The 144179-nt window shown below is 39.5% G+C and overlaps 2 protein-coding genes across 2 annotated transcripts; both read left to right on the forward strand.

The window, feature by feature from the left end:
• The first annotated feature begins 472 nt into the window (after nucleotides 1-472).
• LOC133227532 (zona pellucida sperm-binding protein 3 receptor-like) lies at nucleotides 473-63837 on the forward strand. Its single transcript, XM_061382106.1, has 12 exons — nucleotides 473-659; nucleotides 16014-16180; nucleotides 17291-17470; nucleotides 18537-18636; nucleotides 27873-27958; nucleotides 28126-28320; nucleotides 31200-31382; nucleotides 32752-32949; nucleotides 42378-42560; nucleotides 46264-46461; nucleotides 49434-49616; nucleotides 62095-63837. The coding sequence occupies exons 2-12, from the start codon at nucleotides 16039-16041 to the stop codon at nucleotides 62367-62369; spliced, it is 1923 nt and encodes a 640-aa protein (XP_061238090.1). The 5' UTR covers nucleotides 473-659; nucleotides 16014-16038; the 3' UTR covers nucleotides 62370-63837.
• A 20031-nt stretch (nucleotides 63838-83868) lies between these two features.
• Nucleotides 83869-95099, forward strand: LOC133227534 (C4b-binding protein alpha chain-like). Its single transcript, XM_061382123.1, has 4 exons — nucleotides 83869-84091; nucleotides 92542-92712; nucleotides 93986-94161; nucleotides 94680-95099. The coding sequence occupies exons 1-4, from the start codon at nucleotides 84007-84009 to the stop codon at nucleotides 94836-94838; spliced, it is 591 nt and encodes a 196-aa protein (XP_061238107.1). The 5' UTR covers nucleotides 83869-84006; the 3' UTR covers nucleotides 94839-95099.
• Nucleotides 95100-144179: the final 49080 nt, after the last annotated feature.

Below are 144179 nucleotides of genomic sequence, written 5' to 3' on the forward strand. Positions count from 1 at the left end.
CTTAGTACACACATTCATGCACTATCTCAATTGCTGCTGGTGAGATGAGCTTTAAGGTGGATTTTATTTATGCATTGTTTAAACAATTATAGGAGCTAGTTCTTCATCTAACACTCTGAGTTAGGAGTAGCAGGTTTTAATGCTTTCATTTTTCAGCAAATAAAATCCAGACCCCAGGACAGGAAGATATCATAGATCCAGCTTTCCTAGCCTCCAGTTCTACATTTTTTTCCCCAGTGAACGCTGTTCTTTTTTTGGTTAGGTCATGGGAATCATCCTTCTAATTATCCCTCATGGGCAAGGTAAGCAAAGGGAACAATGAACTATTATGACATGTTATCAATTTGAAGACTGGTTAAGGGGAAGGAGGAAATTAAATATCTACTGACACTTTTCTCTGCAGTTAATCATTTGCAAGGACAATTAACGGTTACTTCTTATCTATGCCAACTGCTCATTTTTACCTGACCAGACAGCCACCAATCACATTGCTGGAACTCAGAGGATTTTCAGCTGAGCACTTGCTTGAAAGGCAAGGATGTTGTGATAAATTCTGTTGTAGAGAGGGTTAAGAATATCTGAGATCAAAGGTAACTCATTCTGAGAGAAAGAAATCAAGGCAACACTGTGGAGTCTGTTTCTTGTTCAGAAACCTACAGGTAAGTAATTTACTAAGCACTCAGATTACCTTAAGGAAGAGACTGATGTTTTTGTCTGAGGAGTGAAGGCTTCAAAGGATAAGGCAGAGAGAAATAATCAAGTGTCTGTTCATCAGAAATCCTTTCAGGATTCCTATGTTTTGTGGTAGAAATAAAACGGTTTGTGGGACTTGAAAAGTATTTAAATTTTTTTGAAGACTTGCCTACCAATGAAATAAATTGGAAAGTAAATCAGGAGTGTAAGATGCTATTTTTACTGATTCTAAAATATGTGTGTTTGTTGGTTTTCTGCCTATGTCTCACGTCTGGGAGAAGAAGCTGGAAGTAACTCAGATTTGCTGGAAAGACAAGAGGGGTCCAGTGAGAAAGTAGGACATAGAAGGTCTGGTTTTCAGAGCCTGCATTCAGCAAATGTGTTAGGTTTCTCTTTGGAGATTTCATCTACCTGTCATCAGTCTTTGAAAGCAAAGATTTGTAGATAATAAGTGGATACTGGTAACCCTCTATTCAGTCTTTTAAGCATGAAATCATAGTCTTCCTCACCTCTTTTCTCTCCTCACTTTCCGTAATTGGCATTGTTCTCTTCTGCCTTGAAATTCTCTTCTACCTTGGTTGAGCATGGCATACTTGCATTTTGGTTGCGAATTCATTCATTTCACCCACTACTTTCCTTGGCTGCATCTGTTCTGACTTAAACTGGTAGTAAAAGGAGAGTGAAAGTAAAGTAGCTAGAATAAGCAGAAGCATTAAAACAAAACAAAACAAAACACCAAAACTCAGAATGGATCTCAGACAAGCAGAACTAAAACTGTGAAACACTTAGAAGAAATTATAGGAATAAAATCTTCACACTGAGTTAGGCAATGGTTTCTTCAATACATAAGCAACAAAATTAAAAAATAAAATTAAAAATTCATCTAAATTAAAAACATTTGTGCTTCAAAAGATACTATCAATAATAAGTAGAAATCCCACAGGATGACAAGTGGCTTGTATCCAGAATATATAAAGACCTCATACAACTTAGAAACAAAAACACAATTAACCCAATTAGAAATGAGCAAATGATTTTTAATAGAGATTTCTTTAAAGAAGATATCCATATAATAATTAGCACATAAAAATATTCAACATCATTAGACATTAGAGAAATGTAAATCAAACCCACAATGAGGTACCACTTCATACATACTAAGGTGGCTAAATTAAAAAAGACAACCAATTTCAAGTGCTGAGGGATAATGCAGAGAAACTGAAGCCCTCATTCACTGCTGCTGGGAATGTAAAATGATGCAGTCACTTTGGAAAATTATTTGGCAGTTCATCAGTATATTAAACCTAGAGTCACTGTATGATCCAGCAATTCTAGTCCTAGAAAAAAGGGAATACACCCAATAAAAAAATGAAAACAAGTGTATATGCACAAAAATGTACATGAATGTTCATAGCAGAATTATTCCTAATAGCTCAAAAGTGGAAACAACCCAAATGTCCATCAGCTAAAGGATGGAAAAACAAGAGGTGGAATAGTCATAGAGCAGAATACTATTCAGTTATAAAAAGGAATGAAGTACTAAAGTTATGATATCAATGAACCCTAAAACATTATACTAAGTGAAGGAAGCCAATCACAAAATCCCATACACTATATGATTCTATTTATATGAAAAGTCTAGAATAGACAGATCCACAGAGATGGAAGGTAAGTTAGTGGTTGCCAGGGCCTGGGAGGGAGATAGACATTGGGGGGTGACTGCTAATGGATATAGCACTTCTTTGGGAGTGATAAAAATATCCAAAAATCAGATGGTGGTAATGGTTATACAACTCTGTGAATGTACTGAAAGCTGTGAATTTTATGCTTGAAGTAGGTGAAATTTGTGGTTTGTGAATTATTTCTCAATAAATCTTTTTATAAAATGATTACATGTGGGATGAAAGAGGGTAGAATAAGGTTTTTATTTTATAAGATTTTTATTAACATACATGCCCCATAAAAACCAGAGATAGCTGGGCACAGAGATCCGTGAATGATTCATGGATGATGGTCAGAGTCAGGAAGCTGATGAGCTCCTCCCAGGAAGACAGTTAAGGTGAGGGAAGAAGCAGCCCAGAATAGAGCTCTATGGATGCCCCATGGTCTGGGTATGGCACTGGGTTTCTCTATTACCATGAGCCATAGGGAAGGCCAGACCAAGGCTTCTGGCTGAAATCCAGCGTGCCTTCCTCTGCACCAGGGCTGAGTTAAAAACTCCTGGAATTGTAGCCACCAGTCATTATAAGTTTAGATCATTATTGTGATGATGTTTTGTCTTCTAGGAGTTCACCTTCCAGCAGAGTCACATGCTAATTCCAGTTCTGTCCCTGTCTTCCCTAGGTTTAACAACTGCCAGCACCATGGCAGTTTCAGTGACTATGCCAAGCCCTTTACAGAAAATATTCTTATTTAATTTTCTCAACAATTGTCAGAGAATTGTGTAGTTTTTATAGAGGAAATTTGGGCTTAGCTGAGTATCTTGCCATGGGAACACATTTCGCATGTTGTGGAACCAGGAGTAAAATCCACATGGCCTGGGCCTGATTCCAGAGCTCACACGTGTGTACTGGCCACACACTGTCCTCCTCTGTAGATAACACTTTGGCTGTGGCCTTGATACGTTGAGATAAAAGGAGTGAAATCATTTTCCATCATTTTCCATTTGCCATCATAGCTTAACTTGGCTGTGAGCTGCAGAGAAAGGAGAAACATTTTTTATTACTCTCTCTCACTCTCCTTTTACTGGTCTTATGCCATTGCTCTCCATTAACTGGTTGATGACATTGACTCAGGTTAAAGATGGGGAAGGGGAACCTTGGAACCTACAATGAAATCACCTGGTAGTATCTTACTAAAATAAAGAGATGCTGGTTCAATCCCTTGGTTAGGAAGAGCTCCTGGAGAAGGAAATGGCAACCCATTCTTGCCTAGGAAATCCCATCTGTCCATGGGGTAGCAAAAGAGTTGAACACAACTTAGTGACTAAACAACATCTTTAAGATAAATACAATCTGACCACACACACAGACACACACGGATAGAAATGGACATGAAGCATTTTTTCCTCTTTAAAGCATATTTTGTCATAAATTTAGAAATATTTGTTCAGCACCTTTTCTGTGCAAGGTGGTCATAAATGAGGGTTTTCACCCTCTCACTTCAAGGAGTTTATGGTTTAGCTGAAAGACAGACTTTTGACATTAGCTGTAATCCAAGTTGCAATTAAAATAGAATTATGAGCACTGAGCGCTGAAGAATTGATGCTTTAGAACTGTGGTGTTGGAGAAGACTCTTGAGAGTCCCTTGGACTGCAAGGAGATCCAACCAGTCCATTCTGAAGGAGATCAGCCCTGGGATTTCTTTGGAAGGAATGATGCTAAAGCTGAAACTCCAGTACTTTGGCCACCTCATGCCAAGAGTTGACTCATTGGAAAAGACTCTGATGCTGGGAGGGGTTGGGGGCAAGAGGAAAAGGGGACGACAGAGGATGAGATGGCTGGATGGCATCACTGACTCGATGGACGTGAGTCTGGGTGAACTCTGGGAGTTGGTGATGGACAGGGAGGCCTGGTGTGCTGCGATTCATGGGGTCACAAAGAGTTGGACATGACTGAGCGACTGAACTGAACTGAACTGAAATTGTAACTGGAATATGGAAGCTGGAATTTTGGATAGGACCAGTGTTTGAGATGTGTCTGGAAAATGGGTGGGATTTAATGGAGGAAAGGGTGAAAGAGCAGATGATGTAGACAGGTAAGATGTGAACTAGTAAGACAGTGGAAAAGTGTTTGAAAATTTCAGAATATATTGAAGAATACAAATAATTTCAATTGAAGATAGTCATGAGAATATACTTAACATCATTTTAAGACTGTCCAATGCACTGATCACGTGTCAGAGCTAGTGTTGTTAGAGTCTATTATTTACAACGAGTGTATTCAATGCATATATTTTCCTTATAAACTTAAGTACAAATATGGAGTTATTTAGAGGAAATTTTCATTTTAAAGTGTCATTACAAAAATTTAAAGCCATTTACTTCTTTGCCAACATTTTAGTATTTTAAGATTTTTTATTCCTTTCATTAAATGACCAGTTTACCATAGCTAGCAAATTACTGGCTTACTGACAAACTACAGTTTTTCTTTTTCTTTGGGAAGATTTAAATATTTTTGAATAGTTCTGTGAGCTTGGAGTTGTTTGGTTTTCATCATGTACAAATTGTCTTGTGACAGCTCCCTCTGCCTTAGAGGAAGGTGGTAAGGAGACATCCCAGATGGCAACTGGACAAAGGTGGTCAGTGGTCCCGCCTCTCCTGGGGCTGTCCCAGTTTTAGTATGGAAAACCTCACATCCTAGAAGACCCCCTCAGTCTCAAGCAAACAGATGGTGACCCTGTGTCGCAGAAGTGGGATGGTGTGAATGCCTCAGAGACTTAGATTTCTATTTCTGCATGCTTGCAGAACAGGCTGACTCATTCCATATATACTCAACATTACTTGTTATAGACAAATTTGCTATTATGTTGATTGAATTTTTGGCAGAATTGAAGTCATGAATAGAGCATGTGGAATGAGGCAGGAGGATTGGGTACACATGCAGGAGATAAGTTTGGAGGAGTGGTGTGATTGCAAGATTTAGAAAGTTAGTGTGATTTGAGTCTTCACTCAATCAAAGAGCTAAGCCGCTGCTAAAATAGACAGCTAGTGGAAAGTTGCTCTGTATCACTGGTGGCTCAACCTGGTGCTCTGTGACAACCTAGATGAATGGGATGGGCTGTTCAAGAGGGAGGGGGCTATGTATACTTATGGCTGATTCATGTTGTTGCATGGCAGAAACCAACACAATGTTGTAAAGCAACTATCCTCCAATTAAAGATTTAAAAACTGAGCAAAGCATGTGAATAGATATTTCACCAAGGAAGAGATCAGATCAGATCAGATCAGATCAGTTGCTCAGTCGTGTCCGACTCTTTGCGACCCCATGAATCGCAGCAGGCCAGGCCTCCCTGTCCATCACGAACTCCTGGAGTTCACTCAGACTCACATCCATCGAGTCAGTGATGCCATCCAGCCATCTCATCCTCTGTCGTCCCCTTCTCCTCCTGCCCCCAATCCCTTCCAGCATCAGAGTCTTTTCCAATGAGTCAACTCTTGGCATGAGGTGGCCAAAGTACTGGAGTTTCAGCTTTAGCATCATTCCTTCCAAAGAAATCCCAGGGCTGATCTCCTTCAGAATGGACTGGTTGGATCTCCTTGCAGTCCAAGGGACTCTCAAGAGTCTTCTCCAACACCACAGTTCAAAAGCATCAATTCTTCGGCGCTGAGCCTTCTTCACAGTCCAACTCTCACATCCATACATGACCACAGGAAAAACCATATCCTTGACTAGATGAACCTTTGTTGGCAAAGTAATGTCTCTGCTTTTGAATATGCTATCTAGGTTGGTCATAACTTTCCTTCCAAGGAGCAGGTGCCTTTTAATTTCATGGCTGCATTCACCATCTGCAGTGATTTTGGAGCCCAGAAAAATAAAGTCTGACACTGTTTCCACTGTTTCTCCATCTATTTCCCATGAAGTGATGGGACCAGATGCCATGATCTTCGTTTTCTGAATGTTGAGCTTTAAGCCAACTTTTTCACTCTCCACTTTCACTTTCATCAAGAGGCTTTTGAGTTCCTCTTCACTTTCTGTCATAAGGGTGGTGTCATCTGCATATCTGAGGTGATTGATATTTCTCCTGGCTTGTGCTTCTTCCAGTCCAGCGTTCCTCATGATGTACTCTGCATATAAGTTAAATAAACAGGGTGACAATATACAGCCTTGACGTACTCCTTTTCCTATTTGGAATCAGTCTGTTGTTCCATGTCCAGTTCTAACTGTTGGTTCCTGACCTGCATACAGATTTCTCAAGAGGCAAATCAGGTGGTCTGGTATTCCCATCTCTTTCAGAATTTTCCACAGTTTATTGTGATCCATACAGTCAAAGGCTTTTGCATAGTCAATAAAGCAGAAATAGATGTTTTTCTGGAACTCTCTTGCTTTTTCCATGATCCAGCAGATGTTGGCAATTTGATCTCTGGTTCCTCTGTCTTTTCTAAAATCAGCTTGAACATCAGGAAGTTCACAGTTCATGTATTGCTGAAGCCTGGCTTGGAGAATTTTGAACATTACTTTACTAGCATGCGAGATGAGTGCAATTGTGTGGTAGTTTGAGCATTCTTTGGCATTGCCTTTCTTTGTGATTGGAAAGAAAACTGACCTTTTCCAGTCCTGTGGCCACTGCTGAGTTTTCCACATTTGCTGGCATATTGAGTGCAGCACTTTCACAGCACCATCTTTCAGGATTTGGAATAGCTCAACTAGAATTCTATCACCTCCACTAGCTTTGTTCATAGTGATGAGATACAGATGGCCAATGAGCACATGAAAAGTTGTATAGCATAATTAATCACATGGGGACACAAATCAAAACCACAGTGAGATCCCACTGCACATCCATGAGGATGACTGTCATCAGATAGACCAACAGTGACAGGTCTTGGTGAGGATGGAGAGAAATTGGAATCCCCCAAGCTGCTGGTGGGAATGTGACATGGTGTAGCTGACATGGAGAACACTTGGGCAGTTCCCTTCAGAAGTCAAACAACTTACCACATGACCTAGCCATTCCATTCCTAGGCATCCTCTAGAAGAACTGCAAACACCTGTCCTCACAATGACTTGCGCACCATTAGCACAGTAGCTCTAGTTTCAACACCACATGGAAAAAGACCCAAATGCCTATTGATGGATGAATGGATGAGCACATTCTGATGCAGTCATATAGTATTATCCAGGAATACAAAGGAAGCAGCCAATATAGCACAAATACACACAACAATATGCATATATCTCATAATAATTCTATGAGAGCGAGAAACCAGACAAATAAGAGTATACCTGTATGTTTCTGGTCACACAGCTTTCTAGAAAATGCAAACTATCCTTCAGTGACAGACAGCAGGCCAGAGGTTGCTGGGGAAGGGTGCAGAGGGAATAGGAAGAGGCTGGAGGGCTGGATGATGAGGGGAAGACTGTGGTTGATGAAGGTGTAGAAGTGGCTTCACAGGTGCCACATGGGTTAAACTACCAGACTGCACATTCCATACATAGGTTTATTGCATACAAAACACACCTAAACAAAATGTTCAGAGGAGGGAGGAAATCATATGTAGCAGCAATCTTTTCTTTTATGGATTCAGGATCTCATGACATTTTTCTCCTAGTATATTTTTGAAAGAATGGGCAAAGATTTCTTAGGAACAACATCTCAGATAGTTTCATTTTTCATGTGCATATAATTCCATTTGGAATTTGTTTGAAATACTGTGAGGTAGAAATCCAGCTATTTCCCCCAATTAGGTCAACACTATTCATTGTAAAAATTCATCTTTCTACCCTTACTTGAAAAGCTACCTTTATCCCATAACAAAGTGTGCATACATTTGGAAAAAAAGAGAGTTAAGCTGCTGTGTACAATGTGAGAGGTACCATAAGCTTCCCCCCGTAGCAAGGAGCACAGTGACAGCTTTGGGGAAAATAGAAAACTGCTTTGACTTAAGTGGGCATCTGCTGGCAATTAGTATAATTAAGGGTCAATGGTAATATGAAACCATCTCAATCTATGTCAGTTTTTAGAGTAAAAAGTGAAATTTTGGATTTTACTGAAACTTAATTTCATATATCAGGCTTCCCAGGTGACTCAGTGGTAAAGAGTGATAAACAAGTAGGAGATGCAGGTTCAGTCCCTAGGTTGGGAAGATCCTCTAGAGAAGGAAATGGTAACCCACTCCAGTATTCTTGCCTGGGAAATGCCACTGACAGAGAAGCCTGGCAGGCTACAGTCCATGTGATTGCAAAGAGTTGGAGGTGACTTAGCGATTAAACAACAACAATTTTATATATCGCTTTAGATAAAAGGACTATTTCTTAAGTAAACTAAGAGTATTTGAGGTTTTATCCCCCAATTACGGGGTAAAAATGGCCCAATAGGGCCGGCCATTAAAGACGTCTCTGATTAATGAAAGACCAGAACCAAGAAAAACACCAGGAATGCCTCTCCCCTTTCCTCCTTCCTTCCTTTCTCCCCCACTCTTCTCTTTCCCTCTCTCTCTCTTTCCTTTCTTTTTGGTGGCAAAACCGATGCTTTTAAAAGTTTGAATTGACCTAAAGGATTACTGTTCTTGTTGATAGCTGCCATAAGAAACGTACATAGCTACAGATAGATATATAAGTTGGTAAATAATAGATAGATCAATAGGTGTAACTCCTTTCCTCTGTCTCATCATTTCTCACTTTTCTTTCATTTGCTTCTACTTACCTAATTCCTGTGCCATTTCCTTGTTCAGAGCATTTCCATTGGTTTATCTGGCCAATTGCAATAATTTTCTTAATCTCCCTGTCCTCTGTCTCTGCCTCTTTCAGTCTATCTTGTTCACAGCTGTCATAGTGATCCCCAAAGCAAAGCAAATCATGTCACTTAAATCAGTGGCTGTCCATTTCCTAACCAAACTCCTAACCTTGGCACTGAAAACTCAATAAATCCCAGTTCTAATCAGTCCTATCTTTCACCATTTGTCTCTATCACACATTCCTTACCTGCCAAAAAAATGGAAGCACTAATTACTGTTGCCCAGAAATAATCTTTATCTTATATACCTCACTGTTATGTTTTTCTATATCTTCATTTTTGTTTTATTTTTTAAATTTTATTTTATTTTTAAACTTTAAAATATTGTATTAGTTTTGCCAAATATCGAAATGAATCCGCCACAGGTATACATGTGTTCCCTATCCTGAACCCTCTTCCCTCCTTGCTCCCCATACCATCCCTCTGGGTCGTCCCAGTGCACCAGCCCCAAGCATCCAGTATCGTAGTTCGAACCTGGACTGGCGACTCATTTCATACATGATATTATACGTGTTTCAATGCCATTCTCCCAAATCTTCCCACCCTCTCCCTCTCCCACAGAGTCCATAAGACTGTTCTATACATCAGTGTCTCTTTTGCTGTCTCGTACACAGGGTTATTGTTACCATTTTTCTAAATTCCATATATAGGCATTAGTATACTGTATTGGTGTTTTTCTTTCTGGCTTACTTCACTCTGTATAATAGGCTCCAGTTTCATCCACTTCATTAGAACTGATTCAAATGAATCCTTTTAATGGCTGAGTAATACTCCATTGTGTATATGTACCACAGCTTTCTTATCCATTCATCTGCTGATGGACATCTAGGTTGCTTCCATGTCCTGGCTATTATAAACAGTGCTGCGATGAACATTGGGGTACACGTGTCTCTTTCCCTTCTGGTTTCCTCAGTGTGTATGCCCAGCAGTGGGATTGCTGGATCATAAGCAATCATAATTCAATTTCCAGTTTTTAAAGGACTCTCCACACTGTTCTCCATAGTGGCTGTACTAGTTTGCATTCCCACCAGCAGTGTAAGAGGGTTCCCTTTTCTCCACACCCTCTCCAGCATTTATTGCTTGTAGACTTTTGGATGGCAGCCATTCTGACTGGTGTGAAATGGTACCTCATAGTGGTTTTGATTTGCATTTCTCTGATCATGAGTGATGTTGAGCATCTTTTCATGTGTTTGTTAGCCATCTGTATGTCTTCTTTGGAGAAATGTCTATTTAGTTCTTTGGCCCATTTTTTGATTGGGTCATTTATTTTTCTGGAGTTGAGCTGTAGGAGTTGCTTGTATATATTTTTTTTTCTTTTCTTTTTTTTTTCCCCCTAATTTTATTTTATTTTTAAACTTTACATAATTGTATTAGTTTTGCCAAATATCAAAATGAATCCACCACAGGTTTACATGTGTTCCCCATCCCAAACCCTCCTCCCTCCTCCCTCCCCATACCATCCCTCTGGGCCGTCCCAGTGCACCAGCCCCAAGCATCCAGCATCATGCATCGAACCTGGACTGGCAACTCGTTTCCTACATGATATTTTACATGTTTCATTGCCATTCTCCCAAATCTTCCCACCCTCTCCCTCTCCCACAGAGTCCATAAGACTGTTCTATACATCAGTGTCTCTTTTGCTGTCTCGTACACCGGGTTATTGTTACCATCTTTCTAAATTCCATATATATGCGTTAGTATACTGTATTTATGTTTTTCCTTCTGGCTTACTTCACTCTGTATAATAGGCTCCAGTTTTATCCACCTCATCAGAACTGATTCAAATGTATTCTTTTTAATGGCTGAGTAATACTCCATTGTGTATATGTACCACAGCTTTTTTATCCATTCATCTGCTGATGGACATCTAGGTTGCTTCCATGTCTTGGCTATTATAAACAGTGCTGCAATGAACATTGGGGTACACGTGTCTCTTTCCCTTCTGGTTTCCTCAGTGTGTATGCCCAGCAGTGGGGTTGCTGGATCATAAGGCAGTTCTATTTCCAGTTTTTTAAGGATTCTCCACACTGTTCTCCATAGTGGCTGTACTAGTTTGCATTCCCACCAACAGTGTAAGAGGGTTCCCTTTTCTCCACACCCTCTCCAGCATTTATTATTTGCAGACTTTTGGATTGCAGCCATTCTGACTGGTGTGAAATGGTACCTCATAGTGGTTTTGATTTGCATTTCTCTGATAATGAGTGATGTTGAGCATCTTTTCATGTGTTTGTTAGCCATCTGTATGTCTTCTTTGGAGAAATGTCTATTTAGTTCTTTGGCCCATTTTTTGATTGGGTCATTTATTTTTCTGGAGTTGAGCTGTAGGAGTTGCTTGTATATTTTTGAGATTAGTTGTTTGTCGGTTGCTTCATTTGCTATTATTTTATCCCATTCTGAAGGCTGTCTTTTCACCTTGCTAATAGTTTCCTTTGATGTGCAGAAGCTTTTAAGGTTAATTAGGTCCCATTTGTTTATTTTTGCTTTTATTTCCAATATTCTGGGAGGTGGGTCATAGAGGATCCTGCTGTGATGTATGTCGGAGAGTGTTTTGCCTATGTTCTCCTCTAGGAGTTTTATAGTTTCTGGTCTTACGTTGAGATCTTTAATCCATTTTGAGTTAATTTTTGTGTATGGTGTTAGAAAGTGTTCTAGTTTCATTCTTTTACAAGTGGTTGACCAGTTTTCCCAGCACCACTTGTTAAAGAGATTGTCTTTAATCTATTGTATATTCTTGCCTCCTTTGTCAAAGATAAGGTGTCCATATGTGTGTGGATTTATCTCTGGGCTTTCTATTTTGTTCCAGTGATCTATATTTCTGTCTTTGTGCCAGTACCATACTGTCTTGATAACTGTGGCTTTGTAGTAGAGCCTGAAGTCAGGCAGGTTGATTCCTCCAGTTCCATTCTTCTTTCTCAAGATAGCTTTGGCTATTCGAGGTTTTTTTGTATTTCCATACAAATTGTGAAATTATTTGTTCTAGCTCTGTGAAGAATACCATTGGTAGCCTGATAGGGATTGCATTGATTCCATAAATTGCTTTGGGTAGGATACTCATTTTCACTATATTGATTCTTCCAATCCATGAACATGGTATATTTCTCCATCTATTAGTGTCCTCTTTGATTTCTTTCACCACTGTTTTATAGTTTTCTATATATAGGTCTTTAGTTTCTTTAGGTAGATATATTCCTAAGTATTTTATTCTTTTCATTGTAATGGTGAACGGAATTGTTTCCTTAATTTCTTTGTTTTCTCATTATTAGTGTATAGGCATGCAAGGGATTTCTGTGTGTTGATTTTATATCCTGCAACTTTACTATAATCACTGATTAGTTCTAGTAATTTTCTGGTGGAGTCTTTAGGGTTTTCTATGTAGAGGATCATGTCATCTGCAAATAGTGAGAGTTTTACTTCTTTTCCAATTTGGATTCCTTTTATTTCTTTTTCTGCTCTGATTGCTGTGGCCAGAACTTCCAAAACTGTGTTGAATAGTAATGGTGAGACTGGGCACCCTTGTCTTATTCCTGACTTTAGAGGAAATGCTTTCAATTTTTCACCATTGAGCATAATGTTTGCTGTGGATTTGTCATATATAGCTTTTATTATGTTGAGGTATGTTCCTTCTATTCCTGCTTTCTGGAGAGTTTTTATCATAAATGGATGTTGAATTTTGTCAAAGGCTTTCTCTGCAACTATTGAGATAATTGTATGGTTTTTATTTTTCAATTTGTTAATGTGGTGTATTACATTGATTGATTTGTGGATATTGAAGAATCCTTGCATCCCTGGGATAAAGCCCACTTGGTCATGGTGTATGATCTTTTTAATGTGTTGTTGGATTCTGATTGCTAGAATTTTGTTAAGGATTTTTGCATCTATGTTCATCAGTGATATGGGCCTGTAGTTTTCTTTTTTTGTGGGATCTTTGTCAGGTTTTGGTATTAGGGTGATGGTGGCCTCATAGAATGAGTTTGGAAGTTTACCTTCCTCTGCAGTTTTCTGGAAGAGTTTGAGCATGATAGGTGTTAGCTCTTCTCTAAATTTTTGGTAGAATTCAGCTGTCAAGCCATCTGGACCTGGGCTTTTGTTTGCTGGAAGATTTTTGATTACAGTTTCAATTTCCGTGCTTGTGATGGGTCTGTTAAGATTTTCTATTTCTTCCTGGTCCAGTTTTGGAAAGTTGTACTTTTCTAAGAATTTGTCCATTTCTTCCACATTGTCCATTTTATTGGCATATAATTGTTGATAGTAGTCTCTTATGATCCTTTGTATTTCTGTGTTGTCTGTTGTGATCTCTCCATTTTCATTTCTAATTTTATTGATTTGATTTTTCTTCCTTTGTTTCTTGATGAGTCTGGCTAATGGTTTGTCAATTTCATTTATCCTTTCAAAGAACCAACTTTTGGCTTTGTTGATTTTTGCTGTGGTCTCTTTTGTTTCTTTTGCATTTATTTATGCCCTAATTTTTAAGATTTCTTTCCTTCTACTAACCCTGGGGTTCTTCATTTCTTCCTTTTCTAGTTGTTTTAGGTGTAGAGTTAGGTTATTTATTTGACTTTTTTCTTGTTTCTTGACGTATGCCTGTATTGCTATGAACTTTCCCCTTAGGACTGCTTTTACAGTGTCCCACAGGTTTTGGGTTGTTGTGTTTTCATTTTCATTCATTTCTATGCAAACTTTGATTTCTTTCTTGATTTCTTCTGTGATTTGTTGATTATTCAGCAGCGTGTTGTTCAGCCTCCATATGTTGGAATTTTTAATCGTTTTTCTCCTGTAATTGAGATCTAATCTTACTGCATTGTGGTCAGAAAAGATACTTGGAATGATTTCTAGTTTTTGAATTTACCAAGGCTAGATTTATGGCCCAGGATTTGATCTATCCCGGAGAAAGTTCCATGTGCGCTTGAGAAAAAGGTGAAATTCATTGTTTTGGGATGAAATGTCCTATAGATATCAATTAGGTCTAACTGGTCTATTGTATGGTTTAAAGTTTGTGTTTCCTTGTTAATTTTCTGTTTAGTTGATCTATCCATAGATGTGAGTGGGATATTAAAGTCTCCCACTGTTATTGTGTTATTGTTAATTTCTCCTTTCATACTTGTTAGCATTTGTCTTAACGTATTGCGGCGCTCCCGTGTTGGGTACATATATATTTATAATTGTTATATCTTCTTCTTGGATTGATCCTTTGATCATTATGTAGTGACATTCTTTGTCTCTTTTCACAGCCTTTGTTTTAAAGTCTATTTTATCTGATATGAGTATTGCTACTCCTGCTTTCTTTTGGTCCCTATTTGCATGGAAAATCTTTTTCCAGCCCTTCACTTTCAGTTTGTATGTGTCCCCTGTTTTGACGTGGGTCTCTTGTAGACAACATATGTAGGGATCTTGTTTTTGTATCCATTCAACCAGTCTTTGTCTTTTGGTTGGGGCATTCAACCCGTTTACATTTAAGGTAATTACTGATAAGTATGATCCCGTTGCCATTTACTTTATTGTTTTGGGTTCGAATTTATACATCGTTTTTGTGTTTCCTGTCCAGAGAATATCCTTTAGTATTTGTTGGAGAGCTGGGTTGGTGGTGCAGAATTCTCTCAGCTTTTACTTGTCTGAAAAGCTTTTGATTTCTCCTTCATATTTGAATGAGATCCTTGCTGGGTACAGTAATCTGGGCTGTAGGTTATATTCTTTCATCATTTTAAGTATGTCTTGCCATTCCCTCCTGGCTTGAAGAGTTTCTATTGAGAGATCAGCTGTTAGCCTTATGGGAATTCCCTTGTGTGTTATTTGTTGTTTTTCCCTTGCTGCTTTTAATGTTTGTTCTTTGTGTTTGATCTTTGTTAATTTGATTAATGTGTGTCTTGGGGTGTTTCACCCTGGGTTTATCCTGTTTGGAACTCTCTGGGTTTCTTGGACTTGGGTGATTATTTCCTTCCTCATTTTAGGGAAGTTTTCAACGATTATCTCCTCAAGTATTTTCTCATGGCCTTTCTTTTTGTCTTCTTCTTCTGGGACCCCTATGATTTGAATGTTGTAGCGTTTAATATTGTCCTGGAGGTCTCTGAGATTGTCCTCATTTCTTTTAATTCGTTTTTCTTTTATCCTCTCTGATTCATTTATTTCTACCATTCTATCTTCTAATTCACTAATCCTATCTTCTGCCTCTGTTATTCTACTATTTGTTGCCTCCAGAGTGTTTTTAATTTCATTTATTGCATTATTCATTATATATTGACTCTTTTTTATTTCTTCCAGGTCCTTGTTAAACCTTTCTTGCATCTTCTCAATCCTTGTCTCCAGCTATTTATCTGTGATTCCATTTTGATTTCAAGATCTTGGATCAATTTCACTATCACTATTCGGAATTCTTTATCAGGTAGATTCCCTGTCTCTTCCTCTTTTGTTTGGTTTGGTGGGCATTTATCCTGTTCCTTTATCTGCTGGGTATTCCTCTGTCTCTTCATCTTGTTTAAATTGCTGAGTTTGGGGTGTCCTTTCTGTATTCTGGCAGTTTGTGGAGTTCTCTTCATTGTGGCGTTTCCTCGCTGTGTGTGGGTTTGTATATCTTCATTTTTAACATAAAATGTCTTGCATCCAATGCTCCAATTTCATAACAGTGTCTGCCACCTCAGATGTATCCATGTCCATAAAGCCCACTCCCATTTCTTTACCTGGAATTAACTGTTCTCCTGAGCATGCTCCTGAAACAGATATATGCTATCTTTTATTGCAAATATTTGTGCTTAATGTTTTATCTTCTACACTCAGTTGTAATCTCCTTGAAGGGATGGTTCCCATGAGATTTTTTGTAGCACTTTACATGGGGAAATTCAGTAACTATTTATTAACATGAGTTCTTCCAACAGAGAGATATTGAGGAAACATCAGATCATGCATCCTCCAAGAGTTCCACATGGGGTCCTTGATACAAAAAGGAAAATGGCAGCCAGGCCCTTCTCTGGGCTGTGGAAAGTCTCTGATCCAACTCTGTTACAAATGACCTTGGTCGCTGGTCTGTTGGCTTCTGTTCTTGGTGAGTAATGGGAAAATGAGGTCAGATTGTCACCATACAACTGAGTTCATCAGCACATCCTATTTTAACAGTTGTCTAAAAGATACACATCCTTAACACTGTGGAGAGTATTTGACCACTTGAAATTTAGGGAAATTTATTATAACCCCCTGCCTTCCCCCAGCACTAAAGGTTTATTATGGTCAGTTTTAATACTCCTTTTTAGAGCTTTCTCTCCAGGGACTCTTCAAAAGATCTAACCTTCATTGCCTGTGTGGTTCTTTAGAAAGTAGTGAATTGGTGTAATTATGCTGGGGCTCCCATCCCTTTATTTAATTATTCCAAGGGAGGTAGAATTAAGGCTTTACTTTTTAAGGATTTAATTAATCTCTACCTTGTGATGCTTTTTGAAAAACATTTTATTTTCAGATACATAGTCTATTTAAAACCATGTGTAAAATAGATGGCTGGTGAGAAGTTGCTACATAACCCAGGGAGCCAAACCTGGCATTCTGTGATGACCTGGAAGGGTGGAATGAGGGGAAGGGATACATACATAACTATGGCTGATCGCATTGTTGTATGGCAGAAACCAACACAACACTGTGAACAATTTTCCTCCAATTAAAAAACAAGTTTAAAAAAGAACTAGTAGAGGGAAAAAAAGAAAAAAAAATCCCAAGGGTCCTAAAGGACATAAGGAAATGTCTCCTCATTTCTGACTCCTGAGCCAACTAATCTTATATAATGCTATTATTGCTAAAATATATATTATTTCTCAGACAAGAAGATAGGATTACATGGCAAGGTATAAATGCCAGTGTTCTGAATATGTAGATTGGGGAATCTAATATAATGATGAAATTCAGGTCTGTTTGTCCATTTTCTGACAAATTATCACATATACGGGAGAGGAAGGATGAATTTTTTCTGCCTTTTACCATTATTGTCATTGTTATCAAACAACAAACATGCTTTATGGATTGTTTACTATGTTTTCATTGAACAGCAGAGTAATAGGAGTCATGATAAAGAGGAGCATGATCTCTGCTCTAAAAGTCCTATTACTGAATAATTGAGGTGCTATGTCCTAATCTATAACTTGATTCTCCTTGTCATTTTGGTATCCAGGAGATTGTGGTCCTCCACCTGATTTACAGTTTGCTTCTCCAGACAACAAGTTGAATAACAAAGACTTCAAAACTGGAACTACACTGAAGTACACCTGCCTTCCTGGTTATAGCAGAATCAAACCAAGTTCAGTTACTTGTAATGATAGTGGCTCATGGGACTATCATGTTTTTTGTGCTAGTAGGTATCAAAGTTTATTTTTCTCACCTGTCAGTTCAGTTGCTCAGTCATGTCTGACTCTTTGCGACCCCATGGACTGCAGAACCCCAGGCTTCCCTTTCCAACATCAATGCTCAGAGCGTGCTCAAACTCACGTCCATCGAGTCGGTGATGCCATCTAATCATCTAGTTCTCTGTCATCCCCTTCTCCTCCTGCCTTCAACCTTTCCCAGCATCAGGGTCTTTTCCAGTGAGTCAGTTCTTCCATCAGGTGGCCAGAGTATTGGATTTTCAGCTTTAGCATCAGTCTTTCCAGTGAATATTCAGGACTGATTTCCTTTAGGATTGACTGGTTGGATCTCCTTGCAGTCCAAGGGACTCTCAAGAGTCTTCTCCAACACCACAGTTCAAAAGCATCAATTCTTTGGCTCTCAGCTTTTTTTATAGTCCAAGCTGTATATCCACTGTACTTTTTTTTTGGGGGGGGGAGGGGGTGGAGTTCTCTTAAGAACTTAATAAATTCTTTAATTCAAAGACTACTTTGATGAAAGTAGTCTTTAAAATTAACATTACCTATAGTAATTGAAGCCAGTATTTGGAGCCAGTCAGTTGGAAATATACACAGATATTTTGCTAACAGTAAAAATAAAGAATATTTTCCTTTCTTTTGTTTCCTTGTGACCAAGGACAGATATTTTTAGAACATACTTTACATGGATAACTTGTCCATCCTTTATTATCACAATGATCTAACTAAGCCATCAAATATAAGCATATTTTTTCTTCTTTTAAAATTTTTTAAAATATTCAAAAAATGGGATAAATGTTTACTTTTATTTTTCCTCAAAATATAAAGTTCAGTAAGTCAGGGTGATGTATGGCAAAACCAATACAATATTGTAAGGTAATTAACCTCCAATTAAAATAAATACATTTATATTAAAAAAATTTAAAAAAGAAATAAGTTTTGAAAAAATTTTCTGTGTTTATGTGGAAGTAGCAGTTAAAGCCACTCAATCAGACTCCCCCCCCCCCATTACTGCCATTCAGTAATTGTAATCAGTCATTAATTTCATTTTCCTTCTAGAGAAGCAATGCAGAAACCTAGGAGACTTACCAAATGGGAAAATAGAAGTTAAGACAGATTTTCTTTTTGGTTCAACTGTAGAATTTAGCTGCTCAGAGGGGTAAGTATAAGGCAATCCAGAAGCAATACTTTTCCTTGCAATTAATTTTTTATATGTAGATAATGCATTCACATATTTCAAAAATAAAATGATATGGAAAAGTATCATCCAGAATTCTTACTTCCCGTCCATCTCATTCCTCTCTGCCCACTGACAGGCAGTGACTTTAGTTTCTGATTTATCTTCTTAGTTTTTACATGTGTAAATACAAATGAGTACTTTATCACACAGAAGACAGCTGACTACCCATGTTAGTTTAAACCTTGCTTTTATTTTGTTCACTTAACAATATTGCCATGGATTGAATGTTTGTATCCTTCCCAAATTTGTATGTTGAACCCTGATTTCCAGTGTGATAGTATTTGGAGATAAGGCCTTTGGAAGTTAATGAAGTCATAAGAGTGGAGCCCGCATTATGGGATTAGGCCCAATATAAGATGAAACACAGAGCTAGTTTCCTTTCTGTTTGTCTGCACCATGTGAGGACACAGCAAGATGACTGCCACTTACAATCCAGGAAGAGGGTTCTTGCTGGAACATGATCATGCTGGTGTCCTGATCTCCAACTTCCAGAACTGTGAGAAATAAATTTCTGTTGTTTAAACCATCAATCTATGATATTCCATTATAGCACCTTGGACTAAGATACATATGTACTGGAGATCTCTGATATTCATGTGCTGTTTCTTCATTCTGCACATATATGTTTACAGCTGTATAGTTTTTCAGTGGATGAATCATAGCTTATCATAGTTTATTTAATGGTTCCTATTGATAGAATTTGTGAGTTTCTATTCTTGTGTTATTACGTACAATGCCCTGATGCATAATTTTCTGTACATGATATTTTGCATGCATGCAGTTATGTCTGTAGGAAAAATTCCCAGAAGTAGGATTACAGGATCACAGAGATGATACTTTAAAATATTGATAAATATTGCTAAATTTCTCTTCACAGACTTTGTTCAATTTTGTAATGCAAACAAACATCTATTTTCCCACCATCTCTTCAATTGAGGATTGCCCATTCAGATTAGAAAATAAAACTTCCTTGTAGTTTTAAAAAACTTATTAATTTGAGATGTGTAGGTTGATATGCAGTCACAAGAAACAGCAAAGAGAGATTCTATACATTATTGTTCCAGTTTGTCCCAGTGGTACTGTCTTCCATGACTGTAGTACAGTATCACAATCAAGAAATCGACACTGATATAATTCATTAACCTTATTCAGGTTTCATTTCTCTCTGTGTGTGTGTGAGACTTTATTGCTGAGACTATATTTCACGGTATGAAATTTGTTTAGCCATTCACCTGTTGAAAACATTTGCAGATAGGTTTTGTGTGTGTGTAAATGTGAACTTACGTCTTCATTTTTTTCTGGGGTAGATACATAGGTGGGTCATATAATAGTCATAGATTTAATTTTTAAAGAAAATTGCCTGTTTTCCAGAGATGTCGAACCATTTTATGTTCCCATCAGCAATGTCAGACTAATCCGTACCATCCACATCAGCATTTGATGTTGCCAATTATTTTAGACACTTCGATAGGTGTGGTGATATCTCACTGTGGTTTTAGTTTGTATTTCTGTCATAGACATTGATGTTGAACTTCTTTTTATGTGCTTATTTGCCATTTGTATCTTCCTCCGTGATTGTTGCTCAGTCATTCAGTTGTGTCTGACTCTGCCACCCCATGGACTGCAGCACACCAGGCTTCCCTGTCCTTCACCATCTGTGGGAGTTTGCTTGAACTTATGTCCATTGAGTCAGTGATGCCATGCAACCATCTGATCCTCTGTTGTCCCTTTCTATATCTGTTCATATCTTTTGCCTATTTTCTAACTGGATTATTTAGCTTTTTACCATTGAGTTTTCAGATTTTTAAAAAAATATATTCTGTATACTCTTCCTTTGTTGGATATATGATTTGCTAATGTTTTCCTCTAGTTTGTAGTTTGATTTCTCATCCTTTTCACAGATCTTTCACAGAGTTAAGGTTTTTAATTTTGGTGAGGTGCAACTTTTCAATTTTCTTTTAGGCATCATTTTATTGGTGTCAAGTCTAAGAATTTATCATTTAGTCTTTGATACTGTGTGCTTGTGTGGATCTATTTCTGGGTTTTCATTTTGTTCCACTGGGTCTATTTTTCTGCCAACACCACACTGTCTTAATTACTATAGCTACATAGGAAGTCAACGTTGGGTAGAGAAATTCCTTTCTCCCCCTTTTTGTTTTTCAAAATTGTTTTAGGTATTCTAGGTTCTGTGTATTTCCATATAGCTTTTAGAATAAACTTCTCTATGTCCACAACAAACTTTGCTAGAATTTTGGTAAGTCTTGCATTCTGTATAGAATTTGACATCTTTAAAATGTCTAGTCTCCCAATTCATGAATACAATGCTCTTTTCCATTTACTTACGTCTTTTAAAATTTCTTTTTCAAAATTTTGTAACTTTTAGTGCATATTTTATATACATATTTTATTATATTTATATCTATATTTGTATCATTTTCTTTGGAGCAATGGTAAATGGCATTGTCTCTTAAAGTTTGATTTTCTCATATCTGTTCTTGGTATATAGTAATATGATTGATCCTGTGTGTTGGTCTTTGTCCTGCTGTCTTACTGAACCCACTAAACTAGTTCTGAAAGATTTTTGTTTTGTTTTTGTAGGTTGCTTGTGATTTTCTACTTAAACATTAATGTCATCTATAAATAGAAACTTTTTTTTTTCTGCCTTCACAATGTGTATGTCTTTTATTTATTTTTCTTTCCTTATTGTGCTAGCTAGAACTTCTAATTCTATGTTGAACAACCACGGTGACTGTGGACACCCTTGCCTTATTCCCAATCTTGGAGAAAAGCTTCAATCTTCCACCATTAAGTATGTTAGTACAGGGTTTTTTTTTTTTTTTTTTTCTTTTTTAATAGATGCTCTTTATTGAGAAGTGCTCCTCTATTCTTAGTTTACTGAGAGATTTTATCATGAAAGGTTATGGATTTTTAAAAAATGTTTGTTATTCATCACTGTGCATATGATCACATAATTTTTCTTTCTTTCTTTCTTTTTTTATCCTGTTGGTATGATGGGCTACATTGACTAGTTTTCAAGTTTTAAAACTGTTTACCTCAAATAAGTTTCATTTGGACATGATGCATCATTGTTTTTACAAATTCTTGGGTTGATTTTCTAATATTTTGTTGAGGATTTTTGTGGATACTTTTAAGAGAAATAAATTGGTCTATATTCTTTTTTTTGTACTATGTCTGAATTTGATATATGAGTAATTATAAGCATTATAAAGTGAGTTAAGAAGTGTTCTTTTCTCCTCAGTTTTCCAGGAGATATTGTGGAAAATAATTTTTTTAAAAATATCTGACAGAATTCTCCTATAAAACTATCTGGGTTTATATATTTCTTTTTCTGTACTCTTAATTATGAAGTCAATTTCTTTAATAGTTCTAGGATTACTCAAATTGTTTATTTTGACTTTGTTGCATTTTGTACTTTTCAAAGAATTATTCTTTTTCTTTTAAGATGTTGAATTTATGAGAATAAAATTGTTCATTCCTTTATTCTTCCTTCAATGGCTTCAGGATCTGTAGTGAAATTCTCTGTTTCATTTCATGATATTGCTGACTTCTGTCTTCTACCTTTATCAATCTTATAAGAGATTTACCAATTTTATCATTTTTTTTTTAGAGTCAGCTTTTTGTTTAATTATTTTCTTATTGTTTTCCTGTTTTAAACTTACTGATTTCTGCTTTTGTTTCCTTTTTCCTCCTTGCTTTGGGTTTATGGCTTCTTCTTTTTTCATGTTTCTTGAAGTAGGAATTTCGATTCCTGATTTGAGAACTTTTCTATTTTCCAATGTAAGCATTTATTGCTATGAAACTCCATTTCAGCACTGATTTATCTGTGTTCTACACATTCTCTTATGTTATAGTTTCATTTTTATTCTGTGTATTTAATTTCCTTTGAGATTTCCCTTTGATCATGGATTATTTAGAACTGTGCTATTTAATTTTCAATTGTTTTGAGATTTTTCTCTTGTCTTTCTGTTATTTGTCTCTAGTTTAATTCCATTACAGTCAGAAAATATACATTGCATGATTTAAATTTTTATATGTCTGCTGAGATTTATTTCATGGTCCAGGATATAATTTTTCCTGATGAATTTCTCTGGGTGCTTGGGAAAATGTGTATTCTGCTGCTGTTGAATGGTTTCCCTGTAGTCTTAATGTGCATTTTTCTATTTACAAGTGATGTTGAGCATATTTCATATATCTGAAAGATGTTCAGCTGATGCTGAAGCTGAAGCTCCAGCACTTTGACCATGTGATGAGAACAAATGACACATTGGAAAAGACCCTGATGTTGGGAAAGATTGAGGGCATAAGGAAAAGAGGGCGACAGCGGATGAAATGGTTGCATGGCATCACCGATTCAATGGATATGAACTTGGGCAAACTCTCGGAGATGGGGAGGGACAGGGAAACCTGGCGTACTACAGTCCATGGAGTTGTGAAGAGTTGGACACAACTTGGCTACTGAACTAAAACAAAAAGATATCTATATTTTTTCTTTTTAAATGTCAATGAATTACAGTATTTTTTTCTCACTGTGTCATCTTTCCTTTGACTTGTCATCCTTTCCTTTCACTTTCCTTCCTCTTTCTTGCCAAGAAAAATGTATGTGCCATATATGTTGAACTTATCAATCTTTTTTTTTTTTTTTTTAAAGGCTTTTGGATTTGAGTTATAGTCAAAAGGCCTTCCTTGCTTGAAGATTGTAATTATCCACAATTATTCAACTACTTTTATGGTTTAATGTTTTAATTCAGAGTTCAGAGGCACTAGCCAATTTTATCTTTCCTTAGGTGGATTTCATATTGTCTTGCCACCATTTATTAAAGTCCATGATTAATTCTCTGGTTGGCTTCCCTGGTGACTCAGATGGTAAAGCGTCTTGGAGACTGGGATTCGATCCCTGGGTTGGGAAGATCCTCTGGAGAAGGAAATGTCATCTGAAAATAATGATACTATTATTTTTCCTTTCTAATTTTTTTTCAGCATTTTTAAACCATATATATTTTTTGATCTGTTTTAGATTTACAGAAAAATTATGAGGATAGTGCAGCTACCTCCCATATGCCCTATACCAAGTTTCCTCTACTGTTAACATTTAACATCAGTGTGAAACCCTTGTTACAACTCTTGAAGGAGTATTGAGACATAATCATTAGCTGAAGTCTGACCTTTATTCAGATTTCATTCAGTTCAATTCAGTTCAGTCACTCAGTCATGTCCGACTCTCTGTGACCCCACAAATCGTAGCACGCCAGGCCTCCCTGTCCAACACCAACTCCCGAAGTTCACTCAGACTCACGTCCATCGAGTCAGTGATGCCATCCAGCCATCTCATCCTCTGTCGTCCCCTTCTCCTCCTGCCTCCAATCCCTCCCAACATCAGAGTCTTTTCCAATGAGTCAACTCTTCGCATGAGGTGGCCAAAGTACTGGAGTTTCAGCTTTAGCATCATTCCTTCCAAAGAAATCCCAGGGCTGATCTCCTTCAGAATGGACTGGTTGGATCTCCTTGCAGTCCAAGGACTCTCTAGAGTCTTCTACAACACCACAGTTCAAAAGCACCAACTCTTCGCCACTCAGCCTTCTTCACAGTCCAACTCTAACATCTATACATGACCACAGGAAAAACCATAGCCTTGACTAGATGGACCTTTGTTGGCAAAGTAATGTCTCTGCGTTTGAATATGCTATCTAGGTTGGTCATAACTTTCCTTCCAAGGAGCAGGTGTCTTTTAATTTCATGGCTGCATTCACCATCTGCAGTGATTTTGGAGCCCCCCAAAATAAAGTCTGACACTGTTTTCACTGTTTCTCCATCTATTCCCCATGAAGTGATGGGACCGGATGCCATGATCTTCATTTTCTGAATGTTGAGCTTTAAGCCAACTTTTTCACTCACCACTTTCACTTTCATCAAGAGGCTTTTTAGTTCCTCTTCACTTTCTGCCAAAAGGGTGGTGTCATCTGCATATCTGAGGTGATTGATATTTCTCCCGGAAATCTGGATTCCAGCTTGTGTTTCTTCCAGTCCAGCGTTTCCCATGATGTACTCTGCATATAAGTTAAATAAGCAGGGTAACAATATACAGCCTTGACGTACTCCTTTTCCTATTTGAAACCAGTTTGTTGTTCCATGTCCAGTTCTAACTGTTGCTTCCTGATCTACATACAGATTTCTCAAGAGGCAGGTCAGATGGTCTGGTATTCCCATTTCTTTCAGAATTTTCCACAGTTTATTGTGATCCACACAGTCAAAGGCTTTGGCATAGTCAATAAAGCATAAATAGATGTTTTTCTGGAACCTCTTGCTTTTTCCATGATCCACGGATATTGGCAATTTGATCTCTGGTTCCTCAGTCTTTTCTAAAACCAACTTGAACATCAGGAAGTTCACGGTTCACGTATTGCTGAAGCCTGGCTTGGAGAATTTTGAGCATTACCTTACTAGCATGTGAGATGAGTGCAATTGTGCGGTAGTTTGAGCATTCTTTGGCATTGCCTTTCTTTGGGATTGGAATGAAAACTGACCTCCTTTTCCAGTCCTGTGACCACTGATGAGTTGTCCAAATTTGCTGGCATAATGAGTGCAGCACTTTCACAGCATCATCTTTCAGGATTTGAAATTGCTCAACTGGAATTCCATCACCTCCACTAGCTTTGTTCGTAGTGATGCTTTCTAAGGCCCACTTGACTTCACATTCCAGGATGTCTGGCTCTAGGTCAGTGATCACACCATCGTGATTATTTGGGTCATGAAGATTTTTTTTTGTACAGTTCTTCTGTGTATTCTTGCCACCACTTCTTAATATCTTCTGCTTCTGTTAGGTCCATACAATTTCTGTACTTTATCGAGTCCATCTTTGCATGAAATGTTCCCTTGGTATCTCTAATTTTCTTGAAGAGATCTCTAGTCTTTCCCATTCTGTTGTTTTCTTCTACTTCTTTGCATTGATCGCTGAAGAAGGCTTTCTTATCTCTCCTTGCTATTCTTTGGAACTCTGCATTCAGATGCTTATATCTTTCCTTTTCTCCTTTGCTTTTCACTTCTCTTTTCACAGCTATTTTTAAGGCCTCCCCAGACAGCCATTTTGCTTTTTTGCATTTCTCTTCCATGGGGATGGTCTTGATCCCTGTCTCCTGTACAATGTCACGAACCTCAGTCCATAGTTCATCAGGCAGTCTATCTATCAGATCTAGGCCCTTAAATCTATTTCTCATTTCCACTGTATAATCATAAGGGATTTGATTTAGGTCATACCTGAATGGGCTAGTGGTTTTCCCTACTTTCTTTAAGTCTGAATTTGGTAATAAGGAGTTCATGATCTGAGCCACAGTCAGCTCCTGGTCTTGTTTTTGTCGTCTTTATGGAGCTTCTCCATCTTTGGCTGCAAAGAACATAATCAATCTGATTTCAGTGTTGACCATCTGGTGATGTCCATGTGTAGAGTCTTCTCTTGTGTTGTTGGAAGAAGGTGTTTGCTATGACCAGTGCATTTTCTTGGCAAAACTCTATTAGTCTTTGCCCTCCTATTAGTACCACTTTTCAGTTTCAGGATTCTATCCAGGATAACATGTTACTTTTAGTTGTCACATTCCCTTGGACTCTTGGCTGTGATAAGTTCCGAGTGTTTCATTGTTTTGGGTGACCTTGTCAGTTTTCAGGACTACTGGTACTTTGAGGATGCCCCTCTGTTGGAATTAGTCTGATGTTTTTCATGGTTAGACTGGAGCTGAACACAGAAGTTGGCAGTCAGTGGATCAGGGTTAGGTACTACTGTTTGCTCTTAGACTCAGTATCCTTTTTCTCATTATTATGCTAGCAATTTTATCTCAAATAAAATACTTATACTGGCCTTTGCTTTCTTCTTCTCGACTTTAGCAGAAACAACTCTAATATTTCCCGCCTAAGTTTGGTAGGGCTCTGTCTCCACTGTTTCCCATTATATTGGACATTTTTGCTAAGAATGCTTGATTTTTTTCAAATGTCATTTTCTTCTTAGATTTATTCATGTATATATTAATCTGATCAGGCTGTCACAGCAATAGAAATTTATTTTTACAGTTCTGAAGCCTGGAAGTCCTAGATTTAGGTCTGATAGCATTCAGTCACATGGCCTTCCCTCTGCACATGCATGAGGTTGAGAGAGAGTGAGCTCTGTGATGTCTCTTCTTATAAGAACTCTAATGCTAGTGAATCAGGGCCCCTCCTTTATCACTTAATTTAGCCTTAATTACTTCCTTACTCCAGATACAGCCATACTGGGGTTGAGGGTGTCAATATATGAATTTTGGGAGGACACATATATTCAGTTCATAACAATATATTGTATATTGATATGTTTCCTAATTTTGAAGATTCCTTTCATTTTTTGTATAAACCTATTTGATTATGGTATGTTTCTCTTTTGAAGTGTTTTTAAATTTTGTTTATTTTATTCAGGAACTTGTTATTGATATTCAGGATATATTGATATATAATTTTTTTTTTAAGTAACAAGTTTTGGAAGAATTACTGAGACTTGTTTCAAGGGCAAGAATAACAAGATGATATATAATTTTTTTTAAAAGTAACAAGTTCTGGAAGAATTACTGAGACTTGTTTCAAGGGCAAGAATGACAAGATGATAATCAGGAAGTTAGTGATTTATGAGAGTAAGCCAAACTCTAGTGCCAGAAGAATGATTCAAATTAGAGGTCAAAATTGTTTTGTTAATCAGCAATTTATCTGGATCTTCTATTCAAATGAAACTATATAGGAAACTCAAGTATATTTTTACTCTTTTGTATTGCTTTATTTGTAGCTTGTTAGATAAAGAGTTTAAGTGGAGTTCTAAGATTCTGAATGCAAACCTTGACATTTACTTTTTTTTTTTTATGATGAATATATGCCCTGTAGAAAAAGCTTAGTAATATGGTTTAAAAAATAAGTAAGTAAAAGAAAAATGGAAAAATAAGTCTTTCTCCTTGATATGATGAAATTTAACTCCACATTGGCCTAAATGGTAATTAGTAATCAAGAGATCATTATTTTTTCATTTTTAAATGTTGAATAAAATTTCTTTTCATCCAGACCTTATTAACTGGAAATTTACACTTAGAATAAGACAAATTCCACTAAAATCTCTGGCCTGTCTTATTCAGATATTTCTTGATTGGCTCAGCTACTAGTCATTGTGAGATCCAAGATAAAGGAGTTGACTGGAGTGATCCTCTCCCTCAATGTATAAGTAAGTAAAGACTCCTTATGACTTGACTATAAACCTAAACCATGTTAGGTAATAAAACACCTGTGCCTCTTTGTTGCTTATTGTACACTCCATTAGAATTTGCATCACGAGTGTTAGATTTGTAAGTATGCCTTCCCTCATTATTTCTTCCTCTTCATTCATCTCAGTTGTCAAGTGCAAGCCTCCTCCAACCATCAGCAATGGGAAGCACAATGGTGGAGATGAAGATTTCTACACATATGGCTCTTCTGTCACCTACAGCTGTGACCCTGACTTCTCAATGTTAGGCAAAGCCTCCATTTCTTGCAGAGTGGAAAATAAAACAATAGGTGTCTGGTATCCAAGCCCTCCTACTTGTAAAAGTAAGTGACCATACTGAATGTATTAAAAGAAATGGAATGATTCAAAGACAAACTAATCAAGGCAAAGTTAAATTAATTCACTTGTTCAGCTACTCATATGCTATTATTAGTCAGAAAGCATAGGCTATACTGCAATAATAATCAATACCAAAATCCCCAGATTTTTTTTAACAGTAAAAACTTTGTTCTTTGTTTGGTTTTTGTTCGTGTGTGTGTATATATATATATATACACACATATATCAGTCAGTCAGTTCAATCACTCAGTTGTGTCTGACTCTTTGCAACCCCATGGACTGCAGCACGCCAGGCCTCCCTGTCCATCACCAACATGTAAATGTATGAAAGTGAAAGTGAAGTTGCTCAGTCACGTCTGTCTCTTTGCGGCCCCATGGACTGTATGTAGCCTACTAGGCTCCTCCGTCCATGGGAGTACTCCAGGCAAGAGTACTGGAGTGGGTTGCCATTTCCTTCTCCAATGTAAATGTATACATATATACACATTTTAATTTTTTTTTAGGCTCCTTGTTAGTGCACAGCTCACTTGGGAAATCCTCTAGAGGGCAGTCATTTACATGGTAATTCAGATTGTTTATATCTTCTGACAACTCCCTCACAAAACATCCAAAATCTCGTCTGTTCTGTACATCTGCATCTAAATTCCTATTCTGCAAACAGGCTCACCTGTACCATCTTTCTTGATTCTGCTGCTGCTGCTAAGTTGCTTCAGTCGTGTCCGACTTTGTGCGACCCCATACACGGCAGCCCACCAGGCTCCCCCGTCCCTGGGATTCTCCAGGCAAGAACATTGGAGTGGGTTGCCATTTCATTCTCCAATGCATGAAAGAGAAAAGTGAAAGTGAAGTTGCTCAGTCGTGTCTGACTCTTAGCAACCCCATGGACTGTAGCCCACCAGGCTCCTCTGTCCATGGGATTTTCCAGGCAAGAGTACTGGAAAATGGGTACATATGCATTAATATACAATATTTTTGTTTTTCTCTTTCTAACTTATTTCACTCTGTATGACAGACTTTAGGTTCATCCACAGCACTACAAATGACCCAATTTTGTTCTTCTATTTTTTGGCTGCAGAAAATAGCACAACATTGTAAAGCAATTATATGCCAACAAATAAGTTAAGGAAAACCACAAAACTTCCACAATCAGTTCATCAGGGGATGTGAACAAGTAGACAGTCCTGGGCTCATATGTTCTTTGACTTGGAAGTAAAATATCTTGCTTTTCATTAAAAATTTTGGCCAAACTAGTCCCTTGTTTCTGCCTAGTATAAATGAAATAGGAAATATAGTTTTCTGTTTCCCTGGAACAACTAGAAATATGGGTGGACACCACACTTGTAATGTTAACCACGTATGTATACAGGGCACACAAAGTCATACCAACGTTAGCAGATCAAAAGTAAAAGATAAGCATAGAAGATATTTTACCTTTCATTTCTAAAAGCCATGCCAGGATCAGGAATGACTCATCTTACTGGTATAAAACACCTCTAATTGTGGCATTTAATGGACTTTAACAACACAGTGTCATTTACTGTTTTGATTTAGTACAATGCTGGGGCTAAAGAAATAATCGTGAAGTGTTCGAAATGCCTAGAGTCTCACTGCAAGAGCTGGAATTGACAGGACCTGAGGCTGGAAAGTTTGCAGGGCTAGGTTATGAAGGACCTTGTCTGTCTTCAGAACTTCAGAACAGACAGAATGTCTGTGAAGGGCAGACACTGAGAGGCTTTAACCAGGGGAGTAAATGTGCTGCATTTTAGAAGGAGAAGTCTGGCTATAGAGTGAGCAACAATTCGAAGTGGGACAGAACTTAACCCATAGACATCTGCTGCAGCTATCCAGCCAAGTAGTGAGGCTGGTTTCAGCCGAGGCAATGGCAGTTGGCCTGGAGAGAAGTTGAGAAATGCTGAAGGAATTAAAAGTGGCAGGACTGACAGGTCTTGATGACTGATGGCTGTGGGGTGGCGGGGGAGGGGGGATTCATTCTGTGCTTGTGATCTGGGATGCCCTGGCTGCTCTACATCACAACCATCACATCAATACTATTGGCCACTGAACATGAAAGTGAAAGCTGCTCAGCTGTGTCTGACTCTTTGCAACCCCATGGACTGTATAGTCCATGGAATTCTCCAGGCCAGAATACTGGAGTGGGTAGCCTTTCCCAACTGGCCACTGACCCACCACCAAAATCATCCAGGAGTGTAAGCCATTAGAAGAGGAAGATTTTGGGGTCTTTGGAATTTGGGTTTTAGATATTGATTAGGGGTTTTTGAGATATTGACACATAATATTAATTTCATATGTACATCATAGTGGTATGATATTTGTGTATATACAGTGGAATTGATCATAATAAGTCTAGTTGACATCTTTCACCATACATAGTTACAAAATAATTTCTCTTGTGATGAGACTATTAAGACTCTACTCTCTTTGCAACTCTCAAATATGTATTGCAGTGTTATTAACTATAGGTACCAGGCTGTACATCACATCCCCATGACTCATTTATATATCTGGAAGTTTGTACCTTTTAACCCACATCACTCATTCCCATTGCACATTCCCCCCTCTGGCAACCACCAATCTATTCTTTGTAATGATGAAATGGGTTTTTCAAATACTTCTTTGATGAGAAATATTAGGACTTTATCCACATGGACTAATATGACAGGACCTCATTTTGCTGGGATTCCTAAGAATTAAAAACACATACATAAAGCTTTAAAATATTTTCTTTGTATGTACTTGATGTAGGCTTGTATCAAGTCTCCCTGAGAACTATATATCAATAGTAATCACATCATTATTGCCATTTCTCTTTTATAACTCATATGTCCTTTTTATGCTTCGTTAGATATAGTCTGTCACAGACCACGAGTTCGAAATGGAATCATTCTGTCTGGATTTGGACCCATCTATCACTACAAAGACTCTATTCTGTTCAGCTGCAAGAAAGGTTATATCCTCAATGGAAACAATTTAATCCATTGTGATGCTAATAATGAGTGGCATCCTTCTCCTCCCACTTGTGAACTCAGTGAGTATGCACCAAAGGGATTTTCATAATTGGCATCTAAAGTTATCCAGGAATATGGGTGTAGCATGCTCACAGGCACAAGCCCACTTAAATCCCAAGAGTCATTTTACATTAAATTAGTACTTTTCTCTAGTTTTCTCATGTTGGGAGAAAGGTTTTTTCCTTTCTTTTTTTCCTTTTCCTGCTAGTAATCTCTTTATGTTATCTGAGGGTTTTCTATACATATACATCAAACAGTTTTGAGCCCAGTGACATCACAGACATGGCAGATTTATTTATTCCTTACAAAATATTTCAGTAGACACTAGTAAATTGTCTCATCCTAACAAAATAAACATATTCTGAGAATTTTTTGAAAGATGGAGGTAAAATTCCTTCAAGATATTCCATTTTAAAATTTGCACAGAGATGCTGTATGGGCTAATGTTGGCCTTGATACCTTGAAGTTTTAAATACATACAGCTCAGTCATAAGGTTAATGATACTTATTGCTAAGAATTATTAAGTACTTTATATCAAGCATTGTTTTAAGTACATGACATCAATTAATTCATTTAGTATTTACCATGATCCTAAGAGGTGGATATTACTTTTTTAAAAATCACATTTTAATGATGACAGAACAGAGTGATTAAGTAACTAGCACAAGCTTACATAGTTATTTGGCAATGGAAGCCACTGCTACATTGTGATATATTCATTTCTTTCTGCCATTAGGAGAAATAGGTGATGATTTACATATGTAGTGACAAAATTTAATAAATATGTGATTTAAAAGATCTGTACCCTTTCTTCAATCCATATATACCTTTGGCATCATATCCATTAGGGAATAAAAGCAGAATCCAATGTTATGTGAAACAAGGTTTAAGCTCAAATCAGAAGTTCCTGGTGACAGTGTTATAGTATCTGTATAGTATCTGGGGAACACAACAACTCTTATTCTAATTCCCTTTTAGGCAAGGAGAATCAGGCAAACACTTCGTTTATTTAGCAGCAAACTTGTGCTGTGTATCCTCAGTGACCTCTGATGCTCCCATGCTGAAGTACTTTGACATGGAAGGAGAACTAAGCTCCTGGAGGTTGACCCAGTAATCTAGATATTGCCCCTTTCTGCACCATGGTGTGTTGCCTCAATAACATCCTCTGGATTGCTGTGTGCTTTGAGTGCTTGGCAATAGTCTATCAGAGGTTGATGCTGTCAAGTCTGTTCCTAGAATTCCCATCTAACCTTTGCCATCTGTTTCTCCCTCAGTTAATATGAGCTACGTTTTTTGGGGATAGGGGCGGGTGTGTGCCAGGCTTATTGGGTCAGTCTGCCAACCCCCAAAACAGGTTTCTTTCATCCTTGCATTTTTTTCATGATCAGATAGTTGTATTGGGTTACCAGACATTCCTCATGCTGTCTGGGATGGAAAAGACAACAAGCTAAAAAATCAAGAGGTATTTGAAGTTGGGACCAAGTTGAAATATCAATGCAAGTTTGGCTACAGACCTATTCCAGATGAACCTCTGACTTTTACTTGTCAGAAAAATTTCACATGGACACCATCCAAAGGGTGTGAATGTAAGTAAACTTTGTTTTGTGTACTCTAATTTGTGGTATCTTCTTTTCCACTGAAAATGTTGAGCATGTGCTCGGATTTTGTACTTTACTGGTTACAATTGATTTCTTAAAATGTATGCTTTGAAATACTTCCAGAGTTAATGTATTGGATCTTTGCAAATTAGTAGAGGAGCTATTTTAAAGGTCATCCTGAAGACTGGGAGAGCTAAAAAATCATGTCCTTCATGATTTTTCGAAGGGCTTCTGCCCTTCGAATTCAGCATCAAATGAAAAATCAACTTGGGTATCAAATATGGGTATCACCTTTATAATTGGTAACCCTCTAGGGCAGCTGTCATTTATACAGTAATCCAGATTGTTTAGATCTGTAATAACTCCAGTGTAAAACCTCAGTGGTCAGTTTTGCAGGCAAAATGAACAAGGAATCAAAAATCTTTGACCTGGAAATGGTATATCTTACTTTTCATTAAAGCCTTTGGCTAGTCTGGTCCCTTTTTGGGGCTTCCCAGAAGGTGCTAGTGGTAAAGAATCCATCTGCCAATGCAGAAGATATAAGAGATGTGGGTTCAACCACAGGGTGGGGAAGATCCCCTGGAGGAGGGCATGACAACCCACTTCAGTGTTCTTGTCTGGAGAATCCCATGGACAGAGGAGCCTGATGGACTTCATGGGATGTGTCCATAGGGGCACAAAGGCACACAACTGAAACCACTTAGCTCTCACACACACACACACCCGCATGCACACACACGGAAAGAATACCCTATCGCTGCCTAGTGAAAAAGAAATAAAAAATATAGTATTCTGCTTCTTCTGAAGCAACTGAAAATATCAATGGACATCACACTAATGATGTCAATGGGCCTACAGGACAAAAAAAAAGGAAAAATCATACTGACATTAGTAGATCAGTAGTAAAAGGCAAGCAGAGAAACCATGTTCACAATCTTCTCTGGAAAAATCAGAAGGGAGGTTATGTAAATTTCAGTGATGACTTGGCTTCCTGGTCTAAAACTTATCTTTACAGCAATTAACATCACAGTGTCATTTACATCTTCATTCAGTACAATGCCAGGCCAAGAGAGCATTTTTGTTTTTTAGTCACTAAGCTGTGTCTGACTCTTTGGGACCCCATAGAATGTAGCAGGCCAGGCTTCCCTGTCCTTCACTATCTCCCTGAGTTTACTCAAATTCATGTCCATCAAGTCAGTGAGGCCATCCAACCATCTCATCCTTTGTCACCCACTTCTCCTTTTGCCCACAATCTTTCCCAGCACCAGGGTCTTTTCCAATGAGTTGGCTTTTCTCATCAGGTGGTCAAAGTATTGGAGCTTCAGCTTCAGCATCAGTCCTTCCATGAGTATTCAGGGTTGATTTCCTTTAGGATCGACTGGTTTGATCTCTTTGCTGTCCAAGGGACTCTCATATGTCTTTTCTAGCCTGCAAGTGCTGAAATGGACAGGACCTGAGACTGGAAAGTTAGCAGAATTAGGTTATGAAGGAACCTGTGTATGACTCTCAGGAGTTCAGTATGAAGATGAAGGGGAGACAGTGAAAGTCTTTAGCCAGGGGAGTAAATGTGCTGCATTGTAGAAAGAGAAGTCTGGCTATAGGTGGGCAACAATTTGAAGTGGAACAGAACTTAACCCATAGACTTCTGCTGCAGCTATCCAGCCAAGTAGTGAGGCTGGTTTCAGCTGACAATGGCAATTGGCCTGAAGAGAAGTTGAGAAATGCTGAAGGAATTAAAGTGGCAAGACTGACAGGTCTAGATGACTGACCAGCTGTGGGGTAGCAGGGGAGGGGGAGGTTTGTTCTTTGCTTGTGATCCCTGATGCCTCTACATCACAACCCTCATGTCATTATTATTGGCCACTGACCCACCACAACAGAAACAAGACCAAGAGCTGACTGTGGCTCAGACCATGAACTCCTTATTGCCAAATTCAGACTTAAATTGAAGAAAGTAGGAAAACCACTAGACCATTCAGGTATGACCTAAATCAAATCCCTTATGATTATACAGTGGAAGTGAGAAATAGATTTAAGGGACTAGATCTGCTAGATAGAGTGCCTGATAAACTATGGACAGAGGTTCTTGACATTGTACAGGAGACAGGGATCAAGACCATACCCATGGAAAAGAAATGCAAAAAAGCAAAATGGCTGTCTGGGGAGGCCTTAAAAATAGCTGTGAAAAGAAGAGAAGCAAAAAGAAAGAAAAGTAAAGATATAAACATCTGAATGCAGAGTTCCACAGAATAGCAAGGAGAGATAAGAAAGCCTTCCTCAGCGATCAATGCAAAGAAATAGAGGAAAACAACAGAATGGGAAAGACTAGAGATCTCTTCAAGAAAATTAGAGATACCAAGGGAACATTTCATGCAAAGATGGGCTCGATTAAGGACAGAAATGGTATGGACCTAACAGAAGCCGAAGATATTAAGAAGAGGTGGCAAGAATACACAGAAGAACTGTACAAAAAGATCTTCACAATCAAGATAATCACGATGGTGTGATCACTCACCTAGAGCCAGACATCCTGGAATGTGAAGTTAAATGGGCCTTAGAAAGCACCACTATGAACAAAGCTAGTGGAGGTGATGGAATTCCAGTGGAGCGATTTCAAATCCTGAAAGATGATGCTGTGAAAGTGCTGCACTCAATACGCCAGCAAATTTGGAAAACTCAGCAGTGGCCACAGGACTGGAAAAGGTCAGTTTTCATTCCAATTCCAAAGAAAGGCAATGCCAAAGAATGCTCAAACTACCACACATTTGCACTCATCTCACATGCTAGTAAAGTAATGCTCAAAATTCTCCAAGCCAGGCTTCAGCAATACGTGAACCATGAACTTCCAGATGCTCAAGCTGGTTTTAGAAAAGGCAGAGGAACCAGAGATCAAATTGCCAACATCCACTGGATCATCGAAAAAGCAAGAGAGTTCCAGAAAAACATCTATTTCTGCTTTATTGACTATGCCAAAGCCTTTGACTGTGTGGATCACAATAAACTGTGGAAAATTCTGAAAGAGACGGGAATACCAGAGCACCTGATCTGCCTCTTTAGAAACCTATATGCAGGCCAGGAAGCAACAGTTAGAACTGGACATGGAACAACAGACTGGTTCCAAATAGGAAAAGGAGTACGTCAAGGTGTATATTGTCACCCATATTTAACTTATATGCAGAGTACATCATGAGAAATGCTGGGCTGGAAGAAGCACAAGCTGGAATCAAGATTGCTGGTAGAAATGTCAATAACCTCAGATATGCAGATGACACCACCCTTATGGCAGAAAGTGACGAGGAACTCAAAAGCCTCTTGATGAAAGTGAAAGTGGAAAGTGAAAAAGTTGGCTTAAAGCTCAACATTCAGAAAATGAAGATCACGGCATCCGGTCCCATCACTTCATGGGAAATAGATGGGACAACGGTGGAAACAGTGTCAGACTTCATTTTTCTGGGCTCCAAAATCACTGCAGATGGTGACTGCAGCCATGAAATTAAAAGATGCTCACTTCTTGGAAGGAAAGTTATGACCAACCTAGATAGCATATTGAAAAGCAGAGACATTACTTTGCCAACAAAGGTCCTTCTAGTCAAGGCTATGGTTTTTCCAGTGGTCATGCATGAATGTGAGAGTTGGACTGTGATGAAAGCTGAGCACTGAAGAATTGATGCTTTTGAACTATGGTGTTGGAGAAGACTCTTGAGATTCCTTGGACTGCAAGGAGATCCAACCAGTCCATTCTGAAGGAGATCAGCCCTGGGATTTCTTTGGAAGGAATCATGCTAAAGCTGAAACTCCAGTACTTTGGCCACCTCATTTGAAGAGTTGACTCTTTGGAGAAGACTGATGCTGGGAGGGATTGGGGGCAGGAGGAGAAGGGGACGACAGAGGATGAGATGGCTTGATGGCATCACTGACTCGATGGACGTGAGTCTGAGTGAACTCCGGGAATTGGTGATGAACAGAGAGACCTGGCGTGCTGCGATTCATGGGGTCGCAAAGAGTCGGACACTACTGAGTGACTGAACTGAACTGAACTGACTCACCTCTTATCTTCATTACTGCCACCATATTTGGCCTCAGGTCAAATGACAGGGAGGCAACACAGCCCCGCCCTTCAACAGAAAATTGGGGTAAAGATACGGAGCATGGCCCTGACCATCAGAACAAGACCCAGTTTCTCCCTCAGTCAGTCTCTCCCATCAGGAAGCTTCCATAAGCCTCTTATCCTTCTCCATCAGAGGGCAGACAAACTGAAAACCACAATCACAGAAAACTAAGCAATCTTATCACATGGACCACAGCCCTGTCTAACTCAGTAAAACTATGAGCCATGCCTTGTAGGGCCACCCAATGGACGGTTCATGATGGAGAGTTCTGACAAAACATGGTCCACTGGAGAAATGCAAACCACTTCAGTATTCCTACCTTGAGAAGCTCATGAACAGTACAAAAGGCAAAAAGATAGGACACTGAAAGATGAACTCCCCAGGTCGGTAGGTGCCCATCATTCTGCTGGAGATCAGTAGAGAAATAACTCCAGAAAGAGTGAAGAGATGGAGTCAAAGCAAAAACAACAACCATTTATGGATGTGACTGGTGATAAAAGTAAAGTCTGATGCTATAAAGAGCAATATTGCATAGGAACCTGAAATGTTAGGTCCATGAATCAAGGCACATTGAAAGTTGTCACACAGTAGAGGGCAAGAGCAGAGAAGGCAATGGCACCCCACTCCAGTACTCTTGCCTGGAAAATCCCGTGGATGGAAGAGCCTGGAGTCCATGGGGTCGCCTAGGGTCGGACATGACTGAGCGACTTCACTTTCACTTTTCACTTTCATGCACTGGAGAAGGAAATGGCAACCCACTCTAGTGTTCTTGCCTGGAGAATCCCAGGGATGGGGGAGCCTGGTGGGCTGCTGTCTATAGGGTCGCACAGAGTTGGACACGACTGAAGTGACTTAGCAGCAGCAGAGGGCAATAGTGAACATTGATATTTTAGGGATTAGCGAACCCAAATGGGCTGGAATGGGGGAATTTAACTCAGATGACCATTATATCTACTACTGTGGGCAAGAATCCCTTAAAAGAAATGGAGCAGCCAACACAGTCAACAAAAGAATCCAAAATGCAGTACTTGGGTGCAATCTCAAAAATGACAGAATGATCTCTGTTCGTTTCCAAGGCAAACCATTAAGTATCACAGTAATCCAAGCCTATGCCACAACCAGTAATGCTGAAGAAGCTGAAGCTGAATGGTTCTATCAGGCAAGTGTATGCTCCTTGGTTCTGTCTTGTCACAACAAAGATTTGGAGTGATGGACATTAAAGCCCTCGGTGTGCCACAGCTCTCAGGTCTTGGACAGACCATGTTACAGCTCTCAGGTCTCAAACAGACTGTGTTATAGCTCTTAGACAAATCAGTGTTACAGCTCTATTTTACTTAGAAGATAGCAGGATCCATCCTCAAAGCGTGAGGGCATGCCAACCCAAAGACGCGAAGAGAAAAGAGTGGAGGAGTGCACCAGCGTGCTGGAGACAGAGAGACAGAGAGAGAGAGAGCCCACTGGCTCCTCTTTTTATATGTTTTTCCCTCCCCCTGGGCCTGCCCTATGCAAATTGGGCTAGCCAGGAGTGCTGTTTGTTTACCCGAAGGCCTCACTCTGGTCCTTGGATCTTCTTTTGACCTTCCTTTGTTCTATTTTCGTGGGCTTTTCCCTTCCTTGTCTTTTAGCCACTGCCATTCTGGACTCCTGTTTCCTATTCTAACTACATGACAGTTCTATGAAGACCTACAATACCTTCTAGAACGAACACCCCAAAAAGATGTCCTTTTCACTAGAGGGGATTGAAATGCAAAAGTAGGAAGTCAAGAAATACCGGGAGTAATGGGCAAATTTGGCCTTGGAGTACAGAATGAAGCAGGGCAAAGGCTAACAGAGTTTTGCCAAGAGAATGAACTGGTCATAGCAAACACCCTCTTCCACAACACAAGAGAAGGTTCTACACATGCACATCACCAGATGGTCAATACCAAAATCAGACTGATTATATTCTTTGCAGCCAAAGATGGAGAAGCTCTATACAGTCAGCAGAAACAAGCCCAGGAGGCATGACTGTAGCTTATAGCATGAACTCCTTATTGCCAAATTCAGACTTAAAATGAAGAAAGTGGGGAAAACCACTAGACCATTCAGGTATGACCTAAATCAAATCCCTAAAGACTATACAGTGGAAGTGAGAAATAGATTCAAGGGATTAGATCTGATAGACAGAATGCCTGAACAACTATGGACAGGGGTTCATCATTTTGTACAGGAGGTAATGATCAAGACCATCCTCAGGAAAAAGAAACGCAACAAGGCAAAATGGTTGTCTGAGGAGGCCTTACAAACAGCTATGACAATAAGAGAAAAGGAAAGGAAAGTGAAATCACTCAGTGGTGTCTGACTCTTTGTGACCCCATGGACTGTAGCCCACCAAGCTCCTCTGTCCATGGGATTCTCCAGGCAAGAATACTGGAGTGGGTTGCCATTTCCTTCTCCAGGGGATCTTCCTGACCCAGGAATTGAACCCAGGTCTCCTGCATTGCAGGCAGATGCTTTAACCTCTGAGCCACCAGGGAAGCCCCAAATGATAAAGGAAAGGAAAGTGAAGAAAATAAGAGAAGTGAAAGGCAAAGGAGAAAAGAAAAAGATATACGCATTTGAATACAGAGTTCCAAAGAATAGCAAGGAGAGATAAGAAAGCCTTCCTCAGTGATCAGTGCAAAGAAATAGAAGAACACAATAGAATGGGAAAAACTAGAGGTCTCTTCAAGAAAATCAGAGATACCCAAGGGAAATTTTCATACAAAGATAGGCACAATAAAGGACAGAAATGGTATGGATCTAACAGAAGCAGAGGATATAAAGAAGAGGTGGCAAGAATACACAGAAGGAAAAAGAGATCTTCATGACCCAGATAACCCTGGTGGTGTGATCATTCACCTAGAGCCAGACATCCTGGAATGTGAAGTCAAGTGGGCCTTAGGAAGCATCACTACAAACAAAGCTAGTGGAGGTGATAAAATTCCAGTTGAGCTATTTCAAACCCTAAAAGATGATGCTGTGAAAGTGCTGCACTCAATATGCCAGCAAATTTGGAAAACACAGCAGTGGTGACAGGACTGGAAAATGTTAGTTTTCATTCCAATCCCAAAGAAATGTAATGCCCAAGAATTCTCAGACTAGCACACAACTACAATCATCTCACATGCTAGCAAAGTAGTGCTCAAAATTCTCTAAGCCAGGCTTCAACAGTACGTGAACTGTGAACTTCTAAATGTTCAAGCTGGACTTAGAAAAGGCAGAGGAACCAGAGATCAAACTGCCAGCATTCATTGGATCATCAAAAAAAGCAAGAGAGTTCCAGAAAAACATCTACTTCTGTTTTATTGACTATGCCAAAGCCTTTGACTGTATGGACCACAACAAACTGTGGAAAATTCTTAAAGAGCTGGGAATACCAGACAACCTGACCTGCCTCTTGAGAAATCTAAATGCAGGTCAAGAAGCAAAAAAAAAAAAAAAAAAAAAACCAATACAATATTGTAAAGTAAAAAAAAATAATAATAAAAATTTAAAAAATTAAAAAAAAAAAGAAGAAGCAGCAGTTAGAACTGGACATGGAGCAACAGACTGGTTTCAAACCGAGAAAGGAGTACCTCAGGGCTGTATACTGTCACCCTGCTTATTTAATTTATATGCAGAGTACATCATGGGAAATGCTGGGCTGGATGAAGCACAAGCTGGAATCAAGATTGACGGGAGAAATATCAATAACCTCAGATATGAAGATGACATCACCCTTATGGCAGAAAGTGAAGAACTTAAGAGCCTTCTGATGAAAGTGAAAAAGTTGGCTTAAAATTCAACATTCAGAAAACAAAGATTATGGCATCTGGTCTCATCACTTCATGACAAATAGATGGGGAAACAGTGGAAACAGTGGCAGAGTTTATTTTTTTGAGCTCCAAAATCACAGCAGATGGTGACTGCAGCCATGAAATTAAAAGACACCTGCTCCTTGGAAGAAAAATTTATGACTAACCTACATAGCATATTAAAAAGGAAAGACATTACTTTTCCAACAAAGGTCTGTCTAGTCAAAGCTATGGTTTTTCCAGTAGTCAGGTATGGATGTGAAAGTTGGACTATAAAGAAACCTGAGCACCAAAGAATTGATGCTTTTGAACTGTGGTGTTGTAGAAGACTCTTGAGAATCCCTTGGACTGCAAGGAGATCCACCCAGTCCATCCTAAAGGAAATCAGTCCTGAATATTAATTGGAAGGACTGATGCTGAAGCTGAAACTCCAATACTTTGGCCACCTGATGTGAAGAACTGATTCATTCAGAAAAGACCCTGATGTGGGAAAGATTGAAGGCAGGAAGAGAAGGGGACTACAGAGGATGAGATGGTTGGATGGCATCACTGACTCAATGGGTATGAGTTTGGGTAAACTCCGGGAGTTGGTGATGGACAGGGAGGCCTGGCGTGCTGTGGTCCACGGGGTCGTAAAAAGCCAGAAACGACTGAGCGACTGAACTGAACTGAACTGAAGGGTGTTTTGTGATATTATTGACATATAATATTATTTTAGGTGTACCTTATACTGATTTGATATTTGTGAGTATAGTTAAATGATTGTAATAAACCTAGTGAACATATATCACCATACATAGTTACAAAATAATTTTTCCTATGATGAGAACTTTAAAGTCATATACTCTAAGCAACTTTCAAATATATATATATTACAGTGTATTAACTATAGACACTGTGCTGTACATTATATCCCCATAATTTATTTATAACTGAAAGTTTGTACCTTTTGATCCACTTCATTCATTTGTCCACTTTGCATTCCCACCTCTGGCAACCACAAAGCTACTATCTGTAACTGAGAAATTGCTTTTCAATTTTTTAATGAAAAATATATAGGACTTTATCCACCTCGAGTAACTTGACCAGACCTCACTTCACTCAGGTTCCTAGGAACTAAAAGGGTATCGTGCATGCTTAGTTGCTAAGTCATATCTGACTCGTTGAGACTTTGTGGTCTGTAGTCCACCGGACTCCTCTGTCCATGGGATTTCCTAAGCACAAATACTGGAATGGGTTGTTATTTCCTTCTCCAGGGGACTTTTCAGACCCTGAGTTGAATGCCCATCTCCTTTATTGGCAGGCAATTTCTTTACCACTGAGCCACTTGGGAAATCCACTAAAAGGATATACATAAAGCTTTAAAATGTTTTCTTTATAGTTACTTGATGTAGGCTTGTATCAGGTCTCCCGGAGACCCATATATCAATAGTAGTCACATCATTATCACCATTTCTTTTATAACTCAGATGTCCTTTTTATGCTTCGTTAGATATAGTCTGTCATGGACCACAAGTTCAAAATGGAATCATTCTGTCTGGATTTGGACCCATCTATCACTACAAAGACTCTGTTCTGTTCAGCTGCAAGAAAGGCTATATCCTCAATGGCAACAAGTTAATCCATTGTGGTGCTGATGACGAGTGGCATCCTTCTCCTCCCACTTGTGAACTCAGTGAGTATGCACCAAAGGGATTTTCATAATTGGCATCTAAAGTTATCCAGGAATATGGGTGTAGCATGCTCACAGGCACAAGCCCACCTAAATCCCAAGTCATTTTACATTAAATTAGTACATTTCTCTAGTTTTCTCATGTCAGGAGAAAGGTTTTTTCCTTTCTTTTTTTCCTTTTCCTGCTAGTAATCTCTTTGTGTTATCTGAGGGTTTTCTATACATATACATCAAACAGTTTTGAGCCCAGTGACATCACAGACATGGCAGATTTATTTATTCCTTACAAAATATTTCAGTAGACTAGTAAATTGTCTCATCCTAACAAAATAAACATATTCTGAGAATTTTTTGAAAGATGGAGGTAAAATTCCTTCAAGATATTCCATTTTAAAATTTGCACAAAGATACTCTATGGACTAATGTTGGCCTTGATACCTTTAAGTTGTAAATACCCACAGATCAGTCATAAGATTAATGATACTTATTGCTAAGAATTATTAAGCATGTTGTATCAAGCATTGTTCTAAGTATATGACATCAATTAATTCATTTAGTATTTACCATGATCCTAATAGGTAGATATTACTTTTTAAAAAATCACATTTTAAAAATTTAATTTAATTTTATTTTTAAACTTTACATAATTGTATTAGTTTTGCCAAATATCAAAATGAATCCGCCACAGGTATACATGTGTTCCTCATCCTGAACCCTCCTCCCTCCTCCCTCCCCATTTTAATGATAACAAAACAGAGTGATTAAGTAACTAGCACAAGCTCACATAGGTGTTTGGTGATAGAAGCCATGGCTATATTGTAATTTATTCATTCCCTTCTGCCATCATGAGAAGTTAGGTGATGACTTACATATGTAGTGACGAAATTTGATAAACATGCAATATGACAGACCTGTATCCCTTTTTCAATCCCTATGTACCTTTGACAACATATCCAGTAGGGAATAAAGAATCCAATATTATGTGGAACAAGGTTTAAGCTCAAATCAGAAGTTCTTAGGTAACAGTGTTATAGTATCTGGGAAACACTACAATTCCTATTGTAATTCCACTTTAGGCAAGGAGAACCAGGGGAACATTTGGTTTATTTAGCAGCAAATTTGTGCTGTGTATCCTCAATGATCTCTGATATTTCCCATGCTGAAGTGCTTTGACATGGAAGGGCAACTAAGTCCCTGGAGGTTGACCCAGTACCCTAGATATTGCCCTTTTCTGCACCACAGTGTGTTACCTCAATAATATCCTCTGGATTGCTGTGTGCATTGTCAGTGTCAATCCGTTCAGTCACTCCGTCATGTCGATCCCATGGGCTGCAGCACGCTAGGCTTCCCTGTCCGTCACCAACTCTTGAAACTTGCACAAACTCATGTCCATCCAGTTGGTGATGCCATCCAACCATCTCATCCTCTGTGTCTGCTTCTCCTCCTGCCTTCGATCTTTCCCAGCATCAGGGTCTTTTCCAATGAGTCAGTTCTTCTCATCAGGTGGCCAAAGTATTGAGTTTCAGCTTCAGCATCAGACCTTCCATGAATACTCAGGACTGATTTCTGGTTGTTTCTCCTTGCAGTCCAAGGGACTCTCAAGAGTCTTCTCCAACACTGCAGATCAAAAGCATCAATTCTTTGGTGCTCAGCTTTCTTTATAGTCCAACTTTCACATCCATACATGACTACTGGAAAAACCATAGCTTTGACTATAGAGACCTTTGCTTGCAAAGTAATGTCTCTGGTTTTTAATATGCTGTCTAGGTTGGTCATAGCCTTTCTTCCAAGGAGCAGGTGTCTTTTAATTTCATGGCTGCAGTCAACATCTGCAGTGATTTTGGAGCCCAGGAAAATAAAGTCTCTCACTATGTCCATTGTTTCCCTGTCTGTTTGCCATGAAGTGATAGGACCAGATGTCATGACCTCATTGTTTGAATGTTGAGTTTTAAGCCAACTTTTTCACTCTCCTCTTTCACTTTCATCAAGAAGCTTAAGAGAACTAAACTTCATTTTCTGCCATAAGGGTGGTGTCATCTGAATATCTGAGGTTATTGATATTTCTCCTGTCAATCTTGATTCCAGCTTGTGTTTCATTCAGCCCGGCATTTCGCATGATGTACTGGCATGTAAGTTAAATAAGCTGGGTGGCAATATACAGACTTGACGAACTTCTTTCCCAGTTTGGAACCAGCCTGTTTCTTCTTGAGCTGCATACAGATTTCTCAGGAGGCAGGTCAGGTGGTCTGATTTTCCCATCTCTTTAAAAATTTTCCTTAGTTTCCTGTGATCCACACAGGCAAAAGCTTTGTCATAGTCAATAAAGCAGAAGTAGATGCATTTCTGGAACTCACTTGCTTTTTCAATGATCCAGTGGATATTGGCTATTTGATCTCTGGTTTCTCTGCCTTTTCTAAATCCAGCTTAACTATCTGGAAGTTCATGGTTCATGTACTGTTAAAGCCTGGTTTGGAGAATTTTGAGCTTTACTTTGCTAGCGTGTGAGATGAGTGCAATTGTGTGATAGTTTGAGCGTTCTTTGGAATTGCCTTTCTTTGTGATTGGGGCTTCCCTGATATCTCAGTTGGTAAAGAATCCACCTGTAATGCAGGAGACACTGGTTTGATTCCTGAGTCATGAAGATCTGTTGGAGACGGGGTAAGATACCCACTCCAGTATTCTTGGGCTTCCCTTGTGGCTCAGCTGGTAAAGAATCTGCCTGCAATGGGGCAGACCTGGGTTCTATCCCTGCTTTGGGAAGATCCCCAGGAGAAGGGAAAGGCTACCACTCCAGTGATCTGGCCTAGAGAATTCCATGGACTGTAAAGTCCATGGAGTCCCAAAGAGTTGGACCTGACTGAGTGATTTTCACTTCACTTTCACTTTCTTTGGAATTGGGATGAAAACTGACCTTTTCCAGTCTTATGCCCACTGCTGAGTTTTCCAAATTTGCTGGCATATTGAGAGCATCACTTTCACAGTATCATCTTTTAGGATTTGAAATAGCTCAGCTGGAATTCCATCACCTCCACTAGCTTTGTAGTGATGTTTCTTAAGGCCCACTTGACTTAATATTCCAGGATGTCTGCTTCTAGGTGAGTGATCACACCATTGGGGTTATATGGGTCATGAAAATCTTTTTTGTACAGTTCTTCTGTGTATTCTTTTTAATATCTTCTGCTTCTGTTAGGTCCATACCATTTCTGTCCTTTACTGTGCCCATCTTTGCATGAAGTGTTCCCTTGGTATCTCTAATGTTCTTGAAGAGACCTCTAGTCTTTCCCATTCTATTGTGTTCCTCTATTTCTTTGCACTGATCACTGAGGAAGGCTTTCTTATCTCTCTTTGCTATTCTTTGGAACTCTGCATTCAAATGGGCATATCTTTCCTTTCCTCCTTTGCCCTTTGCTTCTCTTCTTTTTTCAGCTATTTTAAAGACCTCCTCAGACAACCGTTTTGCCCTTTGCATTACTTTTTCTTGGGGATGGTCTTGAGTGTGCAATGACTGCTTGGCAATAATCAGAGATTGATCCTTCCATGTCTCTTCCTGGAATTCCCAATTAGCCTTTGCCATCTGTTTCTTTCTCAACTAATATGAGTTACACTTGTTCTGGCAACGGGGAGACAAGGTGTGCAGAGTTCATTGCATCTGACTGCCAACCCCCAAAACAGCTTTCTTTCATTCTTGCACTTTTTTCATGATCAGATAGTTGTACTGGGTTACCAGACGTTCCTCATGCTATCTGGGATGGAAGAGACAACATGTTAAGCAATCAAGAAGTATTTGAAGTTGGGACCGAGTTGAAATATCAATGCAAATTTGGCTACAGACCTATTCTAGATGAACCTCTGACTTTGACTTGTCAGAAAAATTTCACATGGACAACATCTAAAGGATGTGAATGTAAGTAAATTTTGTTTTATGTACTCTTATTTGTGGTATCTTCTTTTCCATTGAAAATGTTGAGCATGTGCTCGGATTTTGTACTTTACTGGTTACAATTGATTTCTTAAAATGTATGCTTTGAAATATTTCTAGAGTTAATGTATTGGATCTTTGAAAATTAGTAGAGGAACTATTTTAAAGGTCATCCTGAAGACTGGGAGAGCTGAAAAATCATGTCCTTCATACTCTGCCCCTTTGAATTCAGCATCAAATGAAAAATCAACTTGGGTATTAAATATGAGTATCACCTTTATAATTGGTGATAAAGGGCAGCTGTCATTTATGTGGTAATCCAGATTGTTTAGATCTGTAACAACTCCAGTGTAAAACCTCAGTGGTCAGTTTTGCAGGCAAAATGAACAAGGAATGAAAAATCTTTGACCTGGAAATGATATATCTTACTTTTCATTAAAGCCTTTTGGCTAGTCTGGTCCCTTGTTGGGGCTTCCCAGAAGGTGCTAGTGGTAAAGAATCCATCTGCCAATGCAGGAGATATAAGAGATGTGGGTTCAATGACAGGGAGTGGAAGATCCCTGGAGGAGGGCATGACAACCCACTTCAGTGTTCTTGTCTGGAGAATCCCATGGACAGAGGAGCCTGGTGGATTTCATGAGGTGTGTCCATAGGGTCATAAAGGCACACAACTGAAACCACTTAGCGCACACGCGCGCGCACACACACACACACACACAGAATACCTTATTGCTGCCTAGTGAAAAAGAAATAAAAAATATAGTATTCTGCTTCTTCTGAAGCAACTGAAAATATCGGTGGATCCACACTAGTGATGTCAGCAGGCCTATAGGATGAAAATAAAATCATTCCAACATTTGTAGGTCAATAGTAAAAGGCAAGCAGAGATATCATGTTCACCTTCTTCTCTGGAAAAGCCAAAAGGGGATGTTATGTCAGATTCAGTAATGACTCGGCTTCCTGGTCTAATACATATCTTTTACAGCAGTTAAAAATGCAGTGTCATTTACTGTTTTGATTCAGTACAATGCTGAGGCAAGAGAGCATTGTTGTTGTTCAGTCACTAAGTCATGTGTGACTCTTTGGGACCCCATAGAGTATAGCTTTTGGGGCTTCCCTGTTCTTCACTATGTCCCTGAGTCTACTCAAACTCATGTCCATTGAGTCAGTGATGCCACCCAACTATCTCATCCTTTGTCATCCCCTTCTCTTAACCTCAATCTTTCTCAGCACCAGAGTCTTTTCCAATGAGTTGGTTCTTCCCATCAGGTGGCCAAAGTATTGGAGCTTCAGCTTCAGCATCAGTCCTTCCAGTGAATATTCAGGGTTGATTTCCTTCAGGATTGACTGGTTTGATCTCCTTGCGGTCCAAGGGACTCTCATGTGTCTTCTTCTAGCTTGCAAAAGCTGGAATTGACAGGACCTGAGGCTGGAAAGTTTGCAGGGCTAGGTTATGAAGGACTGTGTGTGTCTTCAGGAGTTAAGAATGTATGTGAAGGGCAGACATTGAAAGGCTTTAACCAGAGGAGTAAATGTGCTGCATTTTAGAAAGAGAAGTCTGGCTGTGGAGTGAGCAACAATTCGAAGTGGGACAGAACTTAACCCATAGACATCTGCTGCAGCTATCCAGCCAAGTAGTAAGGCTGGTTTCAGCTGAGGCAATGGCAGTTGGCCTGAAGAGAAGTTGAGAAATCCTGAAGGAATTAAAAGTGGCAGGAGAAGGCAATGGCACCCCACTCCAGTACTCTTGCCTGGAAAATCCTGTGGGCGGAGGAACCTGGTAGGCTGCAGTCCAAGGGGTCGCTACAAGTCGGACACGACTGAGCAACTTCACTTTCACTTTTCACTTTCATGCATTGGAGAAGGAAATGGCAACCCACTCCAGTGTTCTTGCCTGGAGAATCCCAGGGACGGGGGAGCCTGGTGGGCTGCCATCTATGGGGTCGCACAGAGTCGGACACGACTGAAGCAACTTAGCAGCAGCAGCAGCAGGACTGACAGGACTGGAAGACTGACGGCTGTGGGGTGTCGGGGGAGTTGGGGTTCATTCTGTGCTTGTGATCTGGGATGCCCTGGCTGCCTCTACATCACAACCATCACATCAACACTTTTGGCCACTGACCCACCACCACAATCATCCAGGAGTGTAGGCCATTAGAAGAGGAAGATTCGGGGTCTTTGGAATTTGGATTTCAGGCTTTAGATATTGCTAAGGGTTTTTTTTTTTTTAAGATATAATTGACTTATAATACTAATTTCAGGTGTACATCAGTGATTTGATATTTACATAAATACAGTGAAATGATCATAATAACTTTAGTGAACATCTATCACCATACAAAGTTACAAAATAATTTTTCTTATGATGAAATGTTTTAAGTTCATTCTCCAAACAACTTTCAAACATATATTACAGAGGTATTAACTTCAGGCACCATGCTGTACACTACATCCCCATGATTTATTTATAACTGGAATTTTGTACCTTTTGACCCTTCATTCCTTTTGTCCACTCTGCATCCCCACCTCTGGCAACCACCAACCTATTATCTGGAACTAAGAAATTGTTAACTAGAAACTAGAAGGATATCATCCATTCTTAGTTGCTAAGTCGTTTCTGACCCTTTGCGACCCTTTGGTCCATAGCCTGCCAGACTCCTCTGTCCATGGGATTTCCCAAACAAGAATACTGGCATGGGTTGTTATTTCCTTCTCCAGGGGATCTTCCAGACCCTGGGGTTAAATCCCTGTCTCCTTCATTGGCAGGTGGTTTCTTTACCACTGAGCCACTTGGGAAGCCCACTAAAAGGATATACATACAACTTTAAAAAATTTTCTTTGTGTGTTCTTGATGTAGGCTTGTATCAGGTCTCCTGGAGACCCATATGTCAATAGTAGTCACATCATTATCACCATTTCTCTTTTATAACTGAGATGTTCTTTTTATGCTTCTTTAGATATTGTCTGTCATCCACCTCAAGTTCCAAATGGAAACATTCTCTCTGGATTTGGGCCCATGTATAATTTCAACGACTCTGTTCTGTTCAGTTGCAAGAAAGGCTATATCCTCAATGGCAGCAATTTAATCCATTGTGGTGTTGATGACGAGTGGCATCCTTCTCCTCCCACTTGTGAACTCAGTGAGTATGCACCAAAGGGATTTTCATAATTGGCATCTAAAGTTATCCAGGAATATGGGTGTAGCATGCTCACAGGCACAAGCCCACTTTAATCTGAGTCATTTTACATTAAATTAGTACTTTTTTTTCTAATTTTCTCATGTCAGGAGAAAGGTTTAATTTATTATTTTTTTCTGCTAGTAATTTCTTCATGTTATCTGTCTGAGGATTTTGTGTACCTATAACATGATTTTGACAAGTGACATCATAGATATTGCAGATTTATTAATTCCTAACAAAAATATTTCAGTAGACACTAGTGAAGTGTCTCATCCTCATGAAATAAACATATCCTGAAAATTTTTTGAAAGATGAAGGTAAAATTACTTCAAGATTTTTCTTTTTAAAGTTTGCACATAGATGCTCTATGGGCTGATGTTGGCCTTGATACCTTGAAGTTGTAAATACATACAGATAGGTCATCATATATAAGGATACTTATTGTTAACATTCATAAAACACTTTATATCAAGAACTGCTCTAAATATATAACTTTCAATTAATTCAATTACTTAATATTTACTGCATATTCAGTCTTGGGTTAGGAAGATCATTGGAGGAGGAAATGGCAACTGACTCCAGTATTCTTGCTTGAAAAATCCCAAGGACAGGGAAGCCTGGTGGGTACAGTCCAAAGGATTTCAGAGTCGGACACAACTGATTGACTAGACACACACACATGATCCTAAGAGGTAGTTACTACCTCTTTTTAAAATTTTAAAATTCCGTTTTAATGATGGGAAAAGAAATGAGTAAGTTACCAGCACAAGCTGAGTTAGTTAGGGGTGGAAGCCACTGCTACATTGTGGTTTATTCAATCCCTTCTGCCATTACAAGGAATTAGGTTACATTTTACATATGTAGTGAAAAAATTTGATAAGTATGCAAATTGACAGACGTGTTGTTGTTGTTCCATTGCTAAGTCATGTCCACTGACTTGCAACCCATGGACTGCCGCATGCCAGGGTCTTCTGTCCTCTACTATCTCTGGGAATTTGCTCAAATGCAGTCAGTGATGCTATCTAACCATCTCATCCTCTGCCACCCAATTCTCCTTTTGCCTTCAGTCTTTCCTAGTGTCATGGTCTTTTCTAATGAACCAGCTCTTAACATAGGTGGCCAAAGTATTGGAGCTTCAGCTTCAGCCACAGCCTTTCCAATGAATATTCAGGGTTGATCCTTTAGGATTGACTCATTTGGTTTCCTTGCAGTTCCAGGGACTCTCGAGTCTTCTCTAGCACCACAATTCGAAAGCAGCAAAATTTTAATAGAAGGAGCAAACAGCCTTCTCTATGGACCAACTCTCACACCCATATATGACTACTGGAAAAACCATAGCTTTGACTATGTGGACCTTTGTTGGCAAAGCAATGTCTCTGGTTTTTAATATGCTGTCTAGGTTTGTGATAGCTTTTCTTCCAAGCAGCAGGCATCTTTTAATTTCATGGCTGCAGTCCCTGACCACAGTGATTTTGGAGCCCAAGAAAATAAAGTCTGTCACTGTCTCCATTGTTTCCCCATCTATTTGCCCATGAAGTGATGGGACCAGATGCTGTGATCTTAGTTATTTGAATGTTGAGTTTAAAGTCAGCTTTTTCACTCTCTTCTTTCACCATCATCAAGAGGCTCTTTAGTTCCTCTTTACTTTCTGCCATTAGAGTGGTATCATCTGCATATCTGAGGTTGTTTTGATTCCAACTTGTGATTCATTTAGCCTGACATTTTGTATTATGTACTCTGCATATAAGTTAAATAAACAGGGTGACAATATACAGCCTTGTCATTCTCCTTTCCCAATTTTCAACCATTCCATTGTTCCTTGTCTGGTTGTAACTGTTGCTTCTTGACTCACATACAGGATTCTCAGGAGACAGGTGAGGTGGTTAGATATTCCCATCTTTTTAAGAATTTTCCGCAGTTTGTTGTGACCCACACACTCTAAGGCTTTCACATAGACTATGATGCAGAAGTAGATGTTTTTCTGGAACTCCCTTGCTTTCTCTATGATGTACTGAATTCTGTCAATTTGATTTCTGGTTCCTCTTGCCTTTTCAAAACCCAGCCAGCACATCTGGAGGTTCCCAGTTCACATACTTCTGAAGCCTAGCTTGAAGGATTTTGAGCATAACCTTGCTGGCATGTGAAATGAGCACAGTTGTTCGGTAGTTTGAACATTCTTTGGCACTGCCCTTCTTTGGGATTAGAATGAAAACTGAGCTTTTCCAGTCCTATAGCCACTGCTGAATTTTTCAAATTTGCTGGCATATTGAGTGCAGCACTTTAACAGCATCATCTTTAGGATGCTAAATAGCTCAGTTGGGATTCCATCACATGCACCTAGCCTTGTTCATAGTAATGCTTCGTAAGACCTAAGGCCCACTTGACTTCACACTCCAGTATATCTGACTCTAGATGAGTGACCATGCCATCATGGTTATCAGGGTTGTTAAGACCATTTTTGTATAGTTCCTCTGTGTTTTTTTGCCATCTCTTCTTAATCTCTTCTGCTTTTGTTAGGTCCTTACCATTCTTGTCCTTTATTACACCCATCCTTGCATATGTTCTCTTGGTATCTCCAATTTTCTTGATGAGATCTCTTGTCTTTCCCATTCTATTGCTTTCCTTGATTTCTTTGCATTGTTCATTTCAGAAAGCTTTCTTATCTCTCCTTGCTCTTCTCTGGAACTCTGCATTCAGTTGGGTATGTCTTTCACTTTCTCCCTTGCGTTTTACTTCACTTCTTTCCTCAGCTGTTTGTAAGGCCTCCTCAGATAACCACTTTGCCTTTTTGCATTTATTTTTCTTTGGGATGGTTTTGGTCACTGCCTCCTGTACAATGTTATGAACCTCTGTGTGTAGTTCTTTGGGCATTCTCTCTACCAGATCTAACCCCTTGGATCTATTCATCACCTTTACTGTGTAATCATAAGGGGTTTGATTTAGGTCATACCTGAATGACTTAGTGGTTTCCCCTACTTTCTTCAGTTTAAGCCTGAATTTTACAACAAGGCGCTCATGCTCTGAACCACAGTCAGATCCAGGTCTTGTTTTTCCTGTCTGTATAGAGATTCTCCATCTTTGGGTGCAAAGAATATAATCAATCTGATTTCGGTATTGATCATAAGGTGATGTCCATGTGCAGAGTCATCTTTTGGGTTGCTGGAAAAGCTGTTTGCTATGACCAGTGTGTTCTCTTGACCAAACTTGTTAGCCTTTTCCCTGCTTCATTCTGTACTCCAAGGCCAAACTCACCTGTTATTCCAGATATCTCTGGACTTCCTCTTTTTGCATTCTATGAAGAAAAGAACATTTTTTTTAATTTAAATTTACTTAGTTTAATTAGAGGCTAATTACTTTACAATATTGTATTGGTTTTGCCATACATCAACATAAATCTGCCACAGGTTTTTTGATGTTAGTTCTAGAAAGTGTTGTAGGTCTTCATAGAACCAGTCAGCTTCAGCTTCTTCAGCATTAGTGGTTGGGGCATAGATTTGGATTACTGTGAAACTGAATGGTTTGCCTTGGAAACAAACTGAGATCATTCTGTTGCTTTTGAGATTGCACCCAGGTCCTGCATTTCATACTCTTTTGTTTGACTATGAGGGCCACTCCATTTCTTCTAAAAGATTCTTGCCCACAGTAGCAGATAGAATAGTCATCTGAATTAAGGTCTTCCCTTGTGGATCAGCTGGTAAAGAATCTGCTTGCAATGCGGGAGACCTGGGTCCTCTCCCTGGGTTTGGAAGATCCCCTGGAGAAGGGAAAGGCTACCCACGCCAGTATTCTGGCCTGGAGAATTTCATGGACTGTATAGTCCATGGGGTCGTGAAGAGTCGGACACAACTGATTGACTTTCACTTTCTGAATTAAATTCGCCCATTGCCATCCATTTTAATGGCTCACTGATTCCTCAGATATCGATGTTCACTCTTCCATCTCCTGTTTGACCACATCCAATTTACCTTGATTCATGGACCCAACATTCCAAGTTCCTATGCAATAGGTCCTTTATGGCATTGGACTTTACTTTCATCACCAGACACATCCACAATGGAATGTCATTTCTGCCTTGGCCCAGCGACTTCATTCTTTCTAGAGCTATTAGTGACTGCCCTTCACTCCTCCCTAGTAACATACTGAAAAGCTTTTGCCCTAGAAGGCTTATCTTCTGGTGTCATATCTTTTTGCTTTTTCATACTGTTCCCGGAGTTCTCATGGCAAGAATACTGGAGTGGATTGTCACTTCCTTCTCCAGTAGTCCACTTTTTGTCAGAACTCTTCACTAGATGCCCATTTTGGGTGGCCCCACATGGCATGGCTTATCATTTCATTGAGTTAGGCAAATCTTTTCACCAAGAGAACAAGGTTGTGTTCCGTGAAGGGGCTACATGACAGACATGTATCCTCTCTTCAATCCATGTGTGTCTTTGGCATCATATTCAGTAGGGGAAAAAAGCAAAATCCAAGAGCTAAGTGGAGGCAAAGTTCAAGCTCAAATCATGAAGTTCCTGCTGAAAATGTTATAGTATCTGGGGGACACTACAACTTCTATTGTAATTCCCCTTTAGGCAAGATCTGGGCCTCCTTACCTGGTCTAGGGAACATAGACTCAGGAGTTAGGTCCTGCCATAGAAGGAAGAAAGCCTTGACCAGAAATGTAGAGACTCTTTCATAGATGAGACACTCCCATTGTCTCTTCCTCCACCTCCTTTTCCTTTGGGAAAAGTGAGCAAGGAGGTGAGGGATCAGTGGATGCTCTTCTGGTCTTAGATGGGAATGTTGGGAAATGAGGAAAATTACTCCATTCAGACTACAAGAATTCTGTCATTGTGTAAGTGACATCATGGAGACCCAGACTACATGGATTCCATACAGTTAGATTTTAACATATTATGTAGAGACAAATAATGAGCAGTCCTGGTTTAGATCAACCTATTGAGAAATCAATATTCAAAATCAGGAATTAACTAAATACACTTGAAAAGAATGATATTCATAATATGACTATGATTCTATTGGGAACATAGGGAATATTTTATTAATAAAAAAACAAAATTAAAAGCATATTTAAAGAAGAATAGGAGGGTGAATAAATAGCATCTTTGGAGGAATCTACCATAATGAATAGAAAAAACAGCTAATATATTAGTTTCTCATGTATAAATAGAGGCTCACAGATGCTTAAAAATCAACCTGTTTTCTAAGTTAGGTTTAAAGTTTCAATGACTGCTATGTTAAAAACAAAAAACTTTTTACCGTCTATAAATCATAAAATGAAAAGTTGTATATCCAAGTTGTCACAAATGTGCTATATCCATATATTTGTAATTGGTGATATTTATGGGTAAATTATAACCTGATATAAATGTCAGGTATTACTATGACATTTTAAGGCTTATTTTGAAAAATTAAGAAGTTTGACAGATACAGAGATAATTCTAGATTTATTTGCAATTAGAGAGCTAGAGTATTTTAGTCTAAATTATTTAAAAAGAAATCTAGTGTGGAAAAGTGTTATCTGAGAGAAAATTACTACAGCTTTAAAAAGTATATTTATTTGATGCATATTAATATATGTACATTTGTGTCTGTGTGTGTATGTATAACTGACTACCTTATACACCTGAAACTAACATTGTAAATCAAATACATTTCAATTAAAGTAAAATAAAATAAATATATATTTATTACATTTCCCTTATGTCAGCTTTTTAGAACATTTCAAATCAGGTATTTTTTTACAGCTTTATTTTTTTATTGACATGCAATAAAATACATACATGTAGAATATGTAAGTCTATCAATTTGACATATGTATGCACTTTTGAAATTATCAGTACAATCAAGATAATGAACATATCAATCTGTCTGAAAAGTTTTCTCATGCTTCTTCCTCAAGCCCTTCCCTCACTGTCCCCAGAAATTCATTGCTCTGCTCACATTGGCTCACATTGGTTCATAGATTGGCTCACATTTTCTAGAATTTTATACAGATGAAATAATATGCTTTTTTATAAGGCTTTTTTCATTCAGCACAATTATTTTCAAATTGATAGATGTGATTATGTACATCAATAATTTATTCCCTTTTATTGCTGAATAGTATTCCATGGTATAAATATCCCATATATGTTCAGCTATTTCCTTACTGAAGGACACATCAAGGGAAAATCTTTCTACTTATTTACATATTTACCATTTCTGATGCTCTTCATCCTTTGTGTAGATACAGATTTCTATCTGGTATCATCTTCCTCTTGCTTGAATTACTTCCACCAATATTTCCTATAATTTAGACATGCTGGTAATGAATTCTTTTAGGTTTAAACGTTTGAAAAAAAATTTAGTTTGCCTTTGTATTTGGAAGATATTTTTTCTGAGTAGAGAATTCTAGATTGTTTTTTTCTTTTGCTATTTTAAAAATATTGCTTCTATTGTCTTCTTTAAAAAAAATACTTATTTATTTGGCTGTATCAGGTCTTAGTTGCAGCAAGTGGGACCTTCGCTGTGGCATGTGGGATCTTTTTGTTGTGGTGGTCAGGTTTCTCTCTGATATTGCATGTGGGCTCCCAAGTGTGCAGGCTCAGTAGTTGTGGGGTGTGTGGGGGGAGCTTACTTGCCCCATTGCACGTGGGATATTAGTTCCCCAAACAGGGATTGAACCTGAGTCCTCTGCATTGAAAGGCAGATTCTTAACCACTGGATCACTGGGGAAGTCCCTATTATCTTTTTTTTTTTCTTTAACTTTTGTTGAAGTATCACTGGTTTTTAGCATTCTATGTTTGATGTATGCAATAGTATATTTCAAATTTAGCATATACTACAGCATGCTCACCACCAGAATTCGAGTTTACACTCATCACCATACAGTTGATCTCTTTCCCAATTTTGCCCTCCCCCCACCTCTTTTCCTCTGGTAGCTACTACTCTGTTCTCTGCATCCACATGTTTGTTTTATTCATATAGTTTGATTGGTTTTTATGTTTTGCATATAAGTGAAACCATACAATACTTTTTATCAACAAGATGTTTGTTGTCAGCCTTGTTCTTTGCTCCTCTGTATTTAGGGTGTCTTTTTTCTTTCAGTTCAGTTCAGCCGCTCAGTCGTGTCTGACTCTTTGCGACCCCATGAATTGCAGCACGCCAGGCCTCCCTGTCCATCACCAACTCCCAGAGTCCAACCAGACTCATGTCCATTGAGTCAGTGATGCCATCCAGCCATCTCATCCTCTGTCGTCCCCTTCTCCTCCTGCCCCCAATCCCTCCCAACATCAGAGTCTTTTCCAATGAATCAGCTCTTCACATGAGGGGGTCAAAGTATTGGAGTTTCAGGCTCAGCATCAGTCCTTTCAATGAACACCCAGGACTGGTCTCCTTTAGGATGGACTGGTTGGACCTCCTTGCAGTCCAAGGGACTCTCAAGAGTCTTCTCCAACACCACAGTTCAAAAGAATCAATTCTTCAGCGCTCAGCTTTCTTCACAGTCCAACTCTCTCATCCATACATGACCACTGGAATTAGAAAGATTAAAAAAAATTTTTTTTATCTTTGATTTTAGGAAATTTGATTATGATATGTTGTATCTTCATTCAGTTTTCTTTTTGTTTGTTGTCACTGGAGTTTATTGAGTTTATTTAATTTTGGTTAATAATTTTCACAAAACTTGATAAATTATAACCATTATTTACTCAAATATTTTCCACCTCTATTCCCTTCTTTCTTTCAGGATCTCTGCTTATGCATATATGAAACCATCTGAAATTGCTTCACAATTGATTGTAGCTCTGATTCTTTTTTCCCCAGTCTTTTGATGTTTGGTATTTCATCTTTTATAATTGTTATGTGTTCAAATTTCTTAATCTTTTCCTTTGGTATGTCTAATATAATGTAAATCTGACTAAATTTTTTTTCTTTTTTTACTTTTAAATACTCATCTGTTAAGTGAGACCTCTCAACTACAAGTTTTTATTTCTATAAGTTTAAGTTGGGTCTTTTAAAATATTTATTTTATTTTATTTATTTATTTTTTTACTTTACAATATTGTATTGGTTTTGCCATACATCAACATGCATCTTCCATGGGTGTACACGTGTTCCCCATCCTGAACCCCCCTCCCACCTCCCTCCTCATACCATCCCTCTGGGTCATCCCAGTGCACCAGCCCCAAGATTCCTGTATCCTACATCGAACCTGGACTGGCGATTCATTTCTTATATGATATTATACGTGTTTTAGTGCCATTCTCCCAAATCATCCCCTGCCTCCCTCTCTCACAGAGTCCAAAAGACTGTTCTATACATCTGTGTCTCTTTTGCTGTCTCACATACAGGGTTGTTGTTACCATCTTTCTAAATTCCATATATATGTGTTAGTATACTGTATTGGTGTTTTTCTTTCTGGCTTACTTCACTCTGTATAATTGGCTCCAGTTTCATCCACCTCATTAGAACTGATTCAAATGTATTCTTTTTAATAGCTGAGTAATACTCCATTGTGTATATGTACCACTGCTTTCTTATCCATTCATCTGCTGATGGACATCTAGGTTGCTTCCATGTCCTGGCTATTATAAACAGTGCTGCGATGAACATTGGGGTACACGTGTCTCTTTCCCTTCTGGTTTCCTCAGTGTGTATGCTCAGCAGTGGGATTGCTGGGTTGTATAGAGGTGGTCTTAAAATATTTTTAATGTCTCCACTTATCATGTTCAATCTCTCATCTATATACTTAAATATATGAAATATAGTTATAATAACCATTTTAGTATCTTTATTTTCTAACTATATCACATGTCACTTTAGGGTTTGTTTCTATTGATTGATTGAGTTTTCTCTTCATTATGTGTTATATTTTCTTTGCCTCTTTGTATTTATAGTAGTTTTAAAGTTGAATACCAGACATTTTGAATGTGATGTTTTGGTGCTGGATATTTTTGAATTTGTTGAAAATATCTTTGAATTTAGTCTGGGATGCAGTTAAATTATTTGGAAGCTGATTATCTTCAGTCTTGCTTTTTAGCTTTGTCTAGAGGGATCAGAGAAGCCCCCTGCACAGACAATATTATTCTGATTATTTTATCAATTCCCCACAAAATATGAGGCTTTGCAGTCTATCTGGTGGTAAAATGAGCTATATTCAGGCCTGAGTGAATATAGATATTGTTTTCTCTGCTTTTTGGGGTTCTTTGTTGGTTATTTGCTTACATGCAGCTGAAACTTAACATGTAGCTGAAAACTTGAAGGGGATCCTTTGAAGATCTGCAATGCTCTGTCTCTGACCAGACATTTTCTCTTCGTCACTCTGCCCTGTGAACACTGACCTCTCTGGACTTTCATCTCTATTTCATTAACTTCTTAATAACCTTCAGGGAGAGGTGGAGTTTCTGCCTTGGTTCTCCCCTCTCTGTGCTGAAGCCTGAAAACTCTCAGACTGTGACCATCAAAGAGCTTTTCTCATTTGCTTCCTCACTACTAGGGACCAATGTCTTCTTACTGCTTGATACTTTATGTCAAAAAACATTATTTCACTTAGTTTGTCTTTCCCCCCTTTGCCCTTTTTAAAATGTTCCAGGCTGAGAGTGAATCCTATCCTTGTTATTCCATCTTGATCAGAAGCAGACATCCAAATAAAGGTTCTAAAGTATTCTTTCTCTTCAATTTTACAACAAAAGAAGAAAAAACCCTGACCTCAGGCAATGACCAAATTTCATCCTGTGTATTACCTCTAAAGCTGATATAAAACTCTGAAAATATTTATTTCTTCATCCTTGACAATAGAGAGAGAGGTATATATAAGTCAATAAAGACTTGCCAAGAGGTATATGTTAATAGGCAGTTCCAATCATTCTGGATGTGGTAACCCCAAGGAAGATCACAAAAAGATGAATTAAGAATTTATTATTGTTCATGAAAAAATGTTGAAAATTAAAATTTTATACAGGCTTCCTTTAGCACCTAAGTTTTCAACATTTTTGTTAAAGAGTAACACACAGAAGAGAGCACAGCAAACACACCCATGTAACCGCTGAGAGGTATCCCCATGGCATTAGCCAGTCGTCAGTCACTTTCCTATCCAAAGGTAAATGTTCGGCTGACTTACAACATATATTTTAGAGCTTTATATAAACAGAATGGTTTGGTGTTTGTACTTTGCTTCTTTTGATCACAAGTTTGTGATATTCATATTCTGGATTGAAGCTCTGGTATGTTTCTTTGTATACCTGTTTATTACTCCTTTGTAACATATATATATATAATTGAGTTATTCATTCTCTTCTTGATGGGCATTTGGATTGTTTCCAGTTTAGAGTTATTAAGAATAATTCTGCTTTTAGTATTCTTGTATGTCTTTGGGTGCACAGATGTATGCCAGATAAACATGCAAGAGTGAAACTGCTATGGCATAAGTATAAATGTTCATAAATAGTAGATAATGTTAAAGTTTTAAAATAGTAGTCTATATGATCTCAGTCCTTTAAATTTATTGAGACTTCTTTTATTGCAAAAGCATGAAGTAATTTTTTGCAAATGTTTAGCATGTACTTGAAAAGTGTATTTTGCAATTTTGGGGTGCAAATTTGAAATTTTTGAATTTGCTAATGGTGCTATTCAAATATGCATCCATTTCCATGCTGACTTCTTGTCAATTTTATCAGTTCCTGAGACAGGTTTGCGTGTCTCCCTGATGATTTTCTTAAACATGAGCATCATTTTTTATTTATCAGAGGTATACTGTTCAACACAAGGGCTGGAGACTGTTAGAATCACAAGTGAAAAGAGAGGTTTTCCTGTTAGGAGTGAGGACCATATTTCATATACATGTGATGGAGGCTATTACCCTGTTTCTCTTGATGGAAAAAGTGTATGCCAAGAAGACGGCACACGGAAGCCTGAAATGCCAGCATGTAAAAAAGTTAAGAATAGTGAGAGAGCTTTTCACAAGTATTCTACAGATTTCTCAAATGGTCCCACTTGGTTCCACAAATGATCATAGTACTTAATACCAGGTGACTTTGGGGTTGTTCTTTTCAGAAATATTGTGCAAAAGTGGTTGCAGATACTATACCTATCACTAGTGCCATGCAAGGAGCTATAGAACAAAGTTTATCAGTTGGAAAACATAAACAAAAAGTCTTAGAAGAAAAGTTTTCTTGCAAGAGAAAATAGCAGAGTTGATAAAATCCCCCTCAAAGTCTCATTTTCTCATTTTTCCTGCATATATACTGTGTAAGCACTGTGCCCGATGTTCCAGTAAAGAGAGACACCATCCTACAAAGCTCTGTATTTATAAGTCAAGAGGGCAAGAAGCATTTATAAACTTCTGTAACAATGGAAGCTCCCACATTGAGGAATTAACTTAGGGGAGCCTTTGATGTCTAGTGACATTTCGTGCTCTAACTCAGCCTTGCTGATCCATCTGATAGTTTAAATGCCAGAAAGCAGAAGAAATGAGTACCTAGGGCTATAAAGATCTGTCTCTAATCAGGTTAAGAAACGAAATGTCATCATTGTGAAAGATTCTTCACACCAACACGATAGAGATTATTGGGTACCATAGTTTGGGTTACTCTGAAAGCCAAGCTTGACAAAATGACTGGAGTACCAGTGGTTCATTTTGGATGCACTCGGCTCCAAAAATGGGAACTAGGATCTTGGGGAGCAGGCGTGCAGGATGACATGGAGACAGGGAAAAAAGGAAAAGATAAGTATCGTAAACAGTAGGTGCTCAGTTCTTTGAGACCACTAAGTATAAGGAATGCCTTTTAAAATTGTCTGTCTGAAGGGTGGGAAACTGAGGTGTTTATCCACTGCTTTCTGTCTCCCATAGTTTAGGGTTGCCCTGAGGGCAGTAACTGCCCCCTCTTCAATTCCAATTATAGTTCTCCAGCTTCAGAGAAGGCCCAAGGCAGGCAAACTGAGATTTACTGTGAATGCTTTCTGTAGAATACCATCCATTATGTCCATGGTACTTTCATGATTTTTCTAACAATTTCATTTAGCTCAGAAAGATTATGAGGCCTGAACAATGAAAAGTACATACCTAAGACCATATGTAGATCAAGGCTGGCAGCGGGTGTAGCAACTAAGAGCAAAGTTTCTGCTGCCTAAAAGGATGTGACACTGAGGAAATTATTTTACAGTTTCTTTGTAGTATCTGATCAGAGTTGTAGTGGGAATTAAATGAGATAAGGCATGTAAAGGATTTAGCACATGACTGACAAAAGGACTTGCTCAACAAATGTTAATTATTACTACTGTAATTTGTATTATTGCTATTATAATACTATTGTATTATGAAAATGAAAGATAATATAGAACAACTTGAAAGACCTGAGTGTAACTTATGAACAGACTTTCTCATCATTCTGATTGTTAAATGCTGTTATATTGCCTTTTATTGAGAAACAGTGTGCTCAAAAATATGTTTCCCTTACAGTTACGTGTTTGAAACCAGAGGTAGAAAATGGAAAGCTGTCCGTGGATAAGGAAAAGTATGTTGCATCTGAGAATGTCACCGTCCAGTGTAACTCTGGGTTTAGTTTGGTCGGTCCCCAGAGTATCACTTGCTCAGAGAATACCACCTGGCACCCAACCGTGCCCACATGTCACTGGGTAAATTGCACCCATGTATGTCCCTGTATGTCCCTTTCAAACCTTAAAAATTATGCCTCCCCCAAAGCACTTATCCCAGCCAGCACAGGTGAAATCTGACTTTGTCAAGCTGTATAAACAACTCACTAAAAGTACCACCACTTTCCACCTTGAAGCACTGTGGTGAGCTGGCAGAGGCAACTTTCCCTGCTAGATTTGGTGGGTTCCCATAGTCCCAGGTATCCTTACCCTTGGCTCTACATTTTATATAATAAATGCTGCTTGCTCCATTCCTTATTGGTCATTAGAATCATTCCTCAGTTATCCTTTCGGGGGTGCTCTAGGTCTCCTTTGCATCTCTGCATCTTTTCTTCTTCACCTCTGCTTGGCTGCTGCTCAGAACAGGTTTGGGCTTGGCCTGAATGGTCACCTTTGCTAGGATGCAATCTTTCTTGATATTCTACTCATCTATCCATCCACCAGACAAGCTTGCATTTGTTAGTAATGCCTCTTAAATCCTCCCGACCCCTTTGCCTCCTCTTTTCTTTAAATCACTTTTAGGAAGTCTGTGAGCAAGTGCACACAGGCAGACACTTCAGGCAGTGTCTCCCAAGCCTGCAGGATATGAAAAACGACCCTAGAGTTGTATAAACTGTCTTTAAGGACCAGACGTTTTTTATTGAAGGATACCCTGGCCAGCTCACCAATTCTTCCAGCCATTTAAGTAGAATATGCACATTTGTGTAGGTCAGGGCTTTGAATTAGGCAGATGCCCTGTACCTTTACTTCCCTCATAGCCTGGTTGGTAAAGACTCTGCCTGCAGTGCAGGAGACCCGGGTTTGATCCCTGGGTCAGGAAGATCCCCCTGGAGAAGGAAATGGCAACCCACTCCAGTATTCTTGCTTGGAGAATCCCATGGACAGAGGAGCCTGGTGGGCTACAGTCCATGGGGTCGCAAGAGTCAGACACGACTTAGCGACTAAACCCCCTCCCCCCCAACCTCCCGTACCTTCAAAAACTGCCTCCTGGACTGGGCCTTTCCCTGACAGCAGCAGCATTCTAGGTGCTTGGCTATCCTCAGCTGCGTGGCCCCCCATGCTCAGTGTGCCCCTCTTCTGCAGGCCTTTGGCAGCGGGAGATCTCCAGGCCCTGGAGCCAGAGCTGATCCCACTCACCTGCAAAGCCTTTAGGGTGGAGGGAAGGTTTTTTGAAAATCATTCTGAGGTGGCAGCTTTAAACTTGTGACAATCAGCCCCCATGTGCACTTGCTGCCTGATAGGAGTTCCTCTTAAACAATTGGAAGGAGAGAGTCAAGTTTAAGAGCATCACTGAGACATTCTCTTAAAAAGAGGAAAGAAAGGGGTTATTTTTGCCTTTAGATCAATGTACAGAGTCTCTGGTCAACAAATGTGCTGTTCCTTAAGCACCATCACTTACTGTAATAAGTGTCTTGGCTTGGAGAGCTGGGATTATGGTGATTGCTACTGAAAATGTGTAATTTTCGATTATCTAGACTTTTCTGATTCAAATATTTAATCTTCTGGACTTGAAGCACTGGTTGATTAAATAAGCATTTTTCAAATATCACATTGTCTCTGTTGTTGTTACTGTGCCATGTCCGTTGTTCCACGCACAGCAAACCAAAGCTTACAAGGAGAACAAATCTCAAATCCACTTCTCTGAAGGCACAGGGCTTGGGTATTTGTGAAATAAAGAACGAAGAAGCTGGGAGGGTATGAGGCACAGGGAGTATGTGGAGTATGGGGAAAGGTGATTGGGAAAAGGCATAGTAATTGTCATTTACACAAGTATACCTAAGCTATGGGCCTCTGCAAGTTCAAAATGTCATCAAATGGACACTGGTGCATGCCCAGTTGGAGGGTCAGTGGTCCTATCTAGTGTCAACCAGCTTAGGTCCACCCAGATGCAACTGACTCCACATCCCTGGAAAACAATGGGCAAACATCTGATTGTTTTGGCTACATGCTGCTTAGAGGACATGCAAGTCTTTTGTTGTAACAATTAAAATGACCTCCTTTATATCTAGGGCTGATTCATGTTGATGTATGGCAAAAACCAACACAATATTGTGATTATCCTTCAATTAAAAATAAATAAAATTTAAAAAATGACCTTGACTAGATGAAATGGATTTAACTAATGACTACTCATGGGTTCACAAGTCATCTTGGTTAGTATGTCACATAGAATATGACATATTTCTAGTACAAAAATCCACAAATATCTGCAACTAAGTTCTTCTTCTTTTTTTTTTTTTTGGTACCTCAGAAAGAATGCAAACCAGGAAATTCAAAAGGTATTTATAAGTTACTTTTGCTTGAATGCTTTTACTCCACATCTAAATATATCCAAACTCTACCTACTCTTTATGAACAGAATAGGGCACAAAGCATTTTGGATTCTCAAAGTAAAACATTTATGTAACTAGAAACCAAAGCAATGAAACAACAACAACAACAATGCTGAAAGTGCAGAAGTCCTTTATTGCTCGCTTGTTAGTTACTAACTCACCACTCTATCCCTGCAAAGGATTCCACTATGCTCACTTCTAAGAGCACAAATTGGTTTATGTTATTTAACTTTACAGAAATGGAATAATACATTGTGTATTCTTTCTTTCATGACTTTTCCCACTAAATATTGTATGTGTGAGATTCATCTATCTTGTATGTAGTTAAGGTTCATTCATTTCCATTTCTATTAAGTATTTCATTGTTGTATGATTATATCACAATTTACATATTTATTCTATTTTTAATGGACATTTATTTTCAGTTTTCTTGGCTATAAACATCTTTTCATGTGTCTTTTGCTGAACGTATGTATTCTTGTTGCACAAATACCTAAGGATGGAATTGCTGGATCATGAGAGGTATGTATGTCGGAGAAGGCGATGGCACCCCACTTCAGTACTCTTGCCTGGAAAATCACATGGATGGAGGAGTCTGGTAGGCTGCAGTTCATACGGTCGCAAAGAGTCAGACACGACTGAGCGACTTCCCTTTCACTTTTCACTTTCATGCATTGGAGAAGGAAATGGCAACCCACTCCAGCGTTCTTGCCTGGAGAATCCCAGGGACGGGGGAGCCTGGTGGGCTGCTGTTTATGCGGTCACAGAGTTGGACACGACAGAAGTGACTTAGCAGCAGCAAGAGGTAGGTATGTATTTGTTCAGCAGTTTTCCAAAGTGGCTATACCAAATTGCATCCCTCCCTACACCCCCCACTCCCTACTTCAATCTCTGCCAGAACCTGTCTGCTCACCAATGCAAGCTGTGTTCCTTTTCTTCCCTTCCATTTTTACATCTCTGTTCCTTTAATGATGCTTTCTAGAATTACTTATCAGATAGATTTCTTGCACTCAATTCCGGTGTCAAGAACTACTTGTTGTCAGACTAAGGCAAACAGCAAATTCTTATTCATTCATATATTTTGTTTATTCAGCAGGTGTTGAGGTGATCTTTTCACGGAGAGTTGGGCTTAAAAAATTTTTTAAGACCTATTCCTGTCCTTCCTACCCTTTATTTAAGAAAATAAATACGAATTTTCTTCACTCTTTTGCATAAACTTAGAATTTCTGAACTGAAAATATTAGATCCCATCTACTTCTAGTTCAGTTCAGTTCAGTCGCTCAGTCGTGTCCGACTCTTTGTGAACCCATGAATCGCAGCACGCCAGGCCTCCCTGTCCATCACCAACTCCCGAAGTTCACCCAGACTCACGTCCATCGAGTCGGTGATGCCATCTGGCCATCTCATCCTCTGTCGTCCCCTTCTCCTCCTGCCCCCAATCCCTCCCAGCATCAGAGTCTTTTCCAATGAGTCAACTCTTGGCATGAGGTGGCCAAAGTATTGGAGTTTCAGCTTTAGCATCATTCCTTCAATCCCAGGGCTGATCTCCTTCAGAATGGACTGGTTGGATCTCCTTGCAGTTCAAGGGACTCTCAAGAGTCTTCTCCAACACCACAGTTCAAAAGCATCAATTCTTTGGTGCTCAGCTTTCTTCACAGTCCAACTCTCACATCCATACATGACCACTGGGTGGTGGGGTGGGGGGGAGGGGGGGGGCAGGGAATACTATCTACTTCCAAACCCTTCTTTAAACATATGTGGAGACTGAGGCCTGCGGTTTGTTTTTGTTTAGTTGCTGTAGGGAGAGAGAAATTAGCCAAGATGGCATGGTCAGGCTGTCTCGCCCCTCCTTTTGTAAATAACCACTATGTAACAGCTGAGATCATTTATAGCACTGCACATGTGTACGTCAGGAGGCACTCACTACAGCTACTTTGTGCTGTAAGGATACGGGAGCTCCACTTGGAAAGTGGTGGCATTACTGCTGCATCATGGCTGTGTCCATTGGGTCAGCATGAGAGGGGAGAATATAGCGAGTCTACTGCTGTGACTGCTGCATCAGCCAGGAGAGAATACTGTTATGGCAGCTGTGCCAGCAGGAGAGAGGTTGTGTTGTGTTAGGTTATGCTATGGCTGTTGCCTGTAGGGAATAAACCTGTCTGCAGTTCCTGCCAACTCCTCCAATCTTCTTCCAACCTCTTAGCTGGAGTCTTGCCTACCCTGGTTTCAGTGAATAGTGCGGGCAGTGTGAACAGCAAGATAACTAGCACTGTGAACAGGATGAAGAACAATACAATTGGCATGGTCTGCAGGATACCCAACGGGTAGAGGAACCTGATGCTCCTCAGAAGAAGAGTTGGCAGGATACACAGTGGGTAGGGGAGCCTGAGGTTCCCCTGAAAGGAGGAAGCCAGTGGCTGGCATACAGAATGTGGTACTTTGTTAAACAACCCAATCAAAAAGTGGGCCAAAGAACTAAATAGACATTTCTCCAAAGAAGACATACAGATGGCTAACAAACACGTGAAAAGGTGCTAAACATCACTCATTATCAGAGAAATGCAAATCAAAACCACAATGAGGCACCATTTCATGCCAGTCAGAATGGCTGCGATCCAAAAGTCTACAAGCAATAAATGTTGGAGAGGATGTGGAGAAAAGGGAACCCTCTTATACTGTTGGTGGGAATGCAAACTAGTACAGCCACTATGGAGAACAGTGTGAAGATTCCTTAAAAAACTGGGAATAGAACTGCCATATGATCCAGCAATCCCACTACTGGGCATACACACCGAGGAAACCAGAATTGAAAGAGACACATGTACCCCAATGTTCATTGCAGCACTGTTTATAATAGCCAGGGCATGGAAGCAACCTAGATGTCCATCAGCAGATAAATGGATAAGAAAGCTGTGGTATATATACACAATGGAGTATTACTCAGCCATTAAAAAGAATGCATTTGAATCAGTTCTAATGATGTGGTTGAAACTGGAGCCGAAGTAAGCCAGAAAGAACACCAATACAGTATACTAATGCATATATATGGAATTTAGAAAGATGGTAATGATAACCCTGTATGTGAGACAGCAAAAGAGACACAGATGTATATAACAGTCTTTTGGACTCTGTGGGAGAGGGAGGAGGGGGATGATTTGGGAGAATGGCATTGAAACATGTATAATATCATATAAGAAACAAATTGCCAGTCCAGGTTTGATGTAGGATACAGGATGCTTGGGGCTGGTGCACTGGGATGACCCAGAGGGATGGTATGGGGAGGGAGGTGGGAGGAGGGTTCAAGATTGGGAACATGTGTACACCCGTGGGGGATTCATGCTGATGTATGGCAAAACCAGTACAATATTGTAAAGTAATTAGCCTCTAATTAAAATAAATAAATTTAAAAAATAAATAAATAAAAAGAAAAAAAAATCCCTAGAGTAGTGGGGATATGTCAAAGAAGACAGGAATGAGCTTTCAATGGCCAAAACTATAACAAGATGAGCAATGTAATAAATTAAGTTCAGCTTTTGGGATTATACCGCAAAGTATAAAATGAATACCTATGGGTCCATACTCACATAAATAAATGACTGAATACATGTGAGACAATAGACAAATTTCCCATGCAGAATTTCAGATAATTGACATAGGTAATTCTGCTCTCAGGGAGGTGGAGTGTAACTCCGTGTTCCTGAAGAGCGAGTCACACATAGTGACTTCCTTCCAAAAAGTACAACACTATGGAGAGGGAGAAAAAGACTAACTTGGCAGTGGAATAACATGACAAACACTACTTCAGCCAGGTTGTCAAGGTCAACATAAACAGGGATAAGGCATACTGATTGTATCACGTGATGAAAAGGACACTCCACCTAGGCAGTCTTCCTCCCCCAAAATCTATGAAATGAAAGTGAAAGTGAGTGGAGAGTCAATGAACTGTGAATTAAAAATATTTACTAAAAAGACCAAAAAACAACTTATAGAAAGTTTCAAAGATCAAAATTCAAATTTTCCATGAACTGGCCACTATTTACATATTATTTACATTGTATTAGGTATAAGCAATCTAGAGATGATTTAAATATATGGGAGAATGTGTGTAGTTTAGATGCAAATCCTAAAATACTATGCTACTTTTTATAAGAGACTTGAGCATCTGTGGATTTGAGTATCATATTGTTGGCAATTTGTTCATTGGCTCTCTGCTTGCAAAACCCATGGATAGGAAAAGGTGACTGTATAGAGTACTTATCTTTGGAGTCTCCAGATATACAATTATGTCATCAGCAAATAAAGTTAATGCTGAGGGAGGAGTTAAGATGGTGGAAGAATAGGACCGGGAGACCACTTTCTCCCCCACAAATTCATCAAAAGAACATTTAAACGCCGAGTAAATTCCACAAAACAACTTCTGAATGACGGCAGAGGACATCAGGCACCCAGAAAAGCAGCCCATTGTCTTCGAAACGAGGTAGGAAAAAATATTAAAGACAAAAAAGGAGACAAAAGAGGGAGGGACGGAGCGCCGTCCCAGGAAGGGAGTCTTAAAAAGAGAGAAGTTTCCAAACACCAGGAAACACTCTCACTGCCAAGTCTGTACCGAGCCTTGGAAGTACAGAGGGCAACATAACAGGAAGGAAACATAAATAAGCAATTAAAACCCACAGATTATGAGCCCAACGGTAACTCCCCCAGAGGAGAAGCAGCGCAGACACCTATACCCGCCACTAGCAAGAGTGGGCTGGGCAGGGAGGCGCGGGCTACATTGCTTAGAGTAAGGATCTGGCCTGAATGCCCTGAGAGCTATCTGAGCAAAATAATTTGGGCTAGCAAACCAGACTGTGGGATAACTACCACGCGAAAAGCCAGCCGTAACCTAAGACACCTCCAGGCCCGCGCACGGAACAAAGGACTGAACAGAGATTGCCGGCTGCAGACCTTCCCCCTCCGGTGACAGGCAGCCAGAGGTGGAAGGGGGCAATCGCAGCCCCAGAGAGACATTATCTATAAAACTGTAAGCAGGCTTCTTTGCTAACTAAGACTTCTTGGGGTTCTGGACGGTCAACATCCGCCTGAGAAGGTGCGACGGTTGTACACCCAGAAAACCGAGCAGCGGGTAGGCGATAAGTCACAGTGACCACGCTCGCCAAACACCTCATCACCTGAGCTGCTCGGACATGGGAAGGGCACAAAACGCAGGCCCAACTGAGCCTGCGCCTCTGAGGACTACCTGAGTGCCTGAACCTGAGTGGCTTAGACCTGGGAGGTGCATGCAGCCCAGGGCCGGCCTCGGATGATTCCGGGCAGAGCAGCCCAGAGCCTGAGCAGTGTGGTCAGGAAGGGTACATGCGCCGTGAGCGGGGGCAGGCCCAGTGTGGCTGAGGCACTGTGAACACACGCCAGTGTTATTTGTTTGCAGCATCCCTCCATCCCCACAGCACAACTGAACAAGTGAGCCTAAAAAAAAAAAAAAAAAAAAAAAGTGTCCACCACCGTCCCCTTTGTGTCAGGGTGGAAATCAGACACTGAAGAGACCAGCAAACAGAAGAAGCTAGAACAGAGGGAATCACCTTGGAAGCGACAGGTGCAATAGATTAAACCCCTGTCGTTAGTACCGACTACATAGGAAGGGGCCTATAGATCTTGAGAAATATAAGCCGGACCAAGGAACTAGCCAAAAATGAACTGACCCCACAATACCCACAACAACACCAGAGAAAGTCCTAGATATATTTTTACTATTTTTACGAGCATTCATTCTTTCTATTTTTTTTAAATTTTTTAAAAAATTTTAAGTCCTCTATTACTCCTTTAATTTTCACTTTATAACCTACTATTACTTTGCAAAAAAAAAAGGGCCCTATTTTTTTAAAAGCAAACTTCATATATATATTTTTTATAATTTTTGTGACTTTTTTTTTTTTCTCGTTCTCTTTTTTCTTCTTCTTTCCTTTAACATTGTATTTTGGAAATTCCAAACTCTACTCTAGATTTTTAATTTTTGCTTTTTGGTATTTGTTATCAATTTTGTACCTATATTTTCTTTATATTTTTGTGACTTTGTTTGTTTTTTTTTCTTTCTTTCTCTTCTTCTTTTCTTTAACATTGTATTCTTGAAATTCCAAATTACACTCTAGATTTTAAATTTTTGCTTTTTGGTATTTTTATCAATTTTGTACCTTTAAGAACCCAATCTTCAGTACCCATTTTTAGTGGAGAGTGAGATTACTGGCTTGACTGCTCTCTCCCCTTTGGACTCTCCTTTTTCTCCACCAGGTCACCTGTGTCTTGTCCCTAACCCCTCTCTGTGAATTTCTGTGTGTTCCAGACAGTGGAGAACACTTAGGGAACTGATTACTGGCTGGATCTGTCTCTCTCCTTTTCATTCCCCCCTTTTATCCTCCTGGCCACCTCTGTCTCCTTCCTCCCTCTTCTCTTCTCTGTATAACTCTGTGAACATCTCTAAGCGGTCCAGTTGTGAAGTGCACATAAGGAAGTGATTACTGGCTAGCCTGCTTTCTCCTCTATTGATTCCACCTCATCTCATTCGGGTCACCTCTAACTCTCTCCTCCCTCTTCTCTTCTCCATGTAACTCTGTGAACCTCTCTGTGTGTCCCTCACTGTGGAGAAACTTTTCATCTTTAACCTAGATGTTTTATCAATGGTGTTGTATAGAAGGAAGTTTTGAGACTACTGTAAAAATAAGATTGAAAACCGGAAGCAGGAGGCTTAAGTCCAAACCCTGACTCCAGGGAACTCCTGACTCCAGGGAACATTAATTGAGAGGAACTCATCAAACGGCTCCATACCTACACTGAAACCAAGCACCACCAAGGGCCAAAAAGTTCCAGAGCAAGACATACCAAGCAAATTCTCCAGCAACACAGGAACACAGCCCTGAACTCCAATATACAGGCTGCCCAGAGTTACTACAAAACCATAGACATCTCATAACTCATTACTGGACATTTCATTGCACTCCAGAGAGAAGAAATCCAGCTCCACCCACCAGAACACCGACACAAGTTTCCCTAACCAAGAAACCTTGACAAGCCACCTGTACAAACCCATACACAGTGAGGAAACTCTGCAATAAAGAGAACTCCACAAACTGCCAGAATACAGAAAGGACACCCCAAACTCAGCAATATAAACAAAATGAAGAGACAGAGGAATATCCAGCAGGCAAAAGAACAGGATAAATGCCCACCAAGCCAAACAAAAGAGGAAGAGATAGGGAATCTACCTGATAAAGAATTCTGAATAATGATAGTGAAAATGATCCAAAATCTTGAAAGCAAAATGGAATCACAGATAAATAGCCTGCAGACAAGGATTGAGAAGATGCAAGAAAGGCTTAACAAGGACCTAGAAGAAATAAAAAAGAGTCAATATATAATGAATCTGCAATAAATGAGATCAAAAACACTCTGGAGGCAACAAATAGTAGAATAACAGAGGCAGAAGATAGGATTAGTGAATTAGAAGATAGAATGGTAGAAATAAATGAATCAGAGAGGAAAAAAGAGAAACGAATTAAAAGAAATGAGGACAATCTCAGAGACCTCCAGGACTATATTAAACACTACAATATTTGACTCATAGGAGTCCCAGAAGAAGAAGACAAAAAGAAAGACCATGAGAAAATACGAGGAGATAATAGTTGAAAACTTCCCTAAAATGGTGAAGGAAATAATCATCCAAGTCCAAGAAACCCATAGAGTCTCAAACAGGATAAACCCAAGGTGAAACACCCCAAACACATATTAGTCAAATTAACAAAGATCAAACACAAAGAACAAATATTAAAAGCAGCAAGGGAAAAACAACAAATATCACACAAGGGAATTCCCATAAGGATAAGAGCTGATGGTTCAATAGAAACTTTTCAAGCCAGGATGGAATGTCAAGACATACTTAAAGTGATGAAAGAAAATAACCTACAGCTCAGATTACTGTACCCAGCAAGGATCTCATTCAAATACGAAGGAGAAATCAAAAGCTTTAGAGACAAGCAAAAGCTGAGAGAATTTAACATCACCAAACCACCTCTCCAACAAATACTAAAGGATATTCCCTAGACAGGAAACACAAAAAGGGTGTATAAACTCAAACCCAAAACAATAAAGTAAATGGCAATGGGATCATACTTATCAGTAATTACCTTAAACGTAAATGGGTTGAATGCCCCAACCAAAAGAGAAAGACTGGCTGAATGGATACAAAAACAAGATCCCTATATAGGTTGTCTACAAGAGACCCACCTCAAAACAGGGGACACATACAGACTGAAAGTGAAGGGCTGAAAAAAGATTTTCCATGCAAATAGAGACCAAAAGAAAGCAGGAGTAGCAATACTCATATCAGATAAAATAGACTTTAAAACAAAGGCTGTGAAAGAGACAAAGAAGGTCACTACATAATGATCAAAGGATCAATCCAAGAAGAAGATATAACAATTTTAAATATATATGCACTACCATAGGAGCACCGCAATATGTAGGACAAATGCTAACAAGTATGAAAGGGGAAATTAACAATAACACAATAATAATGGGAGACTTTAATACCCCGCTCACACGTATGGATAGATCAACTAAACAGAAAATTAACAAGGAAACACAAACTTGAAATGATACAATAGACCAGTTAGACCTAACTGATATCTATAGGGCATTTCACCCCAAAACAATGAATTTCACTTTTTTCTCAAGCGCACACGGAACCTTCTCCAAGATAGATCACATCCTGGGCCATAAATCTAGCCTTGGTAAATTCAGAAAATATGAAATCATTCTAAGCATCTTTTCTGACCACAGTGCAGTAAGATTAGATCTAAATTACAGGAGAAAAACTATTAAAAATTCAAACATGTGGAGGCTGAACAACACGCTGCTGAATAACCAAAAAATCACAGAAGAAATTAAAAAAAAAAATCAAAATTTGCATTGAAAAGAATGAAAATGAAAACACAACAACCCAAAACCTGTGGGACACTGTAAAAGCAGTCCTAAGGGGAAAGTTCATAGAAATACAGACATACCTCAAGAAACAAGAAAAAAGTCAAATAAATAACCTAACTCTATACCTAAAGCAACTAGAAAAGGAAGAAATGAAGAATCCCAGGGTTGGTAGAAGGAAAGAAATCTTAAAAATTAGGGCAGAAATAAATGCAAAAGAAACAAAAGAGACCATAGCAAAAATCAACAAAGCTAAAGGATAAATAAAATTGACAAACCATTAGCCAGACTCATCAAGAAACAAAGGGAGAAAAACCAAATCAATAAAATTAGAAATGAAAATGGAGAGATCACAACACAAAACACAGAAATACAAAGGATCATAAGAGACTATTATCAGAAATTATATGCCAATAAAATGGACAACGTGGAAGAAATGGACAAATTCTTAGAAAAGTATGACTTTCCAAAACTGGACCAGGAAGAAATAGAAAATCTTAACAGACCCATCACAAGCACGGAAATTGAAACTGTAATCAGAAATCTTCCGGCAAACAAAAGCCCAGGTCCAGATGGCTTCACAGCTGAATTCTACCAAAAATTTAGAGAAGAGCTAACACCTATCCTTCTCAAACTCTTCCAGGAAATTGCAGAGGAAAGTAAACTTCCAAACTCATTCTAGGAGGCCACCAACACTCTAATACCAAAACCTGACAAAGATGCCACAAAAAAAGAAAACTACAGGCCCATATCACTGATGAACATAGATGCAAAAATCCTTAACAAAATTCTAGCAATCAGAATCCAACAACACATTAAAAAGATCATACACCATGACCAAGTGGGCTTTATCCCAGGGATGCAAGGATTCTTCAATATCCGCAAATCAATCAATGTGATACACCACATTAACAAATTGAAAAATAAAAGCCATATGATCATCTCAATATATGCAGAGAAAGCCTTTGACAAAATTCAACATCCATTTATGATAAAAACTCTCCAGAAAGCAGGAATAGAAGGAACATACCTCAACATAATAAAAGCTATATATGACAAACCCACAGCAAACATTATCCTCAATGGTGAAAAATTGAAAGCATTTCCCCTAAAGTCAGGAACAAGACAAGGGTGCCCACTCTCACCACTACTATTCAACATAGTTTTGCAAGTTTTGGCCACAGCAATCAGAGCAGAAAAAGAAGTAAAAGGAATCCTAATTGGAAAAGAAGAAGTAAAACTCTCACTGTTTGCAGATGACATGATCCTCTACATAGAAAACCTTAAAGACTCCACCAGAAAATTACTAGAACTAATCAATGAATATAGTAAAGTTGCAGGATATAAAATCAACACACAGAAATCCCTTGCATTCCTATACACTAATAATGAGAAAACAAAGAAATTAAGGAAACCATTCCGTTCACCATTATAACGAAAAGAATAAAATACTTAGGAATATATCTACCTAAGAAAACTAAAGACCTCTAGATAGAAAACTATAAAACACTGGTGAAAGAAATCAAAGAAGACACTAATAGATGGAGAAATATACCATGTTCATGGATTGAAAGAATCAATATAGTGAAAATGAGTATACTACCCAAAGCAATTTATAGATTCAATGCAATCCGTATCAAGCTACCAACGGTAATCTTCACAGAGCTAGAACAAATAATTTCACAATTTGTATGGAAATACAAAAAACCTCGAATAGCCAAAAAAATCTTGAGAAAGAAGAATAGAACTTGAGGAATCAACCTGCCTGACTTCAGGCTGTACTACAAAGCCACAGTCATCAAGACAGTATGGTACTGGCACAAAGACAGAAATATAGATCACTGGAACAAAATAGAAAGCCCAGAGATAAATCCACGCACCTATGGACACCTTATCTTTGACAAAGGAGGCAAGAATATACAATGGATTAAAGACAATCTCTTTAACAAGTGGTGCTGGGAAATCTGGTCAACCACTTGTAAAAGAATGAAACTAGAACACTTTCTAACACCATACACAAAAATAAACTCAAAATGGATTAAAGATCTAAATGTAAGACCAGAAACTATAAAACTTCTAGAGGAGAACATAGGCAAAACACTCTCTGACATACATCTCAGCAGGATTCTCTATGACCCACCTCCCAGAATATTGGAAATAAAAGCAAAAATAAACAAATGGGACCTAATTAAACTTAAAAGCTTCTGTACAACAAAGGAAACTCTAAGCAAGGTGAAAAGACAGCTTTCAGAATGGGAGAAAATAATAGCAAATGAAGCAACTGACAAACAACTAATCTCAAAAATATACAAGCAACTCCTACAGCTCAACTCCAGAAAAATAAATGACCCAATCAAAAAATGGGCCAAAGATCTAAATAGACATTTCTCCAAAGAAGACATACAGATGGCTAACAAACACATGAAAAGATGCTCAACATCACTCAGTGTCAGAGAAATGCAAATCAAAACCACTATGAGGTACCATTTCACGCCAGTCAGAATGGCTGTGATCCAAAAGTCTACAAGCAATAAATGCTGGAGAGGGTGTGGAGAAAAGGGAACCCTCTTACACTGTTGGTGGGAATGCAAACTAGTACAGCCACTATGGAGAACAGTGTGGAGATTCCTTAAAAAACTGGAAGCAGAACTGCTTTATGACCCAGCAATCCCACTGCTGGGCACACACACTGAGGAAACCAGAAGGGAAAGAGACACGTGTACCCCAATGTTCATCGCAGCACTGTTTATAATAGCCAGGACATGGAAGCAACCTAGATGTCCATCAGCAGATGAATGGATAAGAAAGCTGTGGTACATATACACAATGGAGTATTACTCAGCCATTAAAGAGAATACATTTGAATCAGTTCTAATGAGGTGGATGAACTGGAGCCTATTATACAGAGTGAAGTAAGCCAGAAAGAAAAACACCAATACAGTGTACTAATGCATATATATGGAATTTAGAAAGATGGTAATGATAACCCTGTATATGAGACAGCAAAGAGACACTGATGTATAGAACAGTCTTTTGGACTCTGTGGGAGAAGGAGAGGATGGGATGATTTGGGAGAATGGCATTGAAACATGAATAATATCATATATGAAATGGGTCACTAGTCCAGGTTCAATGAACGATACTGGGTGCTTGGGGCTGGTGCACTGGGACGACTCAGAGGAATGGTTTGGGGAGGGAGGAGGGAGGAGGGTTCAGGATGGGGAACACGTGTATACCTGTGGCCGATTCATGTTGATATATGGCAAAACAATACAATATTGTAAAGTTAAAAAATAAAATAAAAAAAGAGATTAATTTGGAAATCATAAAAAAATAAAGTCAATGCTGCCTCTACTGCTCTATGTATTAAAAATAAATTTAAAAAGAATGTTAGAATGATGTTAGATTTACAAAAAGTGAAGATAGTTTCCATATATCAAAAAGTTCCCAAGTATCATGCATAGTGGTGTCCTAGAACAAATCTTCCTCAGAAATCAAGGGAGCGATGTATTTTCAGGGAATTGAGCTAGAAAGTAGGATAAAAATAATAATATATAAAACAGTGTTCCTTTATACTAACAACCAATTACATTTATAATGGAAGACACCATTTATAATAGCTAGAAACAGATAAATATTAAGAATATATTTAAGAACAAATACGCAATTACTATTTTAAGAACATTCTGAAATTCTACAAAAAACCCAATGCAATGCATGACAAAATAGAAAGTTATCACTTTGGGGAGTATGAAAAGATTTTATACAGATATCAATTGTTGCCAAATTATTCTATAATTATGATAAGATTTCAAGAAAAATAGTAATATGATAGGTGTGAGAAATAAGTTAATCCTAAAATATATGTAGAAAAATAAACATGTAATAAGAGGCAGGACATAAAAAAAAAAAAAAGAATGTGGTACTTTGTGACGGTGACCCTCCCAGCTTTGGCGGAAAACTGGGAAGTGGTGAATGGGTCACCAAATAGCACTGGAAAGGCGCTACAGGCGGTGAGTTCCTGATTGCTGTACAACGTGTCTCGGACCTCTGCTGGCATTGTGGGGTGGATTTTCTGACTATCCTGAAGGAGAATATGGATCGCGCCATAGGCGATGCTGCACCAGTGTTCAAAGTGCAGAGACTCTTGAAGAACTAGAGCAATGCATATTGGTGTCAGAGCAAGAACCTTGTGGCCTTGAGGAACCCAGCATCTCTGACTGCGAGGTGGTAAGTGATGGTGATGATGAACGTTATGACACTGTGGGCCCCCGCGTGGCAGCAAGGGCCATGGTACAGCAGAAAGTGAAGCGTGAGCAGCCTATGGCCCAGGGAGGACATCCTCAAGGGGCCCCCAATGCGACTGAGTTCACCACGTATCAACCATATACTCAGGAGGATGGTCAACTCGGGTAAGAAGTTTCAGCAAATGCACAGGGAACCCTTGGCAGCATGGATTTTGCGACTTTGTTATGCAGGGGTGGGCCCAGCAACTGTGGGGGTTTTTGTATGTCCTAACTGAGAGAAATAGAGGGATGGAATGCAAGATATCATTTTGAAAGTGTGAAGACCCTCAAAGGGGGCCCGAACTTGCAGGGGTCCCACCTGGGTGACGCGGTTGAGCATGTGGGCGGATTTGCTCAGAGGTGTACTGTAAAGGCTGTGTCCTCAGATTTAGAAAAGTATAATCATGTGGGTGGGCTGTGAATGCCACAAAAATCCCCTCCTTGAAGGGGTGGGCCTGGTGCCTGTGGGGTGTTTTGCAGATCCTTAATGAGAAATCCCGCAGGGATGGAGGTGCCCCCGCCGAGGCTTTTATGCAATTTCACAGGGCGAGATGGTGGATTGGACTTGGCTGTGAAAAGAAGAGATGTGAAAAGCAAAGGAGAAAAGGAAAGATATAAGCATCTGAATGCAGAGTTCCAAAGAATAGCAAGAAGAGATAAGAAAGCCTTCTTCAACGATCAATGCAAATAAATAGAGGAAAATAACAGAATGGGAAAACTAGGGATCTCTTCAAGAAAATCAGAGATACCAAAGGAACATTTCATGCAAAGATGGGCTCGATAAAGGACAGAAATGGTATGGACCTAACAGAAGCAGAAGATATTAAGAAGAGATGACAAGAATACACAGAAGAACTGTACAAAAAAGATCTTCACGACCCAGATAATCACAATGATGTGATCACTGACCTAGAGCCAGACATCCTGGAATGTGAAGTCAAGTGGGCCTTAGAAAGCATCACTACGAACAAAGCTAGTGGAGGTGATGGAATTCCAGTTAAGCTATTCCAAATCCTGAAAGATGATGCTATGAAAGTGCTGTGCTCAATATGCCAGCAAATGTGGAAAACTCAGCAGTGGCCACAGGACTGGAAAAGGTCAGTTTTCATTCCAATCCCAAAAAAAGGCAATGCCAAAGAATGCTCAAACTACCGCACAATTGCACTCATCTCACACGCTAGTAAAGTAATGCTCAAAATTCTCCAAGCCAGGCTTTAGCAATATGTGAACCGTGAACTTCCTGATATTCAAGCTGGTTTTAGAAAAGGCAGAGGAACCAGAGATCAAATTGCCAACATCCGCTGGATGATGGAAAAAGCAAGAGAGTTCCAGAAAAGCATCTATTTCTGCTTTATTGACTATGCCAAAGCCTTTGACTGTGTGGATCACAATAAACTGTGGAAAATTCTGAAAGAGATGGGAATACCAGACCACCTGATCTGCCTCTTGAGAAATTTGTATGCGGGTCAGGAAGCAACAGTTAGAACTGGACATGGAACAACAGACTGGTTCCAAATAGAAAAAGGAGTTCATCAAGGCTGTATATTGTCACCCTGTTTATTTAACTTACATGCAGAGTACATCATGAGAAACGCTGGACTGGAAGAAACACAAGCTGGAATCAAGATTGCCGGGAAAAATATCAATAACCTCAGATATGCAGATGACATCACCCTTATGGCAGAAAGTGAAGAGGAACTCAAAAGCCTCTTGATGAAAGTGAAAGTGGAGAGTGAAAAAGTTGGTTTAAGGCTCAACATTCAGAAAACAAAGATCATGGCATCTGGTCCCATCACTTCATTGGGAATAGGGCTCCAAAATCACTGCAAATGATGACTGCAGCCATGAAATTAGAAGACGCTTACTCCTTGGAAAGAAAGTTATGACCAACCTAGATAGCATATTCAAAGGCAGAGACATTACTTTGCCAACAAAGGTCCGTCTAGTCAAGGCTGTGGATTTTCCTGTGGTCATGTATGGATGTGAGAGTTGGACTGTGAAGAAAGCTGAGCACCGAAGAATTGATGTTTTGGAACTGTGGTGTTGGAGAAGACTCTTGAGAGTCCCTTGGACTGCAAGGAGATCCAAAGCGTCCATTCTGAAGGAGATCAGCCCTTGGATTTCTTTGGAAGGAATGATGCTAAAGCTGAAACTCCAGTACTTTGGCCACCTCATGCCAAGAGTTGACTCATTGGAAAAGACTCTGATGCTGGGAGGGATTGGGGCAAGAGGAGAAGGGGACGACAGAGGATGAGATGGCTGGATGGCATCACTGACTCGATGGACGTGAGCCTCAGTAAACTCCGGGAGTTGGTGATGGACAGGGAAGCCTGGTGTGCTTCGATTCATGGGGTTGCAAAGAGTCGGACACGACTGAGCGACTGATCTGATCTGATCTGATGGAAGACAGAGGCACTCCACATGCAGTGGGTGGCTCTTCTAGCCCCACGAGGGCGAGGACTGCAACATGAGTTCCATGTGATTGGGCTTTGCTGTGTTTTGGGGATGTAACTGTTCATTGTTGTTGCTAATGCTGTTGCAAGATGTAAATCCAAGGGTCAGTGTTACTTGCCAAGGGAATATCACAGAAGACGAACTGCTCATAGAATGTGAGGCGAGAGACCCTGAAGGGTTGAAGTATGGGGAGAGAGTAAGTTAGCCAAGATGGCAGTGGTCAGACTCTCTTGCCCTTTGTTTTGTAAATAATGACTATGGAACAGCTGAGCTCGGAGAAGACAATGGCACCCCACTCCAGTACTCCTGCCTGGAGAATCCCATGGGCAGAGGAGCCTGGTAGGCTGCAGTCCATGGGGTCGCTGGGAGTCAGACACGACTGAGCGACTTTCACTTTTCACTTTCATGCATTGGAGAAGGAAATGGCAACCCACTCTAGTGTTCTTGCCTGGAGAATCCCAGGGACGGGGAAGCCTGGTGGGCTGCCGTCTATGGGGTCGCACAGAGTCAGACACGACTGAAGCGACTTAGCAGCAGCAGCAGCAACAGCTGAGCTCACTTACAACACTGTGCGTGAGCATCATGACGTACTTTCTTGGTCAGGAACTACTCTGTGCTGTAGGGATATGTGAGCTCCACCTAGAAAGCGGCAGCGTTACTGTCAGCCGCCAGAAGAGAGAATACAGTGAATCTACTTCTATGGCTGCTGTGTCAGCCAGGAGAGAATACTGTTATGGCCGCTGTGCCAGCAGGAGAGAGGTTGTGTTGTGTTAGGCTTTGCTATGGCTGTTGCCAGGAGAGAATAAATGCATCTGTAGTTCCTATTGGCTCCTTCAGTCTTCTTCCAGCCTCTTAGCTGGAGCCTTGCCTACCCCGGGTTCAGCGAACAGTATGCACAATGAAATACAGAGAGACAACTGGTGTCATGAGCAGGATCAGAGATACAGTTGCTAAGTTGTGTCTGACTCTTTTGTATCCATGGACCATGGGGTTTCCCTGTCAAGAAAATCGGAAAAAAAAAGAAAATTGGAGTGGGTTACCAGTTCTGTCTCCAGGGCGTCTTTCCAACCCAAGGATCAAACTCATGTTTCCTGCTCTGCAGACCAATTCTTTACCACTGAAGCACCGGAGAAGCCCCTGAAGTCTTTGAAAGTGAAAGTAAAAGCTAGTCATGTCCAAATCTTTGCGACTCCATAGACTATACAGTCCATGGAATTCTCCAGGCCAGAATACTGGAGTGGGTAGCCTTTCCCTTCTCCAGGGGATCTTCGCAACCCAGGGATCTAACCCAGGTCTCCTGCATTGCAGGCAGATTCTTTACCAGCTGAACCACAAGGGAAGACCCTGAGGCCTGTTACTGAGTCCTATTTGAGCCTTAATTCTTGGTAGATCATACAGGGATCTAGTCTCCAGAGAGAAGGGCAGTCTGGGGTCTTTCCCACCATAGTAGAAACAGAAGGCTCCTAGACGTAGTCTTCTAAATGATAGGTACCGGATTCTGTGCAGGAAAACTTTGTAGTCTAATTCCATTAGATAGAAAATAGTTTGGCATAGTGAAAAGGCCTGGGGATTTAAATTAGTCTTGGGTTCAGAATCTGACTTGGCCACTGATGAGAAAGGTTTTAGGATGTATACTCAGTTTTCCTGAATCAATTTCCTCATTTGTAAAATGTGGCTATACCATCTGTGTTATAGTATTGCTTTAATACTGTAAATTAACTGCAATGACTTATGTAAAACTTTGGAATATGATTAATAAGCAGAAACTTTTCTGAAAAATAACAACCTCCTGTTAAATTATTTAAATTATCTATTTTATCTGACATATCTGGCATACTTAATTTAATTTAGTCCCTCTTTGTAAGACGACTGAATTGTGCTGTCATCAATATTTTGGAGGAGCTTACCCATTTATTTCTGGGGACTGTTCCTCTTTATTTTTGAGAGCTAAGCAGCTTGATTGTTATATGACTCTTTTTGCACTCTTTACAGCTCATCTGAATAGTGAAGGTCATTTGGGGACATTTTCCAGTGTTCACCATATTCTGTGAATGAATATCCATGTATTTTCAAGCCGATGTATCTTCATACATATAGAGGTAACTTCAAGCACATGGTCCAAGGTCCAACATGAAATTCAGGTTAATAACTTCACCTATGCCCTTTGCAGATCCTGGAAAAAGAAATTATCTGAGTGACAGACTCCTTTTTTAATGGATCAGTCTTAACTAGTCCTGGGGTTAACAAAAAAGCCCTTTACAACTTATCATCTAGTGCATTTGTCAGAGATACATTGCTGGGCTGGAAGGTCTTTCAGTTCAATTAAGTTCAGTTCAGTATCACAGCACGCTGGGCCTCCCTGTCCATCCAACTCCCGGAGTTCACCCAAACTCATGTGCATTGAGTCGGTGATGCCATCCAGCCATCTCATCCTCTGTTGTCCCCTTCTCCTCCTGCCCCCAATCCCTCCCAGCATCAGAGTCTTTTCCAATGAGTCAACTCTTCGCATGAGGTGGCCAAAGTTTTGGAGTTTCAGCTTTAGCATCATTCCTTCCAAAGAACACCCAGGACTGATCTCCTTCAGAATGGACTGGTTGGATCTCCTTGCAGTCCAAGGGACTGTCAAGAGTCTTCTCCAACACCACAGTTCAAAAGCATCAATTCTTCGGTGCTCATCTTTCTTCACAGTCCAACTCTCACATCCATACACAACCACTGGAAAAACTATAGCCTTGACTAGATGGACCTTTGTTGGCAAAGTAATGTCTCTGCGTTTGAATATGCTATCTAAGTTGGTAATAACTTTCCTTCCAAGGAGTAAGTGTCTTCTAATTTCATGGCTTCAATCACCATCTGCAGTGATTTTTGGAGTCCCCCCAAATAAAAACCTAGTGACATGCAGAAATTCTTGAAATTGTCATGCCCATTTATAAAGCTTAATTCTTTATCATTTAATTTTCCTTTATTTGTGCTATAAAAACTACTCTAAGAAGTTTCCCTTTGCTTTTCAACCAGTGTAACCCCAAAGTTGATTAATTTGGTGCCAAAGATACTCAAGGAAACTTAAAAATTGAGGGACTAATTGTTGTTTGGTCTGTATTTTTGTCTTTTCACAATTATAGACTTTATTCCAATTAGTCTTGTGAAATATTTAAGAAGAGACTTTATAAATCTGTTTTTAATCCTATCTTCCTATTGAGAATTCACACTAGTGAATGAAGATTTGATACCTCTGAGGGATGGCAGAGAATACACTTTGGCATCTCACCCTCTTCCATAAAGAAACTGGCAGACTGTATCATTTGCCCAGTTTTTCTTGATTCTTCCAAGAGGAATGATGTTTATGGGTAGATAAGCCAACAAGTGCTCCCCACAACAGTGAGAAAGTTATGGGGTTACAATTGTAAAGACCCACAGACCCCTGGAGAGCTCTCACGACACACTATTATCATTCTCCTTAAGACTTGAGCTTTATTGAATTGCACCCCTCAAGTCCTATCCAGTACTTGGTCTCCTCAATTCTGCTTCTTCCCTTTAGTAACTCACAGCAGTGGACTTCCCTAGCCTGAGTTCCTTGAGTCAGGCACCAACTTACCACTGACTTAGAGCTTTCACTTCAGCCTGATTCAGGGTCTGAGAACACTGAGTCTTAGTGCTGTGTTTCTGAGATTCTTTACCATGTCCCCCAAGTTGCAGAGAATTTTTCCAGCACTGTGTCTCCTTGGGGTCCTATCTCTATTGCATTGCCCACCTGTCCTGTGCGGTAAGTACAGAGGTGATAAGGAAGAGGGGAAAGTTTAAACTAAGGTAGGGAGAAGAATTTCTTATTAAGAATTCATTAAATATAACCAATCATAGGTTATATTAATTTCAATATTAAATAATTAATAATTAAATAATTTTAGTCCTTTTGATACAGGGTGTAATTACTTAGAAAGCAAAATATTGCAAGCCCTTGGGAGCTGATATAGCCACAAGAGAAACCTTTTAATTTTTATATTAAGTGCTTATATTTAAGTGGCTAAACCTAAATTCTTAGCTATTACTTGTGGATGCAGAACTTGAATTCTGATATTTTCTGTTCTCTGACTAAAATGTACTTCACAGAATGTAATAATTAAATAAAATTTTTCTAAAAAGAAAAAAAAAGAATTCTTAAATAAGGTTCATTATTTTTCTGTTTCATCAAGGTTGTGTAGAAATTTTTTGCCATCCAGAAAGTAAACTTTTATATCATTGAAAATAATGAGTGAGATTGTTAGAGTAAAATTAGGAAGCACTGTATAAACTAAAAACATTATATAAATGAAAGATCTTGCATTGCAAACTAGGGTATAATTGTTCCTAACTAATGAGCACTGAAAAGAATTGCAAGGATTTGCAGGCCCCACTAGGGTGCAGTTCAGTTCAGTTCAGTCGCTCAGTCATGTCCGACTCTTTTTGCAATCCCATGGCCTGCAGCATGCCAGGCCTCCCTGTCCATCACCAACTCCCGGAGTTTACTCAAACTCATGTCCATTGAGTCAGTAATTCCCCCAACCATCTCATCCTCTGTTGTTCCCTTCTCCTCACTCTCCAGAGAGTAAAGAAGAGCTGAAGTTCCTCTTGATGAAAGTGAAAGAGGAGAGTGAAAAATTTGGCTTAAAACTCAACATTAAAAAACAAAGATCATTGCATTCAGTCCCATAACTTCATGGGAAATAGATGGGGGAACAATGGAAGCAGTGACAGACTTTATTTTTCTGGGCTCCAAAGTTACTGCAGATAGGTGACTGCAGCCATGAAATTAAAAGACGCTTACTTCTTGAAAGAAAAGTTATGACCAACCTAGACAGCATATTAAAAAGCATAGACATTACTTTGCCTAAAAAGTCCATCTAGTCAAAGCTATGGTTTTTCCGGTAGTCATGTATGGATGTGAGAGTTGGACTATAAAGAGCTGAGCGCGGAAAAATTGATTGTTTTGAACTGTGGTGTTGGAGAAGACTCTTGAGAGTACCTTCCAACCAATCCATCCTAAAGGAAAACAGTCCTGAATATTCATTGGCAGGACTGATGCTGAAGTTGAAGCTCCAATACTTTGGCCACCTGATGCTTAGAACTGACTCACTGGAAAATACCCTTATGCTGGGAAAGATTGAAGTCAGGAGGAGAAGTGGATGACAGAGCATGAGATGGTTGCATGGCATCACTCACTAGATGGGCATGAGTTAGAGCAAGCTCCGAGAGTTGGTGATGGACAGGGAGGCCTGATGTGCTGCAGTCCGTGGGGTCACAAAGAGTCAGACACGATTGAGTGACTGAAATGAACTGAAATGAACCCTTGTCTTTGTATCAGTTCCCTTCCCAGATTAGTCTGTCTGTGCTCAGTGGTGTCTGACTCTCTGCAACCACATGGACTGTAGCCTGCCAGGCTCCTCTGTCCAAGGGATTCTGCTGGCAAGAGTACTGGAGTGGGTTGCCATTTCCCAGATTAGTACTTGTTTGAATCTGCCCTTTGGAACTCAGGGAAGGTCATGGTGGTTGGAGGTGTGTTCCTTATAAGAAACCAGGGACAAAAAAGCTTCCCTGCCCAGAAGCCCCACAAGATCCTGATCAATTTCATGCAGAAGAAAAAATGCTTACAACTGTGCAATTGTATGGTCAGATGTGAACCCACAGTTCAAAAAAGGGAAATGTTAAATAAAGATGGCACAAATTCTAATTAGGTCCCATTTGTTTATTTTTGCTTTTATTTCCAATATTCTCGCAGGTGGGTCATTGAGGATCCTGCTGTGATGTATGTCGGAGAGTGTTTTGCTTACGTTCTTCTCTAGGAGTTTTATAGTTTCTGGTCTTACATTTAGATCTTTAATCCATTTTGAGTTTATTTTTGTGTATGGTGTTAGAAAGTGTTCTAGTTTCATTCTTTTACAAGTGGTTGACCAGTTTTCCCAGCACCATTTGTTAAAGAGATTGTCTTTAATCCATTGTATATTCTTGCCTCCTTTGTCAAAGATAAGGTGTCCATAGGTGCGTGGATTTATCTCTGGGCTTTCTATTTTGTTCCATTGATCTATATTTCTGTCTTTGTGCCAGTACCATACTGTCTTGATGACTGTGGCTTTGTAGTAGAGCCTGAAGTCAGGTAGGTTGATTCCTCCAGTTCCATTCTTCTTTCTCAAGATTGCTTTGGCTATTCAAGGTTTTTTGTATTTCCATACAAATTGTGAAATTGTTCTAGCTCTGTGAAGAATACCGTTGGTAGCTTGATAGGGATTGCACTGAATCTATAAATTGCTTTGAGAAGGAAATTGCAACCCACTCCAGTGTTCTTGCCTGGAGAATTCCATGGACGGAGAAGCCTGGTAGGCTGCAGTCCATGGAGTCGCACAGAGTTGGACACGACTGAAGTGACTTGGCAGCAGCAGCAGTATACTCATTTTCACTCTATTGATTCTTCCAATCCATGAACATGGTATATTTCTCCATCTATTAGTGTCCTCTTTGATTTCTTTGACCAGTGTTTTATAGTTTTCTATATATAGGTTTTTATTTCTTTAGGTAGATATATTCCTAAGTATTTTATTCTTTTCGTTGCAATGGTGAATGGAATTGTTTCTTTAATTTCTCTTTGTATTTTCTCATTATTAGTGTATAGGCATGCAAGGGATTTCTGTGTGTTGATTTTATATCCTGCAACTTTACTATAATCACTGATTAGTTCTAGTAATTTTCTGGTGGAGTCTTTAGGGTTTTCTATGTAGAGGATCATGTCATCTGCAAACAGTGAGAGTTTTACTTCTTCTTTTCCAATTTGGATTCCTTTTACTTCTTTTTCTGCTCTGATTGCTGTGGCCAAAACTTGCAAAACTATGTTGAATAGTAGTGGTGAGAATGGGCACCCTTGTCTTGTTCCTGACTTTAGGGGAAATGCTTTCAATTTTTCACCATTGAGGATAATGTTTGCTGTGGATTTGTCATATATAGCTTTTATTATGTTGAGGTATGTTCCTTCTATTCCTGCTTTCTGGAGAGTTTTTATCATAAATGGATGTTGAATTTTGTCAAAGGCTTTCTCTGCATCTATTGAGATGATCATATGGTTTTTATTTTTCAATTTGTTAATGTGGTGTATTACATTGATTGATTTGCGGATATTGAAGAATCCTTGCATCCCTGGGATAAAGCCCACTTGGTCATGGTGTATGATCTTTTTAATGTGTTGTTGGATTCTGATTGCTAGAATTTTGTTAAGGATTTTTGCATCTATGTTCATCAGTGATATGGGCCTGTAGTTTTCTTTTTTTGTGGCATCTTTGTCAGGTTTTGGTATTAGAGTGTTGGTGGCCTCCTAGAATGAGTTTGGAAGTTTACTTTCCTCTGCAATTTCCTGGAAGAGTTTGAGAAGGATAGGTGTTAGCTCTTCTCTAAATTTTTGGTAGAATTCAGCTGTGAAGCCATCTGGACCTGGGCTTTTGTTTGCCGGAAGATTTTTGATTACAGTTTCAATTTCCGTGCTTGTGATGGGTCTGTTAAGATTTTCTATTTCTTCCTGGTCCAGTTTTGGAAAGTTGTACTTTTCTAAGAATTTGTCCATTTCTTCCACGTTGTCCATTTTATTGGCATATAATTTCTGATAATAGTCTCTTATGATCCTTTGTATTTCTGTGTTTTGTGTTGTGATCTCTCCATTTTCATTTCTAATTTTATTGATTTGGTTTTTCTCCCTTTGTTTCTTGATGAGTCTGGCTAATGGTTTGTCAATTTTATTTATCCTTTAAAAGAACCAGGTTTTGGCTTTGTTTCCTCTGCCTTTTCTAAACCCAACTTGAAATCTAAAAGTTCTCAGTTCACAAATGCTGAAGCCTAGCTTGGAGGATTTTGAGTAAAACCTTACTAGCATGGGAGATGAGTTCAATTGTCTGGTGGTTTGAACATTCTTTAGTACTGCCCTTCTTAGGAAGTGGGATGATATTGACCTTTTCTAGTCCTGTGGCCACTGCTAGGTTTTCCAAATTTGCTGACATATTGAGTACAGCACTTTAATAGCATCATCTTTTAGGATTTTAAATATCTGCTGGAATTCCATCACCTCTGCTAGCTTTATTGGCAGCAATGCTTCCTAAGACCCACTAGACTTCACATTCCAGGATATCTGGCTCTAGGTGAGTGATCACACTATTTGGTTATCTGGGTCTTGAAGATCTTTTTGTATAGTTCTGTGTATTCTTGCCACCTCTTCCTAATATCTTCTGCTTCTATTAGATGTCAGTGGGAAGCTGACATCTTAAATAGTTTAAAGACATTGTTATGTATCCTTGAGGCAGACCAAGACTGCCTCAAGGCTCTATTGTTTCTTGGGTGCCCCTCCCTTGTCTTTTCATCCCTTCCTTTCCCAAATTAATATTTGCTAGAATCTGCCCTTTGGAATTTGGGGAATGTCATGGAGGTTGGAGGTGTGTTCCTTACAAGAAACCAGGGACAGAAGGGCTTCTGTGCCCAGGAGCCCCACAGGATCCTGATCAATTTCATGCAGAGGAAAAAAAATGCTTATAACTGTGCATTCATATGGTCAGATCTGAATCCACACTTTAAAAAAGAAAATGTTGAATAAAGCTGGCACAAATTCTATAGCTCCTGACTTCTCACTAAAGCCAACTGCTGACTTCTTAAAGATAGGGAGGGGTACAAAGCTCAGCACCCAGTAGCTTTCAGTCTCTATCTGCTAAACGAATGAAAGGAAAGAAAATCAGATCTTGAGATGAGTGTCATTTTTTCCCTCCTTACATTTTTGCAGTTTAAGTGTTGGAACATTACTAAAGAAGGACAATCTAGAGGCAGATGAAATTATTAAATTTAACTTTGATTTCTCCTCTTGGAAATCTACTTAGTTCTTCTGAAGTGTGTGTGAACTGAGAAAAGTTTCCAATACTAGAAATTTCTCTTATACTTTGGCACTTTTTAACCTAGAAGTTCCCATCCACTGCTCAGTTGTGAGTATGTTGATCTCAGGACGCACTGGTTGAAACATTTGGGCACCCTCCCAGGACACCTGGTACTAGTGAAATGACCCTATTCTTGTGCTGCTTATGGATCAATCACTTGGTCAGAGAACAAGCTTGTCTTTTGTCCCAATATCAAGGATGCTTCTAATATCATAGCATAATAGGGTTTTGGATATCCTCAAGGACAGATTTCCTCCTTGGATAATGGAAATTAGAACAATGAACTTCACAGGGGGATAAATATTAGTAACTGTTGTGACTTCCATCGAGAGAGAGGAACTATACCATTGTTCATTCCCTACCATGCACGCCTTTTTCATAATTTGCTTTTACAATGTAAGTTTAGAATTTAAGAAATGTGTAACGGTGGTGATTTGTCTGATCTGATGTTTTTATGTGTTGTATTTTTTTTTTTTTTTTTACCTAGCTTTGTTTGTACAATTTGAACAAAGGAAATGAACTTGCAGTGAAAATCCTTTCCTGCAGCATCATTAAGTTGGAAAAATGAAACAAAACACACACACACCAACAAAAAGCACCTGAGGTTAAAAACGTGTATATACTGAATGTTTTTTAAGTGGATAAGTTTGTTAAAAAATACTGCTCATTAGTCCAACTTTCTCTTTATCCCCCATTATTTGTTCCCATTCTTTGACTTTGCTGGTTTCCCTCCCTTTTCTGAATCAATGAAAATGGTCCACATCTAATAGATAAGCTAGACATTTCAATTATTACCTTTTGTTTCTTGGTATTCTTTTTTCTTCCTTTCTTTCAGATCCATGTGCCTTTACCTACTACATTATAAAACCTGCTCAAATCTATTTGAACCTGCCTTTCAGAGTTACATCTTTTCATCCTTCTCTACCTTCCTTACTCTGGAACAGCATCATGCCATCTAGTCTTGCTTATTCAGTAGAGTTAACACGATGCCATTGATGTTCTGTATCAATGTGCTGTTCTATGGGTGCCTACATGGCCGTGATATTTTCAGACTCTCTTATGACAAGGACAGAAGTGTTATCACAGCCAAGGACTAAAAATGCAGATGGATGATCTTGACCTTTCCATATGTATGCACACTTCTTGTGATGTTCTTTTCTGACAGGGATGGCAAAGAAGGCCTCTGCTGAATCAGTGGCCTTACCTACCAGAAGACATATTAATCTGCTCTAGCAAAGATACCACATGTGGTACAGTGGCTGCAATGCTGTTGCGTTTTTAGTAGTCTACTGTAATTCTCCAGAATCCAAATTTTTTGTAGTAGACCAACTTATGAAATACAGGGGATACGATGACCCCTCTTGCATCTTTAATTATTTAAGAGTAGCACATATTTCTCCATTTCCTCTACACATTGGTAAATGATATTTAAAAGAACTTATCTTCTTTGCCTCCAAGGGGAAGATATAGGTCATATCAATGACTTCTACTTGGTTTTCTTGGATAGGACCGTCTTAACCCATAGGCCAAGGACCAATATGGGGATTATGCCAGTGACCAATGTTGTCTATCTGGCCCACACTTTCAAAGATAATGGAAATGCCCACCAAGTGGTTTAATAAGGGAGCCTTGATGGTTCCAGGTATCTATGTCAACTCAAACTCTATGTCCAATAATACTTGGATTATTATGCACTTCTCATCTGTGCATAATTGCTTATGTAAATGGACACAGGTCCTCTCGGAAGACTGGGAAACTCATTACTGTGCATATGTCTCAAGTTGTTGTAGTCTCCTTAGTCGTGGAAACTTTTTTCTTCAGTTAGTGATCTCCAGACCTGAGATTATTAATAGCACAGGTCCAGAAACTAAGCAACAGATTGTAATTTTTAATGGACCAAAGGCCATCAGCCTCCTGATCATCCATCCTTTATTTCTTTCCATGGTACAGATTGAGTAGTATCTAGTTGGCTGCTCATCTGTTTTCACCCTAAGGAATGTCATGTTCTATTAACTATCTTCCTAATCTCAGTCTGGTTGTATCTCTAACTTGCCACTCCTTATGATGATTACATTTACTTAGCTTCTAAAGCCTATGAGCACCACTCAGATTGTGACTGCTAAGAGTGAACCTTGTTCTTTAACAGTCTTCCCATCATCAGCTCTGGTCTCTGATACAGTGCTCCTCTCATTATGATATTCCTTCTGTCCTTGGTAAATGTATCCTCCAGGTCTTCCCAGACAACATAATCACTTGGTGGGGTTTCCTGCATGTGTGTGGCACATCTACTCCAGCATACTCACTCTTCTGAATCACTTAATCACTCTCTCTACCACTTGCCACAGCAACTCCAGCATTTGAACCTCATTGTTGGCATCACATTTTCCATGCCTCAAGGAGGCATCTTAGGATAGTACTGTAGATACTATTGTCCATCAGTTTAACATTTTACTGACATTTCCAAAGTGTCAAGTGTTAGTTGCTCAGTCATGACTGACTCTCTGCAACCCCACCAGGCAGCCCACCAGGCTTCTCTATCCATGGATTCTCCAGGCAAGAATACTGGGGTGGGTTGCCATTCCCTTCCCCAGAGGATCTTCCTGATCCAGGGATCAAACCCAGGTCTCCCTCACTGCAGGCAGATTCTTTACCATCTGAACCACCAGGGAAGGCATTTCCAATGACCTGTTTTATTTAAACTCCTCATGCAGTGTTTGTGGGTCCTGACTGTTCTCTTTCACACAGGTGCTCAGCACTGTGTCGTGTCTATTGTTCCAACATGCAAGCCATCATTCTTATTCTTTCTATAAGCTCTTTCTGAACTATTTTAGAGGACAGTGAGTATATTCTTGGGAAGATAGATGGACTGGTCTTATTGGGAGAAATGAGTCAGAGATTGCAGATTTATTTTGCATCTTTAGTTTCTCCCAGAAATACATCTCTGCATTTAGCACAAAAGCAGTGGAATGTGACACCAGCACAGTGTGACTTTGACTTAATTCCGTCTTCCTGTCAAAATGGCTCCTAAATAGTGTCAAGTTTAGTGAATTTTCAAAAAAATGAAGCCAATCCTAAGTGCTTGTCAGTCCATTGTAACCTTTCTATGGTTCCCCAGCCTCAGGCCTTCATGAAGGCAGCTCGAGTCCTGTGTTTGGCTGAGTGATTGGATGGGTAGAGAAGACAGAAGGACAGATGGAAGCTTCCTTTGAACCACACAGATACTAGGAAGTGTTATTATATGCATTCTACATGCTGACCTTCTTTTACTTTTATGTCTCACCTCAAGATTGTGAATCCCCGCCTGTCATTGCCCATGGACAACGTAAAATAGTCTCTAACTTCTTTACGTTTGATCACCAAGCTGTATATGAATGTGATGAAGGGTACATCCTGGTTGGAGCAAAAGAACTCTCCTGCACGTCTTCAGGCTGGTCACCTGCGGTCCCTCAGTGTAAAGGTAACTCTGGCTCCCTCTTCATTTTAAGGGGGCGGGGGTGGGACTATCATCAAAGGATTGAGAGCACAGTTTCTTTCCTGTGAGAGGCAGCAAAAAAACCATTTGATTTGATTTATTGAAAATAATTACTATGGTCTGATGGTATCCAAAGCAAAAAGTACAGAGGGCACACAGAACATTAATTTCCCCTTCTTTTCCAGGTATAAAATTCAGCCTTTGTGAGGCATCTCCATTTGTCAGTTTCTTGTATAATTCCAGAAATAGTCTACAGATGGTACATTCTATCTGCATGTAGCTGTGGCTTGCAGGAAAATTTTCATGAAAAGTTGGTCTAGAATGTAAGCCCTAGTGGACTAATGCCAAGTATTGTGAAATCACAAGTATTTCTATCAGTGCCAGTGCAGGGCACTAGCTGCTCACAATGTAGCTGTGTGGTGAGGGACTCCTAATTTTCCAGCTGTTATGGGGACATGAGGTCAAAATGAGGTCTGATTATTGCATGCACAGAGGTTTAATATCATTTCATCATCAACAACTTTGGGGATGATTTGCCACCATCGTCTCCTTTGCACACAGGAGAATAATAAGCAAGAGGGAAAAATTTTCCTCTATTGTCTTACAGGAATCAAGATACAAGAGACAGCTGATCTGATAGTTGAAGATTTGGGGTCACATGCCCTTTTTATTGGAGAAGGCAATGGCAACCCACTCCAGTACTCTTGCCTGGAAAATCCCATGGACAGAGGAGCCTGGTGGGCTGAAGTCCATGGGGTCGCTAAGAGTCGGGCACGACTGAGCGACTTCACTTTCACTTTTCACTTTCATACATTGGAGAAGGAAATGGCAACCCACTCCAGTGTTCTTGCCTGGAGAATCCCAGGGACCGGGAAGCCTGGTGGGCTGCTGTCTATGGGGTCGCACAGAGTCGGACACGACTGAAGCGACTTAGCAGCAGCAGCCCTTTTTATATTGTTAGGCTATTTAAAATAGTTATATGTCCTTCAGCAAGTCACTTAACCTCTCTGTATGTCACTTTCTCTTAGATAAAATAGTGAGATTTAAATAAGACGATCACATAAAGATCTACCCCAAAGTCTGATAAAGTACTATCCCAATGCTCAATAAATATGCTAACGAATATTATTTTTCTTCTCAAGAATAAAAAAAAGGTACAACAATTAGCAACACTTAAATACAGTTCATTCTTAGTACCCTAGGCTTGCATGTTTTTTCTTAGATCTGTGTATTGCTTAAAGTTATGTTTCCATTGCAGCATTGTGTCTGAAACCAGAGATAGAATATGGAAGGTTATCTGTGGAGAAGGTTAGATATGTTGAACCTGAAAGAATTACTATCCAGTGTGAGTCTGGCTTTAGTGTGGTTGGTTCTGAAAATATCACTTGCTCAGAGGACCGAACCTGGTACCCGGAGGTGCCCAAGTGTGAGTGGGTAAGTCACACAATTTGAGGTAATTTTTGTTTTATTAAACCCCAAAGCACTGTCCTGCCAGCAAAGGTAGTACCTGACTTGTCAAGATTCATTCATTCAAAGGAACTCTCATTTTCGCTTTGGAGCCTTCTGGTCCGATAGGAGATGCAAAGTTTTCCTGCTCTCACTTGTGATCAGAGAAAACTGAGCCCCTTTGGAGTGGAGGGTCTCAGAGCTGGTAGTAGTGACTCCCAACTTTTCTAGAGGATTTGATATACTCTTGTCCCATTTCTGGATGGTCAGAAGTAGTGTCTGTTCCCACAGAAGCTTTCTGGGAGGCTGTCTCAGAGCAGAGTTATATTCCTCTCAGGAAGATGATGGTGGGAAGCAAGGTGTTTCTGGTTTTCCTGCTCCCCCACCAGTCCTGGGGTGTGTCTTCGTCCTGAATCTGTAACCCTGCCTGTTTCTACATGAACTGTGCCCCCTAACAATCGGGAGAGAAGTCTTTCAAGCATACTTATCATGTGTTTCTCTTTTAGGAGTATCCTGAAGGCTGTGAGCAAGTAGTCACAGGCAGGAAACTCTTGAAGTGCCTCTCAAGCCCAGAGGAGGTGAAATTGGCCCTGGAAGTGTACAAGCTGTCCCTGGAGATTGCACTCCTGGAGCTTCAGACAGATAAGCCAAAGGATGCCTCTTAGTGGTAATCACTGTAATGTTTCTCAAGAGAGAGAGGAAAACGTTTCTTGCTACCTTCATTCCAATATGGATCACCTGAGTTAACCACCTCTATCATTTCTTTTACACCACCAATTGTAGTAATAATTATCTAGAAAGGATAATTTTGTTAATATTTAGTGCCTTGAGATTGTGGAGTTATTGATGATTTTCTGACTCATGTTTTCCCTTTTCTGGACACAGAATACACATTTTTTAATTAAAAATTACCATATCCAACATCATTTTGTCTTTGTGTTTAATTTTGTAAAATAAGGTCTGTGAACACACACATACATGAAGTTGATACGTTTACTTTTTATTGCCGGGATCTTGGACGTAGGGACTTGGGTTCACAGCAGTACATTTCCATGGATTGCCTTTACTCCACAATTCCATGTATATAGGTTACTCAGGAGCTCAATATTTAGATTAAACATCAACACACCCCAAAATTCTTGTCCACTGTCCGCACTTTGAGGAAGTCAGGTCCTTTTGTGAGCCCCCATGCCCTTGGCCTTTGCCTCAGTCATGCTCCCTCTTGGCTTTTGCCTTACAGGAAGGGGATTCCTGTCTGTCTTGGTCTCCTGACCCTTTCCTCAGAACAGACTCTGAAAGCCTGGTGAGTGGAATCCTGCCTGGCAGCCACATTTGTGCTCCCAAATCCTCAAAATGATTGGTCCCATTTTCTTTATTAGAAGTGTTAAAATGGCTCGAGCAACCACCCCCCCCCCCCCCCCCCCCACATGAGAAGATGCCCTGCGTCAATCACCCTTATATCTTGGGGTGTTTGGAGGCTTTTATTCTTTGCATTTATCACTTTTCTCAACTCTTGCATCCTCTGATATCTCTCTCCCACTCATATCTTGGCTCCTTGTCCCATCTATTTTGTACATAGAACTCTATGGGGAATGTTGGCCTCATTGGTTTAACTTTCCCAAGTGTACTCCAATCAGGCAAAGTTGTATAGCAGGCTTTCCCTAACCCTTAGATGCTACAGAGGATCTTGAATGGTTAGAGAAACCTACTTAATAGAGAAGGTATTTATTCATTGTCTTAAAAGCTGTCACCTGCTCCTGCTACTAGGAATTATTTTGGCTGATATTTATTTTGGTTCTCCTGAGTCACAGACCTGTGAGTGTCTAGTTTCTGATCCAGGAAAGCACTGTGAGAGAAAGGTAATGAGATAGAGAAGGGAGGACAGCCTAAAGAGGCAGCAAGTTTGACGGGATCATTGTTGTTGCCAACAGGACCTACACTATGCCGAGTGTATGGAACAAATGTGTATGGAACAAAACTGAGAACCTGCTCCTGATGATTGAGATTTGAGGAGTTTTTTTTTTTTAAAAATCTAGTTGGAATATAGCTGGTTTACAATGTTTTGTTAATTTCAGGTGTATAGCAAAGTGATTCAGTTATACATATAGATATATATGTGTATCTATCTATATCTGTTTCTATCTATACAGATATATATTTCTCTGTATCAGTTTCTTTTCTTTTATAGGTTGTTAAAAAATACTGAATATAGTTTCCTGTGCCATACAATATGTCCTTGTTGGTTTTCTATTTTATATATCAGTTTAGTTCAGTCACTCAGTCCTGTCCGACTCTTTCCAACGCCATGGACTGCAACATGCCAGGCTTCCCTGTCCATCACCAACTCCCAGAGCTTGCTCAAACTCATGTCCATTGAGTCAGTGATGCCATTAAATCATCTCGAGGGAGGCGCCAAGATGGCGGAGGAGTAGGACGGGGAAAACACTTTCTCCCCCACAAATTCATCAAAAGAGCATTTAAACGTCGAGTAAATTCCACAAAACAACTTCTGAATGCCGGCAGGGGACATCAGGCACCCAGAAAAGCAACCCAACTCATTGAAAGGAGGTAGGAAAAAATATTAAAGACAATAAAAGAGACAAAAGAGGGAGGGACGGAGTTCCATCCCGGGAAGGGAGTCTTAAAAGAGAGAAGTTTCCAAACACCAGGAAACCTTCTCACTGCCGAATCTGTGCCGAGCTTTGGAAGCACAGAGGACAACATAACAGGGAGAAAAAATAAATAAACAATTAAAACTCGCAGATTGCGAGCCCTACGGTAACTCCCCCAGCGGAGAAGCAGCGCAGACGCCTGCATCCGCCATTAGCAAGCGGGGGCTGGGCAGGGAGGCGCGGCGTGGGCTGCATCGCTGAGAGTGGGAGTCTGGCCTGAATACCCTGAGCACTATCTGAGCGAAATAATTTGGGCTAGCAAACCAGACTGTGGGATATCTACCATGCGAAAAGCCAGCCCTAACCTAAGACACCGCCAGCCCGCGCACGGAACAAAGGACTAAACAGAGGTAGCCGGCTGCAGACCTTCCCCCTCCGGTGACAGGCAGCCAGAGCCGGAAGGGGGCAATCGCAGCCCCAGAGAGACATTATCTATAAAACTGGCTTCTTTGCTAACTAAAACTTATTGGGGGTCTGGACGGTCAACATCTGCCTGAGAAGGTGCGCCGGTTTTACACCCAGATAACCAAGTGGCGGGGAGGCGATAAGTCGCAGCATTGGCGCTTGCCAAACACCTCATCACCGGAGCTGCTCGGACCTAGGAAGAGCACAAAACGCAGCCCCAACTGAGTCTGCGCCTCTGAGGACTACCTGAGTGCCTGAACCTGAGCGGCTTGGACCTGGGAGGTGCATGCAACCCAGGGCCAGCCTCGGATTGTTCCCGGCGGAACAACCTAGAGCCTGAGCAGTGTGGGCAGGGAGGCTACACGCGCCGTGAGTGGGGGCAGACCCAGTGTGGCTGAGGCACTGCGAGCGCACACCAGTGTCATTTGTTTGCAGCATCCCTCCCTCCCTCCCCATAGCGCGACTGAACAAAGAGAAGAAATACAGCTCCACCCACCAGAACACCGACACAAGCTTCCCTAACCAGGAAACCTTGACAAGCCACTTGTACAAACCCACACACAGCGAGGAAATGCCACAATAAAGAGAACTCCACAAACTGCCAGAATACAGAAAGGACTCCCAAACTCAGCAATTTAAACAAGATGAAGAGACAGAGGAATACCCAGCAGATAAAGGAACAGGATAAATGCCCAACAAACCAAACAAAAGAGGAAGAGATAGGGAATCTACCTGATAAAGAATTCCAAATAATGATAGTGAAATTGATCCAAAATCTTGAAATTAAAATGGAATCACAGATAAGTAGCCTGGAGACAAGGATTGAGAAGATGCAAGAAAGGTTTAACAAGGACCTAGAAGAAATAAAAAAGAGTCAATATATAATGAATAATGCAATAAATGAAATTAAAAACACTCTGGAGGCAACAAATAGTAGAATAACAGAGGTAGAAGATAGGATTAGTGAATTAGAAGATAGAATGGTAGAAATAAATGAATCAGAGAGGATAAAAGAAAAACGAATTAAAAGAAATGAGGACAATCTCAGAGACCTCCAGGACAATATTAAACGCTACAACATTCGAATCATAGGGGTTCCAGAAGAAGAAGACAAAAAGAAAGACCATGAGAAAATACTTGAGGAGATAATAGTTGAAAACTTCCCTAAAATGGGGAAGGAAATAATCACCCAAGTCCAAGAAACCCAGAGAGTCCCAAACAGGATAAACCCAAGGAGAAACACCCCAAGACACATATTAATCAAATTAACAAAGATCAAACACAAAGAACAAATATTAAAAGCAGCAAGGGAAAAACAACAAATAACACACAAGGGAATTCCCATAAGGATAACAGCTGATCTTTCAATAGAAACTCTTCAAGCCAGGAGGGAATGGCAAGACATACTTAAAATGATGAAAGAAAATAACCTACAGCCCAGATTATTATACCCAGCAAGGATCTCATTCAAGTATGAAGGACAAATCAAAAGCTTTTCAGACAAGCAAAAGCTGAGAGAATTCTGCACCACCAAACCAGCTCTCCAACAAATACTAAAGGATATTCTCTAGACAGGAAACACAAAAATGGTGTATAAACTCGAACCCAAAACAATAAAGTAAATGGCAACGGGATCATACTTATCAGTAATTACCTTAAATGTAAATGGGTTGAATGCCCCAACCAAAAGACAAAGACTGGCTGAATGGATACAAAAACAAGACCCCTACATATGTTGTCTACAAGAGACCCACCTCAAAACAGGGGACACATACAGACTGAAAGTGAAGGGCTGGAAAAAGATTTTCTATGCAAATAGGGACCAAAAGAAAACAGGAGTCACAATACTCGTATCAGATAAATTAGACTTTAAAACAAAGGCTGTGAAAAGAGACAAAGAAGGTCACTACATAATGATCAAAGGATCAATCCAAGAAGAAGATATAACAATTATAAATATATATGCACCCAACATGGGAGCACCGCAGTATGTAAGACAAATGCTAACAAGTATGAAAGGAGAAATTAACAATAACACAATAATAGTGGGAGACTTTAATACCCCACTCACACCTATGGATAGACCAACTAAACAGAAAATTAACAAGGAAACACAAACTTTAAACGATACAATAGACCAGTTAGACCTAATTGATAGCTATAGGACATTTCATCCCAAAACAATGAATTTCACCTTTTTCTCAAGTGCACATGGAACCTTCTCCAGGATAGATCACATCCTGGGCCATAAAGCTAGTCTTGGTAAATTCAAAAAAATAGAAATCATTCCAAGCATCTTTTCTGACCACAATGCAGTAAGATTAGATCTCAATTACAGAAGAAAAACTATTAAAAATTCCAACATATGGAGGCTGAACAACACGCTGCTGAATAACCAACAAATCACAGAAGAAATCAAAAAAGAAATCAAAATTTGCATAGAAACGAATGAAAATGAAAACACAACAACCCAAAACCTGTGGGACACGGTAAAAGCAGTCCTAAGGGGAAAGTTCATAGCAATACAGGCACACCTCAAGAAACAAGAAAAAAGTCAAATAAATAACCTAACTCTACACCTAAAGCAACTAGAAAAGGAAGAAATGAAAATCCCAGGGTTAGTAGAAGGAAAGAAATCTTAAAAATTAGAGCAGAAATAAATGCAAAAGAAACAAAAGAGACCATAGCAAAAATCAACAAAACCAAAAGCTGGTTCTTTGAAAGGATAAATAAAATTGACAAACCATTAGCCAGACTCATCAAGAAACAAAGGGAGAAAAAAAAAAAAAAATCATCTCATTCTCTCTCATCCCCTTCTCCTCCTGCCTTCAATTTTTCCCAGCATCAGGGTCTATTCCAATGAGTCACTTCTTGACATCGTGTGGCTGAAGTATTCGAGCTTCAGCTTCAGCATCAGTCCTTCCAATGAATATTCAGGACTGATTTCCTTTAGGATTGACTAGTTTGATTTCCTTGCTGTCCAAGGGACTCTCAAGAGTCTTCTCTAACACCACAGTTCAAAAGCATCAATTCTTCATGCTCAGCTTTCTTTATAGTCCAACTCTCACATCTGTACATGACTACTGGAAAAACCACAGCTTTGACTAGACAGACCTTTGTCTGCAAAGTTGTGTCTCTGCTTTTTAATATGCTGTCCACGTTGGTTATAGCTTTTCTTCCAAGGAGCAGCTCAGTTCAGTTCAGTTCAGTTGCTCAGTTGTGTCTGACTCTTTGCGACCCCATGAATCGCAGCACACCAGGCCTCCCTGTCCATCACCAACTCCCAGAGTTCACTCAGACTCACGTCCAAGGAGCAAGCATCTTTTAATTTCATGGTTGCAGTCACCATCTGCAGTGACTTTGGAGTCCAAGAAAATAAAGTCTGTTACTGTTTCCATTGTTCCCTCATCTACTTGCTGTGAAGTGATGGGACCAGATGCCATGATCTTAGCTTTTTGAATGTTGAGCTTTAAACCAGCTTTTTCATACTCCTCTTTCACTTTCAGCAAGAGGCTATTTAGTTCCTTTTTACTTTCTCCCATAAGGGTGATGGCTTCTGCATATCTGAGGTTATTGGTATTTCTCCTGGCAATCTTGATTCCAGCTTGTGCTTCATCCAGCCTGGCGTTTTGCATGATATATTCTGCATAGAAGTTAAATAAGCAGGGTGACAACATATAGCTTTGAGATTCTCCTTTCCCAATTTTGAACCAGTCTGTTGTTCCATGTCTGGTTCTAACTGTTGCTTCTTGACCTGCATGCAGATTTCTCAGAAGGCAGGTAAGGTATTCCCATTTTTTGAAGGATTTTCCAGGTTGCTGTGATCCACACAGTCAAAGGCTTTGGCGTAGTCAATGAAGCAGAAGTAGATGTTTTTCTGGAATTCTCTTGCTTTTTCTATGATCTGATGGATGTTGGCAATTTGATCTCTGGTTCCTCTGTCTTTCCTAAATCTGCTTGAACATCTGATAATTCTCAGTTCACGTACTGTTGGAACCTTTCTTGGAGAATTTTGAGCATTACTTTGCTGGCGTGTGAGATGAGTGCAATTGTGTTTGAGCATTCTTTGGCATTGTCTTTCTTTGGGATTGGAATGAAAACTGACCTTTTCCAGTCTTGTGGCCACTGCTGAGTTTTCAAAATTTGCTGGCATATTGAGTGCAGCCTTTTTACAGCGTCATCTGTTAGGACCTGAAATAGCTCAGCTGGAATTCCATCACCTCCACTGCTGCTGCTGCTGCAGCTAAGTCGCTTCAGTCATGTCCGACTCTGTGCGACCCCATAGACGGCAGCCCACCAGGCTCCCCGGTCCCTGGGATTCTCCAGGCAAGAACACTGGAGTGGGTTGCCATTTCCTTCTCTGATGCATGAAAGTGAAAAGTGAAAGTGAAGTCGCTCAGTCGTGTCTGACTCTTAGAGACCCCATGGACTGCAGCCTACCAGCCTCCTCTGTCCATGGGATTTTCCAGGCAAGAGTACTGGAGTGGGTTGCCATTGCCTTCTCTGTCACCTCCACTAGCTTTGTTCATAGTGATTCTTCCTAAGGCCCACTTGACTTCACATTCCAGGATGTCTGGCTCTAGATGAGTGATCACACCATCGTGGTTATCTGGGTGATTAAGATCTTTTTCGTATAGTTCTTCTGTGTGTTCTTGCAACCTCTTCTTAATGTCTTCTGCTTCTGTTTCTGTCTTTTATTTTGTCCATCTTTGCATGAAATGTTCCCTTGGTATCTCTGATTTTCTTGAAGAGATCTCTAGTCTTTCCCATTCTGTTGTTTTCCTCTATTTCTTTGCACTGATCACTGAGGAAGGCTTTCTTATCTCTCCTTGCTTTTCTCTGGAACTCTGCATTCAGGTGAATATATCTTTCCTTTTCTCTTTTGTCTTTTACTTCTCTTCTTTTCTCAGCATTCGTAAGGCCTCCTCAGACAACTGTTTTGCCTTTTTGCATTTCTTTTTCTTGGGGATGGTCTCGATCACAGCCTCCTGTACAATGTTACAAACCCCTGTCCATAGTTCTTCAGGCATTCTGTCTATCAGATCTAGTCCCTTGAATCTATTTGTCACTTCCACTGTGTAATCATATGGGATTTGATTTAGGTCATACCTGAGTGGTCTAGTGGTTTTCCTTACTTTCTTCAATTTAAGTCTGAGTTATATATAGTAGTATGTGTATGTTAATCTCAGACTCCTAATTTATCCCTCACCCCTCCTTATCCTTTGGTAACCATAAATTTGTTTTCTACGTCTGTGGGTCTCTTTTTGTTCTGCTTATAAGTTAATTTGTATAAATCTTTTTCAGATTTCCCATATAAGTGGTATCATATGATATTTTCTTTTTCTGTCTGGCTTATTTCACTTAGTATTATAATCTCTAAGTCCATCCCTATTGTACAAATGGCACTATTTCATTTTTCTATGGCTGAGTACTATTCCATTATATAAATATACCATATCTTTATCAATTCATCTGTCAATGGATATTTAGTTTGATTCCATGTCTCGGCTGTTGTGAACAGTGCAATAATGAATATTGGGGTGAATTAGTCTTTTTGAATTATGATTTTCTCTAGATATATGCCCAGGAGTGAGATTGCAGGATTATATGCACAAAAATCTGGTGCCTCTGTATATTAACAATGAAAAATCAGAAAGAGAAATGAAGGATACAACCTCACTTATTGCATCAAAAAGAATAAAACACCTATGAATAAATCTATCTAAGGAAGGACAAGATCTGTACTCTGAAAACTATAAGACACTGCCAAAAAGAATAAAAGATGACATAAACTGAAGGAAAGATATATTTTTGGATTGAATGAATCAATATTGATTGTACTACCCAAGGCAATCTCTATAGTCGATGAAATCCCCATCAAATTACCAGTGTCATTTTTCATAAAACTAGAACAACACATTTTAAAATTTATATGGAAACACAAAAGACCCCAAATAGCCAAAGCAATCTTGAAAAAGAAAAATGAAGCTTGGAGGCTCCCTGATTTTAGAATATGCAACAAAGTTACAGCAATTTAAAAAGTACTGGCATAAAAACAGACATGTAATTCAATGGAACAGGATAGATATCTCAGAAATAAACCCATGCGCCTATGGTCAATTAATCTACTACAAAGGAGGCAAGAGTATACAATGGAGAAAAGACAGTCTTTTTAAGAAATGGTGCTGGGAAAACTGGATAGTGATATATGAAAGAATGAAATTAGAACATTCTCTAACAACACACACAAAACTAAACTCAAAATGGATTAAAGACCTAAACATAAAACTGGATACTATAAAACTCCTAGAGGGTACATAGGCAGAACTTTGACATAAAATGCAGCAGTATTTTTTTGGATTCCTCTCCTAGAGTAAGAGAAATAACAAAAATAAACAAATGGGACCTAATTAAACTTAAAAGCTATACACAGCAATGGAAACTGTAATGAAAAGACAACATACAGAATGCAAGAAAATATTTGCAAATGACTTGCATGATAGGGGATTAATCTCCAAAATATACAAATAGTGCATACAGCTTAATAAAAAAAAGAAACTGAACCCAATAAAAAAAATACAGCTTACAGTGAACGGTGTCAGATTCGTGGTCTCTGAAGGAGAAGAATTCACTCTGGGACCAAAGACGTGGCCTCAGTCATTCAGAGGTTTATGTAGCAGAGATTTTATTAAAGTAAAAGGATAAGTAAAATCTTCCAGAAAAAGGCACTGGAAGGGGTAGAAGAGTACCCACCATCACTAGTTTAGGTGGGGCATTATATACTCTTTTAGTGGACTGGTAAACATAGGTCAAAGAAATACCTCCAGGCTGTGAAAGTTTTACCAGGCTCCTCTCCCACAACATACATCTTGCAATAACATCAATACAAGATTAACCAAGGGAAACAGTCTCAGGATAAGATGTCTCTGGATGAGATATTTTGTATCCATATAATCAAAGGCATAGGTTTTTGAAGAAAAATAGGTTTCCAAATAAGATATATTGGTTTGAATTATAATCATTAACATAAAGCCTAATAAAAACATTTCCATGAGTAAGATGTATTGTTTTGCTGAATAATCATTAGCTCTGGGCATAAAGTAAGCTAATTTCAGGTGAAATAGTTTGTTACCATAGCAACCCAGAGCTTAAGAAAAACATCCTATGTGACTAAGGTGAAGGAAAGTAGAAAAAAATGTTTGCCCCTCCTTCTCAAGGGCGCTGGACTTCCTATCAACCAACCTAAGAATAAACTCTCTCAGTAGGCAGAAAATCTCAATAGACATTTATTCAAAGAAGAGATACAGATGCCCAGAGGTCAGATGGAAAGATGCTCACCACTGCTAATTATTAGAGAAATGCATATCAAAACTACAGTGAGGTATCACCTCACGCAGCTAAGAGGGGCCATCAATAAGAAGTCTATAAATAACAAATGCTGGAAAAGGTGTGGAGAAAAGGAAACACTCATATATTGTTGGTGGGAATGTAAATTGGTACAGCCCCTAGGGAGAACAGTATGGAGGTTCATTAAAACAACTTAAAAATGGCCCTGAGGTATTTGTCCAACCCCTCTTCCCTCATTGGAACAGGCTTGCTCCAGCAACACTATCTTCCAAGACATCTGACTTGCACTGTGGATGCCAGCTGAGCACCCTCCTGAAAATGCCAACAGTGGAAGGCATGATATCTAAAGGGCTGTTTGCAGTGACCCCCAGGGTAGGAATATGAGTGGAGCACAGATGGCCTATTGTACAGCTAGCTGTCTTTTCTATATGGCTATGTAGACATCATACAGAAAAGTGATATGATATGTTGTGATGATCTGTTCATCACTTTTTATGTCTTTTCAATCTCTCACTTCCCTTTATCAGACCTCTGCGTTGCATGTTTTTGCTGGCTCTTGCACAATTCTTTGAGTTTCCCTTTTTCGTTTGGGGCATAAGGATACCAGATGAGTCCCCATAGTGCCTCAGATGATTCCCAATTGATCATCTTTCTGCTCTCACTAAGTGTTTTGTGCATTTCCAACATCATTTCTCTACTTTTATCATTGAACATAAAATTGAGAGTGGAAGAGACTGTTTAGAATGTAGGTGAGACTAAGTGGCCTAGAAAAGCCTCATCAGAACTAACCAGAGGATTCAATGTGATGCTCACTGATAGTTGGTGAAAGGGAAGGAAAGGAACCTGGATAATTTAATTTAAAATATTAAAAGTAACTTTTAGAACATATGGAAAATAATTCCTATTGCCTTATCAGGAGGTGGGCAGATTTACTACATGGAAAAAAAAAAAAAAGCAAGAAATGAATTGCCAGCTTATGTTAGCAGGGTCAGCATAATTGTGAGAAAAAGAAATTCAAACAGATGTCCATTTTACGTCTGTGACTTCTTGAGTGGTGTTTTCCATGTACTTCCTAAGTCTGCATGGCTTGGAGGAGAGGGTGTTGACTAGTTCCTTAAGGTTAGAGATAGATAATTATAAGGCACTTACTGTTTCTCTTACTGGCTCTCATTAATTCTCACCTCCCACCGAAAAGAGTGACTATACCCTTCTTCCCAGCCCCCTTCTCTTGCTACCAAGTGTCAGAAAAATTTTTAATCATTAATAATATTTTTTAAGCAACACTTCCTTGCTTATTTTCTTTTAATTGCTTTTGAATTAGTTTTATATCTTAAGCAAGGCATTTCATTGCTTATTTACATCAGAATAAACTTTTTAGAGAGGAAGATGAAAAACCATTTAATATTTTATATTGTAGCATATCAGTGCATTCTGCAGCAAAAACTCACTTGTGAGTTCATCTAGTGGTAGATAACTGATGTGTTAGGTGTTATATATTCAGAAATACTTGGTAGATTTTATATAGGTGCTTAAAATATGCTTATGAGTATTTAAGAAACTGAGTGAGATAAAGAGAAGACAAGGGAAGGTGGCCCAAAAGAGCTGCATCATTAAGCCACCTACCTCTGTGGGTGACTGGAATCTAAACCCACGGGGAAGCTATAAAGGTGTGTCAAACATATACCTGAGGGTTCTCTCTCTCAATGGCAAGGGATGAGATATTGGTACAATGTCTTCCATCCCTCATAGATGTTAAGGTTTGCCTTTGGGAAGTGCTAATTGCCTGATACTTTTGACCTGTTTTGCAAGCTGTCAGAGTAGCCTTCATAGGCTCTGAAAAAAGCCTGGGCATAACAAAGCAGATACACAGGCTTTTAAAAATTGTTCAGAGTGTGCTGAAGTGGTAGGACTCTGGTGATACTGACAGGACTTTGACTCGTCTGTTATACTCTTCAGCAGAAGTGGATACTCTCATGTCTGTATACTTGCCTCCCTACTCTGTCTAAGCTTCTTGGCTTCATGTTCTCCTCTTTATTAATTTATTTCCTCATTTTCCTGGAGTACGTCTTCAAGGAGCTGCTTAGGAAATGATACATATGTGCTAAGTCACTTCAGTCATATCTGACTCTTTGCGACCCCATGGACCACAGCCCACCAGGCTCTTCTGTCCATGAGATTCTTCAGGCAAGAATACTGGAGTGAGTTGCCATGTCCTCCTCCAGGGGATCTTCCCTACCCAGGGATAGAACTCATGTCTCCTCTGTCTCCTGCATTGTCAGGCGGGTTCTTTACCACTATTGCCATCCTCAAGGAGCTGCTTAGGAAAATGATATAAAGTAAGGCATTGAGTTCCTGCATGTTTAAAGTCTTTTCATTTGAACATGTGATTGATAACTCTGCTGAATGTAAAAAACTAGATTTAAAATAATTTTATTTTAGAACTTTTAAAGATAGGATCTTCTTAAGTGTGATAGTTTCCAACACTGTGATGAAAAAGTCAGAAGTCATTTTAACTATTACTTGTATAGGACTTTTTCATATCTAATCTTCTGTAAGGACACTTGTATTATTTTCTTTCAGTGACATTTTGTATAGCTTCTATATATTTGGTATATTTTCTTCATATTTCTCTTATCCATTTTTTTTAATTTATGGGTATTCTATTAGTAAGATAACAAACCTCTTTATCAATCCTATAATTTTCTTTCTGTCTCCTATACCATCATTTCTGACTCATCCCTCCCCCACAGTCTTTGGGGATATTTCCTTGATGTTATGCTTTGATAATTTTATTGATTTTATAAAATGTTCACAGCATTTTAAAAAGTATTCTGTTCTTTAGATATGTGTGGGTTACTCGCATGGTTCAGAGAATACTAATAACAGTTTCTTTGGAATTTCTATTCATCACAAATATCTGTTGATGATAATTTTGGATTGTATGTTCATTTTCAAGGGTGAGGCCCACAAAAACTGATTTAGGTTCTAGGTACATGGGGAAATTAGGCAGTGAGCTATTTTTTTCTTGGTGGGGGCTATAATGGAGGTGTTGTTTCGTAGTATTTCCTGCCTCCTGTAAATAACAGAACTACTCTTACCCCTTTAAATATTAGCAGGGCAAATGGCTCCTCAGCTAAACTTCCCTTGGAACAATCTCCCACTGGGTGCGGCTTCCTACTCACTTTCCTGAGAAGGAAGCTGCTTACTTTCCACTTCCTCTTTCACACTCTGAGGGCTGAAATGCTGACAGGGTGCTGGTGAATGAACTTCCACCATGCTCATGGGGACAACATGCTTGGAGATGTTGGAGCAACAGAGGAAGGGGCCTGATCCCTGATAACCTCTTTGGACAAGCTGCTGACTGATCTGAATACACTTCTGCCTGAACTACTACCCTTGTTTCAACTGCTTAGTTTTACCATAATAATAATAACATAATTCAGGAGACTCTCCAAGCATCAGTGTTTATTGGTATCCTCTCTGATACCATTCAGTTTCTTCCAAGAAGGATCCTCCAGTCTCTTGCTGGCTTCTTTATTAACTTGAACTTCTACCAAGCAAGATGAGATTATTGCTTCTCCCTAAGCGCCTCAACTCATTTCCACTGCAACATTACTTTCCCATATTCAGCACTAAGATTGTTTTCTTTCTTCCTTGAAATGATTGCTCCCATCCCTAGAAAGTAGAGCAGTTGCATTCATCTCCTTGTTTTAAATGGAATTGTTCATCTTAAGTTCATCTTTATATTTCCATTAGAGGTTTGCTGATAGTATGTGCTGAATAATGGATGTCATGAAGAAAGAGTCTATGAAGTTACATGACTTGCTAGTTTGGTACTAACACAGCCGAACAAAAGATCAATGAAAAATTTTCTACCACTGAATATTGTTCTCTGACTATAGGGAAACAAACTGTAAGTATATGCCATTCTTTCTTCAGGTTTAATAAGAGAACCTGGGAGAAGAAAGCTGACAAATCAGAGTCTTTCATATGTAACATTTTATATGAATGGAAACTGAATTGAGCTGCCATTTTGCTGCCTCCTTAGGGAAGCACAGGGTCACGAAAGGAGCAAGATTTCCTTAAAATTCCTCTGATCTAATAGTGAATGTGAATAGCTCCTAATCATGTATTCCCATCATTTTAAGCAAATCATAAACATTCTGATACTGATAGTTTTAGGTTTAAAGATAAAATGAACTATCATTCATTATAACACTTATATATAACAAATGATGTGTATTTATATAACTGAAATTTTTTCTTGCTAAGGAGTTTTCTTAAGTAGTTTTCTTCTTTTAAAGGTTAAGCACATTATGCAGTAAAAACAACAATTTCAAAATTAAAAAGGAATATATCAGTTTATATTAATAGTAGCTATACATAGTTTAAGCTTGCTACAGTAAAAATGAAAAATTAAAGTCATTAGAGATAGAAGTAAATTTACCAAAATTTAATTTACGTAGTAATTTTGATTGAGCTTATTTTCAGTGTCAGCTACAAATTTCCACTTGCCATGGGTACTTGTAGAGGTACTCCAAGGATTAAATTATGTGCTGCTACAGTTGCTGACCTTCAACACCGCTGAAAGGAGTTCAGGGTGGAGAGCAAAAATGAGGCACTCTGTGCTTGGGAAAATTGGCAGGACAGGTCTTCAGATAGATATTTTCAGGAGCTGATTTTATGAGCCCAATTCTTGTATCACCCCATATCTAGAAAAGCATTAAACTCCTTCATGGTGATGACCATTCCTTGTGACTAGCAAAAGCTTCACGAGACCAGTAGAAACCTGGGAAAATACGTGTTTGATTGCATGCATTCCCCCTTCACCAAAATCACATATATACTGACCTTTCTCCTGCCTCTTAGGAGCAGATTCTCAGAGCTACCTAAGGTGCTGTTTCCTGGGCTGTAGTCCTCATTACCCTCAAATAAAACTTAATTTGCAACTCTCACATTGTGAATTTTTAAAAAGTCAACATCAAGCAAAAGTGGGAAATATAATGGATCAAATATTTAATTCATTGTTAAAAAATTATTGTATAGGAGAACTTTTTTTGGTCTGATATAAAAATAGAAAAGCAGTTTATTGCTGGGGTTATTTTATAAAGAACAGTGACTAACATAATAGATTATGCCTTGAACCTCAGCTCATGAGTTTTTAAAAAAGCTGAATATATCACCCCTTTATAACAGCAGTCCCCAACCTTTTTGGCACCAGGGGCCAGTTTTGTGGAAAGCAATTTTTCTATGGTGGGGGGTGATGAGACGCACGGACAGTTCAGGTAACGTGACCAGTGGGGAGCAGATGAAGCTTCCCTTGCTTGCCTGCCGGTCACCTGTTGCTCACCTCCTGCTGTGTGACCTGTGGGTGGGGTGTGTGGGGAAAGAAGCTGGGGACCACTGCTTTATAAAACTGAGATGATATATTAAAATCTGAGTTAGCATTAACTCATTGCAAGGAGTTAAGTGACTGTGGTTCAGGCAGGTATGTGTTAGAGATAGAGTTCTATAACAAAGATTAGACCCTGGTATATAAATAGAGGAATGAATGCATATTATACTAGCTAGTAGTTCTCAACTTAGTTTTATATTTATGTCTATGACCCATTTTGAAATAATATTTGCATATGGTAAAAGTTAAGAGTCAAACTCTTTTTTTTTTTTTTTGCATATGAATGGCCAATTGCTCTGGTACCATTTGTTGAAAAGTCTACTCTTCTTCTTGCTGTACCTTGGTACTTTTGCTTACAATCAATCAACTATACCTGTATTAGTGAATTCCTGACTTTATTTTTTCCATTGATCTTGTCAACCACAAGCTGGCACTTGCCATAGGCACTTGCCATCTACCTCTACCAGGATTAAATCTTGTGCTGCTATAGTTGCTAACTTCCAACACCCCTCTAAAGGAGAACAGAGTGGTGAACAGAAATGAAATGAGGCACTCTGTGCTCCCAGAAAACTGGCAGGGCAGGTCTTCAGATAGTTAGATATTCTCAGGAGCTGATTTTATGAGTCCAGTTCTTGTTCAGTTCAGTTCAGTCGCTCAGTCATGTCCAAACCCTTGTGACCCCATGGAATGCAGCATGCCAGGCTTCCCTGTCCATCACCAATCCCAGAACTTACTCAAGCTCATGTCCATCGAGTTGGTGATGCCACCCACCCATCTCATCCTCTGTTGTTCCCTTCTCTTCCCACCTTCAGTCTTTCTCAGCATCAGGATCTTTTCAAATGAGTCAGTTCTTCACATTAGGTGGCCAAAGTATTGGAGTTTCAGCTTCAACATCAGTCCTTTCAATGAATATTCAGGACGGCTTTCTTTTAGGATTGATTGGTTGGATTGCCTTGCTGTCCAAGGGACTCTTAAGAGTCTTCTCCAACACCACAGTTCAAAAGCATCAATTTTCAATGCTCAGCTTTCTTTATAGTCCAACTCTCACATCCGTACATGACTATTGGGAAAACTCAGAGAAGGTGATGGCATCCCACTCTAGTACTCTTGCCTGGAAAAGGCCATGCAAAGAGGAGCCTGGTAGGCTGCAGTTCAGGGGTCACTACGAGTTGGATACGACTGAGTGACTTCACTTTCACTTTTCACTTTCATGCATTGGAGAAGGAAATGGCAACCCACTCCAGTGTTCTTGCCTGGAGAATCCCAGGGACAGGGGAGCCTGGTGGGCTGCCATCTATGGGGTTGCAGAGAGTCAGACACGACTGAAGTGACTTGGCAGCAGCCCTGGGAAAACCATAGCTTTGACTAGACTGACCTTTATTGGCAAAGTAATGTCTCTGCTTTTTAATATGCTGCCTAGGTTGGACATGGCTTTTCTTCCAGGGAGCAAGAGTCTTTTAATTTCATGGCTGTAGTCACTATCTGCAGTGATTTTGGAGCCTCCCAAAATAAAGTGTCTTACTGTTTTCCTTATTTCCCCATCTATTTGCCATGAAGTGATGGGACCAGATGCCATGATCTTAGTTTTCTGAATGTTGAGTTTTAAGCCAACTGTTTCACTCTCCTCTTTCACTTTCATCAAGAGGCTCTTTAGTTCTTTGCTTTCTGCCATAAGGGTGGTGTCATCTGCACATCTGAGGTTATTGATATTTCTCCTGGCAATCTTTATTCCAGCTTTTGCTTCATCCAGCCTGGCATTTTGCATGATATACTTTGCATATAAGCTAAATAAGCAGGGTGACAATATACAGCCTTGATGTACTCCTTTCCTGATTTGGAACCAGTTTGTTGTTCCATGTCCATTTCTAACTGTTGTCTCTTGACCTGCATACAGATTTCTAAGGAGGCAGGTCAGGTGGTCTGGTATTCCCATCTTTTGAAGAATTTTCCGTAGTTTGTTGTGTGTGATTCACACAGTCAAAGGCTTTGGCATAGTCAATAAAGCAGAAGTAGATGTTTTTCTGGAGTCCTCTTGCTTTTTTTGATGATCCAACAAATGTTGGCAGTTTGATTTCTGGTTCCTCTGCTTTTTCTAAATCCAGCTTGAACATCTGGAAGTTCATGGTTTGTGTACTGTTGTAGCCTGGCTTAGAGAATTTTGAGCATTACTTGGCTAGGATAGGAGATGAGTGCAATGGTGTGGTAGTTTGAACATTCTTTGGCATTGCCTTTCTTTGGGATTGGAATGAAAACTGACCTTTTTCGGTCCTGGGGCCACTGCTGACTTTTCCAAATTTGCTGGCATATCGAGTGCAGCCCTTTTATAGCATCATCTTTTAGGACCTGAAATAGCTCAGCTGGAATTCCATCACCTCCACTAGCTTTGTTTGTAGTGATGCTCCCTTAAGCCCACTTGACTTCACATTCCAGGATGTCTGGCTTTAGGTGAATGATTACACCATCGTGGTTATCTGGGTCATGAAGATCTATTTTGTACAGTTATTCTGTGTATTCTTGCCACCTCTTCTTAATATCTTCTGCTTCTGTCAGGTCCATGGTATGGACCTTTATTCTGTCCTTTATTGTGTCCATCTTTGCATGAAATTTTATGAGTCCAATTCTTGTATTTCCTCATATCTAGAATAACACTAAAATCCTTCATAGTGACTACTGCTTCTCATGATTAGAAGAAGCTTCACAAGACAAGCAGAAACTTTCTTAAAAAACATGCTTGATTTCATGTACTCCCCCTTTACCAAAATCACATATATACTGTCCTTCCCTCCTACCTCTGTGCAACAGTTTCTCAGAGCTGTTGGAGGTTCTGTCTCCCAGGCTGCAGTCCTCATATTGCCCCAAAGAAAGCTTAACTCACTACTCTCATATTGTGCATATTTTCAAAGTCAACAGTTATAATGACTGATGAAGTGACCTGAACTCTATGAGTATCTGGAGCTTTGGTTCCAGAAACAGCCCCTGGTACCCATCCATCTCCTCAGAGAGTCCAGATGAATTTGGTAAGTCTCTCCTGGTTCTCAGATCTAGCATATTTGTTGATGATCCTGAGTTTTATTTGGCAGTGGAGAAGGTTGCCTGCCCCCTCCCAGTTGAAAGATACTGGAGGGTGGCAGTTGAAATATACTAGGGCATACCCACTTATGGCCTAGACATTGAATGGGGCTCAGTTGAAAATACAGAGGAATTACCACTCAGTTGAAAGATACTTGGATGGGGAGCTGGCTGAAAGATACCAGGGAGGTCTGGTTGAAAGATAATGAGGAATATCCAGGGCTCAGTTGAAAGATATCAAGGTTGCTCAGTCATAGAAGACTGAGTGGTATGTGCTGAGTAGTACATACCTGATCTGATGATTTTTCTCAGTCCAGCTGCCTTAATAAAGTTTTATGGGATAAAGGTGAAGATATTAATGAGAGCTTTGCTCTGAATAAAAGGAACAAGACTCTTCCTAGCCAGTTATGGTTTTCTCAGGTGACTGAGAAATTTACGGGAGTGGTGGAGGCCAAGTCATCATATCATGCAGTGCTCCTACAGGGAAACCCACTCATTAATTAAAACACTTGCTATCCAGGGGTCACAGATAAGAATTGGCCATTCAGATAACGAAGTTGTTGTACACATACACAGTGGAATATTGCTGTTGCCACCAAGTCACTTCAGTCATGTCCAGCTCTTTGTGACATTATGGACCATAACACACCAGGCTCTTCTGTCCATAGGATTCTCCAGGCCAGAATACTGGAGTGGGTTGCCATGCCTCCTCCAGGCAATGGAATATTACTCAGCTATAAAAAGGGAACACATTTGAGTCAGTTCAAATGACCTACAGCCTATTATACAGAGTGAAGCAAGTTGGAAAGAAAAAGACAAATGTTGTATATTAATACATATATATGGAATCTAGAAAGATAGTACTGATGATCCTACTTCAGTTCAGTTCAGTTCAGTTGCTCAGTCATGTCTGACTCTTTGCAACCCCATGAATCGCAGTACACCAGGCCTCCCTGTCCATCACCAACTCCTGGAGTTCACTGAGACTCACGTCCATCGAGTCAGTGATGCCATCCAGCCATCTCATCCTCTGTCGTCCCCTTTTCCTCCTGCCCCCAATCCCTCCCAGCATCAGAGTCCTTTCCAATGAGTCAACTCTTCGCATGATGTCACCAAAGTACTGGAGTTTCAGCTTTAGCATCATTCCTTCCAAAGAAATCCCAGGGCTTATGTCCTTCAGAATGGACTGATTGGATCTCCTTGCAGTCCAAGGGACTCTCAAGAGTCTTCTCCAACACCACAGTTCAAAAGCATCAATTCTTCAGTGCTCAGCTGTTTTCACAGTCCAACTCTCATATCCATACATGACCACAGGAAAAACCATAGCCTTGACTAGATGGACCTCTGTTGGCAAAGTAATGTCTCTGCTTTTGAATATGCTATCTAAGTTGGTCATAACTTTCCTTCCAAGGAGTAAACGTCTTCTAATTTCATGGCTGCAGGGCAGCAAAGGAGACACAGACATTTTGAACACAGTGTGGGAAGGAGAGGGTGGGATGATTTGGGAAAATAGCATTGAAACATATACATTACCATGTGTAAAATAGATAGCCAGTGGGAGTTTGATGTGTGACACAGGAAACCAAAGCTCTGGGACAACCTAGAAGAGTAGGATCGGGAAGGAGGTGGTGGTGGTGGGGGAGTGGGGTGGTTCAAGAAGGAGGGGACATATGTATACCTAATGCTGATTAATGTTGATGTATGGCAGAAACAACCACAATATTGTAAAGTAATTAGCCTCCAATTAAAATAAATAAATAAATAGAAATTAAGTAAAAAAAAAAAAAAGAATTGGTCATTTGGTGACCTGAGAACCTGTGGTGGTCTTGAACTGCTGAATGGAGGTACTGAGACACGTAAGAGGGCTGAAGCAGCTCTGGGGTGACTCCAAGAGGAGTTAAGCTCACAAAGAGCACACTGGCCTACCACACAATCTCACTAGTGAATTTCATCTATGACAAATTCAACTAAAAATGGGAAATAGAGCCTGTCAAACAGAAACAAGGAACGTGAGAAAGCAGAGTCTAACACTCCATCTAGTGCTACAAGACTTGTACTTGAAACTACATACCAAATTGGGGAAATTACACTAAAGGAGATCTTTATCTAAAATGCCCAAACTGGAGGACTTTTGATATTCCAAAATTGTTATTTTGACGTGCACAGTTAGAAAAAGCCGGTTGTAAAATCAAGCAGACTGAATGGAATGTTTACTTTGGCATCTAGAAGCTTCTAAAAGAGGAAACAATAATGTAACTTCTTTGCAGGATTCCAACTAGAAATTGCTTGAAACTGTGTCAGAACTAAAACAGGTGGCTAGCCCTGACACTGCCTCTCCATCTGCTCCTTCTGTGAATCCTCTCCTATCTGAACTGCCTGGCCCAGATGCCTTTTTCTCTTCCAACTCTTCTGCCTCCTGCTGCTCCCTTTTCCCCAGCAAAGGAGGATTAAATACAAAAAGGCAGAACTGATTATAGCTTCCTTGCAGGGAAACTATTGCAGGGAGAAATGTATCATCCTCGGTTCTAATCTATACACCTTGGACTCGAACAGAATTTAAGGCCTTAGCCAAGGAATTTCCCAGTCCAAGTCAGGATCCTTTGGGATTTACTAAAGAATTTGAATTAACCATCCAGGCCTACAAGTCTGGGGTTTCAGATAGATATAAACTAATACAGCTGTTAGTTTGTGAAAGCAAAGCAAGGGAATGAATATAGAAAGCAGTGTGGAAATGCCCCTTAATGGACTTTGAACCACATAGTCCAGAGATTTGTACTGAAGGAAATAGCTCGAAAATTGCTCAAACCTCTCCCAGCACTTTCTTCAAAAACCATAAAGTGGACAATGATTCAACAATGCAAGCAAGGATTGAATGAATAGATCCAGGCTATTATGGGAAATTGTGGGGGGCAGGGGGACTTTTTGCAACATTCAGGCTTGACACCTGAATCATTCTCTAATCACCAAAATGATTCTTGTTTAACTGCACCTTTTAAGAAGGTCTAGATGAGGATTTGGTTACTCTGGTCAAAGGACACAATTTATGTTATTCTGCTTTGCCTGGGAGTCAGTGTGAGGAACTCCGCCCATGGCAAAGGTCATGAGGAAGGAGGCCGAGCATATGCAAAGGCGGGATCGAGCCTCAGGAGTCCCCCTGGAAATTCTTGAGCATCTACCCCCAAAACCAGAGTCTGTCTACTTTACTGCTTTGTGCTCTCACCTACACCTCTGACTTTATGGGGGGCTGTCCCCCACCACCTCTCTCGGAGAAGGAATTAACTTAGAGCTCTAGTTAATAAAGTTCCTGGGCATGACAAGAGTGTTTTAGTTCAGAAACTCCTTTGGAAGTTTTCTAGCCTGCCTGAATAAGTTCTTCTGGCCACATGTGATTGTTCAGAGCCTCCCAACCGTGAGAGGCATGAGATGTTCTAAACTGTCTAAATACAGATTCCTTTGAGCAGTTAAAAGATTGATTAGAAATTGTATTGGTGAAGGGTTTTTCATTTGTTGGGCCAATGTTTGCTGCTAAGTTTCCATATCCCTTACCTACTGTGTCCCTGGGAGTGTATTGATTAATATAATGGGTATATAGGAATGTAAGTAATAGCTTTAATGTTTGTAACCTTGGACCCTTGAGTTAATTCTTTTCTTGTTATAGCCCACCACACTTTTGCCCTATAGAAATGCAACTTTATCTAATGCTTTTGGAGGTTGGCACCTGACTTTAGAATAATCACCTTTAGAGAAAAATAAGTTTTCTGAAGAAAGGGTCATAAAATGTTAACAGGCTTCCTGGCCAGAAGATGATGTAAATCACCTAAACTTTTGCATATGATAAGTTTGCAGGAAGAAAGCCTGGCTTACTGCTGACTCTACCCCTTCCCCCATTATGTACAACTTAAGGTATAAAAACTACTTTGGAACATAAAGTGCAGGCCTTATTCACCAAAGCTTGGTCTCCCCATGTCGTTCTTTCTCTCACCTTCTGGCTGAATTCCCATCTGGAGTGTGGAGGCTCATCAAGTCTACTAATTTTGCCTGAGCTTCTAAGATCTGACCAGGGAGGCCTTAGTGTCTCCTCTCCTTCTGGAGAATGGGAGGATGCCTGCGGCCTATGTAGGTGACGCAAACTCCTTGTCTTGGCGTTTTATTGGCTTTCCACGTAAACCAAGTTATTCAGCCTCTTTTCTTCACTACATTTCTTCACTGAGCTATCCCTATTTAACCACTCTTTATATCTTAAATTCTATCGTATCCTGATCGCCGAAGCCGTCTCCCCTTCGAATTCCCTGTATCCACTGGGGCTGGACCCTGGCACTGCTTTACATGCCAACACCCATAAAGTAATGCTCAAAATTCTCCAAGCCAGGCTTCAGCAATATGTGAACCATGAACTTCCAGATGTTCAAGCTGGTTTTAGGAAAGGCAGAGGAACCAGAGATCAAATTGACAACATCCACTGTATCATAGAAAAAGCAAGAGAGTTCCAGAAAAACATCTATTTCTGCTTTATTGACTGTGCCAAAGCCTTTGACTGTGTGGATCACAATAAACTGTGGAAAATTCTGAAAGAAATGGGAATACAAGACCATCTGACCTGCCTCTTGAGAAACCTATATGCAGGCCAGGAAGCAACTGTTAGAACTGGACATGGAACAACAGACTGGTTCCAAATAGGAAAAGGAGTACGTCAAGGCTGTATACTGTCACCCTGCTTATTTAACTTCTATGCAGAGTACATCATGAGAAACGCTGGGCTGGAAGAAGCACAAGCTGGAATTAAGATTTCCAGGAGAAATATCAATAACCTCAGATACGCAGATGACACCACTCTATGGCAGAAAGCAAAAAAGAACTAAAGAGCCTCTTGATGAAAGTGAAAGAGGAGAGTGAAAAAGTTGGCTGAAAACTCAAGATTCGGAAAACTAAGATCATGGCATCTGATCCCATCAGTTCATGACAAATAGGTCGGGAAACAATGGAGACAGTGAGAGACTTTATTTTGGGGAGCTCCAAAATCACTGCAGGTGGTGACTGCAGCCATGAAATTAAGACACTTGCTCCTTGGAGGAAAAGTTATGACCAACCCAGGCAGCATGTTAAAAAGCAGAGACATTACTTTGCCAATAAAGTTCAGTCTAGTCAGAGCTATGGTTTTTCTAGTAGTCATGTATGGATGTGAGAGTTGGACTATAAAGAAAGCTGAACTCCGAAGAATTGATGCTTTTGAAATGTGGCATTGGAGATGACTCTTTAGAGTCTCTTGGACAGCAAGAAGATCCAACCAGTCCATCCTAAAGGAAATCAGTCTAAGGACTGATGCTGAAGCTGAAACTCCAATACTTTGACCACTTGATGCGAAGAACTGACTCATTGGAAAAGACCCTGATGTTGGGAAAGATTGAAGGTGGGAGGAGAAGGGGACGACAGAGGATGAGATGGTTGGATGGCATCACTGACTCAATGGACGTGAATTGGAGTAAACTCTGAGAGGTGGTGATGGACAAGGAAGCCTTGTGTTCTGCAGTCCATGGGATCTCAAAGAGCTGGACACGACTGAATGACTGAACTGAACTGAAGGTTGTGTTTCCTTTGCTCTAATGTTGGTTTGAATCATTTCTAGTGAAATGATTTGGGGGGCTTCCCCAGCAGCTCAGCAGTAAAGAATCCACCTGCCGTGCAGAAGCCGCCAGAGACATAGTTTAATACCTGGATTGAGAAGATCCCCTGGAGGAGGGCATGGCAACCCACTCTAGTGTTCTTGCCTGGAGAATTCCATGGACAGAGGAGCCTGGTAGGCTACTTTCCACAGTGTCACAAAGAGTCAGACACAACTGAAGTGACTTAGCACGGACATAGTGATTTTCTTAAGGACGTGAAACATACCTCAGTAATATAATTTAATGACCTTGTTCTCTAAAATGGGAAGAGTCCCTCCCTCTGAATAGCTGGTTAAACTAGCTCATTCTTATCTACCCTTCTCTTTCCCCATTCAAGACTGAAGAATGTTTCTTAGTATCGCACATGGATCCTATGAAGATGTGAGTTCATTTTTATCCTTTACTACTGTGATGCAGGATAAACGTGATGAAGGATATATTTTGGTTGCAGAAGAAAAAAATCACCTGAAGAAATTCACATTGGTCATCTCCAGGGCCTCAGTGTAAAGGTAACTCCACTTTACTGATGGCCCTTGCTAAGACAGTAGGACCATCGTGTATATTCTGACAGTATGGTTTCCACTCAGCCAGAGCCAGCACTTACTTAATTTTTCTCTCCAGCAATGATATGTATACAATAACATTAATATTATCATTATTAATTTTATTGTTATAATAATACAATACCTGCAGTTAAAGGACAACTCTCAGCATGCATGCATAATTTATTATTAGTGTTTCTCACTCCACCAATATTCTTTACTACTGTATGATCTTATTCTGAGAATCACAAAATGATCATATTTGTCTTTCTATTACAGCTTTCTGTCTGAATCCAGAGGTAGAAGATGGAACTTTTTCTGTGGACAAGGATCAGTATGTTGAGCCTGAAAACGTCACTGTCCATGTGACTCTGGCTTTTGTAAGGTCGGCTCTCCAAATATCATCTGCTCAGAGAATGGAACGTGGTACCCAGAAGTGCTCAAGTGTGAGTGGGTAAGTGGCACACCTCAGGTGTTCTATCACATTCTATAAATGGTAACCTGCTCCAGAGCACTGTCCCAGCTGACACTGATGAGGTTTGACTTGTATTAGGACTCATTTCTGAGCTGTTTAAATCAATTTCAGCATCAGCACTTTTACTCTCAAAGTACATGTTGAGCTCTTAAGGCAAATTCTAATTCCCTTATTTTATAGCAAGATGGACCAAGCCCCTATATAGGAGGGTTCCATAGATACAGGTATTTCTACCACAAATGTTATGATTTTGCATAGACATCAGATCCATCCCTTCAGCTGATCCTGAAGAAGTTCCCTAGGTATCTTTGGCAGTGCTGTTTCTTCTCTGTTTAGATCATTTCACTGCTGTTTTAAGAGCAGTGCTGGTCAGATCTTAAGATGAATACTTTGCTGAGATGTACAAAGTATCTTTTGATTTTTTGCATCAGTGCTATGGAAGGTCTTGATATTCCAACTTTACTGTTATTGGTAGGCATCCTGAAAGAAACATACTTTCAGTTTGGAAAGAAACCTCTCAAACCATCCTTTATCTCTTTCAGGAAGTTTGCATGGGCTGTAAGCAAGTGCTCACAGGCAGGAAACTCATGCAGTGTCTCCCAAGTCCTGAGGATGTAAAAATGACCCTGGAGGTATATAAACTGTCTCTGGAGATTGAAGGACTGGATGTACAGACTTGAAGTTGAGCACCTGTTAAAAATCAGTACATCTCTTTCCCTTCCCTTCCCTTAAAAAATAGAGAATTGGGTACATTTTTCTCATTAGCAACTCTACCGTTCCTTCAGTGCTATTATTTACTGAAAAAATACCTGTATTTGAAAGATCTTTGATATTTTTTGATGCCACTGATAGTGTGGAACTATTGGTGGTTGGTTGATATTTTCTCTCATCTTAAACTTCTGTTTCCCTGGCTTTGGTCATATGGCAGAAATAAATAATCACCTATCAAGAGTCCAGTGTCTTCGTTTTTACTTTTATTCTCTTGTAATGAGAAATTAAGGATGTACATCAATCACTTTCTAATGTTTCTCTGGTTAACATTCTTTTCTATTTTACATACTAGCACCTCGTATGAGAGATGTACTTATACTACACTTTCACTTCCTACTCATTTTTCAGTGCCCAGATCAAAAGCACATCTTCCTCTGTCTTCTGCTTTCTCTCTCTCTGTTGATCCCCAGTGTTTTTCTCAGTTCCTCTTTATATTTAATGTACACTTGGTTCTGCTTGGCATTCAATAATAACTAACTTGAACACTTTGAAAGTCTGTATGCAACCTAAGTATTCCTCTTGGGCATGCCCAAATCTTCCAATCTAGTGTAATCACTCTTTAATATTTCAGTTAAAATAGCTTTAATGTTTCTTTTAAGACAGGCTCTCCAGAAGCAGATCCCAAGAAAAGAATTTATGTGCAAGTGATTTATTAAGGAACTTCTCCGAGTTCTCCAAGGAGAAATAGGAAAAGGAGTAGAGTAAGCAGGATGGAAGGGGCTTCCCTTGTGGCTCAGCTGGTAAAGAATCTGCCTGCAATGCAGAAGGCCTGGGTATGATTCTTGAGTCGGGCAGATCACTTGGAGAAGGGGTAGGGTACCCACTCCAGCATTCATGGGCTTCCTTGGTGGCTCAGACAGTAAAGAATCTGCCTATGATGCAGGAGACCTGGGTCTGATCCCTGGGTTGGGAAGATCCCCAGGAGGAGGGCACTGCAACTCACTCCAGTATTCTTGCCTGGAGAATCCCATGGACAGAGGAGCCTGGCGGGCTACAGTCTATGGGGTTGCAACGAGTCAGACAAGACTGAGAGACTAAGCACAAGCAGGATGGAACAGAGAAGGCACCTAGTAGGGCGACTAGGCAAAGTCATATGGAGGATGGCTTAGCCTTAACCCGAAAGGGAATCCTGGACTATAAGTTTGTGTATATTCTGTCCCAATTCCAGGTAAAGGAACTGGGCTTTCATTCTGCTATACCAGTCAGTTATTGGTGGAGGGACATTCTGTGGACACACAAGCCTCCAGGGCATCCAGCTCTCTCTGTGTGACTTCATAGCTGGCTAGCAGACTGCGGCAAGTCCTCCCCAAAGAGTAGGAGGCAAGACCCTAAGAAATCAGAGCACACAGAGGCCTGCAGAGGAGAATACAGAAATGGGCAAAGGATCTGAGGGCCTGGGTGGAACTTTCAATGCTTATCCCACACATGTCTCTCTTACAGCTTTGGATATTCTTGGAAGCCTTATAATTTCTGATGGTCACCTCTTCTTCCAATTTTTCGCCTCCCCAAATGTCATTCTCACTCATACTTAGCTACTATGACTAGCCTCTGGTTCGCCACCGGATCTTGATCAATTATAGAGAACATGTCTCTTTTCTTTGATTTCTTCAAAATACCAGTCACATAAGAAAGTTGCATAGCAGACTTTTACTAACATTTTAGAATTAACAGAGTGATGTCTGTATGTCTACATAGACTGGACTTTCATATTGAATATTACATAACTGTAATCTTAAAAAACTGTTGCCTTCGCCTGCCACTAGGAACCTCTTCTGGCTGACTCTGCATGACTCTGCCAGCCCCCAGGCTTTTCTGGTCTAATGCTTTCCCTCTTCAAATCACACCTTCTCGCATTTCATGCGTTCTTGTTCTCACTGCTCCAGAACCCCATTTCTCTTTACTTTATTAAGAAAAGCATTTTAGCAATCTGTCTTTCCCTAGTTTCAGGGAGTTCATATCCAAAAATCCATGAATGCACTCAAATAATCAAAGGTCTATCCATTCCAAGTCTGGGAGCCAAGCTATTGAGAAGACTCAGAGGCATCTCTGAAGCCTGAGGCTCCTCTGTCTCCCCGGCTGTCTCTACTCAGGGCACTGTGAGGACCTTTTCACTTATGTGAATTATGCCACAATCTTTTCATTTGTTAGTTCTAAATTAATTATACATAATTATAACTATAGAAGCAACAGAAGGAAAACAAGAATTCAACCTTGCAAAAAGATTTATAAAAAGTCAGGTTATTTCCTTTCCTATCTCAGTGTTACTCTGTTTTGAGCTTTTCTGATTAACTTAGTCACTCTGAAGAAAGAATGCACTCATTATATCATATGAATTTTTATCTCTAAGCATATATTTTGATTTCCTGCTATAAAATTGATCAATCTAGCTCCCATTTTCCCTCTCCTCTCTTTCTCCATTGGTAAGTCTCATTTAATTTTATGTATTTTTAGTGATTAATTTTCTTTAAGACTCTAAATAACATATTTAAACCTCTATTATTTATGTAACTTTTAGTTTTGATAATTTACTCTTTTATCAAACTAGTACAAGCAAATAATAAGTAATCCAGAAAACATTTCAATAAAAACCCTAAAATTTTGATCCACTCAATCCCACCCTTTGGTCTCATTCACCCAAAATAATCACTTTCAACTCCTTTAGCTCTGTCTTATGATATTTCACTACATGTTTCCCAAAATATTCTTATTATACTTACATTTATTATTTTTAAACATCATGTATTGACTTACTATTAAGAGAGAATAGAGTTTAGAGTGTTATCCTTTACATTATTTGTAGTAGTATCTTTCCTCACAGTTCAGGAATCTTACTCCTTTGGTTAAATTAGTATTCAGTATGAACACTATTTTGATTAAGCAAATCTTGATCTTTGCTAAGCCAAGGTAAGCTCAGTTGTAAATAATTATTTAATGAGCTTAAATATTTATTTACAATGATTTAATTTTTATGGCATTAATAATTTATCTTGATTTGTTTGTTTGTTTAGTTTTCTACATTTCTATTGTTGCTTCTTGCTACATGCGCCAAAAGCTCTGTCATGGTCTAGCAATCTATTTCTTAATGCTCATACATGTCAGATGTTGTTTTAATTCCATGCATTTCTACTGTTACTCCTGGAGACTTTCTTCCCAGCCTCTCTTTTCAGTGATTCTGAAATAAACAGTTTATGCTTAAATCCTAGGTCCTCCCTTTGTTGTTCTCTTTATTACTTTGATTCCAAGTCTTTGTTTTGATTTATTTCCTCATTTTTGCTGGAACAGATCCTTCAAAAGCTGCATAAGAAAGAGTATCTGGGAAGTAAATTTCTGAGTTGTTACACGTTTTAAAATATCTTTTCCCCCACTACCCTCATACTTATAGATTGCATGTAGAAGTTTGGGTTCTCTCAGAATTTTGAAGGCATTTCTCCATTGCCATGCCCCTTCCAGTTTTGCTATGGAACAATCCATGATATTCCAGTCCTTGATACAGTGTTGATTTCTCTCTCTCTCTGGGAAATATTGAGGCTTCCCTAGTAGCTCAGATAGTAAAGTATTCGCCTACAATTCAGGAGACCCAGGTTTGATCCCTGGGTCAGAGAGATCCCCTAGAGAAGGAAATGGCAACCCACTCCAGTATTCTTGCCTGGAGAATTCCAAGGACAGAGGAGCCTGGAGGGCTAAGTCCATGAGGTTGCAAAGAGTTGGACACGATTGAGTGACTAACACACACTGAAAAATATTAGTATTTTCTTTTTTATCCCTGTGGCCTTGCTGTAAGATGTTTTTCATGCATTAACTTGGGTACTTGTCAGAAATTTATGATCTGTAAACACATGTGCTTTAGGTTAGGGAAAACTTTTAGAATATTTTTCTGTTATTTTTGGTTTTAATTTTCTCTTATCTCCCTGATCCCTCCCCTAGAACTCCCTTTAATAAAATATTGTTTTAACTATTTTTTTCTGTTTTACTTCCCATATTTTGTTTGTTATGTTCTACTTTTGGGAATATTTTCCAGACTTTGTATTTTAAGATTTTTATTGAAGTTTAAAATCTATCATATTTTAATTTCTAATAACTTGCTCTTGTTTTCTGCATTTTTAAAAATGTATCATTATGTTCTTTCTTCAGATTCAGTATGATTTTTTTCTGTCTCTGAAAGTAAAAGTCTCTCAGTGGTGTTCAACTCTTTGTGATCCCATGGACTATACAGTCCAGGGAATTCTCCAGGCTAGAATACTGAGTGGATAGCCTTTCCCTTCCCCAGGGAACCTTCCCAACCCAGGGGTCGAACTCAGGTCTCCTGCATTACAGGCAGATTCTTTACCAGCTGAGCTACTAGGGAAGCCTGTCTCTGGAAATACTAATTATAGAGTGGAGTTTGGGGGACATTCTTTTTTTTTTTTTCTTCTATTCATATAAAGGAGTGGAACCCTAAAATATTGTTTGATATCTCTGCATGTATGAGCAAGGCTTCTCTACTGGTGAACTTCTTTGGAGCATGGTAGCAGCAAGGTTTAACTATTTGTATGTTTGTTTTGGGCTTCCCTGGTGGCTCAGTGGTAAAGAATCCACCTGCAATGCAGGAAACCTGAGTTTGATCCCTGGATTGGGAAGATCCCCTGGAGGAGGGCATGGCAACCCACTCTAGTGTTCTTGCTTGGAGAATCCCATGGACAGAGGAGCCTGGCAGGCTGCAGATCATAGGGTCACAAAGCATCAGACATGACTGAGGCGACTGAGCACACAGGCATGGTTGTTTTCTTTTTAAATGGGACATGTATTTATCAGTCTTTGCAGATGCCCAATGTCTTCTGAGAAGATTTCCATAATCCTATTGATAATAGGATTTCCATAATCTCTATTGATTTATAAATCTTAGTTTTTTTCTATTGAGTTTATAACACTTATATAAAATGAAGAAATGGGTACTTCTAAGTTTATGTTCAACTTCACTGTCCTTCCACCTGTCAACTTCTGTCAACAAACCATTATTTTTATACTGCATCATTTATAGCCCTGTGATTCTATTGAGTATCTCTGACCACTACCCACTGAAGGTAAAACTAACCTCTGTCATATACTGCCCTTGCTATTTCATTTGTGGATTGTGTTCACAGTAGGTATCCAAAAATCATTTCATAAAAGGATGTTCAAATTTCATGAGCTAAGACTTAATACAAAAGATCAATTTTTAAAAGCCTCTGTTGAATGGAATTTCTTCTGTGGTACCAAAGGCCAAAACCAAGTGGTCTGTTCATTTTCTGGGTTTATCAGAAGACACTCAGGGGCATGAAAACATCCAAGAATAGCCAAGATAATTTTGAAACAGAACAAAGTTGGAGAACTAATATTACTAGATTTTAAGAGAGATGAACTATAAAGGTATATTAATTAAAACAGTGGGTATTGGTACCAATGCAATTGAGTTGATTATACTTATATGTATTTTATATATACATATATATAAATTGATATTCATAGTAAAATATTTACCTTAATTGTGAAAAATTTGACTCTTCAGTGTTGTGGAAGAAATGATGTCTTTTCAATGCATATTTCATACATTAATTGTAGAGCTACATGGAAAAATTGTAACTTGACTCCTTACCTTACATTTACTGAAAAGAAGTCTGAAGTGATTGTAGATCTACATGTGAAAGGTAAAAAAAATAAGTGACACATGTAAAAGAATTCTTTCATGATCTTAAAGTAGGCAAATAACCTTGTATATAACAACACAAAGCACATTATGAAAAGAGTTGTAAATTTTCTAATATTAAAACAAGCATTTCTGCTTATATTAAGTATGAAAGGAAAATAAAAAAAATGTTTGACAAAGAAGATGTACAAATTGCCAGTAGGTACATGAAAGATACTCAGCATTATTAGTTTTAGAGAAACACAAACCAGAACTGCAATGGCATACCACTCCCCACCTACTGAAGTAACTATAATTATTTTTAGTAGAAAATAAAAAGTGTTGGGAGGATGTGGAGAAATTAGAACACTAATAAATTGCTGGTAGGAATGTGAAATGCTGTAGCTGTTTGAAAAAAAGTTGACAGGTTCTCAAAAATTAGAGTGCCTATGTGATCCAGCAGCTCATTGTCAGTCATATACCTAAGAGAACAGAAAGCGTATCTTCCTACAAACACATGCACAAGAATGTGCACAGCAGCATTATTCATAATAACCCCAAAGTGAAAACAACTCAATGGATGATTGGATAAGCAAAATGTGGTCTATTCATACATGTCATATACTATGTATGTGTGTGCTAAGTTGCTTCAGTCATGTCTAACTTTTTGCGACCCTATGGACTGTAGACTGCCAGACTTTCCTGTCCATGGGATTCTCCAGGCAAGAATACTGAAGTGGGTTACCATGCCTTCCTTCAGGGGATCTTCCCAACCCAAACATTGAACCAGTGTCTTTTATGTCTCCTGCATTGGCAGGTGGGTTCTTTACCATTCACATCACTTGAGAAGCCCAAATTGTGTACTACTTAGCAACAAAGAAGAATGAAGTATTGACACATTCTACAATGTGGATGAACCTTGGGAACATTATGCTAAGGAAAAAAAAAAACAAACAAAAAAAACAGACATAAAGGACTGTCCATCCTGTATGCTTTAATTTATATGAAATGTCAACTCTATAGAGACAAAAGGTAGACTAGTATTTGGCAGAGCTTAGGGGAGCAAGCAGAGAAGGCAATGGCAACTCACTCCAGTACTCTTGCCTGGAGAATCCCATGGATGGAGGAGCCTGGTAGGCTATAGTCCATGGGGCTGCTAAGAGTCGGACCCGACTGAGCAACTTTACTTTCACTTTCACTTTTATGCATTGGAGAAGGAAATGGCAACCCACTCCAGTGTTCTTTCCTGGAGAATCCCAGGGACAGAGGAGCCTGTTGGGCTGCCGTCTATGGGGTCACACAGAGTCGGACATGACTGACGCAACTTAGCAGCAGCAGGAGGGGAGCGAAAGAATGAAGAGTGAGTGCTAAAGGATAAGAAGTTTCTTTTTGGAGTGATGTAAGCATTCTGAAATTAGATAGTGATGATGGCTGCACACTTTATGAATTATAGACATTAAAATGATAAATTTTGTGTTATGTCAATTATATCTCAAAAAAGAGCTACTGAATTGAGGTGAATTGTGTCCACCCCAAACTCATATGTTGAAATTTGAGGTACTCTAGCACTTCAGAATGTAATACTATTTGGAGATAAGATCTTTTAGTAGATCTTTAGGATGAAAACACTAATTCAAAAACACGCACCCCAATGTTCATAACAGTTCTATGCACAATAGCCAAGACATGGAAACAACCCAAATGCCAAAAACAGATGATTGGTTTAACATAAGAACCTAATAGAAGCAGAGGAGATTAAGAAGAGGTGGCAAGAATACACAGAAGAATTATACAGAAAAGGTCTTTTTTTTTTTTTTTTCCAGAAAAGGTCTTAATGACCGGGATAACCACAATAGTTTAGTCACTAACCTAGAGCCAGACATCATGGAGTGGGAAGTGAAGTAGGCCTTAGGAGCATTACTATGAACAAAGTTGGTTGAGATGATGGAATTCCAGCTGAGCTATTTCAAATCCTATAAGATGATGCTGTTAAAGTGCTACATTCAATATGTAAGCAAGTTTGGAAAACAGCTGTGGCCACAGGACCAGAAAACATCAGATTTCATTCCAATCCCAAAGAAGGGAAATGCCAAAGAATGTTCAGACTATCATATAGTTGTGCTCATTTACCATGCTGGTAAGGTTATGCTCAAAATTCTTCAAGCTAGGCTTTAGTAGTACATGAACTGAGATTTTCAAGATGTACAATCTGTGTTTAGAAAAGGCATAGGAACCAGAAATGAAATTGTCAACATTCCTTGGATCACAGAGAAAGCAAAGGAATTCCAGAAAAACATCTACTTCTGCTTCATTGACTACTCTAAAACCTTTGACAGTGTGGATCACAACAAACTGTGGAAAATTCCTAAAGAGATGGGACCACATTACCTGCCTCTTGGGAAGCCTGTAAGCAGGTTAGGAAGCGACAGTTACAGCCAAACAGGAACAATGGACTGGTTCAAAATTGGGAAAGGAGTATGTCAAGTCTGGATATTGTCACTCTGCTTATTTAACTTATATGCAGACTACATCATGTGAAATGCTGGACTGGATGAAGCACAAGCTGGAATCAAGATTGCAGGGAGAAATATCAATAAACTCAGATATACAAATGACACCATCCTGATGGCAGAGAGTGAAGAGGAGCTAAAGAACCTCTTGATGAAAGTGAAAGAGGAGCATGAAAAAGCTGATTTAAAACTAAAATCATGGCATCTGTTCCCATAATTTCATAGTAAATATATGGTGGCAAAGTGAAAACAGTAACAGATTTTTTTTTCTTGGGCTCAAGAATCACTGCAGATGGTGACTGCAGCCATGAAAGGAAAGCTATGACAAACCTAGACATAATATTAAAAAGCAGAGACATTACTTTGCCAACAAAGGTACTTTTGGTCAAAGCTGTGGTTTTCCCAGTAATCATGTATGCATGTTAGAGTTGGACCATAAAGAAGGCTGAGTTCCAAAGAATTGATGCTTTTGAACTGTGGTTTTAGAGAAGACTCTTGAGAGTCCCTTGGGCTGCAAGGAGGTCCAACCAGTCCATCCTAAAGGAGATCAGTCCTGAGTGTTAATTGGAAGGACTGATGTTGAAGATGAAACTCCAATACTTTGGCCACCTGATGTGAAGAACTGATCCACTGGAAAAGACCCTGATGCTGGGAAAGGTTGAAGGCAGGAGGGAAAAGGGGTGACAGAGGATGAGATGGCATCATAAACTCAATGGACATGAGTTTGAGTCAAACTCCAGGAGATAGTGAAAGATAGGGAACCCTGGTTGGTTGCAATCCATGGGGTTTCAAAGTGTCAGACATGACAGAGCAACTAAACAACAACGTGTCCATTGAGTCAGTGATGTCATCTAACCATCTCTTCCTCTGTCACCCCCTTCTTCTGCCCTCAATCTTTTCCAGCATCAGGGTTTTTTTTTCCCAGTGAGTCAGCTCTTATCATCAGGAGGCAAAAGTATTGGAGCTTCAGCTTCATCATCAGTCCTTCCAATGAGTATTCAGGGTTGATTTCCTTTAGGATTGACTGGTTGGATCTCCTTGCTGTCCAAGGGACTCTCAAGGGTCTTCTCCAGTATCACAGTTTGAAAGCATCAATTCGTCAATGCTCAGCCTTTTTTATGGTCCAGCTCTCATATCTGTACATGATAACTGGAAAAACATAGCTTTTAGAGAGGTGGCCTCAAGATGGCAGAGGAATAGGATGGGGAGACAACTTTCTCCCCCACAAATTCATCAAAAGATCATTTGAACGCTGGTCAACTTCCACAAAACAACTTCGGAATGCTGGCAAAGGACACCAGGCACCCAGAAAGGCAGCCCATGCTCTTTGAAAGGAGGTAAGGCAAAATATAAAAGACAAAAGGAGAGACAAAAGAGTTAGGGATGGAGACCCATCCTGGGGAGGGAGTCGTGAAGGAGAAATTTTCACACAGTAGGAAACCCTCTCACAGGCAGGTCTATAGGGAGTTTTGGAATCTCAGAGGGCAACATAACCGGGAGGAAAAAACAAACAAACAAGCAAACAGAGAATAGTGCCTAACTGCAACTGCCAATGGAGAAGTAGCCCAGATGCTCACGTCCACCACCAGTGAGCAGAAGCTGGACAGGGAGGCGTGGGCTGCATAATTGTTGCTTAGGGTAAGGACCGGGGCTAAATACCCTGAGGACAATCTGAGGGGGCTAATGTGAGATAGCAACCCAAACTGTGGGATCACCAGAGAGGGAGAAAAAAAAGAAAGAAAGAGAACTTTCCTGCGAAAGTGCAAAAGGCTCTAATGTGCAGCCTGGCCCAGTCACAGAACAAGGAATTGAGTGAACACCAAAGGAGAGCTAACCAGCTGCATACAGACCCCTCCTCCCCCAACTCCCCCAAGGCAGAGAGGCAGGTGTGTGACAGCCAGAGTCGGAAGGCAAGGGGCTGCTGCAATCTTGGTCCCAGAGACAGCATTTTCTCCAAACTGTGAGCAGGCTCCCAGTTGCTAACCACGTCTTTCTGGGATTCTGGATGATTGGCATCTGGCAGGAGGGTTGCAGCCTCAGATCAGCACCCCAGAGGAGACACACAGCACAACTTGAGAAGGTGCTCTTGCGGTGCACCTGCAATCCTGGTGGGGACTGGGGAAGTGTTTAAGATGCTCAGCCTACCTGGACAGTGAGCTTGTCAAGCACCTGGTTGCCTGAGCAGCTCGGACCTGGGAAGGGCACAAAACACATGCCCAGCTGAGTCTGTGCCCTGGAAGAGTACCTGAGAACCTAAGTGGCTTAGACCTGGGAAGTACATGAAACGCAGGGCCCACTTGGGACAGTGCCCTTGCAGAGCACCCTGGAGCCTGAGCAGTCTAGACCTGTAAAGCACATGCTGTTGTGAGCTGTGGCAAACCCAGTGTGTCCATACACTGTGAGCACTCCCCACACATGCCAGTGATATTTGTTTGCAGTGTTCCTCCCTCCCCACAACACAACTGAACAAGTGAGCCTAAATAAGTGACCACCTTCGCCCCCCTTGTGTCAGGGCAGAAATTATATGCTGAAGAAACTTGCAAAAGGAGGAAGCCAAAATAAACAAAGAAGAAGGAACCTCTCTGGAAGTGACAGGCACAATATATTAAAACCCTGTAGTTAATATTGACTAAGCATTGGAAGGGGCTGATAGACCTTGAGGACAAGTACAAGGTGGAACAAGGAACTATCTGAAACTGAACTGACCCCACACTGCCCACAACAGCTCCAGAGAAATTCCTAGATATATTTTCACTATTATTACTTTTTAATTTTGTTTTTCAAATTTAAGTTCCTTATTACTTCTTTTAGTTTTTATAACCTACTATTACCTTGCAAAAAAAAAAGACCCTATCTTTAAAGCAACTTTCATATATTAAAAAAAATTTTTGTGACTGATTTTGTTTTGTATTTTTTATATTGCATTTTAAATTTATTTTTTATATTATATTTTTGAGAGTCTAACCTCTATTCTAGATTTTTAATCTTTGTTTTTTGATATTTGTTATCAATTTTGTACCTTTATGAATCTAATCTTCAGTATCCATTTTCACTTAGGGATGTGATTCCTGGCTTGATTGCTCTCTCCCCTTTTGACTTTCCCTTTTCTCCCCCAGGTCACCTTTATCTTCCTCCTCCCTCTTCTCTTCTCTATGTAACACAACTAACCACCAGTAGCACCCTGTGCATGATGCCTTATCTAAACAAAAAACAAAACAAAAATACAAACCCCGTCATCAGCAGACTGGATTACCATCTCACTCAGCTTTGCCCATCAGAGAAAAAACAAACAAACAAACAAAACAAACAAAAAACTAAGCACAAATCTCACCCTATATAAAGATTCTTAGAAAAGTTCAATCTTCCAAGACTGAACCAGGAAGAAATAGAAATTATGAACAACCCAATTATAAGCACTGAAATTGAAGCTGTGATCAAAAATCTCCCTCAAAACAAAACCCCAGGACCAGATGGCTTCACAAGAGAATTCTATCAAACATTTAGCAAAGAGCTATTGCCTATCCTTCTAAAACTCTTCCAAAAAGTTGCAGAGGAAGGAACACTTCCAAACTCATTCTACAAGACCACCATCACCCTGATACCAAAACCGGACAAAGACAATACACAAAAAGAAAACTGCAAGCCAATATCACTGAGGAACATAGATGCAAAAATCCTCAACAAAATTTTGCAAAACAGAATTCAACAACAACATCAAAAAGTTTATATATCATGATCAAGTTGGGTTTGTTCCAGGGATGCAAGGATTCTTCAATATATGCAAATTGATCAATGTGATACACTATATTGACAAATTGAAAGATAAAAACCACATGATAATCTCAATAGATGCAGAAAAAGCCTTTGATAAAATTCAACATGCATTTATGATTAAAGCTCTTCAAAAAATGGGCATAGAAGGAACCTACCTCAACATAGTAAAGGCCATATATGATAAGCCTACAACAAACATTATTCTCAATGGCGAAAAACTGAAACATTCCCCCTAAGATCATGAACAAGACAAGGGTGTCCACTTTCACCACTATTATTCAACATAGTTGTGGAAGTCCTAGCTACAGCAATCAGAGAAAAAAAGAAATAAAAGGAATTCAGATCAGAAAAGAAGTAAAGCTCTCACTGTTTGCAGATGGTATGATACTGTACATAGAAAACCCTAAAGATACCACCAGAAAATTACTAGAGCTAATCAATGAATATAGTAAAGTTGTAGGATATAAAAGTAATACACAGAAATCCCTTGCATTCCTATATACTAACAATGACAAAACAGAAAGAGAAATTAGGGAAATAATCCCATTCACCATTGTGATGAAAAGAATAGAAAACTTAGGAATAAATTTATCTAAAGAAACAAAAGACCTATATATATAAAACTATAAAACACTGATGAAAGAAATCAAAGATGACACAAATAGATGGAGAAATATACCATATTCATGGATAAGAAGAATCAATATAGTGAAAATGAGTATACTACCCAAAGCAATCTATAGATTCAATGCAATCCCTATCAAGCTACCAACAGTATTTTTCACATAACCATGAACAAATTATTTCATGAGCTGTTTGGAAACACAGAAAACCTTGAATAGCCAAAGAAATCTTGAGAAAGAGCAATGGAACTAGAGGAATCAATGTGCCTGACTTCAGATTATACTACAAAGCTATGGTCATCAAGACAGAATGGTCCTGGCACAAAGACAGAAATATAGATCAATGGAACAAAATAAAAAGCCCAGAGATAAATCCACACACCTATGGATATCTTATCTTTGAAAAAGGAGACAAAAATATACAGTGGAGAAAAGACAATCTCTATAACAAGTGCTGCTGGGAAAATTGGTTAACCACCTGTAGAAGAATGAAACTAGAACAGTTCCTAACACCATACAAAAAAATAAACTCAAAATGGAGGATAGATCTAAATGAAGATCAGAAACTATAAAACTCCTAGAGGAAAACATAGGTGGAACACTCTCTGACATAAATCACAGCAAGATCCTCTATGACCTACCTCCCGGAGTAATGGAAATAATAGCAATGGAAAAATAAAAATAAAAGTAATGGAAACAAATGGGACCTAATTAAACTTAAAAGCTTTTGCACAGTGAAGGAAACTATAAGCAAGGTGAAAAGACAGCCTTCAGAATGGGAGAAAATAATAGCCAACAAAGCAATTGACAAAGAATTAATCTCAAAAATATACAAGAAGCTCATGCAACTCAATACCAGAAAAATAAATGACCCAATCAAAAAATGGGCCAAAGAACTAAACAGACATTTCTCCAAAGAAGACATACAGATGGCTAATAAACACATGAAAAGATGTTCAACATCACTTATTATCAGAGAAATGCAGATCAAAACCAATGTGAGGTATCATGCTGCTGCTGCTGCTAAGTCACTTCAGTCATGTCTGACTCTGTGTGACCCCATAGACGGCAGCCCACCAGGCTCCCCTGTCCCTGGGATTCTCCAGGCAAGAACACTGGAGTGGGTTGCCATTTCCTTCTCCAATGCATGAAAGTGAAAAGTGAAAGTGAAGTCGTTCAGTCGTGTCCGACTCTTCGAGACCCCATGGACTGCAGCCTATCAGGCTCTTCCATCCATGGGATTTTCCAGGCAAGAGTGCTGGAGTGGGGTGCCATTGCCTTCTCCATCTGGTCAGAATGGCTTCTATCAAAAAGTCTACAAACAATAAATGTTGGAGAGGGTGTGGAGAAAAGGGAACCCTCTTACACTGTTGGTGGGAATGCAAACTAATACAGCTACTATGAAGAACAGTGTGGAGATTCCTTAAAAAGCTGGAAATAGAACTGCCATCAGTTCACTTCAGTCGCTCAGTAGTGTCCAACTCTTTGCGACCCCGTGAATCGCAGCACACCAGGCCTCCCTGTCCATCACCAACTCCTGGAGTTCACTCAGACTCATGTCCATTGAGTCAGTGATGCCATAGGACCCAGAAATCTCACTGCTGGGCACACACACCAAGGAAACCAGAATTGAAAGAGACAGGTGTACCCCAGTGTTCATTACAACATTGTTTACAATAGCTAGGACATGAAAGCAACCTAGATGTCCATTGGCAGATGAACGGATAAGAAAGCTGTGGTACGTATACACAATGAAATATTACTCAGCTATTAAAAAGAACACATTTGAGTCAGTTCTAATGAGGAGGATGAAACTGGAGCCTCTTGTATAGAGTGAAATAAGTCAGAAAGAGAAACACCAATACACTATATTAATGCATATATATGGAATTTAGAAAGATGGTGACAATGATCCTATATGCAAGACAGCAAAAGATACACAGATATAAAGAACAGACTTTTGGCCTCTGTGGGAGAAGGCAAAAGTGGGATGATTTGAAAGAATAGCTTTGAAACATGTATATTACCATATGTGAAAAAGATGAACAGTTCCAGTTCAATGCATGAAACAGGACACTCAATGCTGGTGCACTGGGACAACGCAGAGGGATGGAATGAGGAGGGAGGTGGAAGAGGTTTTGGGATGGGGGACACATGTAGGTGCATGGCTAATTCATGTCAATGTATGGCAAAAGCCACCACAATATTGTAAAGTAATTAGCTTCCAATTATAATAAATTAATTAAAAAACACATAGCATTAACTACAAGGACCTTTTCAGCAAAGTGTTGTCTCCTATTTTTAATACACTATCTAGGTTTGATTTAGATATAATGTATGTGGAGAATTCACATCAGCTCCACTGTTATTACTATCTACTCACTGTCAGTATTTACAGAATTGAAAGATGTTAAGAGGAAGCTCAGATTAAAGAGAAGATCATATGCTTGGAAAATCAAATCATTTGCTTATATAAGCATACAGAAATGCAGAAAGATATCATCAAGGTCTGCATATAGAGCAGAGATCAATCACACGTTCAAAGTTAGGCAGAGGTCAAGTTTCCAAATTTAGAAATTATCACAGTAAATGCACTATTGAGATTATTTTATCTTAGTGAGTAAGCGCCTCATCAGAACACATGGAAATTCAAATGTTCCCTTCTGAGCATTGCCATTTAATACTGAAGCAGTTCTATACACTGGATGCTTTTGATAAAAGCTGAACCCAATCATCTGGGCCAGCTGTACTTCATCAACATATAAAAAGGCTACAGGGATAAAGACTCAGCCTCTCTGGCTAACACTGCTGCTGCTGCTGCTAAGTCGCTTCAGTCGTGTCCCACTCTGTCCGATTCCATAGACGGCAGCCCACCAGGCTCGCCTGTCCCTGGGATTCTCCAGGCAAGAGCACTGGAGGGGGTTGCCATTTCCTTCTCCAATGCATGCAAGTGAAAAGTGAAAGTGAAGTCACTCAGTCGTGTCCGACTCTTAGCAACCCCATGGACTACAGCCCACCAGGCTCCTCCGTCCATGGGATTTTCCAGGCAAGAGTACTGGAGTGGGGTGCCATTGCCTTCTCTGCTGGCTAACACAGCCCACCCGTAATCCATTCCTAAACTGGAACAAAGGTTAGTTACTGAGAAATCTCTTGGAATCAAACTAATAAGCCATTGGGGCCTATCCTATAATTGCTCTGTGCACCTAACTCATTATATATATACTTTATTATACATTATTATATATTATACATTATATATATACTTTAAATAGTACTGTTCTCTTTAAGACTGAAGATCACTGGCTTTTTAACCTCTTCCCTTTCACGTGTACTGTACATCTAATCAGTTATATAATTTGGTTGCTTCTTCCTTTGAAATGTTTTTAAGATAATGGAAAAATATTCATGTTAAGATTATAGGGATGTTTCTATAATATTTTTTATTTGTTACTCCAATTCCAATAATTATTTGACCTAAAATGGACCTTTGGTTCATTGTTTTTTACTTGCTATTATTCTCCACCTGTATTTTGAAAGTCTTTTCAAACAATGTTCAAGAAAGATTAAACTAAGAAGGTTGAAAGTGCATAAAATGAAATGATTATAGAGATCAACAATAGAATCTAAATATATCTCAAATTCTTTCATGTTTAACATTTACTATTACCCTGAACTGAGACATTATCAATTCTAGCCTAGATTACTCCAAAAGGCTTCCATTCTTGTGCCTCCAGGTAGCCATGGAGAGCTATTGGGGTTGTTCCTCTGTTCAAAATCCTTAATTAGATTCCCTTCATATACTAAGCTCCATCAGGGCCTACAAAGCCTTACGTGATCTAATGTTCTTCTTGCTTCTCCTTCAGTGCTTTAAAAAGGCTGGTTTTCTGGCTTCTGCTATTTCTGGCAAGAAGTTAGCAATCACTCAAAGTGTTCTCTGTATATAAATGTTTTCCCTAGGTGCTAGAAAAAATTTTATCTTTGGTTTGTATTTGCTTGAATATAATGTCCCTAGACATGGTTTGCATATCTTGAATCTGTAAATATACCCTCTTACACCAACTTGAGAATTTTTCAATCATTATTTTTCCAAGAAATTTATTTGCCTTAGCTTTCTTTTCTTGCTTTATGATACTCTAATTACATGTATATTAGATTTTTTCATATTTTTCTATGAGTCCCTGAGACTCTATTTTTTACCCATCAATATTTTTTCTCTCTTATCTTGCTGCTGCTAAGTCAATTCAGTCGTGTCCGACTCTGTGTGACCCCCATGGACGGCAGCCCACCAGGCTCCCCCATCCCTGGGATTCTCCAGGCAAGAACACTGGAGTGGGTTGCCATTTCCTTCTCCAATGCATGAAAGTGAAAAGTGAAAGTGAAGTCACTCAGTCATGTCTGACTCTTAGCGACCCCATAGACTGCAGCCTACCAGGCTTCTCCATCCATGGGATTTTCCAGGCAAAAGTACTAGAGTGGGGTGCCATTGCCTTCTCTCTTATCTTAAGGTTGGGTAATTTCTATTAATGTATCCTTTGTAGGGTAAGGGAGTTAGAGAAGGCGAGATTCAGAAAAAGAATGAGACTGGCACTTTACAGGAACAGATCACCTTTAATCAGGTGAGAAGGGGCAGCAGTCAGATTAGTGAGCGGCTGCACTAACCCAAGAAAAGAGTATGTATATATAGGCATATATGTGGAAACCTAATGTCTTAAGGGGGCCTGTTCTTCTCCAAGGTTGTTAGGAGTGGTTATCTCTTAAACAGCTGGGGCAAGGAATTGTGGAGATTGCCCAGAGGCTGGACTGGCTGGGAGCTGGGCCTAATCAACTTTAATGTCCATTTTTTTCTTCAGGTCAGAGAGTTTTTTGTTTTGCATAGAATGGTGGGGAGGACCTGGAGGGGAGTTTTAACTTCAGGTTATTTTGAGCTGTATAACTTTGCTTCATCCTTAAGTTCATTGATTCTTTCATCTGTCATTAAGTTCCTCCAGTAATGTTTTAAAGACTGTATTTTTCAGTTTTAGAATTTCTTTAGGTGGTTTTATATAGCTTTTGTTTTTCTACTGAAATTTGTTTCCTTTCATTAATAAGCTTATATTCCTTTACATCATTGAGCATAGTTTTTGTAGTTATCTTTAGATCTTTATTTACTTATTTCAACATTTGGATAATCTTGAGGATAGTTTTTTTTACTTTTTCCCCTTAAGAATGGTTCAGGTTTTCTAGTTTCTTCATGTCAAATAATTTTGGACTGTATACTGGTCATTGTGAATGGATTCTGTTATTTCCCTCCAAAAGATGGGTTAAGGTTTGTTGGTTTAAGCGTGTAATTAGTTGGACTCAAACTGAAAATTCTGTCCCGGATAGCAGCTCAAACCTTAGTTTAGTTCTTTTACCCTTAGCTGGGGTGTTTTCACTAATAAGTGATTAGAGATCAGCCAGAGACAGGCAGGGTTTACAGACAGGAAGGTCTCCCCCTCTTTTGGCTCCTTAATTTTTAGCCCTTCATTTTCCAGTGGCTCTTATTACCAGAAAGTCTGCTGATTTTCTATATATATCCCTCACCAGGCCAAATGCAATCTTCCTTCTTCTAGTAGCTATTGCTCTCTAGAATGTATCCACTGAGGTTCACTCTCTAGTCCCTTTAGGTAGGTACTCCTCACCTCCATGTCTTGCTCAGAGTTCATACTAGTTATCTGTGAGGGAGTAGAAACATAGAAGCTTACACAGCTATACTGAAAATAGAACTCTCCATACTCTTACACACATCCAGTCAAGTTTGCAGGACATGTTCTCTCTTTCAAGAAATATTTCCACTGGGTATTTGCACAGTTTACTCTCCATATTTAATTCAAGTCTTCACTCAAGTGTCAATTATTCAGAAAGAACTTCCTTGGACAAATTGTTTAATATATGCTGCTCATTCCTCCGGAGACATTACTATCTTCCAATTTACCCTGCATTATTTTATTTCACAGTACTTATCTTTCTGACTTCATGATATGCATTAATTTTTCTTTTGCTGATATTGATTTTTCTTACTAGACCATAAGCTCTAGGAGTATGGAAATTTTTGTGTGCCTTGAGTAGTGTTGCACCCACAGCACCTAGAAGAGATTTTGGCTCATTTTGGGGGTTCAGTAAACATTTGTTGAATTAACAGCTCATGCTAGATAGTTAAAAACAAATCTACATACAAATATACTTAACTGATTTTTGATGAAAGCAATGGCAAGCCAATGGAGAAAAGGTAGCCTTTTGGACAAACAGTGCTAGAGCAACTGGACATCTATTGGCAAAAAATGGACTTTGATCTAAACCTCCTACTTTACATAAAAATTAACTCAAAATGAATCCTGACTTAAAAGTGAAACATAAAATTAAAAAAAAATTATGAAAATGTAGAGGAGATACAAGTGGAATCTAAGACTTAAATGCAATGTGTAAAACTATAACACTTCTAGAAAAAAAACATAGGAGAACTTCTTGGGATATAAGTCTAGGGAAATATTTTAGGCTTGACACCAAAAGACATAAAAAGGAAATTCATAAAAGTAAAGTTGATAAGCTGGGCCTCATTAAAATGAAAAACTTTTCTCTGCAAAATACCATGTGAAGGGATGAAAGACAAGCTACAATCTTTTAAATCATATATATGACTAGAACTAATATGCCAGCAAAATTGGAAAACTAAGCAGTGGCTGCAGAACTGGAAAAGGTCAGTTTTCATTCCAATCCCCAAAACAGGCAATGAAAAAGAGTGTCCAAACTACTGTACAATTACACTCATTTCTCATGTTAGCAAAGTAATGATTAAAATCCTTCAAGCTAGGTTTCAGCAGTATGGAAACTGAGAACTTTCAGATATACAAGCTGGATTTAGAAAAGGCAGAGGAACCAGAGATCAAATTGCCAACATCTGTTGGATCATAGCAAAAACTAGAGAATTCCAGAAAAATATCTGCTTCAGCTTCATTGACTACTCTAAAGCCTTTGACTATGAGGATCACAACAAACTGTGGAAAGTTCTTCAAGAGATGGGAATACCAGACCACCTTACCTGTGAAACCTGTGTGCAGGTCAAGAAGCAATAGTTAGAGCCAGACATGAAACAACAGACTGGTTCAAAATTGGGAAAAGAGTATGTCAAGAATGTATATTGTCACCCTGCTTATTTAACTTCTATGCAGACTACATCATGTGAAATGCTGGGCTGGATGAAGCTCAAGCTGGAATCAAGACTGGGGAGAAATATCAATAACTTCAGATATGCAGATGACACCATTCTTTTGGCAGAAAGTGAAGAGGTGATAAGCCTCTTGATGAAAGTGAAAATTAGTCACTCAGGGTCTGACTCTTTGTGACCCCATGGACTAGGGTCCTCCGTACAGGCTCCTCTGTACATGGGATTTTCCTGGCAAGAGTACTGGAGTGGGTTGCCATTTCCTTCTCCAGAGGATCTTCCCCACCTAGGGATCGAACCTGGGTCGCCAACATTGAAGGCAGATGCTTTACCATCTGAGCCACTAGGGAAGTATTGATGAAAGTGGAAGAGCTGGCTTAAAACTCAACATTTGTAAAACAAAGATCGTGGCATCCAGTTCCATCACTTCATGGCAAACAGATGGGGAAACAATGGAAACAATGACAGATTTTATTTTCTTGTGACTGAATCCATGAAATGAAAAGATGCTTGCTCCTTGGAAGAAAAGCAGTGACCAACCTAGACTGCATATTAAAAAGTAGAGCATTACTTTGCCTACAAATGTCCATATAATCAGAACTATGGTTTTTCCAGGAGTCATGTATGGATGCGAGACCTGGATGATTAAAAAGGCTGAGTGCCAAAGGATTGATGCCTTTGAACTAGAGAAGACTCTTGAGAGTCCCTTGGACTGCAAGGAGATCAAACCAGTCAATCCTAAAGGAAATCAACCCTGAATATTCATTGGAAGGACTGATGCTGTAGCTGAAGCTTCAATACTTTGTCCACCTGATGCAAAAAGCTGACACACTGGAAAAAACCCTGATGCTGGTAAAGATTGAGGGCAGGTGGAAAGGGAACGGTGACAGGGATGAGATGGTTGGATGGCATCACTGACTCAATGGACATGAGTTTGAGCAAGCTCCGGGAGATGGTGAAGGAGAAGGAAGCCTGGCGTGCTGCAGTCCATGAGGTCACAAAGGTTTGGACGTGACTGAGTGACTGAACAATAACAATGACAACAATATCTAGAATAAAGGATTCTCAAAACTTTACAGTGAAAAACAATATAATTAGGAAATGGGCAAAAATCATGAAGAAATTGAAGAGCACATATAAATGGCAAATTAGCACAAGAAAAGCTGTTCAACATCATTACCTATTAAGGAAATGCAAATTAAGACCACAAGGTATTACTGCACACTTATTAGAATGGCTAAAATAAAAAATGGTAACAACATCAAATTCTGGCAAGAATGTGGAAACCCTCATTAGGTGAACACTGTGTGATACATCTGTACCATGGAATACCACTCAGCAATTAAAAGGAAAAGACTGTTGACATGTACAAAGACTTGAATGGATGTCAAAGGAATTATGGTGAATGAAAGAAATCTAATGCCCAAAGATTTTACTGTACATTCTATCTACGTAACAGTTTTAAAATGACAAAGTTTTAGAAATGGAAACCAGATTAGTGGTTGCCAGGGGTGAGGAATAAGGAGATAGCCAAGAAAGAGGTGGGTGTGGCTATAAAAATTCCTTGTGATGATGGAATTGTTCTGGATTTTGACTGTGGCAGTGGATACACCAACTTACATACGTGATAAAACAGTACAGAACTGACTAAATTCACACACAAGTATAACCATTTGAATAACATGAGTGGGTTGTATCAATATTGTCCATTTAGTGGCTCTTTAGGAGATGAATCTTGGATCAGCCATTTGTTTTTTGTAAATTTTTGGCAAGTCTTAACATTTTTCAATTAAAATTACTTATGGAACTTGCTTGGCACAGAGTAAGGGCTTAATAGAAGTGAGAATTCAAAATTGTCTTCTAGTGGATGTTCTAAGTTGCCTTTTTTCCTAATATTTGGTAATATCTTGGATTCTCTTTCTAAATTAAAGTAAACTCATGGTAAATGTGTTTGTTTTCCTTCATTTCTGGTAAGGCTGAAATTTGGTTGTGCTGTGATCAGTATTGCACCATAATTTACACAGCCCTGGTGAGAGTCAGCACTTTGGATTTTGAACACTTAAAAAAAACTCTTTACCCACAGCTGAACTTGCTGGGAAGTTCATTTTCAGGCATTTCCCAAAACTCATTGCCTTCTTTTAATAAACATCAGTATATTTCCAGTTATTCCATTACAGATGAAAATTATGCAGGTAAACCCTTGTCTTTTGCTGTCTTTGTCAGAAATATAACACAGGACTGGATGTGTCTTTTGGCATTCTGAATACATTCTGAATATTCTTAAGGTCTTCTGGAACCTTTCTCTTTTCATACTTAACCACTCCCGACCTCTTCACAGTCTAGTGCCTGATTATTCAGTACTTCAGGCACTACTCTTCCCTCTTCTAACAGATTAGAAAGGCACCAAAGGGTGACTCATTAAGTGTGTTAGGTAAAGCAGCAATAACTACAAGGAATGTCTCGCTCAAATATTGTCTGAGTAGTATTTTCAGTTCAGTTCAGTCACTCAGTCATGTCCAACTCCTTCCGACCCTATGGACTGCAGCACGCCAGGCCTCCCTGTCCATCACCAACTCCTGGAGTTTACTAAAACTCATGTCCATTGAGCTGGTGATGTCATTCAACCATCTTATCTTCTGAAATCCCCTTCTTTTCCCGCCTTCAATCTTTCCCAGTATCAGGGTCTTTTAAAATGAGTCAGTTCTTCACATCAGGTGGCCAAAGTATTGGAGTTTCAGCTTCAACATCAGTCCTTCCAATGAATATTCAGGACTGATTTCCTCTAGGATGGACAGGTTGGATCTCCTTGCTGTCCAAGGGACTCTCAAGAGTCTTCTCCAACACCACAGTTCAAAAACATCAATTCTTCAGCACTCAGCTTTCTTTATAGTTCAACTCTGACATTCATATATGACTACTGGAAAAACCATAGCTTTGACTAGACTGACCTTTATTGGCAAAGTAATGTCTCGGCTTTTTAATATGTTGTCTAGGTTGGTCACAACTTTTCTTCCAAGGAGCAATTGTCTTTTAATTTCATGGCTGCAGTCACCATCTGAAGTGATTTTAGACCCCCCCAAAATTAAGTCTGTCACTGTTTCCCCATCTATTTGCTATGAAGTTATGGTACCAGGTACCATGATCTTAGTTTTCTGAATGTTGAGTTTTAAGCCAATTTTTTCACTCTCCTCTTTCACTTTCATCAACAGGTGCTTTATTTCTTCTTTGCCTTTTTCCATAAGGGTGGTGTCATCTGCATATCTGGAGTTATTGATATTTCTCCCGGCAATCTCGATTCCAGCTTGTTCTTAATCCAGCTCAGCATTTCTCAGGATGTACTCTGCATATAAGTTAAATAAGCAGGGTGACAATATACAGCCTTGATGTACTCCTTTTCCTATTTGGAACCAGTCTGTTGTTCCATGTCCAGTTCTAACTGTTGCTTCCTGACCTGCATACATATTTCTCAGGAGGCAGGTCAGATGGTCTGGTATTCCCAGCTCTTTAAGAATGTTCCAGAGTTTGTTGTGGTCTACACAGTCAAAGGCTTTGGCATAGTCAATAAAGAGGAAGTAGATGTTTTTCTGGAACTCTCTTGCTTTTTTGATGATCCAACACATGTTGGCAATTTGATCTCTGGTTCCTCTGCATTTTCTAAATCCAGCTTGAACATCTGGAAGTTCACAGTTCATGTACTGTCGAAGCCTGGCTTGGAGAATTTTGAGCATTGCTTTGCTAGTGCCTGAGATGAGTGCAATTGTGTGGTAGTTTGAGCATTTTTTGGCATTGCCTTTCTTTGGAAGAGTTGTATTTTCAGGCCCATTTATATTCCTGAGTCTTTTCATGCTTGTCTTTCCCCACTGGGCTTTAGAACTTCAGGAAGGAAACAACTTTCTCCAACAGGTTCTGTTTTTTAAAATTTCATCCTGCTGTTGGCAGTCG

Source organism: Bos javanicus, chromosome 16, assembly GCF_032452875.1.
Source record: "Bos javanicus breed banteng chromosome 16, ARS-OSU_banteng_1.0, whole genome shotgun sequence".
Lineage (NCBI taxonomy): Eukaryota > Metazoa > Chordata > Mammalia > Artiodactyla > Bovidae > Bos > Bos javanicus.

Coding starts and splice junctions, on each gene's coding strand:
- LOC133227532 (XM_061382106.1), top strand. CDS start 16,039: ATGCATCCTCCAAGAGTTCCACATGGGGTCCTTGATACAAAAAGGAAA. Junction 17,471..18,536: donor CTATCATGTTTTTTGTGCTA/GTAGGTATCAAA, acceptor TTTTCCTTCTAG/AGAAGCAATGCAGAAACCTA. Junction 49,617..62,094: donor TCCTCCCACTTGTGAACTCA/GTGAGTATGCAC, acceptor TTTCCCTTACAG/TTACGTGTTTGAAACCAGAG.
- LOC133227534 (XM_061382123.1), top strand. CDS start 84,007: ATGTCCCCCAAGTTGCAGAGAATTTTTCCAGCACTGTGTCTCCTTGGG. Junction 84,092..92,541: donor TTGCCCACCTGTCCTGTGCG/GTAAGTACAGAG, acceptor TCTCACCTCAAG/ATTGTGAATCCCCGCCTGTC. Junction 94,162..94,679: donor AGGTGCCCAAGTGTGAGTGG/GTAAGTCACACA, acceptor TTTCTCTTTTAG/GAGTATCCTGAAGGCTGTGA.